The sequence below is a fragment of the Ursus maritimus genome, unplaced genomic scaffold, assembly GCF_017311325.1.
Source record: "Ursus maritimus isolate PB19 unplaced genomic scaffold, ASM1731132v1 scaffold_1, whole genome shotgun sequence".
Lineage (NCBI taxonomy): Eukaryota > Metazoa > Chordata > Mammalia > Carnivora > Ursidae > Ursus > Ursus maritimus.
Window position 1 is genome coordinate 58,814,376 of NW_024423343.1, and position 110,463 is coordinate 58,924,838.

The following is a 110,463-nucleotide window of genomic DNA, read 5'->3' on the forward strand; positions in this document are numbered from 1 at the left end:
TTAAGTGCTTTTATTCAAACTGAGGAACTTTGGCCTACTAAACAGACATTCTTCTCTTGTAAAGTAATGTAAAATAAACATTTTGAGATTCCTACTTAGAGAAACTTCAGGAAATAAGAGAGAGCAAAGTATCAGGGACATTAGATGCTAGAAGAACGAAATATGAATTTGTAAATCCTTATGTCCAATAACATTGTTAAAAGAACTTCGAACAAACTGAATAAATAGATGTAATAGTTAAATCAACTGCAGTACGAAAGCTCATTATAGTACTAGCAATGTAGCATTCCTTATCAACAATTTCCATTTGCTGCTCCTCTTTCCTCATTTCTATTAACTTGGATAAATGTTATGATTAGTGAGAGTGGAGAAAAGGCAGGCCTCCTGTTAGATCCACCATTGGAAACTTGGAAGAGGGTGGAGAGGGATTACAGAACTAAGTGAGATTAAGATAAATCTTATGTTGTTAGCCTTTTCTCCTTCTTCTTCTTCTTCTTCTTCTTCTTCTTCTTCTTCTTCTTCTTCTTCTTCTTCTTCTTCTTCAAACAGGAAGTATGCCTGTAGTCACAAACAAAGAAAATATACTTAAGGTTGGGGTTTGGGGAAGCATTGACCATCTGTAAGATACTAGAGGTTAGGGACTATATGTTATTTTTGTGTTTTTTACAAGCAGGACTATGTCTGGCATATAATAGATGCCCAGTAAATGTCTGTTGAGTGAATCAGTCTGTGGTTCAATATAGTCATAATGGCAAAATTCGGTTTTAGAGACATTATTTTGGTTTACGTTAGAGCTACTACTTAGGCAGGGCTGGCAATGGTTATGTATGGGCAAGTCGGGCCAGGATTCAATACTAGTCCTGTCGAAGACAAATGGATTATTTTCCATATGCATTTGTGCCCACCTCATTGCACAAAGGATTTGGGTGATTAGGAGTGTGGAGTGAGCCTACTAATAAAGCTTTATAATAGGACAAGAATTACAAATGTATTAAGCATATTCATCTCATCCCAACTTAAGGACGTATTTATCGTTATGTTTCCTTAGGTTTTCCCCGGAGTGCGTGGTCCCCCATGTTTTTTATTGTCAATATTAGCCATTTGTTGTGATTAATGCAATTATTATTATTATCATCATCAATGGGGCATGTCATTCGATCCGTCGAAATCTTGCTTAATCTGGATCCTAAGCGTTCCTTTAAATCTCAGGAGAAAACGACTTTGGCTGAAGTCGGTGCCCAAAGCCACACCCAGTAAGAGGCCTTAAGAAACCTGGGGCTTTCCTGGCGGCGACTCAGCTGTAAGCAACCACCCTGCGCGTCGGAATCCCAGGGCTGGCACTCCAGTCTTCCCCGTGGGAGGCGCGTCCTCCTCCCCAGCGAGGCAGGCCGTCCGCCCCGGGTCCAGCTCCCTTTCTGGCGGGGATTCGGGGGCCCCCTTCCCGCCCCGCCCAGGGCTCATCTGCATAGGGACGCGCGCGGCGCCGGCGAGCGGGAGGGCGGGCGCGGCCGGGGAGGCGGCGCGCGCGCGCGCCCTGACAGCTCGGCCCTGCTCGCTCACTCGCTCGTCCCCGGCTTCTGAGCACAGCATGGCGGTCAAGGTGACTCTCAACTCTCTGCTGCTGCCTTTATTGCATAAGAGACATTCGGGGGACCTTTCTAACAGCCCCTCACCTCTTACCATTTCCTTCTTTGCCTGGTTCTTAGATAGCGTATCCTGGGGCTCCAGCTTGCGGGTGGGAGAGCTGTGTGGGGCTTGGACCGGAGGGAGAGGATGCCCGGCTGGGGGAGGGGAAGTAGGAGGGATTATGAGTTGGAGGGGCTTCTGAGGACCGCAGGTCAGTGAAGGAAGAGTAGTGTCCTGCTCTAGATGCATGGGATTGTGAGCCCGGACTTGGAGGGCGTCAGAAAGGGAGTAGGAGGAAGTGGCATGTAAAGCCGGGGATACCTAAGGCATCTGTGTATTGCGGTGGGGGAGGGGGTGAGTAATTGAGTAATTTGGAGCTTCAGTGGGGCTGGGGGCAGTGGTTGGCATTTGTGCTGCAGGTGGCAGGATGTCGAAAGTATCTGGAAACGTTGTCGCAGCTTTCATATTTTGGGTTGGGTGGAGAAAGAGAGGAGGTTATTTTCTGGATTGCTTTTCATGGGGAAGAAAGGCTGCTAGGCCAGGCGATTAATTTGGGTGTTTCAACTTTTTTGTTGCTCTGTTCTTGCTGACTTCTTGATTTGGAGGGGGGTGGTTGCTATTGCGTTGCTAGTGGATGTGGAGTAAAGTAAGAGATTAATCCTCACTGCCCTCCCTTTCCAGTCCAGAGGAAATCTGGGAGATTTGCTGTATATTAAGCTCTTCACGCCTGTATTTACCCCCCCACCCCGCCCCGTAGGACAGATCTACAATTTGACAGGTGTTATCAATATTAGTACTTTTGGTTTGTTTTAAACTAAATGCCCTTATAAAAGATAAGACAATTGATTGTTAGCGTCTGCGAACTCTAATCTGAACAGATTATGTGGTCTCTAGTAAAGCATTAACTGGCTTTTTTCCCCCCTACAGGTGCAAACAACTAAGCGAGGTGATCCGCATGAGTTAAGAAACATATTCCTACAGGTAAATTGGCTTATGTAGCATGCTCTTATTGGGGCAAAAGAAATATGTAAATTTAATGCTTTTCAGGCCTTAACTTTCAGGATTGTTCTATTTTCATTTATTTTTAAAAACATGGATTGAGAAATATAGCTTAAAATTATTTTAAGGTTTGAATATTTTCTTTTTTATTAAGGTTTGATAAAACATTTTCCTCAAATTATTGTTTTTTTAACATGACTTAAAGTATGTAAAGAAGGACACTAAAAAGAATTTCTGGCTTCCCCTAAGCACTATGATCAACATTATATTTTAAAATATATTGACGCTCTTGTGTAATTGCTAGGTATGTTGATTAAATTTCTCAAAAGTTGCAAGTTTATGGTTTTCCTCCTTATAAGCATTTTTTATGTAATTTGTTACAGAGATAAGAATATTATAGTTATTGTTAATTTGTGTGTGTCTTTTCTCCCTCTGCTTATTTATATTCATCAGTTTTGTTACAAAATGTTACTGTCTGCAATTCTTGCAAGGACCCACCTACTGCTAAGTTTTTAAGATCAGCAAGTTGGCTGTAGACTTAAAAAGTTGGCTTAGTTTTTTGTTTTGCTTTCTTTTCTTAAATTTCAGAAGTTTCTTAGGCAGGAAGTTGTACTTAAGAAATAGATGAAAAGGGAGACAAGCTAAGGTGTTCCACCAAATTGCTGTTTTTCTCTGAAATATTCTTTTGAAAACTTTCTATTCTGGACCTGGGTTCTTATATAGAAACTTTGACCTTGGGCAGGTCCCTGCTCGGTATTTGTTTCCTCTGTAAAATGAGAGGTGATCTCCAAGGTTCCTTCCAACTCCAAACGTCTATGATTCTATATTAGGAACAGATTCTAACATATGCTGATCAGCCTGGAATAGATGACATTTTTATCTGAGGCATGGATTGCTTAAGCTATTGTTGGGGAGGAGGCTGCATAGATGACCATACATATGTGTAGTTCATGAAAAAGAATTAGCAAAAATTGAAATCTTAGATTTTATAAAATCTGATAAAGGGAAGCATCATATCCAGAACGTAAGTAATTGTAATGGAAGTGATCTGTTTATGGCTTGAGACCTTTATTCCTCACCAGTATTCTTGGAAATAGTGGGAAAATATGTCAGTATTAACCGCACTGTATGATTATACTTAGTTGTTTTGTGAAATGTTCGTGTGATATAGTTAATTTTTTTTAGATTAACTGCAGATTAAGTAGGCATGGAAGAAATCAGTTGAAATGATGCATGATGTAGTGAAGGTGTCAGAAACACTAGGTTCAGTTCCCAGTCCTGCCTCTGATCGTTGTACCTGTAAGCTACCTGTCTGGCCTTTCTGGGCTTCACCTTCTTGCATGGGACTCAATGGGACGTTGGGAAATCGAAATTGAGGTCCTTCCAGCTTTAAAAATCCTGTGTGTGGGGGTGCCTGGGTAGCACAGTCAGTTAAGCAGCAGACTCTTCGTTTTGGCTCACGTATGATCTCAGCATCATGAGATTGAGCCCAATGTCAGGCTCTGCTTTCTGCGGAGAGTCTGCTTGGTTTCTTACCCTGTTCCTCTTGCCCTACCCTCTGCTCTCTCTTTCTCTAAAATAAATAAATAAATCTTAAAAAAGAAATCCATCATTCTGCACGGATTTCTTTTTTGGGGGGAGGGAGGATAGAAATATAAGGAGAGAGCTGGGACTATGCCTAGCTTTTTGACAACTTTTAAATCTTATTATCTTTTTTTTGGTAGGCTTTTAATTTTTAACTAATATCTACACTCAATGTAGGCCTCGAACTTACAACCTTGAGATCAGGAATCGCATGCTCTACTCACTGGGCCAGCCAAGCATCCCCTTATCATTATCTTCTTACACATTATTTTGGATGATGACCTTATTTTATACTGAAAAGTTGTGGAATTTATAACAGTGCATTTAGCAATAGTTATAAAGCATTGACCCAAGAATTATTGATAGATAGGAGATCATATATATTTACCTTCAGCCGCTGGAGAGATATAATATAGTTAGTTGAATCAATTTGAGGACAGTTACCAAGTAAGATGGCAGATTTTTTTATTCCTGTCTTGAGTACTTCCAACTATAGTTACTTGAAGCTATAGGACATTGTTTAGAAACAGTTTTATATAAGAAGCATGTGGTTCATTAATATTTTAGAGGTAATAGGCGAAAATACATACTAACTACATATTTCTTAAGCATTAATTTTTTAATTTTTTTAAAAGATTTTATTTATTTGATAGACACAGCGAGAGAGGGAACACAAGAAGGGGAATGGGAGAGGGAGAAGCAGGCTTCCCGCTGAGCAGAGAGCCCGATGCAGGGCTCGATCCCAGAACCCTGGGATCATGACCTGAGCCAAAGGCAGACGCTTAACGACTGAGCCACCCAGGCGCCCCTATATATTTCTTAGCATTTAATATATTTACCCAAAAAATATTTAGTAAGGACTGTTTGCTGTGTGTGCAGTTGTATTTAGTTTAGCAGTAGACACCAGTTGAATAATCAAAGGAGATTGAGCCAAGATGTGAATGGTAATGGACATGTGACTAGCTCCTCTCTCAGACGCATTCAATCTCTAACAGGTTGTGGTTGAGGGAGTCAAGAATAATGAAGTCAAATGCATAGCCTCTGGTAGAGCAATCAAATCTTGCCTGGATCAAAGTGGCTATAATAATAATGACAATGGCTAACTTTTATTGATCATTCTGCACTGTGCTGGGCAATGGCCTAATGCATTAAGGGTATTACATTAATTTTCATAACAACCCTAGGAGGTAGGGTTAGAGTCCCTGTTAAATAGATGAAGTTAAATGACTTGGTTAATGTCATTTAGTCCTTAAGTGGTGGAGGCTAGATTGCAATCAAACTGCAGAACCTGTACTCTTAACCCTTACACCTGATCACTTGTGAGGTCTCAAAATGGGGGGCAGTTAATATTTTGAAAGCTAGAGGTATATGAGGGGCTAATGGTAGCTGTGTTTGTTAAGTTAAAGGAAAAAAACCTGGTTACTTAGGTGCTGGAAAAAAAAAGTGCCTTTACACTGTAACTACCCAGAACATTTGGCCAGTGAGTTTGGATTTGAAACAGTAGGGAGGCACTATGGGTTTCTGAGTGGGCAAATTGAAGTGGTGAATTCTGACAGCTCTTTGTGTATGTTGGATAAAGTGTGGAGAGGTTGGAAGTAGGTAGGGAGATCAGCTAAGAGGCTATTGAAATAATACATGTGGGAGATAATGACCTGGAGTGGCTGATGGCTGGGGAAATGGAAAGGAAGGACAATACCAGGGACTTTGTAAGGGATGGATCCATTGAATTTGATATTCAGTATAAAAGTAAAGGAAGAAGTAGTGAATCTGGATAGATGTTAATTGATAAGGCATCCATTTGGGAATTTTTTTGGAGGGGAGGGCCGTTTAAGTTGGGATGTTAAATAAATATGTCCCAATATGTTAAATCTGTCAGGTTTGGAGAGAGTCAGAGTTGTATAGGTGGTAGATAAATCCTTGTGGTGAGGGGATTAAATATAAAAGAAATAAGACCAGGAATAAAGGACTGATTAATAAGTGGTATCCACAATTGAAGTGGGAAGGAGGAGGAGGAGAACAAGGGAGAATCATCCCATGGGAGTTTAAAGTAGTTCCAAAAAAAGGATATTATATAGTCAAAGATTTAAATATAGATTATTGTTATTAGTGTATTTGGTTTTGGTAGGATCTGGGGGCCACTTGAGTTCAGGATCATTTGAGCTGTTTAAAGACTACAAAGAAGATTTAATTTTGAATTTTGGAATACAATTGAAAGCTTTTTTTTTTTTAAAGATTTTATTCATTTGTGAGAGAGAGAGAGAGAGTGCGTGTGCACGAGTGGGGGGTGGGGCAGAGGGGAGAGGGAGAAGCAGACTCCCAGCTGAGCAGGGAGCCTGATGTGGGGCTCCATCCCAGGATCCTAGGACCCGAAGATTGTGACCTGAGCCGAAGGCAGATGCTTAACTATCTGAGCCACCCAGGGGTCCCTAATTGAAAGCTGTTTTTTGTAAAATTTAGATTAACTCTCTAATTCACAAATACTCATTTGTTTTTGTCAACAGCAAAATATTCCTCTTTGAAAGTGCTGGTCTCTATATTTCATGGAATTATGTGTGCAAGTTTGTGAGAAGGACTTTATAAAAGTGAAACATTATTATTTGGAATATAGGGAAATAGGTTTATTTTTTCTGTGTTCATTATTTCTCAAATTTTGATGAGTTATATTTTCTAGTTAAAAATAAAGAACAATAATATTCACTAGGATCCTGCTTTTTCCTGTCCCCTACAAATTCATTAAATTGGAGCACAACAAATGAATTCATATGTGTTAGATTGTGATATAATTTTACAACCAGTTGTCAAGCTAAGATCTTACTATTACTACCCTTACAGCTGTCATTTCTTGATTTATCTCTTCTTTTACCTCTCTCACCCACACACTATCATTGACCCAATTTTGCTACATCAGAAATATACAGTAGCGCAAAGGAGACAATAGAAGCAATGAAGAGGGAGGTAAGGTGAGGATAACAGGAATGTCACAGGCTGTTTGTTATAAACCTGACAAACTTCAAAATGAGGAGTTAATCTAGTCTATGCTTTGTGGCAAAGTAGGTTTATCAAAAACTGTTTTAAGTGAATTGTTTGTTAAGGTCTTTTTTTTTTCGGTTGACTTTTTGTTGTTTATTTATCAGTGTAGTGTACGGTAAAAGCAACACAGACTGTATCATTATATGTTAGATTATAAACATGCTGCAATATAGAACTTCAAATATTTTGATCCTGTTTTTTTCCTTTTTTTTTTTTTTTGAAGATTTTATTTATTTATTCGAGAGAGAGCACAAGCAGGGGGAGGAGTGGAGGGAGAGGGAGAGAAACAGATTTCCTGCTGAGCTTGGAGCCTGACATGGGTTTTGGGCCCAGGACCCTGAGAGCATGACCTGAGCTGAAGTTAGACGCTTAACGACTGAGCCACCCAGGCGCCCCATCCTGTTCTTTTTCTCACTGTCACCAATGTAACAAGATCCTATCCCACATAAAAACTATGAAAATTCATTTTCTTCTGTGTTATTTTAGAGAAGAAGTGGAAGAAGATGCTGCTAATGTAAAACGAAGAGTGATTCTTCCTTAAGGTTTTTATGATAGCGTATTAATTTTTAATTGAAAGAAATATCCTTTTATTCAATAAATATTTGCTTATGTACTACATATATATTTATTTTTGGCAATAACCTGGGGCTGAGAAGGGAATTAAGCAGGGCTTTTAGCAGAAGATACTTCCACTTTGTTGGAATAGGCATTAGGGCTATGTTTTCAAAAACATGAAATGTGTTCTACAAATGATAACATCTGAGGCCCAATGTGGAGGAAAAAGGTGCTCTCATAGGGTATTTGTGGAAACAAAGACTCTTTGGAAAGCAGTCTGGCAATAGTTTAAAATAGAAAGAAGATACCATTTGAAACAAACAATCCTACCTTTGGGATATTTACCCCAGAGAAATAAAAATACTCATAAGAATATATATGTACAAGGGGCGCCTGGGTGGCTCAATCGGTTAAGTGGTTGCCTTCAGCTCATGTCATGATCCCAGGGTCCTGGGATCTAGTCCTGAATCAGGCTCCCTGCTCAGCAAGGAGTCTGCTTGTCCCTCTCCCTCTGCCCCTCCCCCCTGCTTGTGCGCACTCTCTCTCTCTCTCAAATAAATAAAATCTTAAAAAAAGAATATATATGTACAAGGTTGTTAGTTGCGGCACTCAGTTGTTCCTTGAGGGGAAAAAAAGTGGGAAACAAGAGAAATGTAATCGAAGGGGAGTGGTAGAAAAATTATGAAATAACAATCCCATGGAAAATTACACAGAACTAAAAAGAATGAGTTAGGCCTATTATAGCTGATTTAGAGAGATTTCTAATGTACTATTAAGTGAGATAAGAAAGATGTAAATAAGTGTATATAGCATGATTATAGTTTTCTAAAAGACATTTCATATATGTTGTATGTATATTTACACACATATATATGCTTATAGAAGAATTAGGGGAAAATAAAAAACAAAGCCTTGATGTATATGTATTAGATTTTGATCAAGTGAATAATTTAAAAAGTAAGAATTTAGCAGTTCAGAACCTGAAGTTAAACGAGGACTTCCAAGACTAAATTGGGTTGAATAAACCCAGTATGAGACACACAGAAGGGGATCTATAGTTTTCTTAGTCATACTGATTAAGGGTTTTCACCAGTTCTTTAGAATATAGGCATTGAAGATGATAGCCTTTATCTTTAGTATATTAGTATTTGCCATAAACTATATAGAGTTTTCATTAAAAAAAAGGGTTATGCATTAAGGGCATACTCACACCATAGACTTTATCCTTGAGTCAACTGAAAGATTAAAAAATAATGGAAAAGATGAGAAGATTACTGTTATTAAATGCCATGTTGTGTTCTACTACCCATCAATATATTTTTAATTGTCTACCATGTGCCAGGCTAGGCATTGTGCTAGGTTTTGCCTTTATAGATTTGAAAGATTTTTTTTAAAAATTTACTTATTTGAGAGAGAGAGAGAGGGAGAAATCGTGCACAAGCCAGGGGGAGAGGCATGGCGAAAGGGAGAAGCAGACTCCCCACTGAGCAGGGAGCCCCCCATGGGGCTCGATCTAGGAACCCCTGATTATGACCTGAGCCAAAGGCAGACACTTAACCAACTGAGCCACCCAGGTGCCCCTACCTTTATAGATTTTAGATAGAGGATTTCAGTAAAGGTAAAACCTCATATTCTAGGTAGCGGTGAGACAGACAATAGCAAAGCCCACAGACTTGGAAAAAAAACAAAAGGTAGCTGCAGAAGGTGACAAGTCCAATAAGAAAATAGAATGATGGAAAAGGCCATCATTTTTCAAGAGGGTGGTCAGTAAAGACCCCTGAGGAGGTGATATTAGAGATGAGACTAAAAGGTGGGTAGAGAGAATTCTGAACAGAGGGCTCACATGTCTAAAGGCCTAGATGTGGATACGGGTTTCTTATTTTGGGCAAACAGAAAGGAGGCCAGTGTGCCTGAAGTGTCAGTGAGGGAGTGAATGGCCTGCAAGAGATGAGGCTGAAGGAGAGCGACATCAGGCACGGCCTTGCTTGTAAGCCACGGAAAATGGATTTTTTTTTAAGAGCGTTGTTGAAACTACTGAAGGTCTTTCACCTTGGAAGTGGAAAAATTCAATTTACATTTTGAATAGATCATATTGAAATGTAAACTTTCTTGTACATATCTGTGCTTTCTTGTGGATGACTGCTTTGTGTAGACTGTGATTCTTCCAATTTAATTTCCTCCTGTCCATGGAGTTCTTAGAATATCTTGAGTGAGGCCTCACTGACTCCTTTTCATCCAGGAGACCAGTAGCTGGAGCCTACAAGGGCTTTGTAGTCTGACCTAGATTTGAGTCCTTATTTGATCTCTTTTTGCTGTATGACTGTAGGTATTTACATTAGCTTTGGAGTCTGTTTCCTCATCTGTCTGAGGAGGGATAACTACACCTAGCACATAGGGATGTTATAAAGATTAACCGAGGTAATTGGTAAATGATGCCTGACACATGGGGCTTAGTTCCTTTTTCCCTTCCTTTTCTTCTGAGATGAAGATTTTTCTTTCCTGAATAAGATCTGAGTCCTTTGTCTTTCCCAGATAACTGTGCTGGACCTATAAAGTGACTAAGATGTTAATATGTATTTATGATTATGTACATGTAATCAGCTAATTACTCACATATTTGAGACATACACCTGAAGATCTTTACAAATCCCCACATTCAGAAATACCACCATAAGAGGTGACTTCTCTCAAGTTTGTAGGTTCCGAGAAGTGTTATAGCCATGGTCTAAGATTGAGAGACTATGGAAGATATGTGTAGAGGTTTTTTTTGGAAACTTCAGCTGCTCAGTCTGGAAGAGAGAAGGAATAATAGTCCAAGTAAACTTGGAAATACCAAGACACAGACCTAAAAGAGACTTGTAATTCATTCTTTGTGTGTGTAACTTAAAAATCATTTCCCTGTTCTGTCCAGCTCTCTTTTACTTAATATTACTGAAGTTTCTGAAGCATCATTCACCGAAACCAGTGCCATGGCCACTATTGGGCTTCTAGAACTGTGCAAATGCTTACTTACTGAATCACAATTACATCTCAGGCACTATTGTAAGTATTTTATACAAATCTTTATGGTTAATCCTCAAAACAACTCTATAAGGTAGGAACCATTATTATTCCCATTTTCATAGATGAGGAAACTGAGCCCTAGAAGGGTTAAGTAACTTGCTCAAGGCTATACAGTAAATGGAAGAGACTTGCTTTATGTATTTCAAAACAACTTGACTTTTTTAGTTAATATTGTTTGGAGATATGGGTATGTTAGTACATATGGAATCATCTTATTCTTTTTCTGTTGTCTTTTAAAAAGGCTTTTTTAATTATGGAAAATTTTAAACCTATATAAGGTTAGAGAAAATAGTATAATGCATTACCATATATCCATCACTCAGCTTCACCAACTGTTGTGGCTAATCTTGCTTCATCTGTATTGCAGCTGCATTGGATTTTGAAGCATTTCCCAGACATTATATCACTGCATACACAAATACTTTAGTATCTCTAAAGGTGATGACTCTGAAAACCATCAAACCATAATTCGATTATTACAGGTAAAAATATTCCTTAATAATGTGGATTTCCATTCAGTGTTGAAATTTCCCTGATTGTTTCATTTTTTTTAAAGTTGCTTTATTAAAATCAGGATCCAAGCCATGTTCATACATTACATTTGGTTGATCTGTCTCTTAAATCTTTTAATATTTTCCACTCCCTACCAAGATAAAGGTCCTTTTTTCTCTGTGGCAAAAATCTTGATATTTAATCAAGGCTTACCAACATTAAAGCATTCTGTCTCCCTAGGAGCTGCACCTTGATTATCAAAGACATGATTTGCCCAGGCTTACAAATATATATGCTCCTTGTATGTTCCCATGGTTACTTAGACCAAGAGATTGAAGTATTATGTTAAGAACAATGCAAATTAATTATGCAACTTAATCTGCCCTGAGAAGCATTCTAGTTTGAGTTATTGAGTTCTCTGGGGTCATTATTTTATTTCCAAGGTTTTTGGCCATTTTGAGGGGAAAATTGTTTTGGTAGACCTAGTTTATTACGGTAGCTTCAGTTGATTTCAGTGATTAACAAGGGTCTTGTACCTCCATGCTCTGTTAGGAATTGCATTGTTTAGTAGCCGACAGTAGGACTTGATATAATGGACAGTAAAAATACATATACTAAAGCAAAAAGAAAAATAAGCACATAATAGTTCATGGAAACAAGCTGAGTTAGAAAGCAGACTTTTGGAGAACTTTTTTTGCAAAATCAAATAGAAGGTTTGTTTCTAGTGTATGTGAAATATCCAACAGAAAGTGCTAGTTAAAATTAGATGGATGGGACGCCTGGGTGGCTCAGTCAGTTAAGTGTCTGCCTTTCGCTGGGGTCATGATCCCAGAGTCCTGGGATTGAGTTCAGCATAGGGCTCTTTGCTCAGCGGGGAACCTGCTTCTCCCTCTGTATGCCACTCCCCCTGCTTGTTCTTTCTCTCTCTCTGACAGATAAATAAATAAAATCTTTAAAAAAAAATAAAAAAATAAAATAAGATGGATAAAATTGTCTTTTCCTAATGCATGTGTAGTTGATTTTAGTAACTATCAAAAAATTCTTGTATCACTAATTAAAATCTTTTAAAAAGTGGCCATATGTGTTAAAATTATTTTTCAAAATATTATGATAGATGAATTCCACATTGACTGTTATGACAGTGTTAAACAGTGTTTGTGTGTCAGACCTGTTGCAGTCTGCTCCTCATGCAGAATGCTCGTGTAGTTAAAGGGCATACATTCCGGACTAAATTTGGCTTCCGTTGGGAGTAAGAGCAGTAAAAATGACAGCAAGAGAATTAGCTTTGTATGCTCAACTCTTCCATTGTTCATGTATTCATTTTTCTGTATGGGAAATGCTTTATCTGATATCTGTAATCACCAAACTTTGCAACATTGTCATTTGAGAGTTACTGAAATTAAAAGGATATTGAGATCTGAAAATGTTGGTTCATCTCAGTTGGAACAAAGTCATGGAGCAACAGTGTGTTTTGACTCATATTACAGCCACGTGTTGGATAAGCAGAGATGAAGCTGGCTAGACCAGAGGACCGATGTGGTAAACCCAAGAATAGTGGAAGCCAATCCCAAGGAGACCTTGGTTTGGAGGAAGATGAAGAGTTAGAACAATAACTCCTTCATGCTTGGGCAAAAGCAGAATAATTAAATAAGCAAGGAGGGAAATTGAGACCCTATGCTTTTCTGTGTTTCTAAGCATTTTAGAAGAACTTCAGTATTTCAATATGCATTAGTTTTACAGTTTCCAAGTACTTTGGTGTTCAAGATCTCATTTTCCCCCTTATATCAAGACCGCTATCTTTCTGTACTGTTTTGTTAGAAAAGAGGCTCAGAGAAGCTGTGTTTCACTCAAAATTGCACAGGGGATTAGAACTCGTTTTATGACCCTGGTTTCGGTGTCCATCATGCCACCATCTCTGAGCTACGTGAGGGTAGGAACTGTGTTTTTGTGATTTTTGCATCCCTAGTACCAGGCATAGTGTCCAGCCCACAATTGGTACTTAATGTTTTTTAGGTGAATGCAGAATGACCTGGAAGATTTGATATTAGCAGGTTTTTGGTTTAAAAAGCAGCACTTCTGAATATATTACCTTGGTTTTGGCGTGCATACTTGAAAAGAAAAGCCTTGATACACTGTATACTTTTTTTTTTAAAGATTTTTTTTTTTTTTAAAGATTTTTTATTTATTTATTCGACAGAGATAGAGACAGCCAGCGAGAGAGGGAACACAAGCAGGGGGAGTGGGAGAGGAAGAAGCAGGCTCATAGCTGAAGAGCCTGATGTGGGGCCCGATCCCATAATGCCGGGATCACGCCCTGAGCCGAAGGCAGACGCCCAACCGCTGTGCCACCCAGGCGCCCCTTTTTTTAAAGATTTTATTTATTTATTTGACAGAGAGATAGCCAGCGAGAGAGGGAACGGAGCAGGGGAGTGGGAGAGGAAGAAGCAGGCTCCCAGCGCAGGAGCCAGATGTGGGACTCGATCCCGGAATGCCGGGATCACGCCCTGAGCCGAAGGCAGACGCTTAACAACTGCGTTACCCAGGCGCCCCTACACTGTATACTTTTAAAAAAGTAACCAGCTTAATGGACACAGCAGATCAGAATTTTTCTTTGTAATCTCTGGGAAATCTTTTAGACATATAAAATATCAAAGGATCTATTTGTCTTTGAACTTAAACCATTTAAACAGGTAATTTGTATCATTTAGATTATTTGGGTTTTTTACTCATTTGTGTCATTGAATTTTAAGTTAACTTTCTTTTCCTCCTTAATAGAAATTTAGGATTGTGTGAAAACTCTTAGTAAAGTCTGCTTTATAGTAACCTGTGATATAGGTTAAAATTTGGTAAATTGTTAAAGGATTTACTACTGTCTAACTTAATTCAGTCAAGTGAGACCTTGATATGTTGATCTGTTGGCTTGGTAGGCAAAACATTTCTAGATAACAGGATCTCATTTGGAGCTAGAGGTAGTTCAGTGTAAGTACAATAATGTAAGTGCATATATCTGTATGTGAAACCCTACCATCTTTTATTGGCAATAACGATTCTGATCTTTCATTAAGATGCATTTTATTTCTCAATCTTCAGAATATCAAGACTTTTTTAAGCACATGTGAACTATACTCAATGTAAATTTAAATATTTCTGGAAATGTCAAAGCTATGTGCACTTTTACATTTAAATACTTGAGTTGGATTTGGAAAAAGTTTAATCAAGAAAATAAGTCACCTATTTTTGTTTGGATACTGTCAGCTACTTCTTGTCAATGTCTTTCATGTGTCCTTGACTTGCTTCCCAAGACGGATTTACAACTGCTTAAGAGACATCTTTGAAATGGCAAATGATTAACTCTAAAGTTATTTGGAGTATGGATATAATATTTGGTCAATTTCATTTAAAGTAATTTTGGTTCACTCTGAAATGACAGGAACAAAATGGAGATGTTATTATGAAACTAGTAAGTTAGTTGATATATTAAATTTTTAGCATAACTGTTAGCATGGGAGACCCAAAACTTTGTTTTACATTGCTTTTATTGTTTTTAGTATAAATATGCAACTCATTTTGGTTAGCAGAAGGAGGTCTCCGTATGGCCCCTTAACCTTTTCTGATTTCCAGCCTTTTGTGTTACTCAAGGCCACATTTACTTTGTTTAAAACATCATTATCCAGTCAATTAAAATTAACATCGAAAGTAATGAAGTTGTTTAAAATAAACAGGTCATTCTTATTTTAAAAGTATTTTAGGGGCGCCTGGGTGGCACAGCGGTTAAGCGTCTGCCTTCGGCTCAGGGTGTGATCCCGGCGTTATGGGATCGAGCCCCACATCAGGCTCCTCTGCTATGAGCCTGCTTCTTCCTCTCCCACTCCCCCTGCTTGTGTTCCCTCTCTCGCTGGCTGTCTCTATCTCTGTCGAATAAATAAATAAAATCTTAAAAAAAAAGTATTTTAAAATATACTTTTGGTGTAAACATATCACCTGTTTTCTTTGTTAACATAATACCTAAAATGTTTTAGCATCTTGACTGACTGCGGGTAGATTCTAGTTTCAGTTCTATACTCCCTCTTCTGTTCTGTCCGTTCAGGCAAACAGACTCACTGACATTGCCGAGTAATTGTCTCTAATTTAATGAGTTAATTAGTTAACTGTCTCCTGCAAAAGTCAAGTACTGACTCCTTATGGATGAGAAGACTTGTTTTTTTTTCCCTCTGAGCAATACACTTTATCTTTCAGTTCAAATCAAGTTAAAATAGACTAGGAGAGTTGGGGAAAACACTAGCAAAATACCTCAGGGTAAGTGATTCTCTGGCATCATTTATAACCCCAGATACTGGCAAAGCCTGTTCCAGTACTTGTCAACAAAAGCATTTGTTTTCCTTGTTGGCTGCTGTGTCCTTGGTTTGTGCTAAGGCTGCTCTATTTCCTGATAAAGTCAAGAATGTTGTGAAATCCTGGTGATTCTGTAAGTACAGTATAATTTCTGTGTGTGCGTGTGTGTTCTGTGTGTAGTGGTGGTAATCCTGGCAGTCAAATTCAGGTATTAGTGTTAGATGTTAGACACGTATGTGGCAAAAAAGAAAGGGAGGATTAGTTGCCACATTTTGCTAATACTAACTCTGAAATGTTTTCATATTCTCTTTTTTGAAAACTGACATCTGATTGTGGAAAGCAAGCAGCTCTCAAACAGTTGTAGAGAGAACAAAGATCTCCATAACCCATCTCTAGTGTTGTGTTTTGTTTTGTTTTTTTAATTTTGCATCTTGTGTTTAGTTCTTCCTTCTTTTAAATTTTTCATAGGAGTCACACCCAGGATTCCTTGTTAAAGGTCGTGAGCATTCGTATAGTTCTTTATATATGATATGTATGTGTATGTATATTGCTGAATCGCTTTTCAAAATTACTGAATTGGAAAAAAAACAACACGTACAGAATAATATAAATAGTTATGCTATCATTTGTGTAAAAATAAATGGGTAAGAATATTCATGCATATTTGCAGGTATATACATTGGCATGTATATGCCTATATCTCATATATAATCATTTATGCTTAAAACATCTGGAAGGATATACAAGAAATTGCCTCTGGAGTGGGGTATTGAGTGACTGGGGACAGAGGTGTCAGGAAAATTTTTCACTGTATACCCTTTTGTGCCTTTTGAATTTTGAATGGTGTGACTGTAACATTATGAAAATCATTAAAAAAAAAAACATTAGCAAGGGGTGAAAGTACCCATTGTTTTCTTATTTGCACTCCCACCCCCTTGGTTCAGGCCTCATCCTCTTTCACCTGGATCTTCAGTAGCGGACACTAGGTCTCCCTGCCCCCAGTCAGTTTCTGTCCTCTCCAAACCATCTTTTCCATTGCCACGAGAGAGAGCACAGGTTGAATCACATCTCTGTCCTCCTCTAAAATTTTTAGTGCATCACATGGCCCACAGAATGGAGTTCAGACTGTTCAGTTTAGCATTCAGAGTCTTCCATCATCTGCCTTTTTGGTCTCACCTTCTGCATGCTATCTTTGTATACCTTCTCTTCATTGCCATTTCCTTTTCAACTAACTCTCTCCCCCCAAAAAAGGAAAAAAAAATATTTAAAAATTTCTATATTTGTTCATATTGTTTTTCTTCTTCTTTTTCTTTCTTTCTTTCTTTTTTTTAGCCTGAAAGACCCTTTCTGTCTGTTTGCAGTTAAAATCGAATTTTATTTTTAAAGCCTATTCTGAACATTACTTTCTCCTTCCTGCTGCAGCCCCATTACACCTGTTCTTAGAATGAACCATTCCTTTTTGAATCCCATAGTACATTTCCCATACCATTGTTTGGCACTCAAATTCTAGTGAGTTGTTGACTTGTCAGTGTCTTTAAATTCTATTTTTAGACTTCCTTGTGTTGATTCCTCTTTTCAACTGCAGTAGTCTTCCTGACATTGTGCCTTACCCCACTCCTGCCTATTCTTAACTCTGTGGTTTTCTGATTTTGTTAAAACATGTCAGATTTTGAAGAACATTGGAGAACAAAGAGCAAAAGGAGTAGTTGACAGGAATTGGTAGAATCTACTCACTATTATTACTAATACCATACAGTTTATTTTTTCTTTGTCCTATATTCGCATACCTGTTGTTTTGAAATGTCAAAGATTATTTGGTCTTCATTTTATAGATGTGTCATATATCTAGAAGCCTGGGAGGAGAATGGAGTTGTTGAAGGACTCAGTGAGTTAGTGGTAGAGCCAGGACTTAAACTTAGGACCGTTTCGGGAATGATGTTTATAGCATGTAGAGAAAACATGACTTTATTTTGAGGTGATATTTGTTAGGTGTTTTTGGTAGTACAAGCTAGTAAAAACATGTCTATCTTGGGCTACTTCTTGTGCAGGCTAATAAAGCATTGGCTATGATAGCCTCTGTGGTGTGTTTTAGAATATGACAAAAGAAACATTTTTTATTTAATTCTTGTTGAAAGAGCTGGTAGCGTGGTTTAGTCAGATTCACAAATGAGAATATTTGAAATGCTTAACAAAAAGCAAACCAATAGTCTTTTGCTTTGATCCTTCCCATCCCTGTCTTGTTTCCCAGAAGCAACCACTTCTAACTCTTAGCTCTTTACTTTGGTATTTCCCTTCATATTTCTATACTGCTATTTCTAGACATTATTGACTTCCTATGATGGTAGTTGAGGAATTCCTTATACTACTTCCTCCTTCCTTCTCCCTCCATTTCTCTCAATATATTATCATTATTAAATTAATATTTGTATATATATTATTATGACTATAAATACTGTTAATTTTGAGCCAAGTCATGTATTATATTTCCTGTTTATGTACAACAAAAATACATTTTCATAATTTACTTTCTCATAGAGTTAAAAATTACCCAATTTTTCATTCACTTAGCAATTTGTGTATCTAATACCAATTAATTTAACAATATTTACTGAATGCCTACTGTGTGCCATTATTCTTGGTGCTTGGGATACAACAGTGAACAAACTAGACAAAGATTCCTTCCTTTTTTGGGAGATAGACAATAAACATAATAAAGAAGTAAAATACATAGTGTGTTAGAAAGTGATACATGCCAAGGGGGGAAAAAGAGCAATGTAAGGGGGAATGGGAATATAGGTGCAAGCATGTGTTGTAATACTAAAAAGGGTGATAAGAGTAGATCTCATTGAGAAGGTGACATTTGAACAAAGATTCATACTCCTCACAGTGTTATTTTTCACATAGCCAAATGCCTTGGATAATTTAACATTCCATTTTTCCCAGTGGCTTTCCTTCTTGGAGCCCTTCGTCTGCTCCCTGCCAGGACTGTGTACTCTAGAGGCCTGCAGCACAGTTTTTGTCCTGGGATTTCTCTTGGCCACTTTCCTGGGTTGGATCATCTGATTCCTGGATTCCACATCTTCCTCTGACTCGGTTCATGCCCTCTTTTTGATGGAGTAAATTCTCCTATAGCTTCCTGAGAAGGTACATGATCGGAGAAAAAAGTATTGAGAACATGGATATCTGAAAGTACTTTTATTTTTATTTTATTTTTTAAAAGATTTATCCATTTTAGAGAGGGAGAGAGAGAGTATGCATGAGCAGAGGAGAGGGAGAGAAGAGGCCTCCCTGCTGAGCACTGAGCTGGCCTCAGGACTCGATCCCATGACCCTGAGACCATGACCTGAGCTGAAACCAAAAGTCAGACGTCCAATTGAGTAAGCCAATCAGGCACCTCTCAAAGTACTTTTAACCTACCCTTACAATTGATTGAAAGTTTGGCTCAGTTTAGAAATCTAGGCTGGAACTCATTTATCTTAGAATTTTCAAGGTCTTACTGCACTGTCTTCAAGGTTTCAGTGTTTCTGTTGAGGAAGCATTGATGCTTGTGATTCATAATTCTTAATAAGTGACTTTCTTTTCTCTCTGAAAACTTTTAGGGTTTTCTCTTTATTTTGATGTTCTCTAATTTTATGATGCTGGGCCAGAGCCTGGTGTGGATTTTTTATTTGTTTGTTAATATATTGTGCTTGGCACTTAGTGAGCTCTTGTATTCTTCAATTCTGGGAAATCTTCTGATGTTACTACTTTGACAGTTGACTGAAGTAGCTTAATTGATCAGCTGCAACCCAAAGAAGAGACCTTTGGTTGTTCATGTTTGATCATGCCATAGTATATAAAACCCTTAAAATAATGAGGCATTTATTTGATAGGCAGGTATTTTCTTTGTAAAAATTAATGACATAAAAGAATATTTTTGTTTCTTTTTTCCAGCTACTGGAACATAGAACAAATACCTTTGGTGGAAGGTCTTCTTTGTCATGCTTTTCTCATTCATTTCACTTTCTAAGGTTTAGTAGTCTGCCCTGTACCCCCCTACATGTCCCCCCACTGTACTGTATGGTGACTAACAATATAATAAAAAATATTATTATTTTTTAAAAAAAGCCTCAAAGAGTCTACAGGGGTCATCTTCTCACTCTCAGGTCTTGGTCACCTCGGCTATCCTTTAACTTTTCTTCATCTTTCTCGTATTTCTTCTCTTAAGTATTATATGTTTTGTTGAGATAAAAGTCACATAACAAAATTCACCATTTTAACCATTTTAAAGTTTATAGTACAGTGTTGTTTAGTATATTTACAATGTTGTTTGGCCATTGCCACCATCTCATTCCAAGTCATTTCATTGCCCCCCAAAAGAAACCCCATGTATGTTTAAGCAGTTACTCTCATTTCCCCCTTCTTCCAGTTCCTGGCTACTATGCCTCTGCTTTCTGTCACTGTGAATTTGCCTGTTGTGGACATTTCATGTAGAAGGGGTCATGCAATCTATGGCCTTTTGTGTTTGGCTTCTTTAACTTAAAATGTTTTCAAGGTTTGTCCATGTTGTAGCATATATCAGTACTTTGCCAATGTTCTTAAATCAGGCTCTGAGTATTTTTCACTATCCAGAGAAAAGTCCTGCATTTATTATCTTTATTATGATTTTGATTCTGGCCTTTAATTTACCCTTTCACAAAATATTTTTTGGCTACAAGATGATGTTGGATAATTTTAATTTTTAAGTATACATTATTTATTTTTTAGTATGCCAGTACTGAGGTTGATGGAGAACATTACATGACCCCAGAAGACTTTGTCCAGCGCTATCTTGGACTGTATAATGATCCGAATAGCAATCCGAAGATTGTGCAGCTCTTGGCAGGAGTAGCTGATCAAACCAAGGATGGGTAAGAACCGTTATACATTGTTTGGAAATGACTGTTCTGCAATATCTTACTAAAAAATAGTAAACCTTAAGTTTACCTATCACCATCTGGAATTTTAATATTAATAAACCATATTTTTTTCTTAGAAGTTTATGAAAAGTGTTATTTGCTGCCATTATCAAGGATTTAGCATAACTAGCATTTCTTTCTTGCTTTTTTGGGGGGGAAAGAAAACTACATGTAAAAAACCGTATTTTATATTGAATAATCTGAACAGAATGTTTTTCAGAAAACTAAGTGTATTTCTTTCACGCATACAACAAATATTGAATACCTACTATGTTTTAGGCAATGTTCTAAGGCCCAAAATTACACCAGTGAATAAACTGATAAATGCAAAAGCACTACACAAATTTAAAAGTAAACTATAGCATGTTATGTTGTAAGTGCTACGAAGAAGAATAAATCAGGGAAGAATTTAGAGAGTGGTATTTATTCATTTATCTGTCTACTCATTTATTTGACAAACATTTATTGAACAACCACCATTAGCCAGGCACTGTTGGACCTTAGTAATACAAGCGTGAATAAAATGGGGTTCTCGGCCTTAAGAAGAAACTCATGACCTAGTGAGAAAGAGGATGGGTAAACAAAAAAAATAAAGCTTTGGGAATAAGGTGCTATAATAGAAGTATAAGAAAGATACAAAGGACACCCAGGAAAGCATGGTTAACTCTGGGGTGATCAGGACAGCATTATAGAAGAGGTGATCCTTGAGTGAAATCTGACAAGATGAACAGGAGGTTGCTGGTGGTTGGATAAGTAGGGAGGAGGATTCTAGGAAAGGGAACAACACTGGTATGAAACATCAAGGAGAGTGTGCATGTGTGTGCCTGTGTGTGTGTGTTTTGGGTAGTGACATTGGGGAAGTTGTGTTACATGTACCTTGGTGTGGCTGTGGTGTTGCTTTGTTGCTGTTGGAGCTGTGGTTGGAGTGGAGCTGGGGACCTTGTGTGCTAAGATTGGACTGTATCCTGAAGGCTCGTGACTCAGTCTTGGAAGTATTTTTAGCCTGGCAGCATATGGGTGTGTGCAGTCACAGAAATAGCAAGGTGCGTCTTAACTAGAGTGTCCGTTTACTCGGGGGAAAAGCACACCATTTTTATTTTAAAGTCAGATATGATTGTATTGTAGAGCAAGTGGATTATTTTTATGAATTATAAAGAGAATTTTGTCGTGCTTTGTGAGTTCCAAGCTATATCCACAGGCCTTCAGAGGCCCAGGTTCTCTCTCCTACTTGTAGAGGTAGTTGTGTGAAAAACTAGGCAATGAGGAGTTGTTAAAAGTTATTTCTATTACCACAGATATGATTAGATTTTAGAAAAATGGTAGTTGGAGTAGGGCAAGACATGCACGCAGTGAAATCCATTTAGGAAACTACTGTAGTAGTTAAACTAGAAATGTTGGTATCTAAGTTCTTTGTGTCCAGCGTTAGTATTGTATTCATTTGTATTTTCCCACAGAATCTAGTACAGTGCATGAAATCTACTATGAGTATTTTATATCTTAGATAAAGATTTTATATAACTTATCAATAGTAGATATTGGGGACCTTGTATACATTTTGTGACTGGTCTCTAAAACAGTCAAATCAGGGGCTCCTGGCTGACTCAGTCGATAGAGCATGAGACTCTTGATTTTGGGGTTGTGAGTTCTAGCTCCACATTGAGTGTAGAGATTACTTAAATAAATAAACTTAAAAAAATAAAAAAAAAACCTAGTCAAATCAGCTGATAAGTTACTATGGATTATTCAGTCATTGGATTTCTCAATAGTGATTAGGCAGTAATACATTTGAAAATTAATTATTTTTAGTCAGAATTCATTCTTCAAAAATTTTAAAGGTAACATATATATTTAGATCTTTTAGGAACTATGAGAGTATTTATTGTCATTAATTTGGCCTGAGACCCGCTTTCAGAGTACTCATATCTTTTCAGATGCTTCTTTTGTGACCATCTGCTCTGGTCCATCTCAGTAAGTGTTTTTTTGAAGCTTCGAAGTCTGGTTCTCCCAGACTCAGTTGCATTGTTAATGTGGTTGAGTGGAATCAAGAGTTTAAGTTGCCAGAGTAGATCAAAGATGGGTTTTGGCTAGTGAAGTATCTAATAATGGTGAATGTTCACTTAAAAACAAACCCGTTTCTCTTTGTAAAAGGTAAATCTTCCCCCCCGCTTCCCGCTCAAAGGTAAATCTTTTCTATTTCAGATTTTAAAAACTTTTTAAACTTCCTTTTTTCCTCTCTTTGGAATGAGTCAGATTGGGATTGGATAGGAAATCTGATTCAAAGAGTTAGATCATAAAAATTAAATGAGTTTATGAAACATATAGGTTATTTCTAAAAGCAGAGAAAGGTGGAATTTTCTAGAAGCACAGCAATTCTTTTCTTTCTTTTTTTTTTTTTTTAAGGGGGGGATGGGGCAGAGGGAGAGGGAGGAAGAGAATCTTAATGTGGGGCTTGATCTCACAACCCTAAGATCATGACCTGAGCCGAAATCCAGAGTTGAACACTTAACCAGCTGAGCCACCCAGGTGCCCTGGTATAGAAGGTAACCTTCTATTCATAGCTTGTCTTCAGGGGTTCCTGAACTTGCTGAAATACTATGCAAAAAGAGTGAATTTGTATCTGCATTTTTCTGGAGAGATATCCCAGGTTTTCAGGAGGGGGGGGTCTATGAATTCAAAAAAGGTTAAGTATCCTTGTTAACGTTTCTTTAATACTTGTAATTCAAGAGAATCAAAAGCTTTGATATTCTTTAATTTATTCCGAGTAGTCAACCCTTAATCTTTAACATTTAAGGGAAATGAGACCTGGAGAGGTTGATTGATTTGCCCAATGACACAGAATTCTCTTAATTTTTAGTCAATTTTCCTTCTTATAATCATTAAAAAAAAAAGTTCTTTCCGCTGCACCTCACCCCCCTCTTTCTGTTTTCCACCTTTTTACCCAGAACAGTGATGAAAGAATAGTGAGTGCAGTTGGTACATTTTTTTATAGCGCCGAGAGGTATTTTTGGTTTTATTGTAGTTGTGGGTTTTTTTGTTGTTGTTGTTGCTGTTTTTAAGATTTTATTTATTTGAGAGAGAGCAAGAGAGTGAGAGAGCATGAGCGGGATGAGGGGCAAAAGGAGAAGAAAATTGCCCGCTGAGCAAGGAACCCAATGCAGGGCTCCATCCTGGGACTCAGGGATCAGGACCTGAGCCAAAGGTAGACACTTACTGACTGAGCCACGCAGGCGCCCCTCTATTGTAGTTTTTTGATGAGCGTCTTCTAGGTACAGATGATTTGAAATAGCATCACATAATATTGTTTATAATTACCAAGACCCGGTCTCAATAGAACTAGGTACAGGCAGGTCTAAGTGATTTAGTTAACAAGTGTGTGGGAAAAGCAGGTTTAGGAGTTGTGAATACCATACCTTTTTGTGCTCCGGACTCTACCGGTGCCTGCTCCCATGTTTTCTTAGCATGTAAATTGCCCTTTCTCTTCTTCATTCTCTTTCCTCTAATAGATAGTAAAATAAGCAGGAGTGTTTTTTGATATAGGTGTTTGCTGTGCAAAGCCATGTAGAAGCAACATTGTGTGGTATAAATAGCATGATGGGTTGTCTAAAAGTAAAGACCATTAGCCAAGTATTTGTGAGATTATGGCTTAAACTTTGAAGATATGGTTATATAATGAAAACCAAAATGATTTATGCATTAAATGCAGATTTTGGGAACTATTATTGTGTGAACTAATCTTAAATGTTTAGACAGTTGCTTGTTTGAAACTGTAACTCCTAGAATTGTAGTTTCTATATTTAGCTCAAGTCAGAATTTCATCTGGAGGCTCTATTCTCCTATATTGTGTAAAAGTATTATTTTCCCTCTTTTAGTTTTTCACAACTGTTTTCCTTGAATGTTCTACATACATTTAAAAATCTATTTTTTTAAAAGATTGATCTTAGAGAGGGAGAGAGCACCAGGCGGTGGGGAGGGCGGGGCAGTGGGAGCAGAGGGAGAGGGAGAGGGAAACCCAAGCAGATTGCCCACTGAGTGTGGAGCCAGATGCAGGGCTCCATATCACCTCCTGAGATCATGACCTAAGCTGAAACGAAGAGTCAGACGCTTAACTGACTGTACCACCTGGTGCCTCAAAAGTAAAGTATTCTTCATGCACGTAGAAAAACCTTTTATGCAGAAATCTTGGTTGTTCTAAAAATTGCAAAATTAACATATTAATATTCTGAAATTTTTATTAGTTTCCATTTGGTAAGCTTAAAAGGAACTTTGTAGAAAAATTTTAAAGCATCCAATTCATAAAATACAGTATTTCAAAGTTATAAGATGAATGTATGTTCTTTGTAAAAAGTGAAGCAGCAGGTATGATAAAAACTGAAGGTGCCACCTCATCCTCATTAAAAGAAGACAAACCATTTATTAAAGTATGAACTAAGCAATGGTTTCTTCACTCCAGTTAGTGGCTTGTGGTTTGCATTTGTTCTGCTTATGTCTTGGTCAGGACCTTCTAACAACAGGGAATTCATTGCAGGGTATGGTGAAAAGAGCCTTAAAAATTATTCTGGAACATGTTTGCTTTATGTTCACAGATAAACGGGCTATTTCTTGCTTTATGAAAAGTATTGTTACATTATTATGTGGTGTAAAATGCCCATGGGCTAAAAATAGATAAGGGGTATATCAGAGAGACAAAGGGGTCCATGCCCCCCACCCCCTACTTCTTCCCGGTATTTTCTAATGAAAATTCAAACATTCAGGCAAGTTGAAAGAATTTTACAATGTACACTTATATAACCACTATATTCTACCATTAACATTTTTCTATGCTTCCTTTTTCAAATATCTATCCCTCTATTTTTCTGTCCATCCATCTAATTTTTTTCACACATTTCAAAGTAAATTGCAAGCATTGATACTCCTTAAATATTTCAGCATGGATATTATTAACTGGATTTCAGTATTTATTTTGAGTGTTTTCTTTAGATGTAAAATTTACACACAGTAACATATAAAACTTAAAGGTACATTTGCAGAATTTTGATAAATGCATATACCTAGGTAATTTCAGGTGACTTTTTTATTGTAATAAAATATATATAATAACATTTACCATTTTTTTTAAGTGTACAGTTCAGTGGCATTAAGTACATTCATATTGTTGTAGTACCATCATCACCATCCATCACCATTTTTTTCATCTTCTCATACTGAAACTGTACCCATTAAACAGTGCCTGTTTTGCCCCAGTACCCAGCCACTAATAACCTCTATTCTACTTTCTGTTTCTAATGAGTTTGACTCTGCTAAGTACTTCTATACATTGAATAATGTAATATTTGTCCTTTTCTGTTTGGTTTATTGTGCTTAGTCTGTTGTTTATAAGATTCATCCATGTTACAGCATATATCAGAATTACATTCCTTTTTAAGGCTGAATAATATTAAGTCGCTGATGCTTTTGTGTTTCTTTCTTTCTTTTTTTTTTTTTTAAGATTTGTTTATTTGAGAGAGAGAACATGCAAGCGTGGTGGGGAAGGGTAGAGGCAAAGGGAAGAGAGTCTCGAGCAGACTCTGTGCAGAGGGTGGTTGGGCGGTTGGTGGTGGTGGCTGGATCTCACCAGCCTGAGTCAGGACCTGAGCCGAGGTCAGGACCTGAGTCAGAGGCTTAACCGACTGTGCCACCCAGGCGCCCCAAGAAATGTAGGTATTTAAAGTCCACAGACTTTATATTTTAGACAAAGGTCTACTTAGTTGGAAACGGACATGAGGGTCCACAGGGGTGGGTGTAGATAACTGATGGGCCCTGGTCTCTGTGAAGAGGCAGCTTCTGCTTTGGCTCCAGGGGCCTGGTGCTATTTGGGATGAGAAACCTGTTGGCAGTTTAACAAGAGAAACCAGAAAACTGGGTATTTGTGTGAAGTACTTGTGATTTCCTAATGTTGGCAACTAATGTAACTAAAAAAATTATACTTTGCTGCCAAAGAAAACATGTGTGGGCCAAATTCCGTCTGCCAGCCAACTGTTTATAACCTTTGCTAGTTAAGGAAAAAGTCTTTTACCTCTTCTTATAAATACAGAAAGTTTTGCTACTGGGGCGCCTGGGTGGCACAGCGGTTAGGCGTCTGCCTTCGGCTCAGGGCGTGATCCCGGCGTTATGGAATCGAGCCCCACATCAGGCTCCTCCGCTATGAGCCTGCTTCTTCATCTTCCACTTCCCCTGCTTGTGTTCCCTCTCCCGCTGGCTGTCTCTCTCTCTGTTGAAGAAATAAATAAAATCTTTAAAAAAAAAAAAAAAGAAAGTTTTGCTACTGAGTATGAAATGTGTTTGAAAGCTATGTCTGCTGTATTTCAGGGTGATTGTATTTTTGATGTTAGGTTCCTGAGGCTGTTTTGGAAAAGCCAAGATGTTATGGATTTTGTTTTTTAATCCATCATCAGCCTAGTTACTTTTTATTTTTTAAATTACTCTTATAATCAAAAGAAATAATGCTAAATAATGATAAAAATTTCAAACATTTCAGAGATACATACTGTAGAAAATGAAGGCCTTCTCTAAGTCCTCCCCTATATCATTATTTTGTGTTATATATTCTTATTAAAACGACTCATTGCTTTTTTGGGGTATGTGGATGATCATACCTGATATGCTATAACTTCATTTGTTTTTACTACTCTAGAATTTGTGTAATGATAGCCACACTCTTGTGTTTTATTATAGTTTTTAGTAGTACACAGATGTATAAAGTGTATTATGACATGTGACCTGATAAACAGTTTGATTATTCTTCTTCCTAGGATTCATTAGGCAATCAAATTCCTAATTTCACCAAAGATTCTTCAGCAGGGGCGCAGTGAAGGCATAGTCTTTAGTGTCCTGAATAATACCACTGCAAGGCCTTTTCCTCAATGAAGGAAAAAGGCATAGAACACATCATTGCTTTGGATATGATGTAACTTGTGTAACTTAAACATATTTCAAAGTTATTTATTTAATAGAAAATGAAACTTTGAATCTAAAATATGTCTTTGATGAATGGGGGCATAAAATGAAATGTAAAATGTAGTCATTCCTAATACTGTGTTGAGAAATATGGCTCTCTAAAAAGCCTTGTATTCTAAATTGAGTTTATTCAAGAATATTTACAATTTCCTACTCTGAATCAAACCTGTGCTCTGTGACAAGCTACCTTCTTGCAGGGAATTAGACTTTATTTTTTATTTTATTTTATTTTTTTAAAAGATTTTATTTATTTGTCAGAGAGAGAGAGAGCACAAGCAGGGCGAGCAGCCAGCAGAGCAGGCAGAGGGAAAAGCAGGCTCCCCGCTGAGTAAGGAGTCCCTATGCAGGGTGCGAGCCCAGGACTCTGGGATCATGACCTGAGCCGAAGGCAGACGCTTAACCAGCTGAGCCACTCAGGTGTCCCGGGTATTTTATTTTTACTTTAAGATTTTATTTTTTCATTTGAGAGAGAAAGAGCACAAGCAGGAGGTGAGGCAGAGGGAGAGGGAGAAGCAGACTCCCCACTGAGCTGGGAACCCAGTGTGGGGCTTGGTCCCAGGACCTGGAGATCATGACCTGAGCCAAAGGCAGATGCTTAACCATCTGAGCCACCCAGGCACCCCTTGGGCATTAGACTTTAAATAGTGAATTACATAATTACTTTAATAAAGATTTTGTAAGGGGCACTAAAAATGTTCAGTACGCTGCTGTAGGGCTGTGAAGGGTATGTAAAGTCATCTGGGGACTCTCAGATGGTTCTCTTGAGGAAATGATAATTGAGCTGAGCTATGTAAAGATGGGTACAAATTAAATGGGCAAAAGTTTGGAGATGGTTGGATGATTCCGAGGAGAATGAAATGCTGAGTGATGGTCCTGAGTGGAAGGAGCATGGATTAAGAATGAATGGGTTGGAGTGCAGAGAGCAAGGGAGAGGGGTACAGAGATCAGATCCTGAGGGACTAGGAGCCACATTGAATATTAGGTCTGTTCCTTTCTATAGGGTGACTGTAAATGTGTTGCCCAAACCAGGCCATTTGAGAATAAAAGGCAGCACCATTACTAATATAAATCAGTAAATAAATAAATAAATTGGTATATGTATTCATATATTTATAAAAACAGATTTTTATAATGCTGTTACTTGGGTACTAGTCACTTACCAATAGCAGCAACAGGGTGTGGGATCTTTGCAGCAACTTGCTATGGAAGATGACTCTAAACTAGCATATGCTGGCTCTATAAGATCATTGAAGTTGGAGTGCCTGGGTAGTTTAGTTGGTTTAGTGTCTGGCTCCTGATTTTGGCTCAGGTCATGAGCTCAGGTTTGTGAGATCGAGCCCCAAGTTGGGCTCTGTGCTGGGTGTGGAGCCTGCTTGAGATTCTCTCTTTGTGCTCCCCCCACCCCTGTTCAACCCCCCCACCCCAAAATCATCAAAGACAATTTTAGTGTAATTTTGGCCACTGGCTAATTTCATAAACCTGAGTATTCTAGGACTGAATATGTTTTAGTTTTCCCCCCTTTTGTTTTGAATTTTCCTTCAAAAAATGTATTTTCTTTTATATATTTTTTTTAAAGTAGGCTCCGTGCTCAGTGTGGAGCCCAACACGGGGCTTGAACTCATGACCTTGAGGTCAGGACCTGTGAGCTGAGGTCAAGAGTCGGACGCTTAACTGAGCCACCCAGGCGCCCCTAAAAAATGTAGTATTTACATTTCAAACATATAAAACAGACTAGTGTAGTTAATTCAATATCCTCATCACCAAGTTTTAGTAATTATTAAAATAATTATTAAATTTGTTTATTTATATCTTTTCCCATTCTTTCATCCCCTGGATTATTTTGAAGTAAATTCCAGATGGCATATTTTGTTTGTAAATATCTGTGTGTATCTCAAAAAGATAAGAAAAATTACCAAAACTAAACAAACCTCCTCAGAAACATTAACATCAATTTCTTAATATCAAGTATTTGTGTTATATTATTATTACCATTTACTAATTTTCTCATAAATTAAAAAATATTTTTCTTTGCTTAAATCAGAATCCAAATAAGATATGTATCTTATAATTAATTACTATATCTTTTAGGTCTTTAATGAGGTTCTCCTTCATATCTTTTTTCAAAGTTTTTTTAAAATCGTTGTTTTTGTTTTTTGTTTTTTTGCAAGTACAGAATGTTTGTCCTGCAGTTTCTTACAGTCTGCATTTATGCTGATTGTGTTTCTGTGGTGATGCTTAACATGTTTCTTTGTCCTTTGTATTTTCTGTAAGTTGATTACATGGAAAGCAGTGGGTCTCAACATGGCGTGTTGGCAATTTGCAGTTTGGTGGGTAGAGGCCAGGGATGCCGCTAAACATGATACATTGCCCAGGAGGCCCCCACCACAAAAAATTATCCAGCTTAAAATGGTACTGTTGAGCGCCGTGGTCGAGAAACTATCATCTAGAGACTTTGTTAGCTTCAAGTTTCATTATTTTTGGTCTAGTTCTTTCTCTTTTTGTGACTTTAGGAGTGATTGATTATTGCCCAGGTCCATTAATTTATTAGGGACTCACAAAAGGGTAGTATTCTAATTCTGTCATTCCTTCCTTCTTTCTTTATTATCTGGAATACCTCTATAAAGAGAAACTTCCCTTTTTCAATTATTTGGTTACAAGTTAAATGCCTGATATTTTCCTTTTCTTTACCAGCCAATAACATTGTATATTTTATTCCAGATTGATCTCCTATCAAGAGTTCTTGGCATTTGAATCTGTTTTATGTGCTCCAGATTCTATGTTCATAGTGGCTTTCCAGTTGTTTGACAAGAGTGGAAATGGAGAGGTGACATTTGGTAAGGAAAAAAAAAGATTATAAGGGATAAGTGAAGTCAGTAAGGCTGGTCCAGTCTTTAAATGCTAAATCTAGTAACTGCATATAGATTGCTGCTTATTTAGGAGCAGTCAATAAGTGAAGTATTAATTTCCTGAAAGAGTTTACACAGATAAAATTAAAATGGTGTATTTTCTTCAAAGCATTAGACTATTGCAAAAAAGTAGGGAATCTAGGAATGCCATTGCTCATTGAGTCACTGACACTTTTACATTCCTAAAATAGGTGGTGTAAAATTTTCTTGTTCTGGGCTAGCCTGGGCAAAATTCTTAATGAAACAGACCATGAACTACATGGAATAATCATGTCATTCTTGAAGGAATTTTTGGGTAGAGAATGCAGAGCTTCTCAGTAGCAGTTTGGAAAATTGCTGCTATGTCATTGTAACACCAAGAATGGAACTGAAGGAGAGAGTTAAGAATAGTTAGCATTCTCTAAACCCCCATTATAGATTTTTGATTTTAGGAAACAAGCCTAGAACATTGAAATTGATATCTGTGTTAAATGTAAAAATTGATATAAATCCTTTGGTAGGCATATAATTTAGCACAGTGTCATTGTTTGGCAGGCATATAAACTAGAATTTCTATTTGTAGCCATGTGTTAGTTTTAAAGATGCTTATTTGTGGAAATTAGTTTGTGTTTAAAGTTTCTGCTAATTTTTCTGACAAGTTTTTCAATAAAAACCATGCAGTCTTTTCAAGGACCTTGAACACTCTTCCCTTTTTTTTACATTTGCATTTTTTATTGTAGTAAACACATAAAATCTTTATTCAGTGTACAGTTCCATAGTGTTGAGTCTATTCACATTGTTGTGAAACAGATTTCTAGAACTTTTTCACCTTGGGAAGCTGAACTTGAGCCCTTTTATGGTGTGAATTGGCATCAATATGTGGTGGAAAGCCTCTTGAAAATCAGGCTTTCCCTGACTCTAGTGCTACATATTTATTTGCTGCAGTATTTGTTATATAAAAAACATCCTTCAGTTAAACTCAAAGGAAGAAGTATCACTACCATGGAAAGAATGATGAGAAAGTATAGGTATTCAGAAGGACCCGTGGTTCCTTTACTTTGATTTTAGTGGGCACGTTTTCTGGGTGGGCATTGACTGTTTCCTTTTGCCCATTGACCCAGTTATTTTCTATATAAGAAGATTTTCCCAAATAAATACCAGTGCAGGCAGAACTCCTTAGGTTCTGTCTTGGCACGCTTCCTGCTTTGGTGCAAGCTCTGGCCATTATGCCTCCTAAAGAAGGTCAACTTTCCCCAGAAGCACCTAGATTCTGTAGTTTAAAGTATGAAGCCTTTGTCATCTCATCATTCAGCATTAACCCTGGACCACTAATAATGCTGCATTTTCTATTTTCAGTAGGTATCACACATTCTCACATGTCTCACTTCCAAATGTTGTGCAGCAAGTGCTTGGTAAATACCTTGATACGAGTCTCTGCATTAGTGACAGCATACCTGTGTTTCTATCCTATGTCCATTGTTTAAGAATTAGATTTCCCAAAACCAAATTGTGGTTTCTTTTGTCCCTCCTACCTTGGTATCTTGGTTCTTTATGTCTCCTCCATTTGATTGCTTTTCCCAATTTTATCTTAAAAAACAAGTCGCTCAAGTCAGTTCATCCAATAGCATAACAGTAGAGACTCATGCCAGTGTTGATTAGTAGACTAAAATGAGTATAGAAAGTAGCTGAGTGGTTTATAAACACATTTATTTCATGCAAATGAAAGCTTATAGTTATTAGATCCCAACTTTAGCATTTTAAAGATCTTTTGTTTTTCTCCCAGACTATGATAGAAGAGTTAGAATTTTAAGAAAATATAATCAAGATTAAAAGCCAAACACACCAGTTTCTGTTGTTGTAGCACCTGATATGAACTGAAGAACATATAAACCCTCCAAAATTCTGCTTTCATTCTTCTGCTTCACAATCTAGAGATAGGAGGAGTCTTATGGAGTAATATAAATCTGAACGCCCTTTCAACATTGCTCTTGGAGTCCCTGGCCAGCCGGATGGTTGTCTTGATGATGCTCCCGTATTTCCTGGAGACCTTGACCATTTTCCCTTCCTGCCTTGCCTCCCTAGTTTTGAGGATCCATTTGGACAAATTTTCTTAAATAAAAATCAGAATGAAGGAGAGAAAGTTTAACTTTATATTCTTACAAGAAAAAGCATTGAATCTGTTACAAATGCCATTTAACAAGATTTCTAAGGCCTACTCATTACAGGCTGTTTTCAAGAAGACAGAATTTCAGCATAAGGAAATAATTAACTTGGAGTTTATTTTTATAGGATTTTGGATCTGTGATAAAGGTCAGTTTTCATGTTTGTATCCACTTAATAAAATGAACTATGCTTATGTATTTATAGATTAATGCTTAGGTAAAAGGAAATTTTAGATCCATAATAACTAAATCCTTTTCACTAAATGGCCTTATGTTTTCTAGTTTGAAACTTGTTTATAGTTTTCTCTTGAGCACGTCGGGAGAGAAAGGTGGGAGAAAATATTGGATGCCAGGTCTAATGGAGTGGGGAAAACTGTTATGCCATTGATATCTCGTGGACTATGATGATGATGATGATGTTATCTGTGTATTTGTATATATTGTTCTCATCTATGCTTTTGTTTTTTTAGATATGCTTTTTAATACACATCAGATTAGATACTTAAACTGTGTACATTTTTGCAAGTATTTGTATAAACAGTAATATTGAACAACTTTTACTTGAGTGCTGGAAAAGTTTTGTTTTTTTTTAATTGTTAGAGATGCCTCTACTTTGGGGGAGAGGACTTACATTGAGACATCGGTAATCCATTTCAGAACATGCAAGCTCAGGAGAGGAGGGTTCTGGGGTTTTTAAAAGAGTGAATAAAACCATTAGTTGTTTCCTCTTTGATGTTCTTTTAATAAAACTTCTAATGCATGCTTGTGGATAATTACTTATTGGCCTGTGTACCTGTTACTGCCTGGTGGCATGAGCCTTGTAGAGGCCGCTGCATGACTGGTGTTTGCTAGATACATTATAAACTTGCCTTGGTCTCCCTGCTAGCCACTAGTGTACTGGATATTCTGCTCGATAGAATTAGGTTGAGGTAACCTAGATAACCAGTATACTACATTGTGTTGTCAGTAGCTGCCATGCATTTGTCCCACATTTAAAAAAATCAGAGCCTATTGCTTTAACAAAGATGTAATCCTTCTAAAAAAATGAAACCCAAACTCCTGCCTATTAACTAATAAATGAATATAAGATACGTTATACAGTCTAAGTTTTCTATTAAAATCTCATCAACATTGTGTTCCAAACTGCTTGCCTAGGAATGGGAACTCTCCAAAGTGAATTTTTTTCGAGGGCCTATCTTCATCTCCTCACTGCAAAACCCTCAAAAAGCAGGGATTCCTTTTGATTTTATACTGTGTTTGGTCGTCATTAGATACATCAAATAAATACGTGTTCCATTTGTGCCTCTGAAATAGACTCTTTTTCCATGAAGGGAAGAATAGATTGGGTTTGGTTTAGGCATAACCATGGCTGTTACTAAAAGGTTCAGAAGATGGAAGTCTAGATATGAAAAATGTACCCTCTCTCAGTGGAAACAAAGCTATAGACGTGGAGTAATATGAAAATCTCGTAACAAATACCTCATTTAATCTGGTAAGAATTAGAGCTTCACTTGGGTGTTCAAATTAAATCAGGAAGAATCTTGAGATTCCTTGATACTGCAGAGAAGGTCATATTAATACTGAAGGCTACTAGAGAAGCTTAGAGTTTGAGGTAAAAAAACAACAACAACGATATGGTATTATTAGTTTTTATGCTATTTGGTGATAGACTCTTGAAGCATCTAGTTTCTATAGTAATAGATGCTCTTTAAATGTAAACTTACCTTTCCTGAGAAATGGACCTTCGCATGTGTTTGGCAGCAGGACTACTCTATTGACTGATTGTATGGTAGTCCCTTCTGGAGGTAGGTAAAGGGTTAATAGAAATACTTTCTTGCTTGGAAAAACAGAGGACGTCACCTAGGAAACTATTGCTCTACCTGGAAGTAGAACCTAGCAGTCTGGGACTGAGTCTACATGCTATGTTGGTTGGGACTTCCTCTGCTAAGTTCCTGTTGTTGAACTTTTTGTTGTTGTTGTTTGTTTTCCTTTGTTTTCTTTTTTGGTCTCTTAGTTGTTCCTCTTCTTTCTCCCCAAGTTTTCCTTCACTGAAAAACTCTTTACTTCCACAAGTCTCGCCATTGTTTTTGTTCAGTTATACCCAAGGAATTCATTGTTTTGGTGGGAGTCCTTCTAAAAGCCTCTCTGACTTCACTTAAAGAACTGTGCAGGTGAAACTCAAGCTATTGAGGACTCTTTTTTCCCCTGACAATAAAAATGTTTGGTCTCAAGCCTATTAAGCTGGAAGCAGTGGCTCCTGCTGGGCTGGAATCCTTGGAATCAGGATGTCGTTGGGCTGATGGTAGGTGGGCTGTGTCACAGGGCTGATGGCTTGTATACCTACAGGAGGAGTTCTCTGGCCACACCGTTGGTACAGCAGCTCCTTCCAGGCTCATTCATGGAACAGGCATGGTGGCAGTCTTGGAGAAGAGTGCCAGCCCCGGTCAGAGGTAATTTTGTACTGCAGAAAGGTGAACAAGACCAGTAGGAAGCTCCCATAAGGACCAGGGGAGGGATGAGGGTGGATGAGATGGGGAGACACAGTGTGGGCTGTTGGGGAAATTAAAACCTCTATTAAGACATATTTACATAATATATATGCTTCAATGTGTATTTCATCTACTCCTATCATCATAAGTGACTGATACAGCTAAACTGACTAATGTTATATGTCTGTGAACATTTTTACTTAATCACAGTTGTCACCATTACCTGCCCTCCTGACAAATCGTGCTCCTTTACTTTGAGCAAAGAGAACATGATGACAGGCTACTTTTGTATCTGGCCCCAATTCCCTTTTGAGAAGAATTATAAACCACCTCTTTCATAAGCCCATGCTCTGCAGGAAGTGAAAAAGTGGTCTATTGTTTTCTATATGTCAGAAAACGAATGGATTCCTATATCCCATAGCAATACCAGCCTAGTATAAAACGCTAGATCATGATCTTGCTGCCAGTAAGATGTGACCATCATAGCTCTTTCATCCAGGCCAGAACTATGGCCAGTGAGATAGCACTCCAAGGAGTGCTGCTGAGAGCCAAAGACCCTTGTTTGCCACTGGAAAGACGGGATTCTCTCTGGGGGGTAAACTTGTTACGCAGTTTCAGTTAGATGTCCTGGGAATATTTGAGATTATTGGAGTTCCCTTTCATGTCATGGAGAACTTGATAAAACTGGGTAAGATTAGAACATCATCTCTTTGAGCTATTTCCTCACACAAGTTAGAAGCTCTCCAGTTCTGGAGCTTTCATATAACTTTTTTTTTTTTTTTTGGTTAAGCACATCCTGGTAAAGTGGTAATTATGAATTGGACTTTAAAACAACAGTTGTACTGATTATTTTTGTAAGCTTCCTGAATTAGCTTTAGGCAGTTGGTAGTGAAAATAATAACAGAAGGGTAGTGGGACACATCAAGAGGTGCCAAAGTAGGTTTGAAATTTTGTTATTCCTAGTAACTATAGTTGTAGCCTGTGACATAGTTAAAATAATTAAAAGTGTCTGGGGGGTGGTTAATAAAACACCGCACATATTAATGGTCATAATAAACCATATATAAAGCTGTCAATGACCGCTTTGCAAGAAGTAGGAAATGTTGAAACAAATACTCATGGAAAAGGACACTTCAATATTTGGGGAGATTACTATGAGTAATTTAAGCTATCATTTTAATTGTTTCAAAGATATTCCAAGATCTCATTTAGAGGTTGTTAAGAAGTTTACAAAATAGGATTTTAGTTAAAGTTTTTATTATGGAACTTTTTTTGAATATAAATCAGACATTGTAATTTTGGTTCGTAAGTATCCATTTTGTGATAGTAGAAAACAAGTTTTCATAATTAAGTAAATTTTCATAGAGCTTTTGAATCTTTGGTTGTATTTGATTAGTTTCACACTAATATTCTAATATTTTCTGATCATGTAAAGGAAATTCAGTTTTATTCCACCATTATATAAAACTTCTCTAGGCAGTAGTATGTACATTTATTATCAAAATGTTGAGTTTTAGGACTTGTGACCTCTAAAATAAAGGTTATCATAAAATAACTTATTCCCTTTCATACTCTAAATATTTAAATGTATATAGTAACAAGTTACTCCAAGTTATTCTATTCTGCTTTCCATTAATTTCTTCATGTTTCCTTAGTTTAACACTCTGTTAGACCTTAAAAATAAGAAATCAAGGTAATTAATTTGGGAATAGAACAGCTAATTAGTTAAAGGAGATAGTAAAAAATTTTTGCTGATCTCTCATATGTAGCTCTAAATATTTTTTTGTAACCCTTATTATTTTAACTATCTTGTAAACTTTAATATATTTTACAACTGTTGAAATTCCATGTAGATTTAAGGGTAAACTTTTGCATTAGTTAAAAGCCAGGATCCCATGAATTGCTACTGGAAGGTGAAAATAATTTTACATGGTTTGAAAACTCTGATATAGTGTTGCTAATTAGGCAAGAAATAAATGCTACATTCCATCTCAAAGGAAAGATGAGAATCCCATCTCCCCAGTGACATCCAATGCCTTCTTCCAACTTACTGATAGCTGTGACCTATTCGGAGCTGTTATATTGAGTCCAGACTGGTAGGATTTCCAGTTCAGAATTCTTCCACCTTCTTCCACCTTCTCTCAATAGCAGTGCTTTTACCAAGAAAAAAAGGTATATAAAACTAAAGGGAATCCATTAAACCATTTACAATGTGAGATTGGTATCTTATTCAAAGAATTTACAGAAATTAGAGAAAAGAACATAGTTGGAGATTATAAAACATTAAACTTTTACTAATTAGTAAAATTGATAGTTATGGGTGGTAAAACACTTCCACTAATATAATTGGCGTAAACTTGAAAATAATTTTGTTCTTAAGACAGCAGTAAAACAGGCTTCCTGCTTTCTTAACTTTGCTAATGATTCTTTTTTTTTTTTTTTTTTTTTTTGGCATGAGCTTCTAAATTAGGCTATCCAGTCTATGCTTGTTAAAGTAACCAGTCATTTGTGAATTGACTTTTATAGTAAGTGTAGAACTGTGTAAGAAATTGACTGACGTTGTTAGTGCATGAAGACAAGCTGTCAGAGGGTTTTGGTTGTATATTACATAGCCTGACTGATTCCTATCTAAAAGTTAGTGTACTGTGTTTAGTCCTTTATTTAAAAGTGAATCACTAATTTCACTTATCTTAAAATATTTTTAATAGTTGAGACTAATAATCATGCTTTTTATGGGGATTTTGAAGCTTGTGTCAAGACCATATTTTTGACAATATCAGAAGCTTTTAATAAGGTGCTTGCTGCTGAGCTAATGATATGCTTTTGGTAGTATTTCTTATACCTATCTTCAATAGACATTCAGGCTAGTGTGAATGTAATAATCAAGCCTCAATCAAACCATACTTAGTATGACAAATATTGCATTATACTGTAATTTAGGTATTCATGCTTCTGATAAAGGGCTTAATTCGACTCCTTGAGGAATCGGGAAAACACTATTGATTTTATACTGGAATGCAAAGTAGCAGCCATTTATAGTGCAAGATATAAATCACTTCCTAATTAAAATTAAATCAAGAGAAATTAAGAATCTCATGGCCTTATATGTAATGGTACACAATCTTAAGTGTAAAATTATATTTTGTATCAATTGTGTTCCTGTGCATGGGTTTCTGGGCACAAAAAATTTTGCAGCTAATCTTAATAGAAGCAGATAATATTGACTTGAAATTTCTCTTAATTTCTTTCTGTAGGAACATTGCAGTGGACTAAACTACTTATTCCAGATATAATTTATTTATTTTTGTTTTCCCTTTTAAGAAAATGTCAAAGAAATTTTTGGACAGACTATTATTCATCATCATATCCCTTTTAACTGGGACTGTGAATTTATCCGACTGCATTTTGGGCATAATCGGAAGAAGCATCTTAACTACACAGAATTCACACAGTTTCTCCAGGTGAGCTTAGTTTTCATAACTGGTGTCAATACATACCATTTCTCCTCCACTTCCTTCCTTTTTAGTTTTAAGTTTTACCAAAAAATAGCAATTCCTTGTGGCATTACACCCCCATTTTTCATTTCCTACTCCCAGAGGCAACTTTTTAAAACTCTTGTAATTGTTTCTTTCAGTGATTACTTCTATAGCTTTAAATAATAAACTTGTGTTGGCACTTCTTTTTTTTAATCTATTTTTTTAATTGAAATATAGTTGACACACAATGTTAAATTAGTTTCAGGTGAACAACGTAGTGATTGCCTATACTATGCTCACCACAAGTGTAGCTACCGTCTGTCACCATACAATGTTACTATATAGTACCATTCATTATATTCCCTATGCTGTGCCTTTCATCTCTGACTTATTCATGGCATAATGGGGAGCCTATACACCCCACTCTTCTTCACCCACTTTGCCCAACCCCCTACACACTTCCTCTTTAGCAACCACTAGTTCTCTGTATTTATGGGTCTGTTTCTGCTTTGTTTGTTCATTTGTTTTATTTTTTGGATTCCACATATAAGTAAAGTCGTAAGGGATTTGTTTTTGTCTGTCTTATTTCATTTAGTATGATACCCTCTAGGTCTGTCACTACTGCTGTAAATGGCAGGATCTCATTCTTTTTTATGGCCGAATAATATTCCATTGTACATATATATCACATCTTCTTTATTCATTTATAGAGGGGTACTTGGGTTGCTTCCAGGTATCTTGGCTATTGTAAATAATGTTGCAATAAACATAGGGGTTCACATGTCTTTTCAAATTAGTGTTTTCATTTTCTTTGGGTAAATACCCAGTAGTGGAATTACCAGATTGTATGGTGTTTCTGTCTTTAATTATCTCAAGGAACCTCCATATTGTTTTCTACAGTGGCTGTACCAATTTACATTCCCACCAACAGTGCATGAGGCTTGCCTTTTCTCCACATCCTCAACAATACTTATGATTTCTTGTGTTTCTAATACTAGCCATTCTAACAGATGTGAGATGATATCTCATGGTGTGTTTTTTAAAAAAAGATTTATTATTTATTTTATAGAGAAAGTGTGGGGGGTAGAGGGGCCGAGGGAGAAGGTGAGAGAGTCTTAAGCAGACTCCGAGCTGAGCAGAGCCCGACACAGGGCTTAATCCTGTGACCCTGAGATCACAACCTGAACTGAAACCAAGAGTTGGTTGCTTGACGGACTGTGTTGGCCATCTGGATGTCTTTTTTGGAAAAAAGTCTATTCATCTCTGCCTGTTTTTCTGCAAATATTTTCTCCCTTGAAGTACATTGTCTTTTTCTTTTGTTGATGGTTTCCTTTGCTGTGCAAAAGCTTTTTATTTTGGTGTAGTCCCAATAGTTTACTTCTGTTTTTGTTTCCCTGCCTCAGGAGACATATTTAGAAAAATGTTGCTAAGGCCAGTGTCAGTGAGATTACTGCCTGTGTTTTCTTCTACGAGTTTCATGGTTTCAGGTGTTAATTTAGGTCTTTAATCCATTTTGAGTTTATTTTTGTGTGTGGTGTAAGGAAGTGGTCCAGTGTCATTCTTTTGCATAGTTTTGTTTAGTTTTCCTAACACCATTTATAGAAGAGATTGTCTTTTCCTCATTATATATTCTTTACTGTTTTGTTGTAGATTAATTGACCGTATAATTGTGGGTTTATTTCTGCACTGTCTATTCTGTTCCACTGATCTATGTGTATATTTGTGCTGGTACCATACTGTTTTGATTACAACAGCTTTGTAGTATATCTTTGAAATCTGGGATTGTGGTATCTCCAGCTTTATTCTTCTTTCTCAAGATTGTGTTGGCTATATGAGGCCTTCTGTGGTCTTGTACTCTAAAAATTTTCACTTTTAGATATTTTTCATTTAATTTGAACTGTGGAAGATTAGGAGCTGGTTCTTTCACCCCTCTCTGTCTCCTACAGACTTGAATATTTTCTGTCTCCATCACCCATATAATTATGTTATGATTCTGCTTAGATCAATAATCATATTTTAATTACTATAATTTTATAAATACTATGCATGACTAAAACAATTACTTTTCTTAGGGTTTCTAGTTTTTCTTATTTGTTTAGTTTTCTATGTATTAATGCTGATTCATTCTTAAATTTTGCCTCAGTTATTAACATCTCATTTTAATATGTTTACAACATATTAGGTATTCTATCAATTTCATCTTCTTGGAGCTCTCTAGGAGCTTTTTCTTTTTTTAAAAAAAATCAAGGTAAAATTCACTTAACATAAAATTAACCATGTAAAAGTTGCATAATTTAGTGGCATTTAGTACAATTCACAGTGTTGTGCAACTATCAGCTTTGTCTTATTCCAAAACCTTTTCATTACCAAAAAAATCCCCTCTGTACTCATTAAGCAGTCACTCCCCATTCCTGTTCCTCCTCAGCTCCTGGCAGCCACCAAACTCCTTTTGCCTCTGTGGATTTACCTATTCTGCATAGTTAGTTACTGCATAAAGTAACCCCCCCCCATTATTTACAGTTTTGCTTTTTGCAGTTTCAGTGTACCTGCGGTCAACCGCGGTCCAGAAGCAGATAATCCTCCTTCTGATGTATCATCAGGAGGTCAATAGTAGCCTAATGCTATGTCACAATGCTCACATCATTCACCTAACTTCATCTTATCACTTAGGCATTTTATCATCTCATATTATCACAAGAAGAAGGGTGAGTACAGTAAAGTAAGATATTTGGAGAGGGCAAGAGAGAAAGAGACCACATTCACATAACTTTTATTGCAATGTATTGTTATAATTGTTCTATTTTATTATTTTAGTGATTACTGTTAATCTCTTACAGTGTCCAATTTAGGAATTAAACTTTATCATAAGTATGTATGTATGAGAAAAAACAATATATATAGGGTTTGGTTCTGTGTGCGGTGTCAGGCATCCATGTAAGGGTCTTGGAACATATCCCCCATGGATAAGGGAGGACTACTCTTGGTGGTATTATACAATATGACTCTTTGTGTCTGGCCTTTTTTCCCTTAGCATAATGTTTTCAAGGATTATCCATGTTGTAGCATGTATAACTACCTTATTCCTTTTTATGGCTAAATAATATTCCATTGTATGGATATACAGTATTTTGTCTGTCCATTCATTAGTCGATGGACACTTGGGTTGTTCTTACCTCACCTTTTAGCACTTGTGAACATTGGAGTACATGTATTTGTTTGAATACCTGTTTCCAGATCTTTTGAGTATATCCCCAGATGTGAAATTGCTATATAATACGGTAATTTTATGTTTAACTTTTTGAGGAATTGCTGGAGTGTTTTCCATAGCCCCTGTACCGTTTTCTTCTCCTTTTTTTTTCTGCACCATTTTCTTGGAGTTTTCTGACCTGCTTCATGGTTGGAGGCTGGACTTTGTACTTTTTGCATAGCTGTCAGTCTGTCAGTCTCTCATCTCCCTTCGCCTTCATTGTGGGGAATCCATTTGTCTTTCTTTTATGTTGAATCTCCTTTTTTCTGGATTCCATCTCTTCCTTTATTATGGTTTACTTCCTCTTTTTGGTGGAATGCTTCCTGCAGGGGCTCCTTGAGGAAAGCAAAATAATTTTTTGTGAGACTTTTCATATCTGTAAACCTCTGCTGTGTTTACACTTAGTATGACTGGATATAGAATTCTTTTTTTTAAGATTTTATTTATTTATTTGAAAGAGAGAGAGAAGGATTGAGAGAACAGGTGGGAGGAGGGGCAGAGGGAGAAGCAGACTACTTGTGGAGCAGGGAGCCCAACATGGGGCTCAATCCCAGGACCCTGGGATCATGACCTGAGCCAAAGGCAGGTGCTTAACCGACTGAGCCACCCAGGGTGGGTATAGAGTATACCCGCCTTACTGGGTATAGAATTGTAGTAGGATTTATTTTCCTCCTAATTTTGAAAACATTTCTCTTTTGTTTTCTTGGTTCCTATTTTGCCACTGAAAAATCCAGTGCCATTCTCATTCTTGATTCTGTTCTGAAACATTTTTTCACTCTGGAGGGTTTTCAGGTTTTATTTCTTTTCTTTTCTTTGGTATTTTGAAATTTCATGATGGGGGCGCCTGGGTGGCGCAGTCGTTAAGTGTCTGCCTTCGGCTCGGGGCATGATCCCAGCGTTCTGGGATCGAGCCCCACATCGGGCTCCTCTGCTAGGAGCCTGCTTCTTCCTCTCCCACTCCCCCTGCTTGTGTTCCCTCTCTCTTTGGCTGTTTCTGTCAAATAAATAAATAAAATCTTTAAAAAAAAAAAGAATGAAATTTCATGATGATATTTCTTGGTGCAGGGCATTCAGTGGGCTCTTTGAATTTGAAAACTTTGGTCCCTCAATTCTTAAAAATATTCTTTTTTTTTTTCTTGAAAATATTCTTATTACTTTTCTTTCTTTCTAGGACTGGTAAAGCTATTAAATGTATGATTTATTTTTTTCATCTCTTCTACTGTTGAACCTTTTATTAAGTTTTTAATTTTGTTACATTTCAGATTTTCAGTTAAAAACTGAATATTCCTTTCTGAATATTCCTTTTTTAAAAAGAACATATTCTTTTTTCATGGATGTGCTATTTTTCTCCCTTCTCCAAAGATATTGAAGGCAGCTGTTTGTTTTTTCCCCCCTGCAAAGTGTCTGTTTTCTTCAAGTTTCTTTCTTTTTCTTTGTTTGGGTTTCTTTGGCTTTACTCATGTCTGCTCGCCATTCGTCCTCTGCTCATATTTAAGAGTGAGGTTTATTGGGAGCTTTGAGTTCACGGTACTACTTATTAACTCTAGACCTTATTGTAAAGTTCGCTGGCTGGGTTGTTATATTGGGGACCCTCTAATGTCTGTATGTTCAGGTCTTTTCTTTTTGCATCCCACCTGGAATATTCGATCTGGCTTTTGACATTCTGGTCCTGAATAAGACAAGAGGGTTGGAGGTCTCAACATTCAGTATGGAGATGGAGTTTCATTGACTTACCTCCTTTCAGCTGTGCCTTGTCTCCCCTAGTCCAGAGACCCTCTGTTACCTTCTCTAGGCAGTGAACCTCTAGTCTTCTGCCAGGCTTGGGAAAGGGCAGAATCCTGGCTACGGTGAAGCAATGCAGGTGACTAACTGCATTTTAAACAGACTTCCATCTAAGTTTCCTACTTGTAGTTCCACCTTCACTGTCACTTCCAGGGGTACTAGTGTAGCCATTCCTGAGTGTTTTGGGGGGTTCTGTCATATACATTGGATTGCTTTTTGGCTTTTTCCGTGTACAGTTTTCTTGAATCTGCTAAGTCAGTTGTCACTTGCCTTTCTGCTCTCTAATCTTAAAAATGTAGTTGCTATCTTCTTTTCTGTTCTCTTTGTCCTTCAGTGTCTGCTTGTAGTTCCTTTACTGTGATTTTCGTGAAGAGTGGAGTTTTAGAAGACAGCAGAGTTACATGTACTAGGTCATTCTCATTCAGTGCCACAGTTTCTGAAGCTCAGCTGTTTTCATCTCATAGTTAGAAATGCATTTTAACTTGAGCATAGCTTCCTTTTTTTTTTTTTACCCTTTCCTTCAGTTCCCCTATCCACACTTGAAACCTGAAAGCAGACTTATTTTATCTTTTATTTATTAGAGTGTCTTTATCTTTTTAGATAAAGTATCTTTTTAGAGTATCTTTGTGTATTTCATCTTTTATAAGCCTAGGGTATTGTTTTTCTTTGCGAGTGTGATCACAGTTGGAAAACTATATCCTTTAGGTGTGGTTGGTTGTAGAACCCAGTGCTTGTTCTAACACTTGCACGGTTAGTGCCTACCTGACTGACGTTGTAAAGTGCTCAAACTGGAAAAGTTGAAAATATTATTTATTTGAAACATGATTATTTAAGAAAGGAAATGACCCCCGAAACTAATACTACACTCTACGAATTTGAATTTAAATAAATCTTGAAAAAAAAATGAAAAAAGGAAATGTTCTTCCAACTAGTGTTTTTTAAGATTTTTCTAAAGATGGTTTGTTCTTGTCATTGGTTCCCTTGCACTTACTGAATATATTTTACAAGATCTGATTCTACCCTGATATGTTAATTATACTACATAAACTGGAGAGCTTTAGATAGGAAGCTTTTTTTTCCCCTTTGTTTTGCTTCTCAGTTGAAGTCCTTAATGTTAATTTTTTAAACTTTTTATTTTGAAAAACTTCAAGTATATTTAAAAATAGAATAGTGTAATGAACTTCCATGCACTCATCAACTAGCTTTAGCAGTTGTTAACTGTTGGCCACTCTTTTTTTTTTTTTTTTTTAAGATTTTATTTATTTGACAGAGATAGAGACAGCCAGCGAGAGAGGGAACACAAGCAGGGGGAGTGGGAGAGGAAGAAGCAGGCTCACAGCAGAAGAGCCTGATGTGGGGCTCGATCCCAGATCGCCGGGATCACGCCCTGAGCCGAAGGCAGACGCCTAACCGCTGTGCCACCCAGGCGCCCCAACTGTTGGCCACTCTTATTTTGTATAGTCTCCACTGTGCTCCCTCCTGGATCATTTGGAAGCCAATCCCATACTCTCTACGGTTTCATCTGTGATACTTTTACTGTGTATCTTTAAAAGATACATAGGAGTTCTCCAATTGTTAACCTAATAGAAAATAGAACATCTATTCTTCCAGCATTACTCTTGCAATGAGGATTCTGCTTTGTCTTTCATATAAAGGTCCACATTTTCTTCAGTACTGAGTGTCATTAATAAGGCTTCATAACGTCCATGGTTTCTACTGGATATTTCTGAGAGACTGAGACATATACGTGGAGAAGATAAAGACATGACAAAAACATAAAGAAGGAGGGAAAAGGGGCACCTGGGTGGCTCAGTTGTTAAGCGTCTGTCTTTGGCTCAGGTCATGATCCCAGAGTCCTGGGATCGAGCCCCACATTGGGCTCCCTGCTCAGCGGGAAGCCTGTTTCTCCCTCTCCCACTCCCCTTGTGTTCCCTCTCTTGCTGTCTCTCTCTTTCTGGCAAATAAATGAAAAATCTTTAAAAAAACAAAAGAGGGAAAAAAGAGGAGTGAGTAAGGGAAAACATATGTAAGACAGAGAGTGGACCCGTGTCTCTTTCTGATGCTGCTTAGGAATATCCTTTCTGTGGGGATTACTTTCAACGATATTTTAAGGTTGAAATAAATACCTAAAATTCCTGCTTCATTTGAAGGGTGATATGGTTGGAGGTGATAGGAAGGATGGAGTGAGTAGAGAGAAAGAAGAAAGTATAAGAGGACAGAATCACAAATATGTGGAAATTATACAATACATTCCTGAATAATTAATGAATCATAGAATAAATCAAAAGGAAAAGAAAAAAATATCGTGAGACAAATGAAAATTAAAATACAACATACCAAAATGTATGGGATACAGCAAAAGCAATTCTAAGAGGGAAGTTTATAGTAATAAACACCTACATTAAGGAAAAATAAGGAACCTACCTTTACATCTCAAGGAACTAGAAAAATAAACTAACGCCAAACTCAGCAGAAGGAAGAAAATAACAAAAGTCAAAGCAGAAAGAAATGAAATATAATGACTAGGGAGACAATAGAAAAGATCAATGAAGCTAAGAGCTGTATTTTTTTTTAAGATAAACAAAATTGACAGATGTTTAGCTAGACTGAGGGAAAAACAACTTAGATATTAGAGACATTACAATTGATAAGAGAAATAGGGATCATAAGAAACTACTGTGAACATTTATGTGCCAACAAATGAGATGACCTAGAAGAAATGGATAAATTCCTAAAAACATATACCCTACCAATTCTGAATCATGAAGAAGTAAAAATCTAAATAGACCAATTACCAGTAAGGAGATTGAATCAGTAATTAAAAACCTCCCAACAAAGAAAAATATGGCTTCCCTGGTGAATACTACCAAACATTGAAAGAAGAGTTAATGCCAGTCTTTCTCAAACTCTTCCAAAAAGTAGAAGAGGAGGGTACACTTCTTCCAAATTTACTTTACAAGACCAGTGTTAACCCTGATGCCAAAACCAGACGAGGACTCTGCAAGAGAGGAAAATTACAGGTCAGTATTCCTGATGAAGATAGATGCAGATAGCCTCAACAAAATATTAGTAAACTGAATTTAATAATACATTAAAAGGAGCATACACCATGATCAAGTGGGATTTATCGCTGGAATGCTAAGAGGATTCATCATATGCAAATCATTAAATGTGGTATACCACATTAACAAAAAGAAGAATCAAAATCATATCATCTCAATAGATACAGATACAGAAAAAAACATTTGACAAAATTCAGTATCCTTTCATGATAAAAATGCTTCGCAAATTAGGTATAGATGGAACATACCTCAGCATAATAAAGTGCATGTATGACAAGCCCATAGCTCACATCTTGCTCAATAGTGTAAAGCTAAAAGTTTTAACTCTAACTAAGATCAGGAACACGACAAGGATGCCCACTCTTACCACTTTTATTTTTTTAAAAAGTACTGGAAGTTTTAGCCAGAGCAATTAGTCAAGAACAAGAAATAAAAGGCATCCAAATTAGGAGGGAAGGAATAAAATTGTCCCTTTTTGCAGATGACATGCTATTATATATCGAAAACCCTAAAAACCCACACATATCCCAAAAACTGTTAACACTAATAAATGACTTCAGGGAAGTTTCAGGGTCCAAATAATATACAAAACAGCTGCATTTCTATACATTGACAACAAACTATTAGAGAAATTAAGAAACAATCCCATTTGTAGAACATCAAAAAGAATCAAATACTCGGAATAAATTTAACCAAGAAACTGAAAAATCTGGTCACTGAAAACTGTAAGACATTGATGAAAGAAGTTGAAGAAGACACAAATAAATGGAAAAATAATTGTGTTCATTTATTCGAAGAATTAATATTTTTAAAACGTCCATACTACCCAAAGTGATCTATGGATTCCACACAGTCACTATCAAAATTCCAATGACACTATTTACAGAAATAGAAAAACAGTGCTAAAATTTGTATGGAACCACAAAAGATCCCAAATAGCCAAAGCAATTTTGAGAAGAACAAAGCTGGAGACATCATACTTTCTGAATTCAAACTATATTATGAAACTATTGTACTCAAAGCAGTATGGTATTTTCAAAAACAAACACATAGATCAATGGAACAAAATAGCCCAGAAATAAACCCATGCATATATGGTCAATTAATTTCTGACAAAAAAAGAATATACAGAGGAGGAAGGGTAGTGTTTTTAATAAAGTGTTGGGAAAACTGGATATCCACATGCAAAAGAATGAAACTGAACTCCTATCTTATACCATACACAAAAAGCAACTCAAAATGGATTAAAAACTTGAGCATAAGACCTGGAACTTTAAACTCCTAGAAGAGACCATAGTAGGTTATCTCCTCGACTTCAGCCTTGGCAATGATTTTTTTTTTTTTTTCAATTTGACACTGAAAGCAAAGGCAGCAGAAGTGAAAATAAACAAGTAGGACTACATCAACATAAAAAGCTGCATAGTAAAGAAATCCATCAACAAAATGAAAAGGCAGCCATTGGAATGGGAAAAAATATTTGCAAACCACATATCTAATAAGGGATTAATATCCAAAATATACAAGGAACTTATACAACTCAATATCATACATACATACATAAAAATAAAAATGGGCAGGGGACCTGAAGTCATTTTCCCAAAGAAGACCTACAAATGGCCAAGAGGTATATGAGAAGCTGCTCAACCTCACTAATCATCAGGGATATGCAAATTAAAACCACAATGAGCTGTTACTTCATATTTGTTAGGATGTCTATTATCAAAAAGACCAGAGATGACAAATGCCAGCAAGGATGTGGAGAAAAGGGAACCCTTGTACATTGTTGGTGGCAGTGTAAACTGGGATAGCCACTATGGAAAACAGTATGAATATTCATCAGGAAATTAAAAATAGAACCACCTTATGATCCAGCAATCCCACTTCTGGGTATGTATCCAAAGGAAACAAAAAGTCACTATTTCAAAGAGATAGTTGTATTCACATGTTTATTGTAGCATTTTCATAATAGCCAAGGTATGGAAACAACCTAAGTGTCCACTGGCGGATGAATGGATAAAGAAAATGTGTGTGTGTGTGTGTGTGTGTGTGTGTCTGTATGCGCACACAGAGACACACACACTAGAATATTATTCGCTCTAAAAAATAAGGAAGTCCTGTCATTTGCAGTAACTCAGATGAACTTGGGAGGGCATTATATTAACTGAAATAAGCCAGACAAGAAAGCCATATTACAAGGTATCACTTCTATGTAGAATCTTAAAAAAAAGTTGAACACCTAGAAACAAAGTAGAATAGTGGTTTCCAGGGGCTGGGTTGGGGAGGGTGTGGTGAGAGAAAGCAGGAGAAGCTGGGAAAAGGGTACAAACTTTCAATTATAACATGAGTAAGGTCTGAGGATGTACCGTGTATCATGGTGACTATGAATAATACTTTATTGTATAATTGAAATTTTTAAAAAAGATTTTATTTTAGAGAGAGTGTGGGTGGGGAGAGGCAGAGGGAGAAGAGAATCTTGAACACACTACAAACTGAGAGCGGAGCCTGACGCTGGGCTCGATCTCAGGACCCTGGGATTACCACCTACACTGAAATCAAGAGTTGGACGCTTAACCGACTACACCAACCAGGCGCCCCTGTGTAATTGAAATTTGCTGAGAGAGTAGAACTTGAGTGTTCTCATAAAAAAGGATAACTGTGTGAGGTGTTGGGTGTGTTATTCAACTTGGTGGGGCTCCTTTCACAGTGTGTGCATATATCAAATCATGTTTCACACTTTAAATATATTATGATTTTGTCAATTTTCTCTCAGAGTTGAAATTTAAAAAAAGTGGGGGGAAGAAAACTGTCAAATCATGCTGGTTGTTTATTTTGTACTTACCAGTTAAGTTTTAGTTTCTCCACTCCTGTTGCTCTTTTCAAGAAAATCCAAACATTTAGATGTTTGATGATAGATGTTACATGTTTACATGTTTTCCTCAATGTTATCATTTAATTTTTTTAAGTTATGACTATTGAAAGATTTAGTAGTTTTGATATACTTGTCTCTAGCCTGCCAAACTGCTAAGAAAAAATATTTTAAAAACTGTTTTGTTGGGGCGCCTGGGTGGCTCAGTCCTTAAGCGTCTGCCTTCGGCTCAGGTCATGATCCCAGGGTTCTGGGATCGAGCCCCGCATCGGGCTCCCTGCTCGACAGGAAGCCTGCTTCTCCCTCTCCCACTCCCCCTGCTTGTGTTCCCTCTCTCGCTGCCTCTCTGTCAAATAAGTAAATAAAATCTTAAAAACAAACAACAAAAAAAAAAACTGTTCTGTTGCTGGGATGCCTGGGTGGCTCAGTCAGTAAATGTCTGCCTTCGGCTCAGGTCATGATCTCAGAGTCCTGGGATCAAGCCCCACATCGGGCTCTCTGCTCACTCTCCTTCTGTGCACGCTGTGTACACGCTTTCTCTCAAATAAATAAAATCTTAAAAAAAAATATGTCCCTTTAAAGAAAATAAGAAAATTGGGGCGCCTGCGTGCCTCAGTCGCTAAGCGTCTGCCTTTGGCTCAGGGTGTGATCCTGGCGTTCCGGGATCGAGTCCCACCCACATCAGGCTCCTCCGCTGGGAGCCTGCTTCTTCCTCTCCCACTCCCCCTGCTTGTGTTCCCTCTCTCGCTGGCTGTCTCTCTGTCACATAAATAAAATCCTAAAAAAAAAAAAAAAAAGAAAATTAAGTTTTAAATGACATTAAATATTACAACCTGAAATCTAGAGCATATTGAACATAGCCCACTTCTTGCTTGGTTTAATATTCATTGAATTGTGGTTGTCCAAATGAATATTATTCCAAAGGTAACCTTGTCCATAATAATATGTAAATGGTATTATAGCTTAACACCTGTGTATGGAAATGGGAACTATTTTCATGTTTAGTTATAGTGCTATAGAGTCCGATGTTACAATATTAAAGCCAAGACATGGATGTTTAAAAGAATTTAATGTTCACAGTTATCACTGATGCATTCATACTATTTATTAATAAAATCATATTGTGAAAAAATTGTTAAATATCATGCAAAGAGAGAAAGCCACATAAAACAAATACATAGTTTGCTGAGTTATGAGACAAACACCTAAGGTAATTTAAATGTCTTTGAATTACTACTGAGCTATCACAGACCCATAGGAAAATAAATTAGTAAAATGGTGAGACTTCTGCCAAAAACTATTTTAGTTTTTTAAAAAGATCATTTATTAGAGAAAGAGTACACACACACAGACATGTGCGCTCAGTGGGGAGGGGCAGAGACAAAGTGAGAGAGAGAATCCCAAGCGGACTCTGCACTGAGCAGGGAGTCCGACCCTGAGATCATGACCAACCAAGAGTTGGACGCTCAACCAAATGTACCCCTGGGCGCCCCCCAAAATTATTTTAAATGTCAAAAAAAGCAACATTGATGTGTAGGCTTGCATAAATAAATGGTAATGAAAATTGCAGTATCTGTGAATAATATTTAGGTATTTAGATATGAATTTTATTTCTAGAGTTGCAAATAGGGTGAAAATGGCATCCATAGCACATTATGTTGTGATAACAGATTTACTTGGATTATGTTATGGGTCCTCAGGGCAGAAATGCTCCAGTTTTGACTTTTGTATAGTGTTTCGAGTATTACTGGCACATTTTATTGTTCTTGTTGATATCATTTATGACAAAAATCGGCTGCCCCCTAGTTCGAAAGTTCAGCAAACTTCTGGATTATTTTACAGTTTATGAGTAACTGCCGCCCAAAGACAGAGTGATAGCTGAACGCTAGTTATCGGTTTGTTCTTCCTAACTTTCATGTTAGAATTACTAAGTACTGCCCTTACCAGTCAGTAGAGTTTCTCACGAAGTTCATTTTTTAAAAATTGTTTGAAAAATAGTCTCTAATTCATTGAGAGGGACAAAGAGACATTACGATTGCAGTATTTAAATTGAAATACTGAAAATGAATCTAAATTTTTAATTCAGAAATTACCCTTGGATAAGAATGCCTTCAAGTAGGACAGAATACATTTTAAAAGTCGAAGTAAAGCACAGAACAGTTTTCAGTGCTGGAAACTTTTCAGGTAAATGAAGGGTCTTTTCCTCCTCCCTTTTCTTTATTGCCATGCTGTGCTTTGTTCTTCTGAGGAATAGTGTGTAGTACGTTTTCAGGAAAACGTGTTCCTTTTAAAAGAAATCAAAAGTTTTATTGTAAATTCAGAGCTGTACAGTGTTGATTTCTGTATAAGTGCACGTAGGGGAAGAATGTCCTTTTTCAAAACATGCAATTTGGATGTGCTTTGACCAATCTAATGTCCTATTTCTAACTTTTCTCTCTAGGAGCTACAATTGGAACATGCAAGACAAGCCTTTGCGCTCAAAGACAAAAGCAAAAGTGGCATGATTTCTGGTCTGGATTTCAGTGACATCATGGTTACCATTCGGTCTCACATGCTTACTCCCTTTGTGGAGGAGAATTTAGTTTCAGTAAGTAGAAAGCAAGTACTTCATTTTCTATTTCCTTAAAAATTTGAACCACTGGGTCCTGGCTTGCTTCCTTGGACCCACTGGACTCTTAACTATTCTAACTTTTTGTTTGGTCGTAGAAGGTAAACAGGTATGTGTAAGGGAGGTGGGTGTGATGGTGAACAGTCTTTCTCCGGATCATAGCTTTTTCAGAGCCACCATCTTGCTCTCATATATTTCCAAATTGTGTATTTCCATTTATAGAGTCCAGCTAAAGAAAACACTCTGTAGACAAGAGTGTGTAATTACTTTTTCCAGTGGCAGTACCTCTCTCAGACACTACTGCTATCACGTTGGCTCTTTCCATCCCACCAGGCTCCCAAAGCCTTGCTATAAAGATGGCTCCTTCCTTTGTTGCCTGCAGGGTGCTGTTTGCTAGAGGAATCATCACTGGCCTCTACACTGTTTTAATAACCATGGCCGTGGCAGAAGGTATGGAGGAAATATGTGGGCATCAGCCTCTGTGGCTCCCTCCTCTCTCTGCCCCTTCACCTGTGCATTCAGTCTGCATGGACCAGACGGTTTTTGTTTTTTTCTTTTTTTGTTCTGTCAAACTGCTAATCTCTACAAAGTAATCATCTGGACCAATAGCAAACTGATGTCATTCACTTCCTCACAAAGAGTGGTGAAACTTTCCTCACTTACCAGTTTTCTTGTTCATGCATTGTACTTATGTATAAGTTTTTGATTGCTGCTTGTTTTAAATGGAGGGAAGCCAATGAGTGCTTTTGTTGTTTCAGCTGAAGATCATTATCCCTGATTTAGACCAGGGTAGAAAGATCAACTTCTGTTCTTTTTCTTCAGTGAATTTGAACATGGAGCATGTCACCTTGTCCTACACATTTCACCTCCTTGACACCCATCTCGCACTCCCTGAACCCTTACCTCATACCCCAGCCAAAATATGAGAGAAGGAAGGAAAGAAAGGGAGAGAGGGAGGAAAGTTGTGGGGAGGAGGGGGAGATATCCTGAGGGAAGGACTCGCTCAGTGCCTTGGAGTAAAGGGACCCATTTAATCTTTTCCAATTGGGTTACATAGACCTATTATAGCTTCAACTTACCAAATGGCATTTCAATTCCTGAAGGAATGTATTAAATAATTTGAGTTCTGCTTTTGGGTCACTGGCATCCAAATTCAGTCTAATACACATATCATCTATATTTGGGTTAAGGTATGTGTGTGAGGGGTGGATGCATTTGCCCATCATTACCTACACTGTTCTTAGTAGACCTTTATGATTAAGGTCATGCTGGTATTTCCATAAGTATTTCCTTGAATTTTTAATAGAGAATGTTTTTAATCATATGGGTTCCTCTGACTCCTGGCTTAGAAATTAGGCTTTTACAAACTATGAAAAGTATTGTCTTTTGAGTTTATGTCCAACTGGTGGGCAGAGGGAGAACTTAGCTCCTCACCCTGCAGAAGTAATGAAGGCCACATTGCCCCCCGTTGCTCCACAGGCACGAGTCTCTTCTGCACCGTTCCACCAAAGATGTAATTTCTGGTGAATTAATCCTCCCTAGATTGTCCCTACATATTTTGGAGTTTTTGGTGGTTGTACCTTTCATGATGTAGATTCAGAGCCCAGCACAGACTGTTAAATATCTTAATTATAACAGTGGCCTTTAAAAAAAAAAAAAGGTTAGGAGAGTTGATATAGTGAAATAGTCTTAAAATGTAAAGTTAGCACCGGGTTTTGTGTATGTGTATAGGAATAAAAGCAAGTTTAAAAAATATTCCTTATGTTGTACATTGTGTTTGAATTACGCCGGACTAGCAAGAGTTCCATAGTTGAGGATCTTGAAAATCCTGTTTAAATAAACCATTGTTTTTGATCTGTGGTAATTGTGTTTGTTGTTTCTGACCTTATAGGTAGATGAACTGTGAAGTCCAACTTCCAGATGTTGCTTTCTTCCTTAAAACCTAAATTACATAGACCTCCCTGAGGGCGTGAAATGCACTGTTTCAGTAGGATACTCTGTACTTATGGACTGGTTGTTAATCACTTTAATAATGAGGACTCCTTTGGATCTTCTTTGGGAAAAGTGTAGCGTCCTTATACGTTTTTTTGTTTTCACTTGTTTTTCAAACTTCTTGTATTGTCATTTCCTAGGCCGCTGGAGGAAGTATCTCACATCAGGTTAGCTTCTCGTACTTCAATGCATTTAACTCCTTACTGAATAACATGGAGCTTGTTCGTAAGATATATAGCACCCTAGCCGGCACAAGGAAGGATGTTGAAGTCACAAAGGGTAAGATTTTAAAAATATGCATTGATTTGAATCTGCATTTTTGCTTTTCTTTATCTAGGGCATGAGGTTGATCTGTTTACCACTCTGAAGCCAGATCTAGAAAGTATGTTGCTATGTGTATATGCTTTATTTGGGCCCTAGTGGTCTCCAAAAATCCAGGTGGAATTAATGGGCTGCTGGGGTCAGAATGGAAAAGTGGCTTTGACAGTTCTGAAAAGAACCTTGGTGCAGGCTGTCAAACCGGTCAGGGGCAGTGTAGCGGCAGCTTGTTTGTTCTAGGAAAGAGTTGCCACAGGAAGATGGGCAAGCCCATTCTTTTTGCTACATTGTAGTAGGGTGTTTTAGGTGATTGGAGAAGAGCCAATTCTTTTATCTTGTAACCCTGGATACCAAAGCAAATACAAGAGAGAGGATTCTAAAGAGATTGCTTTATCTTTGAAATTAATTGATCTGTTTTTGCTGTTCATGATGTTAACATTTTATCTTTTGCCAGCTTTCAGAATTTCATAGTTGAACTTAGGTATTTAAATTCAGTTTTAGATTTTTAAAATAATGCTAAGATGCCTTTAGCTTTCAGATTATGGTTGGTTAGAGTAGAAGCATATTAAGAATCTTTTAAGATTTTAAAATACCTTCTTTTTCTTCTAGAGGAATTTGCCCAGAGTGCCATACGCTATGGACAGGTCACTCCACTAGAAATTGATATCCTCTACCAACTTGCAGACTTATATAATGCTACAGGGTAACTATTCAAATACTTCTTTATGATACTTATTATAGGATGGTTCCTTTAACATGTAAAGCAGAGGTATGCTTTCAGTTCATTTTAACAGTAGTCTATTCAGTCTACAAATTCCAAGAAGAGAGATAGGCAATATGAGAAACAGGGGAGGAGGGAGAGACAGAGGAAGACAGGCCTTTAGGTCAGGAAGATGGCTGGAGAGAAAGGGCGAGAGGAAAGTGAAAAGGAAGGGTGGGGGGAAGGGAGGGAAGAGATGGAGAGAGGGAGATAAAAGAAAAGAGCAAGGTTAGCTTAAGGGGCCTGAGAGAGGGAAATTGGTCAAGGAAGAAAAATGAGAGTGGGAGGAAGTGAGAGGTAAGAGAGGGATGGGAAAAATTGATTTCATCTGGACTCGATTCAATGTAAGAGACTTGTGAAAATTTGGCTAAGTTTATCAAATAAACTGAAGGACATGTTCAGGAGTCTTATAATCTTTTTGGTTCATTGTAAATGGTCATTTTACTGAATAGTATATATCATTTTGTGTTAGAGGGTATCATTTTTGTGAAGTATGTCTGTGACATTATCATCATAGTTACCATCACGGACAAGCTCACATGTTTTATGCCTCCATTTTACAGACTAAAAAAACCAAAGTACATTGTGAGTTTTTAATTTGCAAAGTTCTTTTGCAAATCCCCAAAGAAAAACCTTCATCTCTGGCAGGATTTGTGGGATAGGGGACTTATGCTCTATTAAGTAATAAGGTCTTTTTAGATGCTTTTAGTATTTATTTAAGTGTAGGAATATCTGAAAAATGGGTTTTAACCCTGGAGCTGAGGACTAATAGAAGCTGAGTATACCTGGGTGATTTATTGCCTTCACGCTACATAATGAATTGTTGGGCTGGAGATGATAATAAACATCCCAGCCCATCTTTGGTGATTGACATGAACTATCAGTCCATGTCTCATCCATCTAGAATTCACATTTTTAGCAAAGGTTCTGAGCGTCCTTCATGATAATAAACGATTTCAAAAAAGTGCTTTTCAAAACTGGATCTGAAGTGACCTACCTCGTTCATGGAACATACTTATTTTTAAGTAAATTTTTTGAAAACAGTAGTGCATGGTTCTAAACTTGGAGCTTAAAAGAGTAAAAGCGTAAAAAGTCTCTCTTCTACCTTTGTGCGTAAAAAGTCTCTCTTCTACTTGTGCCTTTCACTAAAGGCCACTAATATTTATCAGTTTTGTGTTTATCCTTCTCAAGGTACTTTGTACCTATGCATTAAATATGTACGCTAAAGGAATACGTTTAGTTTGTATGAACTGTCAATGTCTATACTTCGCTTCTGGTAATATTAGCTCTTTTATTATCTATCGTTGGAGTCTTATTAAATCGTGTACTCCACATTATTTTTCTGGGGACTTTTGCTTTTTGTGGTGGGAACCTGGGCCTGGAGATTTTTTTCCCACTAAAAAATGATATGGGTAAATAGAGAAATACTACTTTTAAAGCATAGCTCTTTTCTCTGCTCCTTTTTTTCTGAAGAAATATGATCTTGGTATGAGGAGTTTGTTGGTGTCTAACAATTTTCCTTTCCCATGTTTTTGCCTGAAGGCGCTTGACTTTGGCAGATATTGAGAGAATAGCCCCGTTGGCCGAGGGGGCCTTACCTTACAACCTGGCAGAACTTCAGAGACAGGTAGGAGGAGTCTCACAGATAGAATCACCTTCAAAAATGCTAAAATCATAGGTACACAACAGCCTAGAGCCTGTGAACGCTATGAAAATGAAAAACTACTTTCCAGGAAAAGACTCTACTTAGCTCAAAGATTACCTTTATAGAATTGTTACCCCCCACCCTCGTGGAGTATTTTTATGGGGAACAAAATTTATGGGTTTTTTTTCTTTTAGCTATTAAGATAAGGAAGATAAGAGTGCAAACATACATGGGCTTGACTTCCTTCTCCCTAGAACAAGCAGTCTTTTCCTTTCATTTGTATAGTGACATTTAGATATTAGTATTAAGTTCACTTTGAATCATTGGGCTTTTAAAATACAAAACGCTCTTCTAATGAAGTAAATCTTTCATGAGATTGTGCTTTATAGATTACAATAATAACACAAGAAAACTATGTAATGAATGAAACAGAAAGAAAACCTTAACTATTATTACATTTTTGATAAAATATTAGCATTTTTTTCTTGAAGGATGATTTAAACAATAGCTCTGAGTCCCATAAAGTTAATACAGTCCCATTTCTGATTTCAAAAATACTATCTTAGTGGGAAAATAAACCCCGTGATACTACATGGAAGAGTAGAATGGAACAGTATTTTTTTTTTTAGGTCTTGTTTTAAATTGAAACCCTTATCTTCTGTAGTACTTAGAGGCAGCCTCAGTTGTAGTGATGGTCACATGGCTCTGTGTGTGGGGTGAGGGTTAGGAGGGCTACTCCCTGTCCTCCTGCTATTTCCCTGCTCTAATAGATGAGGCCGGTGTCCCACATGATTACTTAGGAGACTGTGGTGCCCTAGGAGTCATTGAAAGGGTGTGGGAAGACGGGGAAGAAGACCAGAACCAAGGAGAGAGAGAAAAAGACTAAATGGGCACGCCATAGAAAGAGCCCAAGTTTGCTTTTTCTTCATTGCTGCCACATGGGTGTAGAGCCATTATGTGCTAGTGAAAGATAGGCATGTAAGTGGGAAATTTTGGTAGGAAATTTTTCTTCTACTTGAGCTCCATGGAATGATGATTCTGCCTCTGAAGTTAGTTAGAATTTCTAGTTCTACTTTACATAATAAACAAGAACTTTTTAGTTAGAGAAGTAGATTGAAAGTGGAAAATATTGCTTTTATATCTACATTTGATGTTAATACTTTCTTTGCTTGGAATGGAATAAAGCTTACTGCAGATTAAAATATACCTGTAACGCATAACAGTTCAGCTTCTTTAATAGCAAAAAATTCTTATCTGCTGCCATCAAAGTTTATTTCCACTGAATGTTCTCAGTTCCTTTAAAAAATAGGTGGATTTATTCCAGTTCATTGATTTATAAAATTTAATAAATTTATTAAATAATTGAGACATTGAAATATTTGAAGAGATTAGTGAATTTAATTTTGCATTTTGTACATTTATAAAAATTTGCTCTTGAAGCATAAAAAATTGCATTTCAAAAGGAGTTATTTTTCAGTGTTAATATGTCTATTAATACAGCTTACAATATTATTCATAATATTTCCTGTGCCGTACTTTTAATCTGTGACATGTTTATTTTATAACCAGAAGTTTGTACCTCTTAATCCCCTTTATCTATTTTGCCTATTCCCCACCCGCCTTCCCTCTGGCAACCATTATTTACAATAGCCAAGATATGGAAGTAACCCAAGTGTCCATCAGTAGATGAATGGATAAGAAAGATGTGGTACTTATACACACCTGTGCGCGTGTGTTTACGCGCGCACGTACACACACACGCACTCACACACCCACACACAGAGGAATGTAATTCAGCCATAAAAAAGAATGAGACTTTGCCATTTGTGACACCATGGATGGACCTAGAGTTCATTTATGCTAAATGAACTAATTCAGAGAAAGACAAATAGCGTTTCATTTCACTTACATGTGGTATCTAAAAAACAGAACAAAAAAAACCACACAGACACTTAGATCTTGTTTTATAAGGCCAAGAATATTGAATTCAAATCCAGGTGTGATTTATAGGCAAAGAATTTTGTTTTATCTTCCCTAGACTTGCCATTCCAATCATACATTTCAGTAGGTATTAAAATCTAGGCTTTTTCTTCCCCCCTTGTATGCTCAGTATAAAAATCTTCAGCTTTTCCTTCCTTTTCTTCTCTCCACGAATAGTGTGCTATTTTGAAGGGGCAGTTCTTTTCACTGGGTTGGCACACAGCCTGAAGCAGCGTGTGTTGGGCAGCTAGTTTGACTTGCTCACAGGCACAATCTTGCCCTACCTAATGCTCATTTGTAGAACGAGACATGTTCAACAAAAAAACCATAAGAACTTTCTACTATCAAATGAGGTCTCAAGTCTTTTCTTATCATACACATATGCTCAGGGAGCAGGTTAAAAATCAGTTAAGATTCTCAACTCTTATTTTGCTTTGAAAAACACTTAATTAATCTTGTTAAATATCACCTTCATGATCATAATCATAACCTTAAGAGGAAGAGTGCCTTTTCCTTTGGTCCATTTGCTCACGGTAGGCGATCTTCTTAGTGCTGAGTATTTTCTTTTAGCCTAAATGCTAAAAATTCAGTACACAGTCATTAACAGGAATGACAGCTACAGTAGCATTTCTACTTATGAATATTCATGAAGTGAAATCCATAGCATTAATTAAATTAATTTACATACCTGAATACAAGTGAACCATAAGTTACAGTGCTAGTTAAGCTTAAAAAAACCTTCTTACTGACCATATATTGTACTTAAAAAAAAGTGCTATTTAATAAGGGCGGAGGCTAAAAGGCATTTAGGCATTTGGGTATTTATAGAGATGTTTTTAGCTAAGAATTAAAGCACACTATAATCCTTCAGTTTTCATAGGCTTTTGTAGGGCTTATAAACATTTTTAAAGGAAGAGAGGGTAAAGAAAATATATGTGGTTGAACAGAGGAGAGACTTTTCATATGAATAAGAATTAGTGGTTACTTGATTATTATTTGGGATCACAGCCCTTTTAGTCTATGAGTTTTAGTTCAACATATTCTTTTGAAAGGAGACATGGTTAGAAATAATAATCTATGAGAGTGAGGCTTATTTTCACTCAGTTTTGTGATTGAGAAACTCCATTTTGGAAAAAAGCTTTATGTGCATGTTTTTAAAAGTTAAAAATATATTTGCTATCCAAGAAACAGACTCTGAACTGTAGGGAACACACTGATGGTTACCAGAGAGGAGGTGAGTGGGGGGATGGGTGAAATAGGTGACAGGGATTAAGGGAAGTGCACTTGTGATGAGCGCTGGGTGTTGAATGGAAGTGTTGAATCACTATATTGTACACCTGAAACTAATATTACACTGTATGTTCACTAACTGGAATTTAAATAAAAACAAAAAAAACAACAACCCATATTTGCTGTGTGTTCAAAAGGTAGCATAATAGCCACATTGATTTTAAAAGATTTTTAAATCTAAGCTAAAATGCCATTACTTGAATTTCTTCAAAATATGTGATGTTAAAAACATCATCTTTGCCGGGGCGCCTGGGTGGCTCAGTCGTTAAGCGTCTGCCTTTGGCTCAGGGCGTGATCCCAGCGTTCTGGGATCGAGCCCCACATCAGGCTCCTCTGCTGGGAGCCTGCTTCTTCCTCTCCCACTCCCCCTGCTTGTGTTCCCTCTCTCGCTGGCTGTCTCTCTCTCTGTCAAATAAATAAATAAAATCTTTAAAACAAAACAAAAACAAAAATGTCATCTTTGCCGAGAAGATATCCATTGTGTTTTCAACTATGTTACCTTTGAAACAGATTATCAGAATTAACTGGTTAGCTTCACTTTATTCAATCAATGTTTAAAAAACAAACTGAAGCATATATGTAGTCAATATAATACATTGAAGTGGTACCAAAAAGATTTTTGGATTAATAAATGAAAACAAAAATTTTAAAGAACCATTTTATTCCATCTCATTCTTTAATAATTTCTACTTTTGTCTACGTTTAAATTGCATACTATATGTAATTTAATAAAGCATATTACTTAGATTTATATAGATATTATTAGTACAATGGAGCTATGTATATGATTTATAAATGAAATCATATATTGGGGTTAGATGCTTAAAATCTTCCTGGCAGGAGTGTTCAATCCCAAAGAGTTGTTGGAGCTGTTGACTTAAAGAATGATGGAGAGTCATATTCTTGGGTGGGCAGGAAGCTGGGCCATTACTCTGCTTATTGCCCATCTCACGATGAGACCTGTAGCAAGTCTTCTGTCTTGTCCATAGTATGGCCATCTTACCTTTGTATGCACAGGGGATTGACTGACAAATTAGTGCAGTGTGGTCTCACTGTGGATAGGAATTGTTGAAAGCATCCTCCTGATGGTCTCACCAGGGTGTTTATTTACAGAGGATTGAAAAACACTGGGCGTCCAAGGGCTGCATTAGGGCACAGGTCTTGAGTACTTGGTAAAGTACTTTCACCCTTTGGGAGATAGTAAATCTCTACAGTCTAAAATTAGTGTTGTTATTATAGTGATAAAAAGAACAAAAAGTAATATCTTTTTGGGTGGGCCGTTTTTTGCTATTCTATGAATGAATCAAAATTAGGCTTATACTCAAGGTTTTGTTAAAATATCCTACTCTTTCCCTTGTTAGATTTCAAATAAAAATATCAGTTTCCAATTATTAATTGCTCACTTTTTTTTACAAGGTGTAAATGAAACATAATGGATGGCTGTGTAGTTACTTGAGCTAACTTGATAGAAAAAAATGTATTTCCTATAAGATCATGATAACTACTCTGTAGTTTTCCACCTTTTTAATGATGGTTTCTTGCACATACTAAATTCAGTTTTGTACGTAATAGATGCACCTAATTGGATTATAATAAATTTAGCATATTGTGATAGTTGAGATTTATAAAATATGTACTGATATTATTTGAAATATTGGTGTGCCAATTTTTTTTTTTTTGCCAAGGGTTTTCCAAGGGTCTCATTTTGACTTTTCATCAACCATTATTAATTTATTTTCCTTTTTATTATAGAATTTATTGAACTACAATACTGGGAAGCATAATGAGCTTTTAAAAGATCTCTGCCAACGGAGATCACAATCAGACATTAAATATTTAGGTATCAGATGCTTTGGTTAAAAACTGAAAACACACTTATTGTGGTACAGAATTTACAAAACAAGAAGCAGATAAAACCTTTTTATAGGCCGCTTCTCAAATTATTTGTAAATATCTGGGTTTGCCATATTTAGCTTGGCTAATTGAGCTTTGAAGAGATTGTACAGATGAAAGCAAGTCAGAGTAGACGAGCTTTTTTTCTTTCTTTTAGATTTTAGGCATGGATTCCCTCTCCATTAAATTATTCTAATGAGTGTATCTAAGCTTTTTATTATGCTGGTTTTGAAAAGCTTATTCCAGGTTAATATGTTTCAAATTTCCTTTATGATAAACCAAATATTTTATTCTTTCATCTCAAACTGTTTATAGAGCATAACTGCTGTCTTCATGAAGAAAATATTAAATAACAAGACTGGCAGACAAGTATAGACCAGTTATTTTAGATCCTTTATGCTGTGGGATACCTATGAAGTAACATTCCGAGTCACAATAGGATTTTTTTCCTTTGCATTATTATCATCATAGATTCTACGGTGGAACTATAAATGTGGCTAGGATAGTGGTTTTCAACCTAACTGCATAGCAGAATGATTTGAAGCCTTTAAAAAATAGATTTGCTCCAGGCCTCAGGAATTTATTTTTTCAAAGACCCCCAGCTGTTTTCTTTGCATAGGTATAGCTGGAGAATACATAGGTGTAGGAGAAGAAATCCTCAGTAACATAGGTCGGAAATATTGTAGTTAAGTAGTGATAACCTCAGTGGTGAGCTGCAAAGCCAAAAATAAGGGGCCAAGGCTCTGAATACTTGAAATAGTAGTTATTAAAGATTTTCACTTTAGCCCCAAAGAGAAGCACTTGACTTTGCTTTACAAATATAATTCCAACAATCCTAGTTATGTGGTTTCTCCAGCCCTAATAAATGAGAGGCGGCAAAACCAAACTAGAAGGCTGTTGGTAAAAGAAGTAATGTGTGGGAGGCATTGGAAGATAGAACAATCAGCTACGTTAGATCTTGATGCAGTAACTGATGGACTAGGAATACGACGACTTTAAGTCATTAGAGAAGGTAGATAATCAATATTCTCTGATTTAGGAATCAAGGTAGCGTTGGGTTTTTTTTAAAAAGAATTTATTTATTTTAGAGAGAGAGAGTGCGTGTGAGCAAGCAAGGTGGGGAGGGCCAGAGGTACAGGAAGAGAGAGAATCTTAAGCAGACTCCCGGCTGAGTGTGGAGCCCTACAGGGGGCTCGATCTTATGACCCTGAGATCATGACCTGGGCTGAAATTAAGACTGCGATGCTTAACTGACTGAGCCACCCCTGCGTCCCTCAAGGTAGTTCTTGTACATTTCAGAAATATATTAACATTTTAGGGGCGCCTGGGTGGCTCAGCCGTTAAGCGTCTGCCTTCGGCTCAGGTCATGATCCCAGGGTCCTGGGATTGAGTCCCGCATCAGTCTCTCTGCTCGGCGGGAAGCCTGCTTCTCCCTGTCACACTCCCCCTGCTTGTGTTCCTTCTCTCGCTCTGTCAAATAAATAAATAAAATCTTAAAAAAAAAAAAAAGGAAATATATTAAAATTTTAGGTTGGTTAAAGTAAAGAAGGGGGAGGGGATTTTATACCGGAAATGTTTATTTACCTGAAAGAGTCACTTCTCTGGAATGATAGTGTATTCCCCAATAGTAGCAGACAAATCAGGTATTAATAGGCTTGTAAAAAAAAAAATGGGGGAGGAAAAAAACAACAGTGTCTCTTTGGCTGGATGTTATTTATAAATGCTAATTGAGGTATCCATTTTAAAATCTTAAAATAGCTGAATTGTAGCTTTTTTTTTTTTAATTTGCCTTATACTTTTCCAAAAATTTTTTTACATGTTTTCCTCCCCACAGCAATCTCACGGTTTGGGCAGGCCTGTCTGGCTCCAGATTGCTGAGTCTGCTTATAGATTCACTCTGGGCTCAGTTGCTGGAGGTGAGTGACATGGCTATGTACTGTTCCCAGCTTGTGTGCCTGCAATATTATCTCCCTAGACCGAGACAGATCAGCAGAGGTGCAGTTTGTTGTTCCTGTGGGACATGACGGCAGGGCTTTCTGAAGTATTCCTGATTTCCACCTGCGATCAGAGGACTTGCTGCAGCACAGCTGGTCTTCGGGACAAAAGCTCTGTAAAAAAGTGAAAGTCTGGACGTGTGCTGCACTCAGCTTAATTATCCTGCGGAGAACCAGGATGAAGAAATGGAAATGATACTGTGTTAATGGTGTTGGGGATGCGGGCAGGCAGGAAATCAAGATTTGGGGTCGAAATCCCAGGACCTTATGAAATAAAACAACCTCCTAAAGTGATTTACTTTGGCTTTTCTACTTATATTTTTTTCCTCTCCCTTTTTACTGCTTGAAGAATACCTGGACTTGTAGTTACTATTTGCTAAAAGGAACCTCCCGTCCTGGCTCCTGGGCAAAATTTGAGAGACTTTTTTGGCTTGAATCTCTCTACAGAAAATGTGTAGGAATCTGAAGTTGCTTTGTGAAGAACCTCGGAGGTGTGATTAAAATGTTTATGATTTTTCCTAACAAGCCTGAACTGATGAAACTATTATTATTTTTTTTCGTTTCAGTTTTAGAAGTTGCAGAACATGTTTTGGTTTTCAACAGTTGAAAGATATAGCACTCTAATTCATTTTATACATTTTTCAATCTCTGAAAAATTCTAAAGCCTGGCATTTTTTTTTTTAAAGACCAAATTCTGTACAAAGGGATAAGGTCATGTTGTGAGATTGGTTCTGATATTATGCTCGTAACTAAGATTAATTTACCAAAATGCTTTAGTAAACCAGGTTTTAAAATTACAGATACCTGTGTGAACATACATGGTTATTTAGGGGTAAGTGGTATTATATTTAGGCACTGAATGGAAAATATAAAGAAATATGTTATATATAATAGTTTCATGTTGTTACAAAAAATCAAGCCTTGATGATTTAATGTTGGTGATGACTTGAAAATCCACTGCAGTTGTTCTCGGAAGCAGATGTATTTATGGACCCCAACTGCTAGCCTGCCATCCTTCAGCGGCGTGCAGTGTATGGGAGAAGGAAAAAACACACAGTCTCTTTTTGTGAGAGTAGAGACTGCGTTTTGTTTTCTAGTCCTTTGAGATGAGATTTGTTGTCGTTAAAGATCCTCCATTTAATTGTGCTCTCTTCTAAGCCTAAAAACGGTTTTATTTGCAGCCGTGGGAGCCACCGCAGTGTACCCTATAGATCTGGTGAAGACCCGCATGCAAAACCAACGTGGCACTGGCTCTGTGGTGGGCGAGCTCATGTACAAAAACAGCTTTGACTGTTTTAAGAAAGTCTTGCGTTATGAGGGCTTCTTTGGACTCTACCGGGGTGAGTAAGCCTATCTCAGCTGCTGAAGTTAGTGACTTGATCTCCCCAGCAGCAGATTTTTAGCTCAGTCATTATGAAAATCAGTGTGTAGCCTGTCCAGTCAGACTAGAGCTGTTTCTCTCTCTTTATTTTCTTGTTGCTTGTTTCCCTTTTTACACTCTTCCCGGTAACTAGCATTATTAGTCTGCAGACAAGGCCTTCCTTTCTTCTTCCTGCTATTTATGTTTCATGGAATCCAAATCCTGCATTTTGTCCCGACATGGGTCTGTGGTCACTGTGCTCTTAGAAACTCAGGCACATGTCTGCAGGTTGAATAAAGGATGACAGCTAAGAAGTAGAGAGCTGCTTTTCTCAAAGAGAGGAGAGAGATGCCTCTTTTTTCTGAAATTGAAGCCAGGCTGTTACCTGAAGGTGAGTTTACCCCCTGTGCCCTTGTTTACATTGAAAGAGATACCAGATGTGTTTGTCTCTTCCGAGGAGACCATTCATAAGTGTTTTTTTCCAGTGAGTCATCTGAAGTTAAAAAAAAAAAAAAAAATGAGTCAAAGAAAACCTTTGGCTCCAGGTCTCATTCTCTGTCCTTTCCTCCCCTTAGCTCAGAGGCACTGAGTAAAAGCAGAGAGATTTTCTTTTGCAGGGAATGTTACCACCAAGTCAAGGCTGAGCACAGTGCTGTCAGCATCGAGGCAACAACCCCCTGTAGGATTCTTCCCACCCCCGTGGGCTTTGTAGGAACTTGTTCTCTTTGGAGAGGGAATGACTTTCATGTGCATGTTTTCGCAGAAGAATTTAGGGTTTCCTTTGGGAGGGAGATTAATTTTTTAATCCCTTTGGGCGCCACTTGGAATTCTTTGAAAATATTCTCTACATGCTCAAGTCCAGAGCGTTGATGTAATTTACTGTACTTATTTGCTTGCACACACGGTCTCATTAATCCCTAGCTCACTCTGAGCTCTGTTGAACTGTTTGGCTTAGAACCTCTTCCTTGGAAAGAAAGATTGGACCAGCACAAAGCTTCTGCTCACGGACAGGAAAAAACACCTCTGATTAGCATTATTTGCAGATATTCGAGTGAAAAATGTATCTCTGATACATTTACATTTAAAGGAGAGGGTCATTAGGATGTTCATTTTTGGCATTATATATAGAATAAGAAAAGAGAGTGGTCTTGGGGGCGCCTGGGTGACACAACGGTTAAGCGTCTGCCTTCGGCTCAGGGCATGATCCCGGCGTTATGGGATCGAGCCCCACATCAGGCTCCTCCGCTATGAGCCTGCTTCTTCCTCTCCCACTCCCCCTGCTTGTGTTCCCTCTCTCGCTGGCTGGCTCTATCTCTGTCAAATAAATAAATAAAATCTTAAAAAAAAAAAAAAGAAAAGAAAAGAGAGTGGTCAAATCAAACTAGGCTCAAATACCCTGCTCCTAAGAACGCATGTTGTTAATTTTACTCAAATATTCAGAGCTCTAGCCTCTCTAAATTCTAGCTGTATAACATGTACTTACTCCATGGGAAAAGGTGTGTATTGTCCAGAATACAGATCTGTGCATGGGAATGCTTATTTTAAGCTGTATTAAACCCTGCATATCTAGATTTAACGAGGAATTTAAGAAGGGTTGAGTGGTGGTAAGGTTTTTATTTTTTTTTCCTTTGTCATCTCCAGTCTTTCTTTGTTGAATAATAACCTTTCTTCCTCCTTGGTATACTTTTAAAGAGAATGTTCCTATTAGAAGTAACCTGGATATATACTGCACAGTTTAGCCGTCTCAGTGGATGGATGCTTACAGAAAGTTTCATTTCCGAGAGATGGCATGTTAATTAAATGGGTCCAATATGCAAGTCTGGGGGTGGGGAGAGGTGGAGGGATTGTTAGCTTTATTCAGGATGTGAGCTGATAAAAATCAGTTCTTTAAATGAAAGACTCTTGTATTAGGGAGAAGATTGTAGGAGTCCTGTATGTGAACACTATGATTATTGAGATTGTCATATATTGCTTAGAACTGGTCCATTATTCTGTCAGGTGATTGACAAAATTGTTGACAGATTAGCTTAAATTTCTTTGCAGGCAATAGTGATAAAATGACATAAATCAGTACTTTATTAAAATTCCATGAGCCTTATTGAGGCAAGTTGTAAAACAAATACACACGCTGACATGGTTGTATGGAAGTTAGATTAAAAGTAATAGGACCTCATAATCATGAAGGTTAGAAAGTTAAGACTGCCATCTGCTGATTTATTCTTTTAAATCAGTCTGCTACCCATTAAAGGTGTGTGCAGATTTGTGTTTGTCATTGATAATTCAGTTTGACTGACAGTAGCCTGTATGTATGATTACTTGCTGGCTCTCAATTCATAGAAAATCACTCAGCAGTATCCTCAAAGTAGGCTTAAGATCAGCAGTGAGTGTGCAAACACATACATAACTCCCCCATGGCTGGGTGATTTAAAGGGTATAGAATGTTTATTGTTAGCATCTTTAAAAAATGTATGCAAAAAATGTACGCCAGCAATTTGGATAATCTGTGTGCTTTAGGAAGCTGAGCCTTATGAATATCTACAGATGTTGAATTGTTTATATATTTTTTCTTTTCCAGTTTGCAGCCAGCCTGGGAAATTTAACTTTCTAAGAATAATGATTTCCTTTGTTTTAAGAAGGGTCTTTTGAAATATCTTAAGTTTGACATATATTAGTAAATAAGAATGCAGGAGGCATATGTTTTTGCTTGTAGAAGACACCCATTAAATGATACTTAAAACTGCATTTTTCTTTGCAGTTTTGGCTTCCTTTAAATGAGTACTGAATTCTGGTTTTCTCTGAAGAGAAAATTATGGGAGTTGGTGTTCTGTAATAACCAAACCACCGTATGCTATTACATAGGTAATAGCATCATTTGTGGCAAAATCTGGGTCCACTCAATAACATGCTTTGCAGAGGTTTTCCGAACACACAACATTGGCTTCTCTAAAGTGTTTGTGTATGTTTATATGTTGTTGGTTGTAAAGGGTGGGGATTTGGTTACATTTTTATTGGCAGTGTTCGGGAGTAGAGATCATGGGCTCCATTCCTTCCTCAGGTACTTTTTTTGGGAGATGTTAGATAACTAGGCTTTAAAGGAAGCATGCTTAAGAAAAGGGTCTATAGCCTCAAGAAAGCATAGCATTATATTTGACATCAATAATTATCACATACATGTACAGAGTTTTTAGGATAATTCATTTTTCCATATTTTAGTGAAAACCCTTAAATGTTTGATAAGTAAATAATATGGGAGAAACCACTACTTGTTGGGTTTGTATATTCATGTCTAGTACATTCATATTGCTAATGCTTCTCTCTGTTTACCTAGGTCTGATACCACAACTCATAGGGGTTGCTCCAGAAAAGGCCATTAAACTGACGGTAAGTTTCTTTCTCATTGAATTTATATGTCATTTGTTTAGATTATCATTAAGCTAAAAATTAATGCTGATGCTGCTGAGACTGGCACACTACCAAGACATTTGTAAAACTTTCAGCTTATTTGTAGACATTTGATAATTCTTAATTTTATCATGAGACAGGTATTTTGATGACTTGGAAAACCAGTAACATACCAGTAAAGGAAACGGTTAAGAATTCCGGTTAACTGATGTCGTCTTTCTGATTAGGTTAATGACTTTGTCCGGGACAAATTTACCAGAAGAGATGGCTCCATTCCACTTTTAGCAGAAATCCTTGCCGGAGGTTGTGTAAGTATTAATACTGGGCATTTCTCATGGCAAGTGTGTTCCTTTAACCTTTTTGCACATTAGATATATCTGAGTGACATTCCTTCTGAACTCAAGGGATTCTAAGATTTTCTCAGTGATCATAAGGAATGCTTTCTAATTTCATTGCATGATCTGTTTTTGAGTGAAAAAAAGAGTTAGTATTTTTATCAGCTCTGACTCTTAAAAGCTCCTGACATTACCTTCCACACTTTTTAAAGTTCTGATCCAGATTCTTAAATATCACAGAAAATAGAGTAGTGGGTGGAGTTCCCATACATTTATATTGCCTGGAACTTTAAAATAAGTGAGATGACTGATTAATTGGGCTCTTATATTTTAGGTGTAGGACTGAGTAAACCATTGTGGAATAATTATAATTTTCCTTCTTAGGGAACAGAGGTTATAGCAAACAACCATAATTATGTTAAAGCTATTACAATTCTGAATGCAGAGATTCAGATTATATTCACTTACAGCACAAAGGTTTCTGTCTTTAAAGTGTGAGCATGACATTGGATTAGACCAATTCTCAAATTTAAGTTTGTAGCTCAACTAATTTTATTTGTGCTGTTCATTTCAAATTTGTTAATACACGATTTGTTTAAAGCTTATTTAGTCTATTTTGTCCCTGAAACCCTTAATAACTTCCAGTTGAATTGGCTGACAGTCTTGGCTAAACCCTCCTCAGTTGCTTGTGGAACTTGAGGTGATGAGGTCAATGACCTTTGCAGCTTTTAATTCTGTGAAGATGCCCCAAGGGTCAGAGAGAGCGGCTGCTCTGGATTCTTTTTGATGAGATTTGTCAGCCTGGTACGTACCTGGTTCCTCACCTTTGTGTAACCAAAGTTCCTATTGAAAAGGTGTTTGGGGCTGTGTGTGTGTGTGTGTGTGTGCATTTGTGTGTATGCTTACACACATGCCCATCTAAGTGCAATCTTAGGAAGCAAACTCACCTCTTTCACTGACTTTCTTTTTTCATGAAGGACAAATAATGAATATAGAATAAGACCTTTGTTTAAGCAAATCACAAAAAAAGTAGTTTCTCTTTTCTTTACCCCAATTAGATGCTGTAATTATTTCTCTTCAAATGAGAGAATGTTTGCAAATTGTAAATATTCTTTTTCTCAATGGTTTTAGGTTTAGTTTGGTTAAGAAGTTTCCAGACTCAGTTTTCCCACTGCTCAGGCATATATTTACCAGAAATCTCCTAAGTCATGCTCTTTCTGTTCCGTGTAGCTAATTATTTCTGTTTCCCTTTGTAATACCCAGAGGTTTTTGCCCATGAAACTGACCTGTTCCCATGTCTGACATGTGACCTAAGTGGTTAAACTGTAATCAGATCTTTGGTTCCTTTGTTTTTCCTACTGTGGACCCTGTTTCTAGGTTTGAACTTTGGGAATTTCTGTTGAAGTCTAGGGTGCCTTGAGGGTTGTGCTGACACTCTAAATCTCTTCTTTAATCATGAATCATTTCTGAGAACTTTGATGGATTGTCTAGTTGGAAATTGACAGCATGAAAAATAGACAGGTTAGGCTCTAGGCAGAATGATGAGGTTGTCTGCAGTTCTTCACCTCAAACATTTTCTGCTTCCCTCTTTTTTTCTAAATCTCTTCATTCAGGGAGGAAAGAAAATGTGTAATTATTGAGTTTGTACTGATGAATTCAATCACACTACAGAGTAAATGATTGTTAAAGCATAATCTGCCACTTCTCCCCATGTCTGTGTATTTCAGCAGAGAATAAAGCCTTAAAATGAGTGAGTCTCTTGTTTAAAGAATATTAGGCATTGCGGAATATAGGATGCTCTCTTTACTGAATGAAACCTGGTAAGCAGCCACCAGATAGACACAGGGAAGAGTGGCTGCCTGTGAGCCTGATCATGAAAGCCCCCACCATCCTGGATAGTGGTGGTGATATGATGTGCAGCGTCCCTGTGGGTGTTTGACTAAGTGCTGTCTGTATCACCAGCTGAGAACAGTGCTGCTGTTTTCTCAAAAATCACTCAGTTTTAAAGATGTACCTTGTGTTAACCTGTTGCAAAATGTGTTAACCTAATGCAGATTAATTCAAGAGAAATGGTTCAAACTGAATAGACAGTATTGGCTTTATAGGTTTTTCCCCAGCAGAGGGATCATCTAAGACCCGGGCTCTGAGTTCCCTATATATGGGAGAGAAATTCTGCTATAAAATTGACTGCTGTCCTGTAGGAAAAATGGTGTTCATTGATCTAGATAATGAATTGACCAAGAAATAAAAATATCCAGTCCTCAGACCTTATTTTTTTTGGTTGTTTGTTTTGTTTTACGATGTATTTTTAAGAGTATGTGATATTTGATACATGCAGAAAAGTACACACTATAAATCTAGTACACACTATAATGAGCATCTGTAAACTTATCACTCAATTAAAACGTTACTGTCATTGACACTGGTTTTTGCTTCTAATGTAGCTCTAATCTGCTAAGATTGTTAATGAGCAGTAGGGACTTTGCCTAGCCAAACATTTTATTTTCTTATTCATTTTAGAGAGAGAGAGAGGAAGAGAGAGAGCACGAGTGGGAGGGGCAGAGGGAGAGAGAATCCCAAGCAGACTCTGCACTGTGCACGGAGCCCAGTTCGGAACTTGATCCCACGACCATGAGATCATAACCTGAGCCAAAACTAAGAGTCAGATACCCAACTAACTACACCATGCAGGCAACCTCCCCCCCAACGTTTTATAGGCATTATCTATCTCATTATTATTCCCAACTAGAGTTGAAGAAAATAAATCTAAATGAGATCCAGACTTAGTAGGTGGTAAAGTTAAGATTCAAACTACTTTTGTTTTAAATCCATATTTATTCATATTTAGTATATTTCCATTCATTCATTCTTCCATTTATTAATTCTCATTCAACAAGCTGTCAAGGCTGGGAAGGATTTATTCTCTTTATTCCTGTGAAGGGAACCAGACTTAGGTTATGTTTACATCTCATAGAAAAAGGGTAGTTCCTGATCATTCTCACCAGATAAAACTTAATCTTAAGTCTAATCATATTCTACTGTGGTAATTTCAAAGCAGAATTCCGTATTGTGATTTGCTGCATTTCTCCATATCACCAAAGAAAATACATGCTTCTGATTAGAAGTCATCGTGATAGCTACCGTTCTTGAGCGTCCTGCCCTGGACTGCACTGGACAGGCATCATCTCGTTATTCCCAGCCAGAGTTGAAGAAATTAAAAGCTCAATGAAATCCAGCACTTAGTAAATGGAAAAATTGAGATTCAAGCCACTTCTGTCTCCAAATCCATATTCTTCAATATTTGGTATATGTTTCTATTCATTTATTCTCTCATTTATTTATTCTCTCACTCATTGAATGCCTGCTATGTTTCAGGAATATTTTAAAAAACAGCAGCGTTACTGAGCTATAATTCACATACGCTACAGTTCTCGCATTTAAAGTGCGCAGCTCAGCAGTTTTTGGTGTATCCACGGAGTTGTGCAGCTGTCACCACAGTCAATTTTAGAGCATAGTTATCACCTGAAAAAGAAACCTGGTACCCTTCAGCTGTTGCCCATCAGTCTTTCCTCTCTCCCCCTACCAAGCCTTAGGCACCCACTAATAAACTTTCCATCTCTATAGATTCACCAATTCTGGACATTCCACATAAATGGAATAAAAAATGTGTGGCCTTTTGTGTCTGGCCCTTTTCACTCAGCATTTTGTTTTCAGGGTTTATCCATGTTGCACTATGTATCAGTACTTCATGCCTTTTCATTGGTGCATAATATTCCATCATCTAGATGTATCACATTTGGTTTATGCATTAGTTGTTGAACTTTGGGTTGTTTCCACTTTTTGGCTATTATGAATAGTGCTGCTGTGAACATTAATGTTAAAAGTTTTGTGTGGACATATGTTTTCACTTCTCTTGGGTGTATACCTAGGAGTGGAATTGGTGGGTCATAGAGTAACTCTAATTTGTATTTTGAGGAACTGCCAGGTTGTTTTCCAGAGTGGCTACACCATTTTACATTCCTACCAGCAGTGTATAAGGGTTCAGATTTCTCCACATTCTTGTTATTGATTATAGCTATCCTAGTGGATATGAAGTGTTATCTTGTTGTAATCTAATAACTGACATGTTGAGCATCTTTTCAAGAATGTATTGGCATTTGTATATCTCCTTTGGAGAAATGTCTATTCAGAATTTTTGCCTGTTTTTAAGTTGGGTTGTCTTTTATTATCAAGTATAAGAGTTCTATATATTTAGAGTCCTTTATCAGACATGCGATTTCCAGTATTTTTCACTTTGTGTCCTTTGAAGAATTTTCTCTCCCTCTCCCTAAGATTTCAGTCTTAAGTTTATTGAGACTTGTTTTGTGGCCTAACGTGGTCTATCCTGGTGCTTTTTGGTGGAATGTTCTGTATGTGTTTATTAAGTCCATCTGGTCTAATGTATTTTTTTTTTTTTTTAAGATTTTATTTATTTATTTGACAGAGATAGAGACAGCCAGCGAGAAAGGGAACACAAGCGGGGGGAGTGGGAGAGGAAGAAGCAGGCTCATAGCAGAGGAGCCTGATGTGGGGCTCGATCCCATAACGCCAGGATCACGCCCAGAGCCGAAGGCAGACGCTTAACCGCTGTGCCATCCAGGCGCCCCTGGTCTAATGTATCTTTTAAGGCTGATTTTTCCATATTGATTTTCTATCTAGATGATCTATCCATTGATGTAAGTGGGGTATTAAAGTCCCCTACTATTACTGTATCACTGTCAATTTTTCCCTGTAGGTCTGTAAGATTTCCTTTATATGTTTAGGTGCTCCTATGTTGAGTGCATAAGTATTTACAATGTTATATGATCTTGCTAGAATGACTCTTTTATTATTATGTAATGCCTATTTTTTTTTAAAACAGGTAAAGCAATTTTTATTTATTATTTTTTTAAATGTAAATTCAATTAATTAACATATAATGTATTATGGTTTCAGAGTTACAGGTCTTTGATTCATTAGTCTTATATAATACTCAGTGACCATTATATCACTTGCCCTCCTCAATGTCCATCACCCAGTTAGCCCAGCCCTCCCCCTCCCCCTCCAGCAACCCTCAGTTTGTTTCCTATGATTAAGAGTCTTTTATGGTTTGTCTCCCTCTCAGGTTACATCTTGTTTTATTTTTTCCTCTCTTCCCCTAAAGTCCTCTGTTTTGTCTCTTAAATTCCACATATCAGTAAGATCATATGATAATTGTTTTTCTTTGATTTATTTTGCTTAGGATAATACCCTCTAGTTCTATCCACATCTCTGCAAATGGCAAGATTTTATTTTTTTGATGGTTGAGTAATATTCCATTGTATATATATACCACATCTTCTTTATCCATTCATCTGTCGATGGACATCTGGGCTCTTCCCATAGTTTAGCTATTGTGGACATTGCTGCTATAAATGTTGGGGTGCAGGTGTCCCTTCAGATCACTACATTTGTATCTTTGGGGTAGATACCCAGTAGTGCAATTGCTGGACCATAGGGTAGCTCTATTTTCAACTTTTTGAGGAACCTCCATACTGTTTTCCACAGTGGCTGTACCAGCTTGTATTCCCACCAACAGTGTAAGAGGGTTCTCCTTTCTCTGCATCCTCGCCAACATCTTTCATTTCCTGATTTGTTAATTTTATTCATTCTGACCGGTGTGAGGTGGTATCTCATTGTGGTGTTGATTTGTATTGAGCAATTTTTCTTGTGTCTGTTGGACATTTGCATGTCTTCTTTGCAGAAATGTCTGTTCATGTCTTCTGCCCATTTCTTGGTTGGGTTGTTCTTTGGTTGTTGAGTTTGATATGTTCTTTGTAGATTTTGCATACTAGCCCTTTATCTGATATGTCATTTCCAAGTATCTTCTCCCATTCTGTTGGCTGTCTTTTGGTTTTTGTCAACTGTTTCCTTTGCTGTGCAGAAGCTTTTTATCTTGCTGAAGTCCCAATAGTTCATTTTTGCCTTTGTTTTCCTTGCCTTTGGAGACATGTCTAGCAAGAAGTTGCTGTGGCCAAGTCAAAGAGATTGCTGCCTGTGTTCTCCTCAAGGATTTTGATGGATTCTTCTCTCACATTTAGGTCTTTCATCCATTTTGCGTCTATTTTTGTGTTATGGTGTTAGGAAATGGTCTATTTTCATTCTTCTGCGTGTGGTGTCCAATTTTCCCAACACCATTTGTTGAAGAGACTGTCTTTTTTCCATTGGATATTCTTTCCTGCTTTGTCGAAGATTAGTTGACCATAGAGTTGAGGGTCCATTTCTGGGTTCTCTATTCTGATCCATTGATCGATGTGTCTGTTTTTGTGCCAGTACCATACTGTCTTGATGATTACAGCTTTGTAATAGAGCTTGAAGTACAGAATTGTGATGCCACCAGTTTTGGTATTCTTTTTCAACATTCCTTTGGCTATTCAGGGTCTTTTCTGGTTCCATACAAATTTTAGGATTATTTGTTCCCCCTCTGTGAAAAAAGTTGATGGTATTTTGATAGGGATTGCAGTGAATGTGTAGATTGCTCTACACATTCTACACACAGACATTTTAACAATATTTGTTCTTCCAATCTATGAGCATGGAATGTTTTTCCATTTCTTTGTCCTCAGTTTCTTTCATGAGTGTTCTCTAGTTTTCTGAGTACAGATCCTTTGCCTCTTTGGCTAGGTTTATTCCTAGGTGTCTTAGGGTTTTCGATGCAATTGTAAATGGGATTGACTCCTTAATTTCTCTTTCTTCTGTCTCATTGTTAGTGTATAGAAATGCAAATGATTTCTGTACATTGATTTTATGTCCTGCCACTTTGCTGATTGCTGTATGAGTTCTAGTAATTTTGGGGTTGAGTCTTTTGGGTTTTCCACATAGAGTATCATGTCCTCTGCAAAGAGTGAGTTTGACTACTTCTTCGCCAATTCAGATGCTTTTTATTTCTTTTTGTTGTCTGATTGCTGAGGCTAGGACTTCTACTACTATGTTGAACAGCAGTGGTGATAGTGGACATCCCTGCTGTATTTCTTACCTTAGCAGAAAAACTCTCATTTTTTCCCATTGAGAATGATATTTGCTGTGGGCTTTTCATAGATGGCTTTATGATATTGAGGTATGTTCGCTCTATCCCTACACTGTGAAGCGTTTTAATCAAGAAAGAGTGCTGTACTTTGTCAAATGCTTTTTCTGCATCTATTGAGAGGATCATATGGTTCTTGTCCTTTCTTTTATTACTGTAGTGTATCACATTGATTGATTTGCAGATGTTGAACTACCCTTGCAGCCCAGGAATAAATCCTACTTGGTCGTGGTGAATAATCCTTTTAATGTACTGTTGGATCCTATTGGTTAGTATCTTGGTGGGAATTTTTGCATTCATGTTCATCAGGGATACTTGTGTATAAATCTCCTTTTTGGTAGGGTCTCTGTCTTGTTTTGGGATAAAGGTAATGCTGGCCTCATAGAAGGAGCTTGGAAGTTTTCTTCCCATTTCTATTTTTTTGAAGCAGTTTCAGGAGTATAGGTATTAATTCTGCTCTAAATGTTTGGTAGAATTCCCCTGGGAAGCCATCCGGCCCTGGGCTCTTGTTTTATTGGGAGATTTTTGATTACTGCTTCAATTTCCTTGCTGGTTATGGGTCTGTTCAGGTTTTCTATTTCTTCCTGTTTCAGTTTTGGTAGTTTATAGTCTCTAGGACTGCATCCATTTCTTCTAGATTGCCTAATTTGTTGTCATATAGTTGCTCATGCATGTTCTTACAATTGTATTTCTTCAGTGTTGGTTGTGATCTCCTCTTTCATTCATGATTTTATTTGGGTCGTTTTTGTTTTCTTTTTGATAAGTCTGGCCAGAGGTTTATCAACCTTATTAATTCTTTCAAAGAACCAGCTCCTAATTACGTTGATCTGTTCTGTTCTTTTGGTTTCTATTTCCTTGATTTCTGTTCTAATCTTTATCACTTCTCTTTTCTTGCTGGGTTTAGGCTTTATCTGCTCTTCTTTCTCCAGCTCCTTTAGGTGTAGGGTTAGTTTGTGTATTTGAGACCTTTCTTGTTTCCTGAGAAAGGCTTGTATTGCTATATACTTCCCTCCTAGGACCGCCAAAGATTTTGAACAGCTGTGTTTTCATTCTCACTTGTTTCCATGAATTTTTAAAATTCTTCTTTAATTTCCTGGTTGACCCATTCATTCTTTAGTAGGATGCTCTTTAGCCTCCATGTATTTCAGTTCTTTCCAAATTTCCTCTTGTCATTAAGTTCCAGTTTCAAAGCATTGTGGTCTGAAAATATGCAGAGAGTGATCCCAATCTTTTGGTACTGGTTTAGATCTGATTTGTGACCCAGGATGTGATCTAGTCCCCTTCCATGTGCACTCAAGAAGAATGTGTATTCTGTTGCTTTAGGGTGGAATATTATGAATATATCTGTGAAGACCATCTGGTCCAGTGTGTCATTCAAAGCCCTTGTTTCCTTGTTGATCTTCTGCTTAGGTGATCTGTCCATTGCAGTGAGTGGGGTGTTAAAGTCCCCTACTGTTATTATATTATCATCAATGTGTTTCTTTAATTTTGTTATTAATTGGTTTATATAATTGGCTGCTCCCATGTTAGGGGCATAAATATTTACAGTTGTTAGATCTTCATGTTGGATAGACCCTTTATTATGATATAATGTCCTTCCTCATCTCTAATTACAGTGTTTGGTTTAAAATCTAATTTGTCTAATACAAGGATTGCCACCCCAGCTTTCTTTTGATGTCCATTATCATAATAAATAGTTTTCCACCCCCTCATTTTCAATTTGGTGGTGTCTTTGGGTCTAAAATGTGTCTCTTGCTGCGATGCCTTGGTGGCTCAGTTGGTTAAGTGTCTGCCTTCGGCTCCCTGGGATCAAGTCCCACATTGGGCTCCTTGCTTAGCAGGGAGCCTGCTTCTGCCTCTGCCTGCTACTCCCCCACTTGTGCGCGCGCTCTCTCTCTCTCTCTCTCTGATAAATAAATAAATAAATAAATAAATAATATCTTTTAAAAAAATAAAATGAGTCTCTTGCAAACAGCATATCAATGGGTTTTGCTTTTTTATCCAATCTGATACTGTGTGTCTTTTGATTGAGGCATTTAGCCCATTTACATTCAGAGTAACTATTGAAAGAGGAATTTAATGCCATTGTATTACTTGTAAAGTCCCTGTTTCTGAATATTGTCTCTCTTCTTTCTGGTCTATATTACTTTTGGGCTCTGTCTTTGCTTACAGGCTCCCCTTTATTATTTCTTGCAGGGCTGGTTTAGTGATCACAAATTCTTTTAGTTTTTTTTTTTTTTTGTCCTGGAAGCTTTTTATCTCTCCTTCTATTTTGAACGACAGTCTTGCCGGTAGTCGTTTATCTCTCTTTTCTCAGCTTCTTTATTCTCCGTCATTTGGTCTTCTATACCACTAATTTTCTCTTCTGCCTCATTTATCCTAGCAGTTAGAGCCTCCATTTTTTATTGCATCTCATTGATAGCCTTTTTTCTTTTGATTTGATTCGGTTTTAATTTTTTTATTTCTCCAGAAAGGGATTCTCTAGTGTCTTCTATGATTTTTTCAAGCCCAGCTAGTATCTTTATAATTGTTATTCTAAACTCTAGTTCCAACATCTTATATCCATACTGATTAGGTCCCTGGCAGTCAGTACTGCCTCTTGTTCTCTTTTTTGAGGGAAGTTTTTCCATCTTGTCATTCTTGCAGAATGTGGTTGCTTTTCTATTTGTAGAGCTGCAGCAATTCTTTTCTTAGGTCTCCGGTTGAGTTCACAGGTGTTCAGAATGATTTGATAGCCATCTAGCTGAATTCCTGGGACCAAAAGTTCTCCTACTCCTCCACCATCTTGAACTCCTTTCATAGTTATAGTTATTTTTACTGCTTTTATTTTTTAACCTTCACATTAGCTTTATACGTGGTTGCACCTCTCAGCACCCTCATCCTCAGAGAGGGTTCCAACAGACCCCTCTTCTTCCAGCAGATGCCTTATGCCTAGCCAATGAATCTCTATCACATGTGGTCTAGGTGCCCTCTAACCTGCTGCTTTTGTGCTGGGTCATCGGGTGAGTGAGTGTGACATGAACCCTTCGAAAGGGGAGTCTTTGTTTCCTTTACCCCTTTGGATCTCTTGGTTTTTAAAGGCAGACATTTTGGGGACTTGTTTATCTGGTACAGGTCCCAAGAGTTGGAGTGCCTGATGTGGAGCTCAAACCTGTTGCTCCTCAAGGATATTCTCTGTATTTGTGAGACCGCTCTTGCTGTGGGTCATCCCAGCACGGGTGGGGTTTTTGGCCATACTGCATTTCTGCCTGTTTATCCTGTCTCAGTGTGGTCTTTTTATCCATTGTTGTGGAGAAGCTGTTGAGCTGGTTTTCACGTCTTTTTCGGAGAGAATTGTTCTGTATGTAGTTGTAGATTTGCTGTGTTCTGGGTTTTCCTATACCATCATGTTGACCTGTCCCCTCTGTGGCGGTTTTTTTTCAAACAAGAGATTATGTAAAGTTTTGTAGACATATCTATAAACTTAAATGGGAAAAAAATTTAATGTCTTTCCAAGTCACAAAAGTAGAAAGTTTATTAGTCTAAATAGACTGATCTATATGTATTTTTAAAACGTCCCATTGGTAAATACCTATTTTTATGTTTAAACTCTAGCCAGAGCACATACATGCCTGATCCCATTACCTCTTTCAGAGAGTGTATACTTCTGAATGGGTAGAAGTCTTAATCAGAACATCTTTATAGCTCAGCAAAAAGCTAGTGTAATCTTATCATGTTGCAGACGTTCTTAGCCCTGTGTGAACATAGCTCCTGAAGAGCACATCCCTTCCCTTGATATCTTGCGTTCAGTCTGCACGGTGCTCTCACATCAGTGCACAAGAGCTCTGTGAGGTATATAGGGACATCCATTGGGATCCCTATTGTCATATCAGGAAACCAAGGACTGGGAAGGTTATGACCCGTCCAAGGTTACAAAGTTAATGACAGTATAGGTCAACAAACCTAGAATCTTTGTACTCTTCCATGCTTCCTCCCTTCAGCCTATGGGTGTCTACACCCATAGGTGCAGCAAGAGGTCCACTTGTTAGTTGGAGCATTTACTAACCCTGGGGCCAAGATTTGTAGCTGACCAGCCCTTATGCTGTGTCTTCCTCAGCAAACTGAGTTTGCATATCTCTGAAGAGTTGTTGGAAATAGTACCTCCAACTGCCATCCCAGGAATCAGTGTGCTCCCAGCTTGATGCTTGCATACTTATGTGAACACACGTACGTATGTGAACAAATTCAGAGTCCATGTATATTTATGTTGGAGTGGCTCATGATAGGTACACAGAGGATTTGACTCTTCCTTTACCCTAGTTAGGGGTATGTGTAGTTTTGTCTATTCATATCCTAACACCCTGGCATATGTCAGTGACTCAGCAGTAAGCAAATTGCAATTTTTTCCTTTTAGGTTATCATGGTCCTAGGCTATTTTAGAAAGAACCATAGCATTTCCCATTGCTTTATAAAATATCTAAGAGTGTTTGGTTGATGGCGTGTGAGACAGAGTCACTGTTCCTATTCTTCTTGAGTCAGTCCTGGTGACAGCTAATTCTGTGACTTTTATTAGCTTGGTTATTTTAAATGCACATGTTTTGTACATCTGTTCAAATTCCTAGTGTGGCCTTAAATTAACGTTAGATTTTCATCAATCTCTGTAAGGGAAGACTTTATAATGAATTGTTCAGATTGTGGTTGGAGGGAAATAATTCCAAACTACAGGAGAAAACAGATCAAAGAAGAAATTAAACAGGAGACTGGGCACAAGCAGGGCCAGGTCCCTTGCCTCTTTGTGGACTCTGCCCCTGGGGTAGGATTTTGAGGGCAGGAGGTTGAACAGGCCTAATCCTGTGTGCAACCCCTTGGCCTCAGGCATATCAGAGGCCTGGTGACATCTCAGTATTACATCCTTTTTCTCCTAATTTTTATTGTCTACTTTAGTTGGTTTCTTTTCTCATTAAAAAAATAATTATGTGACACAAGATTAAATGGAAGTGTTTACATTCTTTCCATTTCTGTTATATATAGATAACCATTCAAAATGAGATGTGTTCTCTTTTGTTGTGTCATTTGTAATTCATTTCTAGAACAAAGAAACAATTTAGTAATGAAAACTGAAAGCCTCTAAAAGTTTTAATATTAATGCTTGTCTCTGTTTATAAGAATAAGCAGCACATTTGAAGAGGGAAATTTCACCATTAGAAGTTTAGAAGCTAATTTTGATGATTTGGTCAGTGAAAAAATTCACCAACATGTTGTATGGAATGGTGTTACCTAATGTAAGCATCAGGATGTCAAATTAGACCAAGTCCATTTAAGAGTACAGAACTGTATATCATCATGATTTAATTTGAAATTTTATATACCTTCATTATTTCAGATAACTAGCTGTATTTGCTTAGATTTTTTTTTATGTTTTATCTACATAGATGGATAAGACTGTTTAAAGTTTTGGATCTAGTGCTAATTAGTTTTTAAAATGCATTTAGTGTATATAAATTAGCAAATTTATCATGGGGAAGAATGTGAGAGAGGACCTAGTCTGTAAAGGAAGCCATTGTTTCTAAGACCAGCTCTGTTTCTTGTTTTTTGGTTGGTTATGGTTGGTTTTTTGTTGGTTTTTTGTTTTTGAGTAGTTAACCGTTCATGATTCAGAATTTAAAAGGAACAATAGGATATGCTTTAAAAATTCTTTCAGGTACTCATTTCTCTTTCCAGAAGGTAATTAATATTTTCATGTCTAAGCCATTCTAATTTTGATAAACTAATTTTGATCATTGCATACCTATATTTTATGTTTGGTTTATGTTACCTGGCGTAATTTTATTACCAGATCTTATTGCTTAAGAGCTTATAATTGTTTTTACTTAACTATTTCCTTACTGGGCATTTACATTTTTTGGTTTAATTTTGTTGCTTTTTAAAGTAGTAAACATTTGCATATTTGTAGAACAGCAAACATATTAGCATATTTGTAAAAATACAGGTACTTTTTTTCCATTGAAAAGTTACCATATTTTTATTTCACAATTCAATACTTCTGAAATTCATTATATTCATTGATTATGTTTACTGTGTTTTTTTTCCCTGTGAAAAGCTGTTTTTAATGTAATATCACTTATAATTAGTAGAGCCTTAAGATAGAAGAGAAATGCAATTTTCCTGTATTTGTTTTTCGGAGAGGAAGCAGTTAAGAATGTGATAAAATGTAATCCATGTCATTAGAATTCTTACTAGAGCGATTGAATTAATTGCAGATTTTCTTCCCCCATCCCACTGTTCCCAGTTTAACATGTGTGAGATAGTGGTCAATCTCAGCGTTTAGAAAAGGACAGCACATATTTGCCATGGAAATTTCCCTTTAAGTGTTAGGAAATATCCAAAGTTGTAGACAATTTAAATAACAATCTTATTTTTTCTAAAATTATTCAATGTTTCTGGATAGTATTGGCCTACATATTCCTAGGCCTATCGTAAAGATTTTTAAAAATATAAATTTTTAAGGCATATATAGACTATGCAATTGCTAGACGTTTTCTTCCTTCAAATACAGTAGAGTACATGAGTGTGAAACACACTCATAGATGTGTGCCTTGCTATGGTGTCATTGCCTCCTTGTTTACATGCTTACTTGTCAGATGTATATATAAATGCAAATCAGTTTAGTTTTGTCCTTATGTCCATTGCATTCTCAGGACTTAGGATGCATTCTGGGTAACAGATCTTCAAAGCATACAGCTGTTAATGTGTTAGATGTTACATGTACACTGAGAAAGAAATGTGAAGAGCTGTTGAAGGAGTACAATTCTCAGTCAACTGGCAATTATTTCCCAATGGGCCTGGCGAGGAGGGGAGGAGGAGTTGTGGGGTGGGGGACTGCTGGCTGGAGTACTCTTGCTCTGTGGGATGTTATACTTTACTAATGATTAGAAACATGGAAGAACTTTGTATTTGTTTAAACATGATGTCCATAATTAATGAATGGCATCCAAGATTTGACATCATCTGGCTGTGGCAAAGTTTGGGGATTATAATCAAAATTTGTGTTTCTATCCTGTTTTTTTAAATACGCTTTAGTTTAGAACATAAGATGCATTTTCCCAAAGATAGTCTTTGCAACCATTATTTAAACAAGGGATTTCAGGGAAGTAGTAAACTTTTTCAATTGGTTTGGTCTTTAATACTAGCTATGGGAGCACTTACTTGGATTATCATTTTAACATAATTTTTCACCCAGCAATCCTTTTGAAAGTATTGTTTGCTTAGATTGAAACATTGAAATGCTTCCTTCTCCCTGCAGCGCAGATTAAGAGAGGGAAACACAGGCAAATCAACATGTAAAATCGGGTCAGTTGTCATTCAGGGGCTTGTGTGCCAGTGGTATGGATTATGGAGTTGGGAGTCGCAGGAAACCTGGAGAGAGACAGCAAATTGCTGCACCCCCATGCTTGGTGGACAAAAAGGGGATCAGAGCCCTGGGGAATGGAGGACAGTAAGCTTCCCACAATGCAGAAAGGAATCTTGTGTCAGTGTTGGCACCTGCGGACGTGTGGTCCATAGGAGTAAGGGGTCAGGATTGGAGCAGGCGTAGTTGAGGGCTTGTAACGCCCAGCCAGTTAGGAGAATGGACTGAGACTTGCTACTCCTTGGAAGTAGGACTGGAAGGACTGTGGGTTTTAGAAACATGAACAGGAATGTGGATGAAGGTAGAGTGTTGAAGTGTCATTGAATGCTACACATGAGTTTGAAGGGTATTGTTTGTAGTATTTCTATACCTGTGGAATTATAGTGCCCCAGCGAGGCCTTTCCTAGTTCCTGTTTCACAGGTGACATGCTATCACAGTGAAGTTATGATTATATAGTATATAATATGATTATATTATATAACCATGATATATGGTTATGATTGTGTAATATAAACAGCTGCAGTTCAGATGAAGATGTGCAAATGAAATTTATTTATTTATTTAAGAGAGAGAGACAGAGCCAGGAGCAGGGGGGAGGAAGCAGAGGGAGAGGGAGAAGCAGACTCCCCGCTGAACAGGGAGCCTGGCTTGGGGGGGGGGGTCGGTGGAGGGCTCGATCCCAGGACCCTGAGATCATGACCTGAGCTGAAGGCAGATGCTTAACTGACTGAGCCATCCAGCTGCCCCTATATTTTTGCTTTAAAAACTTATTTTTATATATCATATATGCACATACCCATACAAACACATTTTTTTCCTTACAAAAAGAAAAAGAATTGGTAGCAGTTTTGTTAAACATTCTTTTTTTTTTTTCCACCTCTACTAGTTAACAGATTTCAGATGCAAATACACCCTCATTATCCAAATTCAAATCCCGTCACTCAGCACCATTGTCGGGTGTAGTTTTGATTTGCCAGTTTTGTACTCATGGTAACTAGACGGTCCATTTCCCAGCAGAGTTTTTCTGGTTTTGTCTTGATGCCGAAAGTGTCTTTCTAAATTCTCTCCTTTTAGCTATGTATCTGTCTCAAGAGTTTTGCTCAGGATAATACATTTTAGCATTTGTACTGGGGGAGACTCTTCCTCTCTGACTTGAGGCACTTCTGTGGGGCAAAGATGTGTTAATCGCTCTACCATTCGAGGAAGGGGAAGCAGGTGGCTGAGCTAACCCGAATGCTCGCTTAGAGAGGGAAAGGGACCCTCGTAGATCCAGATTTTACCTCCAGCTTCCAGAAGATACCAACCAGTGGGGAGCTCCCCGTTGCCTCATCTGGCTTCACTTTTGTTTTCCAAATACGTTTATTAGTTTTGCCATTTTGGATATGGCTGGGTTGACCCTGGAAAGACTGGTTTGAGAAATACTCTTGACATTTCAAATCAAAACAAACCCAGACATAGATTGGCTTGAAACTGGGTTTGGGCCCATCCCTGTGATCCCCTCTAGCATCAGCCAAAGCGCGGGCCTCTCATTCCCCTATGAAGAGGGAGGAGTAAAGTGGTGCTGTAGAGAGGCTTTCCTGGATTTTTCTTGGTAACGCTCCAGTTGGTCTCTGATTTAGAAATCTGCTTCTGTCTCTCCTCCCTTGCCTGCAGGCTGGCGGCTCTCAAGTCATCTTTACTAATCCACTGGAGATAGTAAAGATTCGCCTGCAGGTAGCTGGAGAGATCACCACAGGACCCAGGGTCAGTGCCCTGAACGTACTCCGGGACCTGGGACTTTTTGGTCTGTATAAGGTGGGTAGACTCCCTTGGGTTATCTCAGCAGAGAGCTTGTCATGTACTCAATAGAACCGTGAAAGAATGTGGAAACCAGGTTTCTCCCCCCAAAGTGGAAAAGCAATTTTGTCCAGCAGGGTAGTCCCTCGAGTACAAAATCAGACAAAAAGGAAAAATCAGGACACTTTTATTAGAGGCAGTGGGGTATACAAACACACTCTCCTGTTGTCGCCTTCAGCTTTTATGAAGCTGCTGGCAGGGAGGCCAGCACTGCAGACCTGCTGGCTTTAGCCTCACAGCCTTTGATTTGATGGCAGGTTTGGGAAAAGTTTCTTTGGTGTTCTCTTTGGTCTGTTTTAGGACTTCAGAATAGTCCTGTGTTTATTTTGAGTCTGAGTTATCTCTATTGTTATCTTCCCAGTAGGAGCTTCTGTTTGTCTTAATAATTTGACCACAGTGAAACAGTAGTAGAGTTTGAGAGAATTCAGGTCTTTAAGAAGTTAAGTGGTGGGATTTGTCAATAATGAATTCCATTAAAAAAAACACAACAACAGAGAGTGTACTGTACTTTAGCAAAATGCCAGTCAACAGATTCCTTCCCTGCAGGTATACTTACTCCCATCATTACAGATCAGATGTAATGGAGCAGAAGCTATTATTTTTCTTAAACAAGGAAGAGTATTTCTTTCCATTCTTTTGCCTGTTATAAGGGGGGAATGCGTAAATTCGGCTGCTATTAGACAACAGCGTTTCTACAGCATCTGATTTATTTATAGATCTATCACTGTAGAAATGTGTAAATTGGCTTCTGTAGCTACAAATTGGAAATTAGAAATTCTCTAGATTAGAATCACACAGGTACAGAGCTCTTAGGAGACCAGTAAACCAATGATTCCTATCTTGGTTTACTGTACACATTTCCTCCCCTGCACCCCCAGTTTCCATCCTTTTTAGAATTCCCTTTGAGAGCTAAATTTATTAATACTGCTTCTGCCTATTTCACCCTTCAGAGAGTCCTTGGAATTTTTTTTTTAATGTTTGACTTTGTCTTTTGAAAACAGAACCATTAGGGAAACAAGGGCCGAAGATGGAGTATTCGGCTAGCTAGCTCAAGCCCTGGGCAGAATAGCCTGGGCTGCTGACCAAGTTGAGGAAGGTGTTCATTGTTCCTCAGTCCCTGAGACAAGCTATCCCTGGGTAGCTTTCTATTCCTGTGGAAACTTCTGCTAAATAATTTGTCCCATTTCCCCCCAATCCTCTGCTATCTAGGACGTGGGGACTGAGGAGGGGAGATTGGTGGTTTCTTTTTCCCGTTCCCTAGAATAGTCACCTTTCTTTTCTAGTGTCACTGCCTGTAGCTTAACTGGTACTTCATGGGCTCTATACTGTGTAGATTGAATGGACGAATTGTTAGTTTTGTGGGCTGCCTTTGCTGGTTGCTTTGGAATCAAGCTATTAACATTAGGTTTCCAAGGCTGTTCCCACTCATGCCCCTCTCCCTCACAACCACCAAAGCCACACAGAACAAACAACCTGGAGGTTTGAGAACTGAATTTTTATTAACCTTAAAATCTGAATCTATATCGGAAATGCCAGAAAATTCTTAGTTGTCAGGATAACATCATTACTCAGTTAACTAACTCTACATCTCCAGGGTCCTCCAGCCTTTCTCAGACTTTGAGCCGGGTATATTTCTATGTCCCTCTCATTGCCACCCCCATTTCCATTCCACTCAGTCCCCATGCTGTTTGAGGGAACACCTAAGACTTGTCACCCTGGATCCCTTGTGGGCATTCACGGCCCTGTTTACACAACTGTTTTGCGCTATTTCCTCACTTGTGACAGGGTGCCAAAGCGTGTTTCCTCCGAGACATTCCCTTCTCTGCAATCTATTTTCCTGTTTATGCTCATTGCAAACTACTTCTGGCTGATGAAAATGGACACGTGGGAGGTATAAATCTCCTTGCAGCTGGAGCCATGGCAGGTAACTACAATTTTTTTTTTTTTTTAAACCAACGAACCCTCCCCCATTCTCTTTAAGAAGTACAGAATCTCAGTGCACTGTCTGCCTTTATTTCTGGAAGGGTTATTGTTTGTATCTGACTTAGTTTAAACATGATCGCTTTTTCTCCTTTGTGGGATGTGCTGTAATTCTGATGAGAGTTAATTACATTTGCATAATGTGGATAAACAGCGTAATGCAGCTTAGTAACTCAGAGCCAAATTAGATCTGCCTATCTAAATTGGGCTTTCATCATTACCATGCTTCTTAGTCTCCTGTGCCCCTGAAACCTTGGGTACAGCCAAGCTAAGCATTAAGGTGGAAGAGTTTTTCGTCAAATCAGTTGCTTCATTGTACCTCATGTGATGCCCAGGTCTAGCAGGCCTCACTTGCTCTTTCTGCATGATGGAGTCTACATGATTGGCTCAAAATTGAGCTTTCTTCATGATACTGTTGATGTTCCTTCTACCATCGTTCTCATTACACACAAGTAAGCAAACTTCCCCGGCAAACTACCCTATACTCAACTGGCATCTCTTCTCTGTCCCTTAACACTTTCTTTAGTAATAGTTGTTTGCATAAGTTTTATTTTCTGTACTAGGCTGGGAGCTTTTTGAGGGCAAGAGTTTCATTTTCTTCATTTTTGCTTTCCCTTCGTGGCCAGCATAGTAATAATAGGAGCTCAAATGTCAGTGGAACAAATGAAAATCTTCATTTGGTCTGAGTTCCCATATTAGACACAAAAGAGATTCCATCTGAAAGAGAAGCCTAACGAATGCAGGAAGGTACTAAGATGTTTCCTTCTGATCTTATAGGTCTAGTCTTCCTCTTGAAACTTGGGATAGAAGGGGAGGACCAGGTGTCCTTGGCTGCACCAGCTCTCAGAAATGACAGAGAAAGGAAAGGGCGCATGTTTGCTCCCCATTACTGCTGGTCTAGGATAGAAACGTGAAGGGTGAACACAGACTCACACGTAGTGTCCATGTGCTTGGTGTAGGTCTGACTACCTGGGCTCACGGTACCATGTAGCTCTCACTGGGTTCGTTCTCCCCTGGTGCCCTGGCTAGACAGCCGGACAGCCTGAGCGTAGTGTGTATGGTGGGGTTCTGAGCATGTTGAGATGGACCATGTTCTTGTTCTCACCCATGATTACAGGGAATGATTTGTGATGGTTAAGAAACTCTCCCAGGGAGCTCCGAGCCCTTGTTTGGGGTCCAGCAAATCCCATGTTCTCTGGCATTTGTTACTTCAGTCAACTGAAAGCCGGAAAAGCTACTGCTCCGTGTTGGCAAGGAGTGCTCATCCAGCCCCTTTTTGGTACTCACCAAAGTCTCCCATTTTTAAATGGGGCCAGCAGATTTTCGCTCTAAGCTTTTGCCCCTGTTTTCCAGTCAGCAGCAAAAAAAACCCCAAAACCAAAAACAAAACACCAAAAAACAGCAGCCAAAGAACAGTCTAGTCGTGGACAGGCATTTTGCCAGTGGTTGATGGAACCAAGTAAACATTCCATGAACTGTCAGCACCAACTTCTTGCCCACAGATATTTGATGTCAGTTTTCGGAATAAGAGATGATTTTTTCTAATTTCTACCAGTAAAGCCTTGCTGGCAGGCCCTAAGAACATTTAGAATTCAGAACATTCCGAAGACAGGCAATTTACCTAGTTTCCTCTGAATATGGTGCAGGGCCGCGTGGAGGGGAGGTATTTGCTTCATCCTGTAAGAGCAGCTCCCACAAGTCACCAGCGCCATCTGCCCAGTGATGATTCGGTGATACTCAGGCCAAATTGCATATCGTCCCTCTGAGGAGGGTTATCTTGCTCCTTTGTTCCCAGCTTTGTTTTCTAAGTGAAAGATGTGGTTGTGAAATCTCTCTTGGGTGTCCCACTGCTGATCAATCTCAGCATGACCCCGGGGAGCTCAGGCACAGGCGAGAGAGACGATAAGGCCTTTTGATGATCAGTTCCCCTATTGTCCCTTAACTGCTTGCCTGGCCTCCTCAGCTCTCGTTGTAAGTAATGACTTCTGTCGTGTAAGCCTGAAAAGAGCCCCAGTCAACTCTCGAGTTAGCCCCTCAAACAGGTGAGTGGATATGAATATTGACATTCACCTTGCACAGTAAGGTGACAGAAATCAGCAAAAAACCACTACATTTAGCATCCCTTAAACGGGCAGTGTCTTCATTTCTTATTATGTACAAAAACACTTGTAGCAAAAAAAAAAGGTGGTAAAATAATCGAAACCTAAGAGGGAATACTTGGGAACTGTCCTGGTAATATTGCTGCGTTTTTTCCTCTCATAGTTCTTTGGGATCACGCAATGTAGAGTGATTTTCCTAATTCAGAAAGAAAAAAGAATTTTGTTCCACACTGACGCAGCTAATAGGCTTATGTATCCTTTTTTCCATGAGTGCCCAGGCATCTATTTAAGAAACTTTGAGTTAGAGCAGTTAAAGTTGCTAATTGTATTGTTAGATGTTAGCAGTATTTGTGTTCTTTATAAGGTATTTCAGATGACTTAAATGTGCCTTTCTCCTGAAAGGTGTGCCTGCTGCTTCTCTTGTGACCCCCGCTGATGTCATCAAGACAAGACTGCAAGTGGCTGCCCGCGCGGGCCAGACAACATACAGTGGTGTCATTGACTGTTTCAGGAAGATACTCCGGGAAGAGGGGCCCTCAGCATTTTGGAAGGGGACAGCAGGTAGGGGCTACGGCCATACAGAATGGCTGGCTGGTGTTAGGGACCTGCTGCCATTACTCACCCATTGGCTTTGCCAGAGTCATGTTCAGTATCCCCATTCCCATCTCTTTTTCAGCTCGAGTGTTTCGATCTTCTCCCCAGTTTGGTGTTACCTTGGTCACCTATGAACTTCTCCAGCGGTGGTTTTACATTGATTTTGGAGGCCTGTAAGTGCAGCTGTTCAGTTCCTTGTAAAAGAAAGCACCAAAATGAAAATAGGTCTTTGTTCGGCCTATGGAGGCATTTTTGGAACTCTTAGAACTGGGTAGGACAGAGAATCCTACAGGACCAATGCATTTAAAACAAACAGTGGGCTTGAGAAGCTTCAGTATTAGGGGAGTAAGACCTTGGTAGGGGGACATCATACACAGTGTTAAGCAGCGACTTGGGGAAAGTGAAGGCAAGCAGCAAATTAAAATGTTATGTGAATAATTTGTCTTTTTTAGTGTAAGCAAATACAGAGCTTCATGAATTTAGGTCCTTATTATTTGAATTTTATTATATGGCCTTTCCACCAGATATAATGTAAAGTTATATTAGTAACACTTTTATGAACTTTCTTTCCAAGACTCAGTCAAGCCTTTTCACACTTCCGAGACTTCATTATTTATTTTTATTTATTATTAGATAGGTGTAGATGTCCTTAGAGCTAACAAACAGAAAAAAACATTCAGAGAGAGGTTATGCCTATGGACATAATTACTGGTGAGATCGAGGTCAGAAATTGGGCCACTTGAAGCCTGTGCTGGGAAGAAAAGAAATACTTGTTGAATCGGCTGGGTGGGCAAGGCTGTACCTACCACAAGCAATTATCAGCTTTTCAGCAGATGATCAAATCCCACATCTGGGTCTTCAGCTCATAAACCTTTGACCCTCTTCCTTGCTCAGAGGTCAAATAGGGAATTAGCTGTTGAACCAAGGAGTAGATGGACTTCTGCAAAGTAGGACATAAGAATAGCAATCTTACAATGTCAGGCTTTTCTGTGCTTTCACATTCTGTAAAAGTAAGAATAATACCTATGTCTCTTTAAATTTAGTAATAACCTTCATGAGTCTACCACTTAAAAAGTTAGCTTTTTAACAATGTCAAAATAAAAGAAAAGTGTAAAGTTTTTATGACTGATTTATGCTTAGTGCAGAAAATTTGGAAAACGTAAAAGTATAAAAGAGAAAATCACTTACAATCCTACTTCCCAGAGAGTGTTAATATTTAAGTACTTTTTCTTAGGATCTATTTATAAATTGAGGCCATTCCTCTTCCAAATAAAAAATGTGAATGTGTTGCTTTCAAAGCAGCCAAAAATCATGAGAAATTAACATAGATAACAAGGAAGTAGCTGGACAAACACTCCTCTTTGTGGCACATGGGTGAGACTGAAATGTTCTGCTGTCGCCATGTGCCACCCGCATCAGTCTCGAGCACTCTAACCATTGGCTTTTTCCTGTCAACAGCAAACCCTCTGGCTCAGAACCAACACCTAAGTCACGCATCTCAGACCTTCCTCCTGCCAATCCCGATCACATCGGTGGATACAGACTTGCCACAGCCACTTTCGCTGGCATTGAAAACAAGTTTGGCCTTTATCTCCCCAAATTTAAATCTCCTAGTGTTGCTGTAGTTCAGTCAAAGGCAGTGGCGGCGGCAGCTCAGTGATGAGACAACCGTTGAGTGTGGCAAAATGGCGCCTGGAGAGAGAAGCCTAGAAGAGCAGCCCTGTAATGTACCCAGTCAGCTGCATGGTGCTGACTGGGCTGAGGAGTCAAACTATTCTTTCTATATGACATATACATATATTTGTTTATAAAGTAATCATTTGCCCAGGAAAAAGCAACAATGCAGTTTCGAGCTTTAGTGTTAAGTGTTAAAATGTTTTCTAAGCCTTGGCATGAATTAGTGTTCTAGACTGCTTTGCACAGCTTGCACTTATAGTGACTGTACATATTGTACATCTTTGTACAGAGACATCTTGGCACCTCATCCCAACAAATCACGTTTATAGAATGTAATGCAGTTCTAAGTGGCTTGAAATGTACAGAATGTTTTGAAAGTGTTTTATTAAGAGTCACACAAAAATAAATGTATTAAAATTAAATTCATTCTCTTATTGGTGACTTATGGAAATAAAGCATCAATATTGGATGTATTTAATTCCCAGCTCGTTTTCCATTCTGGAATAAAAAGGTATTTGCTGATAGGAGGCATAATGAGACCAAGCGCTTACACCACTGAGTAAGAGACCCTTGGAAAAGATGCATGCTAGTGGATGCCAGAGGACCAGCTAATGACTTGTGTGTGCTGTTGTGTCTCCATTTGTATTTAACATGTGTGTAGATTCTCCTCTGTTCATCAGTCGAAAGGCATTTCCTCGATAGCTCCTCTCCTGTCAGTGTGCATATGGAAACAAGCATGTCTCCAGCATTACTGACTTAGTTTTGCTTTTCTCTGACACAAGGCAAGGGCCTAGCTTTCAAGATTAAAGGATACTTTGACAGTTTTTCTTCATATGAATATGATTCCAAAAAAAAATAAAATGCACACCAAAATGTATACATGTAGTTGGATTTTCCTTCATAAATACACTGATAGTGCTTTTTATTTTGATTCACTACCAGTTCCAGATAACTCATGATCAGGTCTCCCTCTCTCCCACTTCCATAGGAAATTATTTGATTTGGAAAGGGCTATGGGAGTGAGGGGAGGGAAGAAGAAAAAGAGAAGGTGTACCTTGTGATCTTTAGTGGGGTCTAGGTTCTTCCTCATGAATCCAAATCCAAACTACTTATTCCAAAAGTCACTCACCAAGGGTGTGATTACTAATTTAGATGTAAACATGCATCTTGACAGCCACATCTACACTTTGCTATTGTACTTCAGAATTTACTTTAGCAAAGTGCTTTGGGAAAACATTATTGCAATTGCCAATGAGCCAGGATATGAGAATGTATGCAAATATTTTCAAGGGGCAAACTTGGAGATAGACCCAGTCACTTAGAATCCTACACGGCACTTATCACTTGATGGCTGACAGCCCTGTAACACAGCCATAGGCTCTCAGGCCCTCAAGGAACAAAAGACTTAGCTTTGAGAGCAAGTTATTTCCAAATGTATTCAGTTCTCATTGGAATGGAATAAATAGCAATACAGTTGTTTCACTATTACCACCTGTTAAAAATATGCACGTAGTCCATAGATATGTTCTTACAAAAGATTCGTAGAATATCTGTGTATATCATTGACCTTTGAACAACTTGGGGGCAGGGGCACCAACCCCCAGTGCCAGTGGAAAACTGGCATATATTGACTCCCCGAAAACTTAACTACTAATAGCCTACTATTGACCAGAATCCTTACCAATAACATAACCAGTCACTTAACATGTATTTTGTATGTTATACGTATTATATATTGTATTCTAATAATAAAGTAAGCGTTTAGAAAATCTGTAAGGAAAATACATTTACAGTACTGCATTAAAAAAAAAATCCGCATATAAGTGGATTTGAACCCAAGTTGTTCGAGGGTCAACTGTATAGAGTAAGATGTGAAAGTGCCCTCTTTACCCTGCTTCTCCCTTCACCACTCCCTGCCTGAGAGATAATCACTAACAGGTTAAAGTCTAAATTTGTAGTCTGTTTTTCATGCATCTATATATAAAAATATATGTATATATTTATATTTTTAAAACAGGGTTATGCTATGTATATATTGTTCTGTGACTTTTGTTCACTTAATATCTTTGAGACCTTTCCATGCACATTCATAAGGATTTATCTTAATTTTCAATAGCCACATAGGATTTCATTGTATGAGTTATGACACTTTTCATAAATACTCCCTTACTGATGTTCATTTTTTTCACTATTGCAAGCACTGCTGTAGTGAATGGTATACATCTTTTTGTACATTTATTTTGAGTATGTGCGCTAGTCTTTCATTAGGATATTTAAAATTGGAACTGATGATTCACAAGATATATGGGTTTTACATTTTTGTATATATTGCCACATTGTTCCTCAAAAAGGCTTTACTAATTTACTTTCCTACTGACAGCATATGAGAATGCCTGGTTTCTTTGTAACCTCGGCAAAAATGGGTATTATCAATCTGACATTTTAGGTAAATCATGAAGTGATCACTGTTGTTTTAATTTTCATTTTCCTAATTACTTATAAGGTTGAATGTCTTTTTATATTTACAGACCATTTGTATGTTTTCTTATTGTGGAATATACAGAAAGTACATGAGATGTACATGTATGTATATATGTATATACACACATATTTTAAAGTCATAAAGTGAACACCCATGTAACTACCCATGTCAAAATACAGAATAGTTCTGACACCTCAGAAATTCCCACATATCCTCCCCATCAACTCCTTCTCTCCTCTTTAACACCATCCCTACTCTTCATTTCTTTATAGTTTTATATCCATATATATCCCTAAATACAATATTTAGTTCCTATTTTTGAAATTTTTATGAATCAAATTATATTGTAGACTTTTGAGACTTGTTTCTTTTGCTAAACATGTTTATAAGATTCATCCATATAATCATGTATTATATATACTTTACTTATTCCATTATATGACTATATTATAATTTTTCCATTTTACTCTGGACATCTGAGTGTTTTCTAATTTGAAGATATTACAGACAGTGCTCCTCTGGATATTTTGTATGTGTATTCTAGAGTATGCATTTTTTTTTAAGTTTATTTATTTAATCTCTACACCCAGCATGGGGCTCGAACTCATGACCCCGAGATCGAGTCGTATGCTCCCCCCAGGCACCGCTAGAGTATGCACTTTTAAAAGGACGTATACCTAAGAGTAGAACACAGAGGCACAGGTTTGTTAGATTCTTGCCAGGTCGTGCCACACTGTTTCCCCCGAGATTCTTGTACTGATTTACATTCCTCCAAGGGTATATTGGCTTCTTAATTTTTACCGATCTGTCGGGTGTATAATGTTATCTCATTGTGGTTTTACTTAGCATTTTCCTTACGTCAAATGAGGCTGAACGCCTTTCATATGTTCATGTATATTGCCACACTGTTCTTCAGAAAGACTTATTTACTTTCCTNNNNAGAGCATATGAGAATGCCAACATGCTTACTGGATATTGAGATTTCATCTTTGGTGAGTGCAGTACATGTTGAAGTTTGGTGTCCATTTTTCCCCCCAGTAATTTGCAGGGGATTCTGATATATATCCTGGATACTACTCCTTTATGAGTTGTTTGCAAAAATCTTTCCCCAATTTGTGGCTTGTCTTTTCACAGTGTTTTTGATGTATTAACATTTTAATATGTTCACATATATTTTTACCTTATGGTCAGCATGTTTTAGATTTCACTTAAAAATTATTCTCGCTCTAGGTCATGAATACGGTTGATATTTTCTTCATAAATGCTTTATAGTTTGGCGTCTCACATTGAGGTTTCATCCTACTTGGAAATGTCTTCTGCATGTGGTATGAAGTAATTTTTTTTTTTGGCGTCTTTTTATGGTTAGTCTGTTGTTCCAGCACTGTTTATTGAAAAGACTTTCCTTNACTGCTTTGAAGTGCCTTCTCTGTTATATATTGAACGTTGATACGTGCAGACATCTCTTTCTAGACTATTTAGTTTTATTGGTCTTTCCTTATGCCAATATACACTCTCTTCATTACTCTATCTTGAAAAAAGTTTTGATATATAGTACTGCAAGTCTTTTCACCTTGTTATTCTTCAAGAGCTTGTGGCTTTTCTTGGTTCTTTGCTCTTTCATATCCATTTTAGAAATAACTTGTGAATTTCCTCCCAAAGACTAAGCAAACCAAACACACTGAGATTTTAATTGGAGTTGCAAAGACTCTACAGGCCATATTGGGAGAATTTACATCACTATATTGAAACTTCTAATCCACGAACATGATATAATCTCTTATTTAAGTCTTTTTAATGTCTTAATAAAATTTTATTATCAAAGAGGTCTTGTACATCGTGTGTATATATATTCATTTCTAGGGTATGTCATATATTTAGATACTATATCTTTTTTAAAAAGTCATTCCTGGTACAAAGGAATATAATTGAGTTTCCTCCCCACTTTTTATTTTCAAAAATCACAAACCTGAAAAATTTGAAGAGGTAATATGAAACTCTTTGAATATGTTTCAACTAGATTCACTTATCTACATTTTTCCATGCTTGCTTTATCTTTGCAAATAGTTATTTTTGCTGAACCATTTGAAAGTATGTTGCAGGCAACATGGTACTTCATTCCTAAATATTTTAGCAAACATCTAACAATGAGGACATTCTGCAACCAAACACTATTATCACACATTCAAAAAAAAATCCACAATAACTTCATATTATCTGATATTGTTTAAATTCAAACCTTCCCAACTACTCCAGAAATGTCTGTTTTCTGTTGTATTGATCAATCAGTATTGATGCATTATGCTTGGTTATGCATCTTTAGTTCTTAATTCTGGAATAGTCCCGTGCTCTTTCATTTGTTTGTCGGTCCTTAGCATTTTAAGTCATTTGTCTTATAGAGTATCTTGCATTTTTTTATCTGATTGTTTCCTTGTGGTATTGTCTAACTTGTCCCAAAACTATAAACTGGAAGTCTAGCGGTATGGTGGCTAATTTTTCTTTTTAACAGCTTTACTGCTGAGGTATGCTTTATAGAGCTATGCAACCATCACCATGATCCAATTTTAGTACATTTCCTTCATCTCCCCAAATGTAAAATATATCATTTTATATTCCCACCAGTAATATATGAATACAGTTTTTCCATATTCTCACCAACACCTTGTCTTTTATTATAGTTACTCAGTGGGTATGAAGTGATACACATTGTGATTTTAACATCCATTTCCACATTGACTAATGATGTTGGGCATCTTTTCATGTGCTGATAGATATTTGTGTTTAAGCCCTTTTACGTATTTTTAAATTGGGGGGTTTGTCCTTTTATTATTGAGTTGTAAGAGTTCTTAATACATTCTGGAAATGAGTCCTATATCAGATTTGCAATTATTTTCTCCCAGTTTATTTTCTTAATCATGTCTTTGAAATACAAGAGGGTATTTTTTTGTTTGTTTTTGTTTGGGTGGGGGCAGAGGGAGAGGGAGAGAGAGAATCTCAAGCAGGCTCCATGCCCAGCACATGAGCCAGACATGGGGCTCATTCTCACAGCCCTGAGATCATGACCTGAGCTGAAATCAAGAGTTGGATGCTTAACCAACTGAGCCAGGCAGGTGCCCCCAAATGCAAGAGTTTTAAAGTCCAGTTTATCAGTTTTTGAATTCTATGGATCATGCTTCGGTGTCATCTTAGACCTCTGCCTAAACCAAGATTTTCTACTGTGTTTTCTTTGATAAATTTTCTATTTTGGCTCTTATATTTAGATCTGTGAACTATTTGGAGTTAATTTTTGTGTACAGTATGAAGGGTCTATATTCATCTCTGTGCATGCAGCTATCCAATTGTCTCATATCTTTTCCCTAATGAATTGTTCTGGTACTTCCGTCACAAATGAATTGCCCTTACATGTTTATTTGAGGACTCTTCATTCTGTTACATTCATCTGTATCACTGTACTTGCACCAGTACCATATTTTCTTGATTGCTAAAGCTTCATATTAAGTTTTGAAATAGGAAAGTATAACTTCTCCAGCTCTGTTCTTTTTCAAAATTGTTTTGGCTGGATCTTTTGCACTTCCATATAAATTTTAGGTTAGCTTGAGAATTTCTTCAAAAAAGTCAGTTGGTATTTTGATAAAGATTTTGTTGGATCTGTAAATCAATTTGGGGTGAATTGCCATCTTAAATCTTTACTCTTCCAATCCATGAAGTTGGAATCTCTCTCTACTTATTTAAATATTTAAAATTTTCAGCTATGTTGTTTTGTTTTCAATGCACAAGTCTGGTGCTTCTTTTAATTTATTCTTAAGTATTTTATTGTTTATGATATATATTTTTTAATTTTATTTTTTTTAAAGAAAGTTTTTTTTTTTTAAGATTTAGTTTATTTATTTGACAGTGAGAGACAGCGAGAGAGGGAACACGAGCAGGGGGAGTGGGAGAGGAAGAAGCAGGCTGCCAGCAGAAGAGCCCGACGTGGGACTCAATCCCAGAACTCCGGGATCACGCCCTGAGCCGAAGGCAGACACTTAATGACTGAGCCACTCAGGCGCCCCTATGATATTTTTATGAATGGAATTGTTTTCTTAATTATATTTTCAGATTGCTCACTATTACTATATAGAAATACAACTGATTTTTCTATATTGATCTTGTATCCTGTGACCTTGCTGAATTCGCTTATTAGTTTTGATAATTGGGTTCTGTCTTCTGTGTCTCATATCTTTCTTTTTGTTCCTATCTTCCTCCTTTACTGCTTTCATGTGTAGAATAGATACATTTACTAGATCTACTAGATATTTAAATTTATAGCTGTAGTGTACTATTTTAATTCCTTTGTTTTAACTATTTTTAAAAAATACTTTTGTCTTTTCATGTCTTGAGTACTCATTTCTTTTATTTCATTGTCTGGATATACCAGGGGTTTATCCATTCGCCTACTGAAGGATATCTTGGTTGCTTCCAGTTTTGGCAATTATAATAAAGCTGCCACTATAAACATCCAGGTGCAGGACATAAGTTTTCAGCTCCTTTGAGTAAATACCAGGGAGCATGACTGCTGGATCATATGGTGAGAGTTGTTTAATTGTGTAGGAAACCACTAAACTATCTTCCCAAGTGACTGTACCATTTTGCATTCCCACCAGCAATTGAATGAGAGTTCTTATTGCCCCACATCCTCCTCAACACCTCATCTGATGTTAGTGTTCCAGATTTGGTAATTCTAATAGTAGTGGTATCTCATTTTTGTTTTAATTTGCATTTCCCTGATGATATATGATGTGGAACATCTTTTCATAAGTTTATTTGCCATCTGTATATTTTCTTTGGTAAGGTGTTAAGGTCTTTGGCCCACTTTTTAATTGGATTGTTCACCTATTTTTAAGAGTTCTTTGTATATTTTGGATAACAGCCCTTTGTCAGATGTGGCTTTTGCAAATATTTTTTTTCCAGTCTGTGGCTTGTCTTCTCATTCTCTTGACATTGTCTTTCACAGAGCAGAAGTATTTAATTTTAATGAACTCCAGCTTATCAGTTATTTTTTTCATGGATTGTGCCTTTGGTGTTGTATCTAAAACGTCACCACCATGTTCAAGGTCACTTAGGTTTTCTCCTGTGTTACTTTCTAGGAGTTTTATGGTTGCATGTTTTACATTTAGTTCTCTGATCTGTTTTGAGTTAATTTTTGTGAAGGATGGAAGGTCTGTGTCTAGATTTTTTTTTTTTTTTGTATGTGACCGTTCAGTTGTTCCAGCACCATTTATTGAGAAGACTGTCTTTGCTCCATTGTATTGCCTTTCCTCCTTTGTCAAAGATTGGTTGACTGTATTTATGTATTTAGACCATTCTGACTTCTCTATCCTGTTCCATTAATCTGGTTTTTTTGTTTTTGTTTAACAGTACTACTATCTTGACTCCTGTGGCTATATACTAAGTCTTGAAGTAGGGTGGTGTCAGTCTTCTTTGTTCTTTAATATTGTGTTGGCTATTTGTCTTTTGCCTCTCCATATAAACTTCAGATCCATTTGATGTTATCTACAAAATAACTTACTGGGATTTCAGTTGGGATTTCATTGAATTAGTCAAGGTGGGAAAACCGACATTTTGACAATGTTGAGTCTTCCCATCCATGAACATGGAATATCTTTTTATTTCGTTCTTTCATTTTGCTCATCAGTTTTATAGTTTTCCTCAAGTAGATCTTTTTACATATTTTGTTATATATAAATATTTGATTTTAGGGGTGCTAATGATAATGGTATTGTGTTTTTAACTTCAAATTGACTTTCGTACATTAACCCTATATCCTTTAACTTTGCTATATTCACTTATTAGGTCCGGGGAGGTTATTTTTTTGTCACTTCCTTCAGATTATATAAGCAATCATGTTCATTTTCAAACCAACAGTTTTATTCCTTCCTTCCCAATTTGTATATCTTTTATTTCCTTTCCTTGTCTGTAGTGCATTAGCTGGTACTTCCAGTACAGTGTTGAAAAGGAGTAGTGAGAGGGGGCATCTTTGCCATCTTTCTCTTAATGGGAAAGCTCTTCCTCTTCCATCTTAGTGGGAAAGCTTTGTGTTTCTCACCATTAGGTATAACGTTAGCTGTAGGTTTTTTGTGGATCTTTTTTTTTTTTTTTTAATCAGGTTGAGGAATTTCTTTTCTCTTCCCAGTTTACAAAGTTTTTTGAAAATCAAGAATGTGTGTTCAGGATTTTAAATACTTTTTCTGCCTCTGTTGATATGATCATGTGATTTTTCTTTAGCCTGTTTTGATGGATTACAATGATTTTCAAATGTTGACCAGTCTTGCATGCCTGGGAAAAAATCCCAATTGGTTGTGGTATGTAATTCTTTTTATACATTGTTGGATTCAATTTCCTAATATTTTATTGAGGATTTTGCATATATATTTATAAGAGATGGTAGTCTATACTTCTGTTTTCTTGTAATGTCTTTGGCTTTGGTTTTAGGGTAATGCTGCCTTATATATGAGGAGGGAAATACTCCTTCTTCTACTGTCTTCTGAGATTGTAGAAAACTAGTAGAATTTCTTCCTTACATGTTTGGTAGGATTCATCAGTGAACCCTTCTGGGTCTGGTTCTTCTGTTTCAGACAGTTATTAATTATTGATTCAATTTCTGTGATATGAACCTATTCAGATTATTTCTTTTGTGAGTTTTAGCAAATTGTGTCTTTCAAGGAATTAGTCCATTTCATCTGGGTTATCAAATATGTGGGCATAAAGTTGTTCATGGTATTCCTTTATTATCCTTTTAATGCCCTTGGGATTTGAAGTGATGTTCCCACTTTCATTTGTTATTAGTAATAATTCTTTTTTTAGCCTGGCTAGAGGTTTATCAATATTATTGATCTTTTTAAAGAACCAGCTTTTTGGTTTCATTGATTTTTCTCTATTGATTACCTGTTTTCAATTCATTGATTTCTGCTTTAATTTTTATTTCTTTTCTAATGCTTACTTTGGATTTAATTTGTTCATTTTCTAGTTTCCTAAGGTGGAAACTTAGATGACAAATTTTAGATCTTTCTTCTTTTCTAATATATTCTCAATGCTAAATTTCCTTCTAAGCATTGCTTTTGTTACGTCCTGTGAATTTGATGTTTTCATTTAATTCAGAATATTTTAAAATTTCTTTTGAGATTTTTTTTGGACCCACGTATTATTTGAAGTATGTTGTTTAATCTCCACGTATTTGGGGATTTCCAGTTGTCTTTATCTTATCGATTTCTAATTTAATTACATTGCGGTCTGAGGGTAGATATATGATTTCTGTTCTTTAAAAATTTTCAGTGTGTTTTAGGACCCAGAATGTGGTCTATCTTGGTGAATGTTCCTTATGAGCTTGAGAAGAATGTGTATTCTGTTGTTTCTGGATAAAGTAGTCTACAGATTATTGATTATGTTCAGTTCATTGATGGTGCTTTGAATTCAACGTCTTTACTGATTTTTTTGTCCTGCTGGATCTGTCCCTTTCTGAGAAAGGGATGTTGAAGTCTCCAACTATGATAGTGGTTTTATGTATTTCTCTTTGCAGTTTTATTAGTCTCTACCTCAAGTAGTTTGATGCTGTGTTAAGTGCATACACATCAAGGATTATTATTTCTTTTTTGGAGAATTGACCCTTTTATCATTATACAAAACCCTTTTTAATCCCCAGTAACTTGTCTTGCTTTGAAGTCTGCTCCGTCTGATATTAATATAGCTACTCCCACTTTCTTTTCATTAGTGTTGGCATGGTATTTTTTTCTCTACCCATTTAATTTTAATTTATATGTGTCTTTATATTTAAAGTGTGTTTACTGTAGATAACACATATTTGGGTCTTCTTTTTTGATTAGCTGTGACAATCTTTTTTATTTTTAAAAAAATTTGAGAGAAAGAGAGTGTGAGTTGGGGGAGGGGTCTCAACCAGACTTCCCGCTGAGCGCGGTACCCGCTGTGAAGCTCGATCCCATGACCCATGAGATCATGACCTGAGCCAAAATCAAGAGTCAGATGCTCAACTGACTAAATCACCCAGGCGCCCCACAATCTGTCTTAATTGGTGCATTTGGACACTGATGCTCAAAGTGATTATTGATACATTAATAGCTACCATATTTGTTACTATTTTCAATTCTTTGCCCTTTTTCTTATTTTTACCTTTCATTTTTCTGCCTTTTTTGGCTTTAATTGGGCATTTTATGATTGCCTTTTTTTTTTTTTTAAAGATTTTATTTATTTATTTGACAGACAGCCAGTGAGAGAGGGAACACAAGCAAGGGGAGTGGGAGAGGAAGAAGCAGGCTCCCAGTGGAGGAGCCTGATGCGGGGATCGATCCCATAACGCCAGGATCATGCCCTGAGCTGAAGGCAGATGCCTAATGACTGAGCCACCCAGGCGCCCCATATGATTGCCTTTTCTCCTTTTTATATCAGTCCTATTTTTTTTTTTTTACCTTTTTTAGTGGTTCCCCTAGAGTTTTCTTTTCTTTCTTTCTTTCTTTCTTTCTTTCTTTCTTTCTTTCTTTTTTTTTTTTTAAGATTTTATTTATTTGAGAGAGAAAGAGATCACGAGCAGGGGGGAAGGACAGAGGGAGAAGCAGACTCCCTGCTGAGCAGGGAGCCTGACACAGGACTCATCCCAGGACCCTGGGATCATGACCTGAGCCGAAGGCATAGGCTCAGACGACTGAGCCACCCAGGTGCCCTCCCCTAGTTTTCAATATAAACTTACAACTAATCCAAGTTCACTTTCAAGTAATATTATGCCACTTTATGGGTAGTGAGAATACTTTATAATAAAGTAATCCTAATTCCTCTCTTTTGTCCCTTCATTGCTGTCATTCATTTCACTTGTACATAAGCATACACACACAAACTATTACATAGTTGAATAGAGTGTTGCTACTATTTTTGAACAAAATTATGTTAGATCAGAATAAGAAAATTTAAGTTTTTAATTTTACCTTCACTATTCCCTCTCTGATGCTGTTCCTTTCTCTCTGGATCAGAGTGTTTCAAACCTTTATTAATTTTTTTCTCTCTAAAGAACTTCAAGTATTTTTTGCAAGACAGCCCTCCTGGCAAAAAATTCCTTCAATTTTTGTTTTGAGTAATTTTTTTTTCATTTTTTGTTGTTGTTTTGAGAAAATCTTTGTCTTCACTTTTGAAGACCACATTCTGGGTCCTAAAACACCCTTAAAATTTTTAAAGAATAGAAATCATACCATTTCTGCTTACTTAGCTATGCTACAGAATTCTAGGTTGGTGGTTTTCCCCCTCTCAATACTATTTTACTTCTCTCTCTCCTTCCTTTTGTGGTTTCTGAGAAGTTGGATGTTATTCTTAAATCATTTCTCGCCTATAAGGTAGGTAGCAATTTGTCAACTGCTGTTCAGGTTTTCCTACCCTGGCACTGGTTCCCATGGAGATAACTGCTCCAGTATATTATGGTTTTCTGTATTTGCCTGTTTCTCCAATTTGGGGGACAGTGGCTTGCACTTTGACCTTACTTCCCTTATGGATCTAAGAATAGCTGTTCAGCTTTTTACTTGCTATTACGACAGAGTAGCAACTTCTAAATTTCTTACATGCAGGACTGGAAACTGGAAGTCTAAAATTCTTAGTTCAAAGTAATTTTTTTTTGTCTTCATACATTCTTGTCAAAGAGAGGCCTGATGCCAGTAGTGTTAACTTGTATAAAACTTGTTTTCTTTAGCCTCCGGCAGCTTTTAGGATTTGTTCTGTAGTTGGTATTTTGAAATTTTCCTTTTAAAACTTCATCTGGTTCTATAGTGACTGGAGATGAACCCTTTTAATCCTAAGACTTTTTAGACCAAAGGAATCTCTGCCACTCAATTTGTCTCTCTACATTTTCTCATTTATCTCCTTTCTGTTTAGGTAGATGTAATTTTTGGACCTGTATCTTTTAGCCTTCCTTCATACTTTCTCCAATGATACTTCTAGGTTGAGTAATGGGAGACACCTTGTGATCATCCTGCTGACAGCTTTGCTTTTCAGCTGTATCCCTCGACTATTTGGCCTGGTTTTTGTTATTGTTTTTTAAATTTGATGGCTCTGATATCCTCTTCTATGCCTTTGGGATATTAAATAGAGTTTAGTCTGTGGACTTTCAAAAAAATTTTGTTGTTTGGGCCTTTCATATTATTGGCTTTCTTGAAATATTTCAGTGATTCATGGTTGCAATTTATTTAGTTGCTCATTTTTGTGTTGGAAGAGTTTCTTTTTGTGGGTGTGTTCTTTTCTAAGATTTTATTTATTGAAGAGAGAGAGTGCATGGTGGGGGGGGGGCGAGGAGCGGAGAGAAAGGGCCAACAGACTCCACACTGAGCGTGCAGCCCAACGCAGGGCTTGATATGAGGACCCTGAGATCATGACCTGAGCCAGAACCAAGAGTCGGATGTTTAACTGACTAAGCCACCCACCTGTGGATGTTATCAGAGCCCATGATGGGCGTGGTGGGCTGTGCTGCCAGGTGAATATACACCAGTATTTTGATTCTGGGTATAGGGTGCTCTTCTGCTCTTGAGGGTGAGCAAGTACCTGGGGGGCACTGCCCTGCTTCTCCAGTTCCAATGGCTTCACTTACTGTCATGTTATAGGCTGGGTATAGACATCCCTTCTGCCTACCACTTGGCCCATTGTTGGGGAATGGGGCTTACTTTGCTATTCTGCATCAACTCCCTAATGAATCACCCTGCCCAGCACCCATTAGTACCCTCCTGCTCTATGCATCTGTTGATTCTAGGTTCTAACCCATTCCTCTGTTTGTAGTTGTCCTTATTGGTTTTGTGTTGTAGCTTCGCTTTATTTGCCTGTAGCTTTGATTCCATCTGCTTTTGATGTTTCTGGCATTTTCCAAAATTTCTACTCTTTTGCTAGCACCTATTTTTCAGTGCTGTAGCAGATTTTCTTATTTTTCTTCTACTTTAGCACTTTATATACGATTTAGCATTGAGAGGGCTTGTAGGTGGTTGGTTCTGTCCTGTCTGCCATCTTGATCCAGTCTTACTACCACTTTAAGAAAACAAAACAAAAACTCTTTTGTAGCCTTTCTTTTATTACAGTTAATTTCCTTGAAAGGAACTAGTGTTACAGTGGCTTCTGGGATGGTCCTCTAGTTATAAAATACTTTGTACTATTATCATTCACAGAAAGTATTGTTTATAAGGAACTACTGAAATATCAGCTCTTTGCTTTCTAACATGCACAATTTTGTGATGCATCTATCAATACTAAAAAGCAGTTCCTAGCAGTGAATACTCTTAGGGATCATGAAATAGTTTTAGTGAACTCAGTTTATTTGCATTGAAAGATTAGGGATAATAGAACTATCTTAAAAACTACTCGGTCAGAATCATAGTGGTGTAAAATGTTCTTTTTGTCGTCCTTTTAAGACAATGAGTTAGACATCCAACGACAAACACAAGCAGTGTTGTGGGAGTTGTGGGAATGAGCACCATCTGCCAAGGGACCTGAGAGGTCTTGCCTACCTGCGCATCCAGCAATAGGCAGACAGACCTTGTTACAGGCTACAGAACCAGCAACACTGCCTCAAACTGTCTTGCTGCAATAAGGGACAAACCTGGAGAGTGCCGTCCTAGGTGGATATGCATGGATGACAAAGAATTCACAAAAATCCAGACTTCCCAAGAGGAGATTCCAGCACACCATGGAGGCAAAAAACACAAGTTTGGTTCAGTACGGACTATAAGAGGAACTTTCGCAAAGCAGCGCTGCACAGGGCTGAACTATCCAGCAATGGGAACTCCTCCCACGGGGGAAAGGAAAGCAGTAAGTGCCTGGCTACCCCAGTGGTGAGGGACCTTTATGGGTGGTCTGGGAAAGAGCCAGATAAGAATATCAAAGGGCATTAAAGGAATGTAGTTCCTGCTGACAGTGCTCAGGAAGTCTGCCCACAAGCCTCTGGGCGTGATTCACCCAAATTTCATCCCACAGGGTCAGGTCCACAGGCAACCCCAATACCCCAAGGGCTAAACCAACACCTCCACCGACCCTGCAGCCAGCTCCTTATGCATCCTGGAGCGCAAATGCAACAGTAAGTTGAGTAAACACCCATCAGAAAGACCAGGAGAGGTGGGCTAGGGAGAAACCACAAACTTGAGCTATAGCACCACCTTCTGGAAAATGAGAGGATTCCAGTGGGCCCTGGTAAGTGATAAGAACCAAGAAAACCACAAAACCTTAAGAATTCTGCCATAAAAGGGACAAGAAGAGTGTAGCCAGGTATATCTATACAAAAGCAGAGAAAACCCCAAATATAACCATACCAATGAATAGTATACCCCATCCGAAAGCAACTGGTAAAGATTTAAGATGTCAGCTACTTCGAATGTGAAAGGAGCAAGCCCAACTACAGAAACATGAAAAATCAAGGAAACACATCATCACCAAAAGAAAATAATTTTCCAATAACCATGCTCTCAAAAGTATGGAATTTTGTGATCTGATAATTCAAAATAGCTGTTTTGAACAAACACAATGAATTACAAGAAAACTCAGACAATTCAATGTAATCAGGGGAAAAAAACACACGAGCAAAATGAGTTATTTACCCAAGGGACAGAAATCATAAAGAACCTAAAAGAAATTCTGAAGCTGAAAATTCCATGAATGAAATGAAAAAAAATGCAACAGAGAGCATCTGCAGCAGAATAAAAGCAAACAGAAGACAGAATAAGTGATTTAGAGGACAGGAATTTTGAAATAACACAGAGTAGACAAAAGAAAAATGAATAAAAGAGAATGAAGAAAGCCTGTGTGATCAATAGGATTCCATCAAAAGAAAAAAAATTAGAATAACTGGGGTTCCAGAAGGAGAAGAGAGGAAGAAGGGGGCAGAAAATTAAATAATGGTCAAGAACTTCCCAAACCTGAGGAGAGATTTGGACATCCAAGTTCATGAAGCTAACAGGTCACCCGAGGATCTCAAAGCAAAAAAACCTTCTCTAAGACACATTATAATAAAACTGTTAAAAATCAAAGAGAATCTTAAAAGCAGCCAGGGGAAAAAACCTGTAACCTACAGAGAAACTCCTGTTAGGCTATGAGCAGATTTCTCAGCAGAACTATACGTCAGGAGAGAATGGAATCAAAGTGTTGAAAGAAAAAAAATCGCCGACCAAGAATACTCTATCTGGCAAAGTTATATCTCAGATATGAAGGAGAAATATTTTCACACACAAACTGAGGCAGTTCCTCACCACTAGTCCAGTCTTGCAGTAAATGCTGAAAGTTCTTCAAGCTGAAAAGACACTAATCAGCAACATGAAGACAGGAAAAAACACTGGTATAGGTGTTGTACATGCAGTATATGTATATACAATCCGAAAACTCTAATTCTGTAACAGAATGTTTGTTAAACACTTAACTATGGCATAAAGCTTAAAGGGGAAGAGTATTAAAAATGACAGCTACTGGGGCGCCTGGGTGGCTCAGTCGTTAAATGTCTGCCTTCGGCTCAGGGCGTGATCCCGGCGTTCTGGGATCGAGCCCCACATCAGGCTCCTCCGCTGGGAGCCTGCTTCTTCCTCTCCCACTCCCCCTGCTTGTGTTCCCTCTCTCGCTGGCTGTCTCTATCTCTGTCAAATAAATAAATAAAATCTTAAAAAAAAATGACAGCTACTATAATTTGTTAATGAATAAACAATATAAAGAGGAAGTGACTACTTCAAAATATAAAAAGCAAAAGCAAAAGGATGAAGCTTTTTAGGCAATTCAAGTTCAGTTGCTATCGGCTTAAAATGGACTCTTTTACCTATGAGACATTTTATGTAAGCCTCATGGTAACTACAAAGCAAAAACCTAGAATAGATTCACAAAAGATCCAGAAAGATCACCAATTTACAAAGGTACACAGAAACGGAAAAAGAAGAAAAAACAAATACGAAACAACTGAAAACCAATTAATAAGATAGCATTAGTAAGTCCTTACCTACCAATAGTTCTAAATATAAATGGGTTGAATTCACTAAGCAGGCAGAGTAGTTGGACGGATTAAAAAAACCCAACTATATGCTGCCTACTAGAGACTCACTTCAGCTGAAGGACAAAAAAGCTCAAAGTTACAGGATAAAAATTAGCATACAGAATCAGTTTGCATGTCTATACACTAATACTGAAACATCTAAAAAAATAAAGCTATCCCAATTTACAATAAAATAGTTAGGAATACATTTAACCAAGGACATGAAAGATCTGTACCATGAAAACTACAAGATTTTGATGAAAGACACTGAAGTCACAAACAAATGGAGAGATATCCTATGCTCATGGATCAGAAGAATTAATAGTTAAAATGTCCATACTACCCAAAGCCATCTACAGAATTGGATACAAACCCTATCAAAATTCCAATGACATTTTTCAAGAAATAGAATAATCCTAAAATTCAAGACCACACTAGCCAAAGCAATCCAAAAAAACAAAGAAACCAGAGGCATCTCACTTCCTGATTTCAAACTATAGTACAAAGCTATAGTTAAAATAGTATTGTACTGACATAAAAACAGACACATAAACCAGTGCAAGAACAGAGAGCCCAGGCATAAACCCTTGCATACACAGTCAACTAGTATTTGACAAGGGAGCCAAGAACACTCAGTGGGAAAAGAAGTTCAACAAATAGCATTGGGAAAACTGGTTAACCGCATGAAGAAAAATGAAATCGGACCCCTTATCTTACACCACTCACAAAAATTAACTCAAAATGGATTAGTCTTAAACAGAAGATCTGATACTGTAAAACTCATAGAAGAAAACATAGGGAAGAAGCTCTTTCAATTGGTCTGTGCAATGATATTTTGGATATGACCCCAAAAGGACAGGCAACAGAGGCAACAAGTAGGACTACATCAAACTAAAAAGCTTCTGTACAGCAAACAAACAATAATTTAAAAAAATGAAAAGGCAACCTATGGAATGGGAGATATCTGCAAATCATTTATTCAGTAAGAGGTTAATATTCAAAATATATATAAAGAACTCATACAATAACAAATCAATAACAAACCCCCCAAAAAATCCAATTAAAAATGGGCATAGGAACTAAATGTTTTTCCAAAGACATATAAATGACCAACAGGTACATAAAAAGGTGCTCAACATCACTAATCACTGGAGAAATACAAATCAAAACCACGTGATACCACTTCATACCTATCAGAATGGCTATCACCAAGAAGACAAGAGATAAAGATAACAAATGTTGGTGAGGATGTGAGGATTAAGAAACCCTTGTACACTGTTGGTAGGAATGTAAATGGGTGCAGCCACTACAGAAAAAAATTATGGAGGTTCCTCAAAAAATTAAAAATAGAACTACCATATGATCCAACAATTCCTCTTCTGGATATATATCCAAAGGAAATGAACAAAGGATTTCAAAGAGATATTCCACTTCTATGTTTACCGCAGCATTGTTCACAATAGCCAAGATATGGAAACAACCTAAGTGTCCATCTAAACAGATGAATGGATACAGAAATTATGGGACACACACACAGCAGTATTATTCAGCCATAAGAAGGAAATCCTGCCATTTGTGACAACATGGATGGACACTTGAAGGCATTAATACTAAGTGAGATAAGTCAGACACAAATACTGTGTATTACTTATATGTCAAATCTAAAAAGGCAAATTCATAAAAGCAGAGGGGCGCCTGGGTGGCTCAGTCAGTTAAGCAACTGACTCTTGGTTTCGGCTCAGGTCATGATCTCAGGATCTCAGGTCTGTGAGATCAAGCCCTGTGTGGGGCTCCATGCTTAGCACGGATTCAGCTGGGACTCTCTCTCCCTCTCCCCCTACCCCGTGCTTGCCCTTTAAAAGAAATAAATCTTAAAAACAAACAAACAAGGCAGAGAATAGATTGGTGGTTATCAGAGGCTGCGGGGTGGGGTAATTGGGGACATATTACTTAAGGATACAGACTTGGAGATCTAATGCACAGCACAGTGATTACAGACAATATCATATTATAAGTTTCAAAGTTGCTAAGAGGTTAGATCTTAATGGTTCCCACCACAAATAATTATAATTATGTAACTGATAGAGGTATTAGCTAAGTATTTATACACACACACACACACACACACACACACACACGCTATACCTGTTTATATATTGTA

The 110,463-nt window shown here is 37.5% G+C and overlaps 1 protein-coding gene across 5 annotated transcripts; it reads left to right on the top strand.

Annotated features, from left to right (window-relative positions):
- The first annotated feature begins 1,491 nt into the window (after positions 1–1,491).
- On the top strand, positions 1,492–92,689 carry SLC25A12 (solute carrier family 25 member 12). 5 transcript variants are annotated; one of them, XM_040643925.1, is made up of 18 exons: positions 1,492–1,600; positions 2,554–2,607; positions 20,428–20,570; positions 30,330–30,445; positions 38,469–38,608; positions 52,021–52,167; positions 54,321–54,459; positions 55,108–55,201; positions 56,801–56,885; positions 63,901–63,982; positions 65,242–65,400; positions 68,749–68,801; positions 69,050–69,130; positions 85,280–85,420; positions 87,248–87,386; positions 89,944–90,102; positions 90,218–90,308; positions 91,594–92,689. In XM_040643925.1, exons 1-18 carry the CDS (start codon positions 1,589–1,591, stop codon positions 91,793–91,795), a joined length of 2,037 nt encoding a protein of 678 aa, XP_040499859.1. In that variant the 5' UTR covers positions 1,492–1,588; the 3' UTR covers positions 91,796–92,689. The 5 variants fall into 5 exon arrangements, with proteins under 5 accessions (XP_040499859.1, XP_040499866.1, XP_040499864.1 ...); XM_040643932.1 differs by lacking the exon at positions 1,492–1,600 and adding an exon at positions 7,726–7,781 and having other exon boundaries at positions 2,577–2,607; XM_040643930.1 differs by lacking the exons at positions 1,492–1,600; positions 2,554–2,607 and adding exons at positions 10,180–10,836; positions 11,225–11,339.
- Positions 92,690–110,463: the final 17,774 nt, after the last annotated feature.

Excerpts from the sequence above, each read along its gene's own strand:
- SLC25A12 (XM_040643925.1), top strand. Across the intron at positions 55,202-56,800 it reads GACTTATATAATGCTACAGG|GCGCTTGACTTTGGCAGATA; the intron begins GTAACTATTCAA and ends TTTTGCCTGAAG. Across the intron at positions 68,802-69,049 it reads AAAAGGCCATTAAACTGACG|GTTAATGACTTTGTCCGGGA; the intron begins GTAAGTTTCTTT and ends CTTTCTGATTAG.